At 38.5% G+C, this 144179-nt stretch overlaps 1 pseudogene; it reads left to right on the forward strand.

Annotated features, from left to right (window-relative positions):
* The first annotated feature begins 2909 nt into the window (after window positions 1-2909).
* Window positions 2910-70713, forward strand: LOC114226623 (angiopoietin-related protein 5-like; annotated as a pseudogene).
* Window positions 70714-144179: the final 73466 nt, after the last annotated feature.

Here is a 144179-nt window from a genome sequence, read left to right on the forward strand (position 1 = left end):
AGCCAGGAGTCTGTTTGAGATTCTAGCTCTCCTTCTGCCCCTCTCCCCATACCCTCAAATAAATAAGTCATTAAAAAAAAAAAAGACAAGACAGAATGTAGAGAAAGGGGAACACTTGTGCACTGTTGGTGGGAACATAAATTGATACAGCCACTATGGAAAACAGTATGGAAGTTCCTCAAAAAATTAAAAATAGAACAACTATGTGATATAGCAATTCCGCTTCTCAATATTCATACAAAGAAAATGAAAACACTAAAAGATGCATGCACCCCCATGTTAACTGCAGCATTATTTACAGTAGTCAAAAAATAGAAATAATCTAAGTGTTCCTCAATAAAGAAAATGTGGTGTGTGTATGTGTATGTGCATCTATATACATATCCATACAAAAGAATATTATTCGGCCATTAAAAAGAATGAAATATTGCCATTTGTAACAACATGGATGGATGGATCTTGAGGGTATTATACTAAGTGAAATAAGTGAGACAGAGAAAGATCTCACTTATGTGTGGAAAATTAAAAAAAAAAAAAGCCCATAGATACAGAGAACAGATTGGTGGTTGCCAAAGGCAGAGAGTTAGTGGTGGGCAAAATGGGTGAAGAGATCAAAAGCTACAAACTTTCAGTCATAAAATAAATGAGTCCTAGGTATATAATGTACAGAATTGTGACTATGGTTAATAATACTGTATTGCATATTTGAAAGTTGCTAAAAGAGTGAATATTAAAAGTTCTCATCATAGGAAAAAATATTTTGTAACTATTTGGTGATAGATGTTAACTATACTTATTGCAGTGACCATTTTGTAATATATACAAATGTTGAATCATTGTGTGGTACACCTGAAACTAATATCATATGTCACTTATACCTCAATTTTTTATTTATTGTTTTTTAAAGATTTTACTTTATTTATTTATTTGAGAGAGGGAGAATGAGAGAGAGAGCACAAGAGGGGATCGGGTCAGAGGGAGAAGCAAACTCCCTGCTGAGCAGGGAGCCCGAGGCAGGACTCGATCCCAGGACTCCAGGATTATGACCTGAGCCGAAGGCAGTCACTTAACCAAGTGAGCCACCCAGGTGCCCAACTATACCTCAAATTTTTTAAAAAGAGAACATTAGCATGGAAAAAGAAACAAACAACAACAACAAAACCCAGAATATTAGCAAGCCTAAGGCATCAATTTACAACGTGGTCTAAAAATAAACGCATGACTAAGTTTCCTTTGTTCTAGGAATGCAAAAATCTCTTACTGTAATTCACCAAATACAATACTCCAGGAGGAAAAAAAAATGCTCATCTAAATATATACAGAACACGATTTTAATTAGACTCTTCCTTTTTGATTAAAACTCTCAGCAAATTAAGAAAATTGTTTTAAATTAAATTTTAATTTTAATTTTAAATTAAATTTTAATTTTAAATTTAAATTTAAAACAAAAAACAAAAACAACTGCAGCAAACATACTCAAAGGTAAAACGTTAAATGCATCCTACTTCAAAATCAAGGACATTAACAATGATGTCCATTATTACTATTTCTCTTTAACATTGCACTTGAGCTACTATCTAAAATAATGATAAAAGGAGAAAAAAAAGATTTGTGAGCATTGCATTGAAATGAAAGAAAGGAAAGTATCATACTTTGTAGCCGGTATGAATATCTACTTAGAAAATCCAAAAGAATCTTCAGACCAATTACCAGAATAAAGATCTACTAATTCTAGAAAAACAGAACTTAGCTAAACTTTTAATTAGATTCGATATTTAAAGTCAATTTTCTCCAAAATTAAAATGCCAAATTCTAATCAAACCTCAACAAGCTTTGCATCTAATTTGACAAGCCAATTCTAAAATATATTTGGAAGAACAAAAACTAAGAATAATTATCCAAGTACACTATGTGGAAACATATATAATACAGTTAACATTACAGACCAGTGGGGAAAGTACAGGAAAGAATTTCTTGTACACTCTTATAGAATCGTATTAATAAATTTGATTACATTATAATTTAAAATATCTTTGTATCAGAAGGAGCCATGAAGAAAATGAAAAGATAAACCATAAACTGGAAGAAATATTTATACAACAAAATAGAATTCTTTATCCAGAATATACGAAGTTGAACTATATAAAACCATCATTTTTAGTGGTGAAAAAATGGTTAAACATTGACAACTCATTTGGTGGAACTTAATGTAAAGAATTCCTATGAATCATTCAAAAAAAAAAAGCTAAACAGGAAATGACATCAGCATCAGGGCTGCATAGTCTCCCTCATTTTTGCCTCCCTAAATGTTCCCCATCCATCTACAAAAAAACTATCTTTGTGGGAGATGTAGGATTTAGCACCAAATGCCAAGGGATCTGGGAGCAGTCCCGTCTACCTGTGCCTCCGGTAATAGGCAAACAGATGTCAGTAGGGCTGTTGATCTGGAAGTGACCTATGAACAAGCTCTAGCACCTCTCCACAACTCAGGTCCAGGAATCCCTAGGGGACACTGACTGAGACAATCACCAACACATGAGAGAGCTTTTGTGGAAGTCCAGGTTTCCAAAGAAGATCCAGCACTCGAAGTAAAAAAAAAAAAAAAAAAAAAAAAAAAAAAAAAAAACAAGTTCTGATACACTGGAGTAAGAGAACTCTATCTTTACCCATGTCACCCCTCTCCCAAGTCAGAACAGCTTAGGGCCCAGGTAGATTCCCCCGCTCCCTGGGAGAAAGGAAGAGCAGATGAGTGAACACATAGCTTCCCCCACTGTGCAGGTGTCACCAAAGAGGCTCATTTTTCTCTCGCCCCACCCAGTACTAAATCAAGAACTCCACGTCTGGAGGGCTAGAGGAATCTGGCAAAGTACACAGGAGTCTCAGAGAGCACTCAAGGGGCTAACTGTATGATGGGCTCCATCAAGAAGCCCACCACCCACCCACGAGCTGCTGGAAGAGCCCCACCTACAGATCCTCCAGCTGACCCACTGACACTCCCGGCACCTCCAGTGCCTCAACCACACACACCCACTCTGTGGCTACCTGTGCACCCTCCTGTAGGTGGCAGTGAGGATGAGGTTTGGAAGATGGCAAGTGAGGACAGGGGAAAGCAGGCCCTAAACCTGTGGACCAGGGAGAGAACACACACTTGAGCTGTAGCGCCACCTTTGGGAAAACAAAAGAGAGGCTGTCAGGCTCCACCTGGCTCCTTTGGGGATCCAGAGGCATAAAGCTTTAAAAATTCTGCCACAAGAGGGAGCAAGAAGCCTGGAGCCAGTGAATCCACGGGCTGTCCGAGAAAGCCTCAAAATCTCTACAGGGCAGATGGACGATATTTCTTCCCAGAAGTCAGTAAAATGGACAAGGTGATTGCTACTTCAAATGTGAAGACAGCAACATGAAACTCAAAGCAATATGAAAAAAATCAAGAAAGCATACCACCATCAAAGGACCACAATAATCTTCCAGTAACCAAACCCAAAGACAAGGAAACCAAAAATTTACCTAATAAAGAATTCAAAATAGCTGCTTTAAGAAAATTCAATGAGCTACATGAATACACAGAAAGACAATTCATTGAAACCAGGTATGTATGTGAATGTGTGTGTGTGTGTGTGTGTGTGTGTGTATCTGTATATATATACACAATGGAATATTATTCGGCCATTAGAAAGAAGGAAATTCTGCAATTTGTGACAACATGGATGGACCCTGAGGGCATTATGCTAAGTGAGGTAAGTCAAGAAAGACAAACAGTATATGTTATGACTTATATGTGGCATCTAAAAAAGCCAAATTCATAGAAACTGAGAGTAGAATGGTGGTTATCAGGAGCGGGGGGGGTGAGAGAAATAGGGAGATATTGGTGAAAAGAAACAAACTTTTAGTTCTAAGATGAAAAAGTTCTGGGGATCTAAAGTACAGGATGGTGACTATAGTGAACAAAACTGTATTATATACTTGAGGGGTGGCTCAGTTGGTTAAGCATCTGCCTCTTGGTTTTGGCTCAGATCAAGCTCCATGTCAGGCTCTGCACGCAGCGCGCAGTCTGCTTGAGAGTCTTTCTTCCTCCCCCTCTGCTCCTACCTCTGCTTGCATGCTTTCTCTAAAATAAATAAATAAATAAAATCTTAAAAAAAAATACTGTATTATATCCTTGAAAGTTGCTCAGAGAACAGATCTTAAATGTTCTCTCCACAAAAATGAAATGGCAATTACGTGATGTGATGGAGATGTTAGCTAATGCTATGGTGGTAATCATTTTGCAATATATAAGTACATCAAATCTTTTTTTTTTCTTAACATATATTGCATTATTTGTTTCAGAGGTACAGATCTGTGATTCAACAGTCTTGCACAATTCACAGTGCTCACCATAGCACATGCCCTCCCCAATGTCTATCACACAGCCACCCCATCCCTCCCCCCTCCCCCACTCCATCAACCCTCAGTTTGTTTCCTGACATTAAGAATTCCTCATATCAGTGAGGTCATATGATACATGTCTTTCTCTGATTGACTTATTTCACTCAGCATAACACCCTCCAGTTCCATCCACACCGTTGCAAATGGCAAGATCTCATTCCTTTTGATGGCTGCAAAATATTCCGTTGTATATATATATACCACTTCTTTATCCATTCATCTGTCAATGGACATCTTGGCTCTTTCCACAGTTTGGCTATTGTGGAGATTGCTGCTATAAACATCGGGGTACACATACCCCTTCGGATCCCTACATTTGTATCTTTGGGGTAAATACCCAGTAGTGCAATTGCAGGATCATATGGTAGCTCTATTTTCAACTTTTTGAGGAACCTTCATACTGTTTTCCAGAGTGGTTGCACCGGCTTACATTCCCACCAACAGTGTAGGAGGGTTCCCCTTTCTCCACATCCCTGCCAATATCTTTCGTTTCCTGACTTGTTAATTTTAGCCATTCTGACTGGTGTAGCAGGAAGGGAAGAATGAAGGGAGGGAAACCGGAGGGGGAAATGAACCATGAGAGATGATGGACTCTGAAAAACAAACAGGGTTCTAGAGGGGAGGGGGTGGGGGGATGGGTTAGCCTGGTGATGGGTATTAAAGAGGGCATGTTCTGCGTGGAGCACTGGGTGTTATGCACAAACAATGAATCATGGAACACTACATCCAAAACTAATGATGTAATGTATGACGATTAACATAATAAAAAAAATTTAAAGAGAAAAAACAATAAAAGTTCTTAAATATGAAAATATTAGAAAAAATATTTTGTTCACTTTTTAAAAATTGGGGTGTTCTGATTTTTGAGGTTTTTTGTATATATTCTGTACACAAATCTTTTATTAGATATGTATCTTTTATGCATTTTATCCCAGTCTATGGCTTACTTTTTCATTTTTTTTAGTGCCTTTCAAAGAGCAGAAAAATTTATCAATTTGTTAACTTTATTGTTCATACTCTTTTTGTCTAAAAACTCTTTACCTAACTGAAGGTCACAGAGATTTTCTCCTATGTTTTTATCTAGAAGTTTTATATTTTAGGCTTTACATTTAGATCTATAATAAATTTCTAATTTTTCAATAAAAAAATAAGTACATCAAATCAACATATTGTACACCTTAAACTTACACAATGTTGTATGTCAATTATATCCTGATAAAGGTGAAATGAAAAGCTAAGCACTCTTACAGAAAAATTACTAACAGACATAACCAGCATTTCATAAAAGTGCAAACAACTGACCAACAATTGAAAAGGCAATAAGCATTAGAATCAGTAAAACATAAATTAAGCCCAGAAATATATGCAATCTCACATGCATTATATTGGCTGAAATTTTAAAGATTGACAATGCCAAGAAAGCCAGTGTGGTCCAGGCTCAAGAAATAGAACAAAAGGAATTTTCACTCAGTGCTGATTTTCCATCTTGGAACAAACCATTATTGCTCCTTGTCTCTCAATCCCGTCTTTCTCCAGGGTAAGAGCAAGAACAGAGGACATTCCTGGGCATTAGACTAGAGAACTGGACTCTTGTAACTTGTGCAATATTCAGATTTGTTCGGGGTAACAAGAACAATGTCAACAAAATTGCTGGACTCTAGTTTAAACAGGAAGCCTACACTTTAGGGCAGTACTTCTCAAACTTTACTATGTACCAGAATCACCTGGAGAAGCTCACAGATTTACTGGCTCCACCTGCAGAATTTCTGATTCACAAGTCTGTGATGAGGCCCAAGAATCTGCATTTCTAACAATCCCCAGCTAAGGCTGATGCTGCTGGTCTGGGGACCACACTTTGAGAACTCTTGCTCTAGAGAATGAAATTTGATCTATCATTGGGTGAGAAGAAAGGAATGATGTAATGCAAGGGAAGTTAGCATTTAATTGTGCCATGTACTATGATGTGCCAGGCAATGTGCTTTTAAATAAATCAATAGTCACAGCAAATTCATAAAGTAGGTGTTATAAATGCCATTTCACAGATAAGGAAACTAAGGTTTTCAGAGTTGAGGTATTTTTCCAGTACCCCACATGGAATACATGACAGAAGGCAAGATTAAAACACAGGTCTGACTACAACTCTGGTAGTCTTTGTACTCTTTGCCCCATACCGCCATGACTGTTAGTGAGACAAAACATCATCTACTACTGGTATCACTGACTAGGATGTAAGCCGACCACAGCTGTCCGATACGGGCAAATGCATCACTAGTAAACATATGTTGGAAGTGTAGAACCAACATAATGCAGGTAGAGGTGGCATATCAGGAAAAAAAGATAAAACTAACTCAGTCCTAAGGGTACTCCTAATATCATAATGAAGAGTGAGAAAAAACACTCTAGGTACTCCTTTATATTTTTTTCTAGTTTTAGAGAACTATGAACACACAATTATGCTTATTTAAGCAACAAATATATTGAGGACAATTCATTTCAGAATGTTAACTTCTTAGCAAATACACTGTTTATTTGGGGTCCCAAAAGAAAGGATTCCAGTAGAGGTCACTAAGAAGACATCCTTCAATGGAGTAAACCCAACATCTTTATCCAGTCCCTCTCTGGTTGGAGCATTGATAAGATCAGAAAATTAAAACAGACAAGAAAACAAAACCACTCTTACCTTTAATGTCTAATGTTTCCATGACCATAAGTGCTATAGAATACAATAAGGAGTGACTGTTTATGCCACATTTCTCAGACTCTTCTTAAAGTTTAGGTAGAAAACCCTCCTCAGGGATTTTTGAAGCTAAAACTGACAGCCAGAGCTCTTCAAAGTGCCTGTGGTTTCTAAATAGGATTACACTAGGGACTGAATGTGTGACTAGCATTTCAGAAGAGGGAAGACATCAAACAATGTGAGCATTTATTAGTATTTAAGCTTTATGTTAACATCACTTACATCTCTGCAACTCTACAAAAACTCCAAAAGATCAAAAAGCTCACTTGAATTTGTAGGGCTTGCTAGCATGAATAACTCCCTACTTCTGGTATCTCTTTAAAGCAGTAAAAAAAGACCAAGCCTTCCTATGTGGACAAAACCCAGATTTATAAGAAAGCACAAAATAGCAAATTGCAACACAGCAGAATTAGTCTAGCCTGCTATAGAGGTTCAGGTACAGATGTTAAGGTAATCGGCTACTTACCCTGTAAATAGATGTTCTGATCACCAATTCCAGTATGTGTGGTGGGTGGAGAGAGAGGGTCCCCACAGAAACAAGCAATGGTCAGGACACCAGCTGGATGTCCTATAATTCAACTCAATTCTGACACTATCTACCTGGAGATAGAATCAGATTCCACAGGTTGACAGCTCAGTCCCACAAGAACTGCCCTTTCCCCACATCAGATGCCAGTCACAAACCCAGGTTGTTACCTGTACTTCTGACCAACCAGCTACAAATGGAGGTTCCAACAACTCAGGATGCCAACTGCAAGCCTAGGTGGTTCCCACAATCCCCTCCTTGGGTTCAATTAACTTGCTAGAGCAGCTCACAGAACTCAGAAAACCTGTTTATATACTAGATCACCTGTTTATTATAAAAGGATGTAACTCAGAAACAGGGAAAGGGCATTGAACTTTCATGTGGACTGCTCCCCCTAAATTTCCGTGTGTTCACCAACCCAGAAGTCCTCCAAATACTGTTCTTTGGGGTTTTTATGGAGGCTTCATGACAATGGCATGACTCATTAAATCTTTGGCCAGTGGTGACTGATTCAACCTTTAGCCCTTCTCCCTTCCCCTGAGGTGAGAGCGATAGGACTGAAAGTTCCAAACCTTTAATCACAAGATTGGTTCCTCTCATGACCAACCTCCATCCTTAGGTGATCAAGAGGCATTTTGAAAGTCACCTGATCAACAAAAAAACACCTTTAGCATTCTCATCACTCAAATTTCAGGGGTTTTGGGAGACCTGTGCCAGAAAGGAGAGGAAGATCAAATATGTATATTTTTATAAATCCCAGTATCACACACTGTCACACCATACTGACTTCTAATATGTTATCCACTCTAAGCCACACCATTTTATTACAGCTTTGGAATGTAAGGAAAGAACCACATAAATATTCACGTTTATAGATTTAACAATAATCTATATTTATCCATACTTTTTCTTCAGTGTCCTAAGCAAGTTTGGAGCTTAAGTTTTGGATTTGCATGAACTATGCTCATGATAGTGGCCTTTTCATACTTTTAGGATTAACAGTGCTATTTTCAGGCATACAGAATATTGGTGTTTCATTGGCATGCCCTTGGAGCTTTATCCTTTTTCTTCACTGAGGGAATGTCCTGAAAGTTAGCCAGGCTCTCTTCAAAGTCAGACAACTGCTTTTCAGAGAGAAGCTGTGTGTACCTAAATGACAGTAGTTCAGACACATAAATTGGTTACCCGAGATTCCCACCTTAGCATTTTTATGATCTATTCTGAGAAATTTGGCAGTTTCTATTTCTTTTCATTGCATTGCCTGACATGTGTCAGTCATTCTTGTGGAAACAATAAAATTTTTTTCATATTAATGCTGCATTACGATGTATTTTTAAGGCATTTAAATCAATAGTTAGAGATAAAATTTAAGCTAAAATGCAACCCCTCAAGTTATGATATTGATACAAATAATTCAACTGAGTTAACAATCATGTGATTAAATAACCTCCATGAGTGGACAAGTGCATACATCTAAGGCAATGTAACAATGCAGTAACAAACTCTTCTGCCTGGTAACTGACCATTGTTTATCTTACTTTTTTTTTTAATTTTTTATTGTTATGTTAATCACCATATATTACATCATTTGTTTTGGTGTAGTGTTCCATGATTCATTGTTTGTTCATAACACCCAGTGCTCCATGCAGAATGTGCCCTCTTTAATACCCATCACCAGGCTAACCCATCCCCCTACCCTCCTCCCCTCTAGAAACCTCAGTTTGTTTTTTTTTTATTTTTTTATTGTTATGTTAATCACCATATATTACATCATTAGTTTTTGGTGCAGTGTTCCATGATTCATTGTTTGTTCATAACACCCAGTGCTCCATGCAGAACGTGCCCTCCTCAATACCCATCACCAGGCTAACCCATCCCCCTACCCCCCTCCCCTCTAGAACCCTCAGTTTGTTTTTCAGAGTCCATCATCTCTCCTGGTTCGTCTCCCCCTCTGACTTACTCCCCTTCATTCTTCCTCTCCTGCTATCTTCTTCTTTTTCTTTTTTCTTAAAATATGTTGCGTTATTTGTTTCAGAAGTACAGATCTATGATTCAACAGTCTTGCACAATTCACAGTGCTCACCGTAGCACATACCCTCCCCAATGTCTATCACCCAGCCACCCCATCGCCCCCAACCCCGACCACGCCAGCAACCCTCAGTTTGTTCCTGAGATTAAGAATTCCTCATATCAGTGAGGTCATATGATACATGTCTTTCTCTGATTGACTTATTTCACTAAGCATAACACCCTCCAGTTCCATCCACGTCGTTGCAAATGGCAAGACCTCATTCCTTTTGATGGCTGCATAATATTCCATTGTGTATATATACCACCTCTTCTTTAGCCATTCATCTGTTGATGGACATCTTGGCTCTTTCCACAGTTTGGCTATGGTGGACATTGCTGCTATAAACATTGGGGTGCACGTACCCCTTCGGGTCCCTACATTTGTATCTTTGGGGTAAATACCCAGTAGTGCAATTGCTGGATCGAATGGTAGCTCTAATTTCAACTGTTTGAGGAACCTCCATACTGTTTTCCAGAGGGGTTGCACCAGCTTGCATTCCCACCAAAAGTGTAGGAGGGTTCCCCTTTCTCCACATCCCCGCCAACATCTGTCGTTCCCTGACTTGTTAATTTTAGCCATTCTGACGGGTGTGAGGTGGTATCTCATTGAGGTGTTGATTTGGATTTCCCTGATGCCGAGCGATGTTGAGCACTTTTTCATGTGCCTCTTGGCCATTTGGATGTCTTCTTTGGAAAAATGTCTGTTCATGTCTTCTGCCCATTTCTTGATTGGATTATTTGTTCTTTGGGTGTTGAGTTTGGTAAGTTCTTTATAGATTTTGGATACTAGCCCTTTATCTGATATGTCATTTGCAAATATTTTCTCCCATTCTGTCGGTTGTCTTTTGGTTTTGTGGACTGTTTCTTTTGCTGTGCAAAAGCTTTTTATCTTAATGAAATCCCAATAGTTCATTTTTGCCCTAGCTTCCCGTACCTTTGGTGATGTTTCTAGGAAGAAGTTGCTGTGGCTGAGGTTGAAGAGGTTGCTACCTGTGTTCTCCTTTAGGATTTTGATGGACTCCTGTCTCACGTTTAGGTCTTTCAACCCTTTGGAATCTATTTTTGTGTGTGGTGTAAGGAAATGGTCCAGTTTCATTCTTCTGCATGTGGCTGTCCAATTTTCCCAACACCATTTGTTGAAGAGACTGTCTTTTTTCCATTGGACATTCTTTCCTGCTTTGTCAAAAATAAGTTGACCATAGAGTTGAGGGTCCATTTCTGGGCTCTCGATTCTGTTCCATTGATCTATGTGTCTGTTTTTGTGCCAGTACCATACTGTCTTGATGATGACAGCTTTGTAATAGAGCTGGAAGTCCGGAATTGTGATGCCGCCAGCTTTGCTTTCTTTTTCAATATTCCTCTGGCTATTCGGGGTCTCTTCTGGTTCCATACAAATTTTAGGATTATTTGTTCCATTTCTTTGAAAAAAGTGGATGGTATTTTGATGGGGATTGCATTGAATGTGTAGATTGCTCTAGGTAGCATTGACATCTTCACAATGTTGGTTCTCCGAATCCATGAGCATGGAACGTTTTTCCATTTCTTTGTGTCCTCTTCAATTTCTTTCATGAGTATTTTATAGTTTTCTGAGTACAGATCCTTTGCCTCTTTAGTTAAATTTATTCCTAGGTATCTTATGGTTTTGGGTGCAATTGTGAATGGGATCGACTTCTTGATTTGTCTCTCTTCTGTCTTGTTGTTGGTGTATAGGAATGCCACTGATTTCTGTGCATTGATTTTATAGCCTGCTACTTTACTGAATTCCTGTATGAGTTCTAGCAGTTTTGGGGTGGCGTCTTTTGGGTTTTCGACATAAAGTATCATATCATCTGCAAAGAGTGAGAGTTTGACTTCCTCTTTGCCGATTTGGATGCCTTTGATTTCTTTTTGTTGTCTGATTGCTGTGGCTAGGACTTCTAATACTATGTTGAATAGCAGTGGTGAGAGTGGGCATCCCTGCCGCGTTCCTGACCTTAGGGGAAAAGCTCTCAGCTTTTCCCCATTGAGAATGATATTCACTGTAGGTTTTTCGTAGATGGCTTTTATGATATTGAGGTATGTACCCTCTATCCCTATACTCTGAAGAGTTTTGATGAAGAAAGGATGCTGTACTTTCTCAAATGCTTTTTCTGCATCTATTGAGAGGATCATATGATTCTTGTTCTTTCTTTTGTTAATGTATTGTATCACGTTGATTGATTTGCGGATGTTGAACCAGCCTTGCAGCCCAGGGATAAATCCCACTTGGTCGTGGTGAATAATCTTTTTAATGTACTGTTGGATCCTATTGGCTAGTATTTTGGTGAGAATTTTTGCATCCATGTTCATCAAGGATATTGGTATGTCATTCTCCTTTTTGATGGAGTCTTTGTCTGGTTTTGGGATCAAGGTAATGGTGGCCTCATAAAATGAGTTTGGAAGTTTTCCTTCCATTTCTATTTTTTGGAACAGTTTCAGGAGAATAGGTATGAATTCTTCTTTAAATGTCTGATAGAATTCCCTTGGGAAGCCATCTGGCCCTGGGCTTTTGTTTGTTGGGAGATTTTTGATGACTGCTTCAATTTCCTTAGTGCTTATAGGTCTGTTCAGGTTTTCTATTTCTTCCTGGTTCAGTTTGGTAGTTGATACATCTCTAGGAATGCACCCATTTCTTCCAGGTTATCTAACTTGCTGGCATAGAGTTGCTCATAATATGTTCTTATAATTGTTTGTATTTCTTTGGTGTTGGTTGTGATCTCTCCTCTTTCATTCATGATTTTGTGGATTTGGGTCATTTCTCTTTTCTTTTGGATAAGTCTGGCCAGGGGTTTATCAATCTTCTTAATTCTTTCAAAGAACCACCTCCTAGTTTCGTTGATCTGTTCTACTGTTCTTTTGGTTTCTATTTCATTGATTTCTGCTCTGATCTTTATTATTTCTCTTCTCCTGCTGGGTTTAGGCTTTCTTTGCTGTTCTTTCTCCAGCTCCTCCAGGTGTAGGGTTAGGTTGTGTATTTGAGACCTTTCTTGTTTCTTGAGAAAGGCTTGTATTGTTATATACTTTCCTCTAAGGACTGCCTTTGCTGCATCCCAAAGATTTTGGACAGTTGTGTTTTCATTTTCATTGGTTTCCATGAATTTTTTAATTCTTCTCTAATTTCCTGGTTGACCCATTCATTCTTTAGTAGGATGCTCTTTAGCCTCCATGTATTCGAGTTCTTTCCGACTTTCCTCTTGTGATTGAGTTCTAGTTTCAAAGCATTGTGGTCTGAAAATATGCAGGGAATGATCCCAAACTTTTGGTACCAGTTGAGACCTGATTTGTGACCTAGGATGTGATCAATTCTGGAGAATGTTCCATGGGCACTAGAGAAGAATGTGTATTCCGTTGCTTTGGGATGGAATGTTCTGAATAGGTCTGTGAAGTCCATTTGGTCCAGTGTGTCATTTAAAGTCTTTATTTCCTTGTTGATCTTTTGCTTAGATGATCTGTCCATTTCAGTGAGGGGGGTGTTAAAGTCCCCCACTATTATTGTATTGTTGTCAATGTGTTTCTTTGCTTTTGTTATTATTTGCCTTATATAATTGGCTGCTCCCATGTTCGGGGCATAGATATTTACAATTGTTAGATCTTCTTGGTGGATAGACCCTTTAAATAGGATATAGTGTCCTTCCTCATCTCTTATTACAGTCTTTGTTTTAAAATCTAGTTTGTCTGATATAAGGATTGCCACCCCAGCTTTCTTTTGGTGTCCATTAGCATGGTAAATGGTTTTCCACCCCCTCACTTTCAATCTGGGGCTGTCTTTGGGTCTCAAATGAGTCTCTTGCAGACAGCATATTGATGGGTCTTGCTTTTTAATCCAATCTGATAGCCTGTGTCTTTTGATTGGGGCATTTAGCCCATTTACATTCAGGGTAACTACTGAAAGATATGAATTTAGTGCCATTGTATTGCCTGTAAGGTGACTGTTACTGTATGTTGTCTGTGTTCCTTTCTGATGTTTGCTGTTTTTAGGCTCTCTCTTTGCTTAGAGGACCCCTTTCAATATTTCTTGGGAGGGCTGGTTTCCTGTTTGCAAATTCCTTTAGTTTTTCTTTGTTCTGGAAGCTTTTTATCTCTCCTATTTTCAATGACAGCCTAGCTGGATATAGTATTCTTGGCTGCATATTTTTCTCGTTTAGTGCTCTGAAGATATCTTGCCAGTCCTTTCTGGCCTGCCAGGTCTCTGTGGATAGGTCTGTTGCCAATCTAATATTTTTACCTTTGTAGGTTACATATCTCTTCTCCCGAGCTGCTTTCAGGATTTTCTCTTTGTCTCTGAGACTCGTAAGTTTTACTATTAGATGTCTGGGTGTTGACCTATTATTATTGATTTTGAGAGGGGTTCTCTGTGCCTCCTGGATTTTGATGCCTGTTTCCTTCCTCACATTAGGGAAGTTCTCTATTATTTGCTCCAATATACCTTCTGCCCCTCTCTCTCTTTCTTCTTCTTCTGGGATCCCAATTATTCTAATGTTGTTTCGTCTTATCGTATCACTTATCTCTCGAATTCTGCCCTCGTGATCCTGTAGTTGTTTCTCCCTCTTTTTCTCAGCCTCTTTATTTTCCATCATTTGGTCTTCTATATCACTGATTCTCTCTTCTGCCTCATTTATCCTAGCAGTTAGTGCCCCCATTTTTGATTGCATCTCATCAATAGCCTTTTTGATTTCGACTTGGTTAGATTTTAGTTCTTTTATTTCTCCAGAAAGGGTTTCTCTAATAACTTCCATGCTTTTTTCAAGCCCAGCTAGTATCTTTAAAGTCATGATTCTGAACTCTAGGTCCGACATCGTACTAATGTCCGTATTGAGTAGGTCCCTGGCTGACAGTACTACCTCTTGTTCTTTTTGCTGAGGTGATTTTTTCGTCTTGTCATTTTGTCCAGAGGACACTAGATGAATGAGAGAACAAAATGCTAACAGGTTTACAACGTCCCCAGCAAATATACTGTATACAAATCAGAAAAGACCTGAAACCAGGGGAAAAGAAAGGGAAAGAAAGAAAAAGAAAGAGAAAAAAAAAAGAAAGAAAAGAAGATAAAAACAAAAACAGAACACTACAAAAAAAGCAGAATGTGATCAAATATGATCAGGCTAGTGCATAGATCAGTGCCACACACTAGATTTTGGGCGTATTTTGGTCTGTTAGAAAAAAGTGCCTCCTAAAATTTTAAAGGAAGAAAGACATATATGTACAAAATAAGGGTTGATACAATGAAGGGACAGAAGATGACTGTAAGGATGAAAATTATAAAAGATTTTATAAAAGGGCTTGATAAGGTAAGAAGTTGTTTGAAAAAAGAAAGAAGATTTAAAAAAAAAAAAGAAAAAAGGGAGAGAATGTGATCAGGCAGGAGACTAGAACAAAGCCATACACTAGTGATTTAGGGTATATTTTGATCTGTTAGAAGAAACTGTATCTCAAAATTTTAAAGAGAGAACAACTTATATATATATGCCAAAAATAAGGGTAACTTCTATGAAGGGATAAAATATGACTCTAAAAATGAAAAATAAAAAATGTTTTTTTTTTTTTAAAAAGAATTGATAAGATGTTGGTTGAAAAAGGGAAAAAGAAAAAAAAACAGTTAACAAAAATTAACTTTGATGAACTAATGAATCATGGTAAAAAAAAGCCATGAATTCTATGTGCAGTATTCCCCTAGCGCTGGAGTTCTCCCGTTCTCCTTGATCGGTCTTGGCTTGCTGGCTGTTCGTGCTGATCTTCTGGGGGAGGGGCCTGTTGCTGGGGTTTCCAAATGTCTTTGCCGGAGGCTGAATTGCCCCGCCCTTGTTGGTCCAGGCTAAGCAAGCTGCTCAGGTTTGATCTCAGGAGCTTTTGTTCCCTGCAAGCTCTCCATACAGCCTTGGAGGACCAGGGCAAAAATGGTGGCCTCCCAATCTCCACCCGGAGGAGCTGAGAACTTGGGGTCCCGCTCCTCAGTGCGCCCCCAGACAAAAGCAGTCACTCCCTTGTCCCCGGTCTCCGGCCGCACTCCGTGCTCACCCAGCCTGTGACGGAGCGTTGCTATCTCTGGCACCCAACCCCGTGTGGAGTCTCCAAACCCAGCAGATCCCTGCGGTGCGCTCCTGCGCCGCTCCTCCCCGGGAAGGAAGGGGAGTCTCCCCGGATCTGCCGCTTGTTGGGTCCCTGCTGGAGGAGCAGTGGCCCGACTGGGCCGCGGATCACAGTTTACGGCAACCCCAAGCTGAGAGCCCGCGCCTCAGCTCCGTCTCTGCAGCCGGCTTCCCCGCTCCGATACCTGGGAGCTCTGGCGCACTCAGGCATCCCCGGTCTTTCTGTGACCCCAAGGGTCCTGAGACCACACTGTCCCGGGAGGATTCCACCCCCTGCTTAGCCACTGCAGCGACGTCCCTCAGCGGAGCCGACTTCTAACAGTTCCGATTTTGTGCTCCGCGATTCTATCACTTGCCAGAATCGGCCGGCGGAGGCCCCTCCCCCGCCGTCTATCCTCCCGAATATCGCCTCGGATTCACTTCTCCGCACGTCCTACCTTCCAGTAAGTGGTCGCTTCTCTGTTCAGAGAGTTGTTGCTACTCTCCTCTTTGATCTCCTGTTGAGTTCGTAGGTGTTCAGAATGGTTTGATCCCTATTCAGCTGAATTCCTGAGACCAGACGAAATCTAGGTCTCTTACTCCTCCACCATCTTGCTCCGCCTCCCTGTTTATCTTACTTTTGAGAAGCATCTCAACCAGGGACTCGTCACTTACATATAATACCCAAATGACATATTTTTAAGAAGCTAAGTAATTTGTTAAAGCTTATAGAATTACAAAGTGGGTGATATCTCTAACAAGGGAACCATGAGATTGCAAGGAAAACAGGCTACCTTGGTATGTCTGCTTAAATCAATCATATTTATGAATATTGATATAAAAATTCCAAATAAAACTGTGGCAAATGGCATTCAGAATACATCATAAAAAAGTAGAATCTATATCAGGAATGCAAGGATGGTTTCAAATCAAGACATTTATTAATGTAATTAATTATATTATCTGATTAAATAGATATGCCAAGGCAAGAGATGTAAAGTTTTAATGAAATTTAATATCATTCACATTAAGAACTTAAATGTTCTATGTTAAGGAAGAGGTTATAAATTATGCTTTATCCACTCAGTAATTATAGGGGACCATTAATGACACCTTTTTGGAAACTATATAATAACCCAGGAAATTAAGCATTGGAAAAAACCAGTGAATGAAATTGTACATAAGATTACAATTATATAAGAGAACAAGCATATAAGATTGGAAACACAAAAACCAAATTCTAAAAAGCGATATAATGTGCAAGCATTATGGGTGTTTTTTCTTCTTTTTTAAAGTTAAAGTTTTAGTTCTAATATTTCAAAATGAAAAATATAACCTAATGTAAATAAAAAGCTTTATCATAACTATTAAAAATGTGTTGAAACCACTTTCACCTTTATTCTGACTACTTGTATTCATTTTCTTCCTCATCCTCAGGGCAATTTGGTATATCAAGGATCCATGTTTTCCAAGAATTGCAACTATTTCATTCTGTACAATGCCTGTTTTATATCTCATCAGGGGACTGCATGAGATGCAGGCACTGTTTATGCATACTGGCTTTGAATAGTAATCACATGGAGAAAAGCATTTTGTCTGCTGTCATACTTAATACATTCTAGAAATAAATTACATTCTGAATGTAAGATTTGCCAACTTTCCTTTGAATGGGACAAGTTTTTTGTTAGAAGAGGTTAAATTGGTTTCCTTTTCTCATTCCAAAGCTCAAAACTCCCATGGCCTCATGATCTGTAGGAATACAAACCAATGCATTTAATGCTTTCCCATGTACCACTCAGCCTGTCTTTTCACTTGCAGAAGCTATAGGCAGGATTTTTTTTTTTTTTTAGTTTTATGAATCTACTTTAAACCTGAAACAAAGGATCATAGATTCGTGGCATCATCCTTGAGGACCCCACTGACATATTTGTTCTGGCTAAGAGGGCGTCAGAGGCTACCCAGAGCCTGCACTTTTCAACTGCTTCATGCTATCCTTCTCCCTAGCCCCATCTAGTTCCTCTCCTCCCAAATTTTTATCCATAATTCTGGTGGACCCCAGGAGGCAATCTTAAGAGGTAGTACCATATCTTCGCAAGTGTGGGGGAGTCTCTAATCAGAGAGAAAGAGGTTGGGCTACTAGTTGTGTGACCCTGGGCAAGTTGTGTCACCTTTCACAATATCATCAAGGGTAACATAAGATCACTGTAAAAATTATAGAAGATTGTCTCTGTGCTGCTGCTATGTAGTGGTGACTTAAATTGTATATACTTAATAGTAAAGTATGACTTAAACAAATAACTGCCCAGCAGGAGAACTAAAGTGAAAGAAGTAATCAAGTAGAAGGGTGTGATAGAAAAATTATATGGTTCTAAACCTTTTTCTGACACTAACTAGCTGTGTGACTTTGGGACAAAATCTTTTCTTCTATGGGCACCAGTTTCTCTGTCTGTAAAGTGTGTCATCAGATTGCATGATCTTAGACTCCTTTCTGTGTTAATGGGCTCTATTCTTTTATTTTCCTTCTTTTTTAATTCAGACCAAGTGCACAGCTTTCAAACCCTGCTCAGTTCCTTGAGAGAAATCCTCCGCTCTTTCCCCTGATGTTTCACAGGCAGCTGTCACTTCCTACACAGAGCTACAGAGAGGGCTTTTCATAGCCCCAAGCAAGCATGTGTGTTTGGCAGCCAAGGTGCAGAGCTGAGTGAACAGGGCAAATTGTCTAACCTTCCTGCCTCGAACAGGGCGGCAATGCACATTGTTTGATCAGACAAAGCTTTCTCCAGCCCTTCCGCCTGGAACTCCCTCTGTGTTCAACCAGTCACTCACATTCTCGTTACAATTTCCCCACGAGCCAGAAGCAAATTGGAGCCAAAGGGTCTGAGTGCTTTGCGCACATGGGAGCCTTCGCTGCCTGGCAATCCCCAGCTGGCCTGCCACAGTTCATCTATAGCAATAAACGTGCCTGGTCAATGCTCACTTACAAAGCTGCAGCAGTCATTTAATCTGGGAATGAGGAAAGGGAGATCCCTGTTCACTAAAGCAAAGGCTATTTCCACAAATGGTTCAAAGAGGCCCTTCCTCAAGGGACCTCCCAGAGAGCCCAGAGGTACAACCCAAGGGGCAGGGCAAGGGCAGGTGGTGGAACCATATAATGAACAAAAAGAGATGGAACTTGGAATTTTAAAGTAAAGAAATATTCAACTGATTAGAGAGCTGGACCCCAACCCCATTTTGAACTGATCAGTCTGGGCTACCTTCATATATCATAAAATAAAAAGTTACCCTCACACTTGTTACTTGCAGAAGTTCTCACAGTGTGCTTAGAAATAGCTGTTAAAATTTACTGAATAACTACTATGGCTCAATAACGTATGTGTGGTAGATGTTACCATCTTCCTTTTCCAGATGAAGAAAATAAGTTTCCTTAAATAAGTCACTTTACCTAAGGTTACACATTACTAACTTGTCCTAGGTGAACTTCCCTCACCTTGAGATGAACATTATGTACAAGTAATTTATGAAGGAGGAGCTCCTAAGAGAAACCAGTAGTAGTGTGAGAGAAACAAGAGAGGGAAGAGGAAGGAGAAAGCAAGGATGGGATTTAAGACCAAGTCCTGATCCAAGAAGGGAGCACTATAGGGCTGATTTTGTCTCAGAGTCACACTGACCAGAGCAAGGGAGCTGGGCTGACATACCACTCATTGGTTAAGGCCCTCCAAAGGTTGGTTAAGGACATTACCAGCACTTAGCAAAGTGGCAATCCACTGAAAGAAGAGTCATAAGTGCAAGCCATTAGCAGCAGAAGCAAACCAAAACCAGGAAAGGAGCATGGAAATGATAGAAAGGATGCACCCAGGAGGCCCTGGGCAGGGCCCCACGGGACACTCCATAAATAATTTGCTCTTGACAGCCACTTTCAGAAAAGGATAGCATTTACTACTGTCCTTATTTAATAGTAAAAATGACTCTCGGGTTAAGTAACCAATCCAAGGTCATACAGCTGATATGTGGCTAATTGACTCTACAACCCCTTCTCTTTTCTCCACACTGGGCTGTTTTCTGGAGCAAAACAGAGGAATGGTGTCACATGAGGGGTACTTAAAGGCATCCTTGCCATCAAATATTTCCTCCCTTAAGTGTTTATAGGTCCACAATTACAAGTACATTCCTTTGGGTAAGTACTGCTTCTCCTCAGGGCCTATGTTGAAATGCCATGACTGCAGAGGAGGAAGGCAAGATGGTGAAGAGTAGGGGACCTCATTTCATCTGGTCCCTTGAATTTAGCTATATATCAAATCATTCTAAACACCTATGAATTGAACCTGAGATGTAAGAAAAGAATTGCTAGAATTCTATGAATAGAAAAGCAACCACTTTTTTTTTAATTTTTTTATTGTTATGTTAATCACCATATATTACATCATTAGTTTTTGATGCAGTGTTCCATGATTCATTGTTTGCTCATAACATCCAGTGCTCCATGCAGAACGTGCCCTCTTTAATACCCATCACCAGGCTAACCCATCCCCCTACCCTCCTCCTCTCTAGAACCCTCAGTTTGTTTTTCAGAGTCCATCATCTCTCATGGTTCTTCTCCCCCTCTGACTTACTCCCCTTCATTCTTCCTCTCATGTTAACTTCTTCTTTTTCTTTTTTCTTAAAATATGTTGCGTTATTTGTTTCAGAAGTACATATCTGAGATTCAACAGTTTTGCACAATTCACAGCGCTCACCATAGCACATACCCTCCCCAATGTCTATCACCCAGCCACCCCATCCCTCCCACCCGCAACCACTCCAGTAACACTCAGTTTGTTTCCTGAGATTAAGAATTCCTCATATCAGTGACGTCATATGATACATGTCTTTCTCTGATTGACTTATTTCACTAAGCATAACACCCTCCAGTTCCATCCACGTCGTTGCAAATGGCAAGATCTCATTCCTTTTGATGGCTGCATAATATTCCATTGTGTATATATACCACCTCTTCTTTAGCTATTCATCTGTCGATGGACATCTTGGCTCTTTCCACAGTTTGGCTATTGTGGACATTACTGCTATAAACATTGGGGTGCACGTACCCCTTCGGGTCCCTACATTTGTCTCTTTGTGGTAAATACCCAGTAGTGCAATTGCTGGATCGAATGGTAGCTCTAATTTCAACTGTTTGAGGAACCTCCATACTGTTTTCCAGAGGGGTTGCACCAGCTTGCATTCCCACCAACAGTGTAGGAGGGTTCCCCTTTCTTCACATCCCCGCCAACATCTGTCGTTCCCTGACTTGTTAATTTTAGCCATTCTGACGGGTGTGAGGTGCTATCTCATTGAGGTTTTCATTTGGATTTCCCAATGTTGAGCACTTTTTCATGTGCCTGTTGGCCATTTGGATGTCTTCTTTGGAAAAATGTCTGTTCATGTCTTCTGCCCATTTCTTGATTGGATTACTTGTTCTTTGGGTGTTGAGTTTGGTAAGTTCTTTATTGACTTTGGATACTAGCCCTTTGTCATTTGCAAATATTTTCTCCCATTCTGTCGGTTGTCTTTTGGTTTTGTGGACTGTTTCTTTTGCTGTGCAAAAGCTTTTTATCTTGATGAAGTCCCAAGAGTTCATTTATGCCCTTGCTTCCCTTGCCTTTGGCGATGTTTCTAGGAAGAAGTTGCTGTGGCTGAGGTCGAAGAGGTTGCTACCTGTGTTCTCCTTTAGGATTTTGATGGACTCCTGTCTCACAGCTAGGTCTTTCAACGATTTGGAGTCTATTTTTGTGTGTGGTGTAAGGAAATGGTCCAGTTTCATTCTTCTGCATGTGGCTGTCCAATTTTCCCAACACCATTTGTTGAAGAGACGCTCTTTTTTTCCATTGGACATTCTTTCCTCCTTTGTCAAAGATAAGTTGACCATAGAGTTGAGGGTCCATTTCTGGGCTCTCGATTCTGTTCCATTGATCTATGTGTCTGTTTTTGTGCCAGTACCATACTGTCTTGATGATGACAGCTTTGTAATAGAGCTGGAAGTCCGGAATTGTGATGCCGCCAGCTTTGCTTTTCTTTTTCAATATTCCTCTGGCTATTCAGGGTCTCTTCTGGTTCCATACAAATTTTAGGATTATTTGTTCCATTTCTTTGAAAAAAGTGGATGGTATTTTGATGGGGATTGCATTGAATGTGTAGATTGCTCTAGGTAGCATTGACATCTTCACAATGTTGGTGCTCCCAATCCATGAGCATGGAACGTTTTTCCATTTCTTTGTGTCCTCTTCAATTTCTCTCATGAGTATTTTATAGTTTTCTGAGTACAGATCCTTTGCCTCTTTGGTTAAATTTATTCCAAGATATCTAATGGTTTCGGGTGCAATTGTAAAAGGGATCGACTCCTTGATTTGTCTCTCTTCTGTCTTGTTGTTGGTGTAGAGGAATGCCACTGATTTCTGTGCATTGATTTTATATCCTGCTACTTTACTGAATTCCTGTATGAGTTCTAGCAGTTTTGGGGTGGCGTCTTTTGGGTTTTCCACATACAGTATCATATCATCTGCAAAGAGTGAGAGTTTGACTTCCTCTTTGCCGATTTGGATGCCTTTGATTTCTTTTTGTTGTCTGATTGCTGTGGCTAGGATTTCTAATACTATGTTGAATAGCAGTGGTGAGAGTGGACATCCCTGCCGCGTTCCTGACCTTAGGGGAAAAGCTCTCAGCTTTTCCCCATTGAGAATGATATTCGCTGTAGGTTTTTCGTAGATGGCTTTTATGATATTGAGGTATGTACCGTCTATCCCTATACTCTGAAGAGTTTTGATCAAGAAAGGATGCTGTACTTTCTCAAATGCTTTTTCTGCATCTATTGAGAGGATCATATAATTCTTGTTCTTTTTTTTGATAATGTATTGTATCACGTTGATTTGCGGATGTTGAACCAGCCTTGCAGCCCAGGGATAAATCCCACTTGGTTGTGGTGAATAATCCTTTTAATGTACTGTTGGATCCTATTGGCTAGTATTTGGGTGAGAATTTTTGCATCCATGTTCATCAAGGATATTTGTCTATAATTCTCCTTTTTGATGGGGTCTTTGTCTGGTTTGGGGATCAAGGTAATGCTGGCCTCATAAAATGAGTTTGGAAGTTTTCCTTCCATTTCTATTTTTTGGAACAGTTTCAGGAGAATAGGTATGAATGCTTCTTTAAATGTCTGATAGAATTCCCCTGGGAAGCCATCTGGCCCTGGGCTTTTGTTTGTTGGGAGATTTTTGATGACTGCTTCAATTTCCTTAGTGCTTATAGGTCTGTTCAGGTTTTCTATTTCTTCCTGGTTCAATTTTGGTAGTTGACACATCTGTAGGAATGCACCCATTTCTTCCAGGTTATCTAATTTGCTGGCATAGAGTTGCTCATAATATGTTCTTATAATTGTTTGTATTTCTTTGGTGTTGGTTGTGATCTCTCCTCTTTCATTCATGATTTTGTGGATTTGGGTCATTTCTCTTTTCTTTTGGATAAGTCTGACCAGGGGTTTATCAATCTTATTAATTCTTTCAAAGAACCACCTCCTCGTTTCGTTGATCTGTTCTACCGTTCTTTTGGTTTCTAGTTCATTGATTTCTGCTCTGATCTTTATTATTTCTCTTCTCCTGCTGGGTTTAGGCTTTCTTTGCTGTTCTTTCTCCAGCTCCTTTAGGTGTAGGGTTAGGTTGTGTATTTGAGACCTTTCTTGTTTCTTGAGAAAGGCTTATATTGCTATATACTTTCCTCTCAGGACTGCCTTTGCTGTATCCCAAAGATTTTGGACAGTTGTGTTTTGATTTTCATTGGTTTCCATGAATTTTTTTAATTCTTCTCTAATTTCCTGGTTGACCCATTCATTCTTTAGTAGGATGCTCTTTAGCCTCCATGTATTTGAGTTCTTTCTGATTTTCGTCTTGTGATTGAGTTCTAGTTTCAAAGCATTGTGGTCTGAAAATATGCAGGGAATGATCCCAAACTTTTGGTACCAGTTGAGACCTGATTTGTGACCTAGGATGTGATCAATTCTGGAGAATGTTCCATGGGCACTAGAGAAGAATGTGTATTCCGTTGCTTTGGGATGGAATGTTCTGAATAGGTCTGTGAAGTCCATTTGGTCCAGTGTGTCATTTAAAGTCTTTATTTCCTTGTTGATCTTTTGCTTAGATGATCTGTCCATTTCAGTGAGGGGGGTGTTAAAGTCCCCCACTATTATTGTATTGTTGTCAATGTGTTTCTTTGCTTTTGTTATTAATTGCCTTATATAATTGGCTGCTCCCATGTTCGGGGCATAGATATTTACAATTGTTAGATCTTCTTGTTGGATAGACCCTTTAAGTAGGATATAGTGTCCTTCCTCATCTCTTATTACAGTCTTTGTTTTAAAATCTAGTTTGTCTGATATAAGGATTGCCACCCCAGCTTTCTTTTGGTGTCCATTAGCATGGTAAATGGTTTTCCACCCCCTCACTTTCAATCTGGGGCTGTCTTTGGGTCTCAAATGAGTCTCTTGCAGACAGCATATTGATGGGTCTTGCTTTTTAATCCAATCTGATAGCCTGTGTCTTTTGATTGGGGCATTTAGCCCATTTACATTCAGGGTAACTACTGAAAGATATGAATTTAGTGCCATTGTATTGCCTGTAAGGTGACTGCTAACTCTATGTTGTCTGTGTTCCTTTCTGATCTTTGCTGCTTTTAGGCTCTCTCTTTGCTTAGAGGACCCCTTTCAATATTTCTTGGAGGGCTGGTTTCGTGTTTGCAAATTCCTTTAGTTTTTCTTTGTTCTGGAAGCTTTTTATCTCTCCTTCTATTTTCAATGACAGCCTTGCTGGATATAGTATTCTTGGCTGCATATTTTTCTCGTTTAGTGCTCTGAAGATATCGTGCCAGTCCTTTCTGGCCTGCCAGGTCTCTGTGGATAGGTCTGTTGCCAATGTAATGTTTCTACCATTGTAGGTTACATATCTCTTCTCCTGAGCTGCTTTCAGGATTTTCTCTTTGTCTCTGAGACTCGTAAGTCTTACTATTAGATGTCGGCGTGTTGACCTATTATTATTGATTTTGAGAGGGGTTCTCTGTGCCTCCTGGATTTTGATGCCTGTTTCCTTCCTCACATTAGGGAAGTTCTCTGCTATTATTTGCTCCAATATACCTTCTGCGCCTCTCTCTCTCTCTTCTTCTTCTGGGATCCCAATTATTCTAATGTTGTTTCGTCTTATTGTATCACTTATCTCTCGAATTCTGCCCTCGTGATCCTGTAGTTGTTTCTCTCTCTTTTTCTCAGCCTCTTTATTTTCCATCATTTGGTCTTCTATATCATTGATTCTCTCTTCTGCCTCATTTATCCTAGCATTTAGTGCTCCCATTTTTGATTGCATCTCATCAATAGCCTTTTTGATTTTGACTTGGTTAGATTTTAGTTCTTTTATTTCTCCAGAAAGGGTTTCTCTAATAACTTCCATGCTTTTTTCAAGCCCAGCTAGTATCTTTAAAGTCATGATTCTGAACTCTAGGTCCGACATTGTACCAATGTCCATATTGAGTAGGTCCCTGTCTGACGGTACTACCTCTTGTTCTTTTTGCTGAGGTGATTTCTTTCGTCTTGTCATTTTGTCCAGAGGAGAATAGATGAATGAGAGAACAAAATGCTAACAGGTTTACAACGTCCCTAGCAAATATACTGTATACATACAGAAAAGACCTGAAACCAGGGGAAAAGAAAGGGAAAGAAAGAAAAAAGAAAGAGAAAAAAAAAAAGAAGAAAAGATAAAAACAAAAACAGAACAATACAAAAAAAGCAGAATATGATCAAATATGATCAGGCTAGTGCATAGATCAGTGCCACACACTAGATCTTGGGCGTATTTTGGTCTGTTAGAAAAAAGTGCCTCCTAAAATTTTAAAGGAAGAAAGACATGTATGTACAAAATAAGGGTTCATACATGAAGGGATGGAAGATGACTGCAAAGATGAAAATTATAAAAGATTTTATAAAAGGACTTGATAAGATAAGAAGTTGTTTGAAAAAAGAAAGAAGATTTAAGAAAAAAAAAAGGAAAAAGGGAGAGAATATGATCAGGCAGGAGACTAGAACAAAGCCATACACTAGTGATTTAGGGTATATTTTGATCTGTTAGAAGAAACTGTATCTCAAAATTTTAAAGAGAGAACAACTTATATATATGTGCCAAAAATAAGGGTAACTACTATGAAGGGATAAAATATGACTCTAAAAATGAAAAATAAAAAATGTTTTTTTTTTTTTTAAAAAGGGATTGATAGATGTTGGTTGAAAAAGGGAAAAAGAAAAATAAAAAAAAAAGCAGTCAACAAAAATTAACTTTGATGAACTAATGAAACATGGTAAAAAAAAAGCCATGAATTCTATGTGCAGTATTCCCCTAGCGCTGGAGTTCTCCCGTTCTCCTTGATCGGTAAACTTGGCTTTGGCTTGCTGGCTGTTCGTGCTGATCTTCTGGGGGAGGGGCCTGTTGCTGGGGTTTCCAAATGTCTTTGCCAGAGGCTGAATTGCCCCACCCTTGCAGTCCGGGCTAAGGAAGCTACTCCGGTTTGCTCTCAGGAGCTTTTGTTCCCTGCAAGCTCTCGGTACAGCTTTGGAGGACCAGGGTGAAAATGGTGGCCTCCCAATCTCCACCCGGAGGAGCTGAGAACTCGGGGCCCCGCTCCTCAGTGCGCCCCCAGAGAAAAGCAGACACTCCCGTCTCCCCAGTCTCCGGCCGCACTCCGTGCTCACCTGGCATGTGACTGACTGTTGCTATCTCTGGCACCCGACCCCGTGTGGAGTCTCCAAACCCAGCAGATCCCTGCGGTGCATTCCCGCGCCGCTCCTCCCCGGGAAGGAAGGGGAGTCTCCCCGGATCTGCCGCTTGTTGGGTCCCTGCTGGAGGAGCAGTGGCCCGACTGGGCCGCGGATCACAGTTTATGGCAACCCCGAGCTGAGAGCCCGCGCCTCAGCTCTGTCTCTGCAGCCGGCTTCCCCGCTCTGATACCTGGGAGCTCTGGTGCATTCAGGCACCCCCGGTCTTTCTGTGACCCCAAGGGTCCTGAGACCACACTGTCCCGGGAGGATTCCACCCCCTGCTTAGCCACTGGAGCGACGTCCCTCCGCGGAGCCTGCTTCTAAATGGTCCGGTTTTGTGCTCCGCGTCTCTATCACTTGCCAGAAGCGGCCGGCGGAGGCCCCTCCCCCACCGTCTATCCTCCCGAATATCACCTCGGATTCACTTCTCCGCATGTCCTACCTTCCAGTAAGTGGTTGCTTCTCTGTTCAGAGAGTTGTTGCTACTCTCCTTTCAATCTCCTGTTGAGTTCGTAGGTGTTCAGAATGGTTTGATCCCTATTCAGCTGAATTCCTGAGACCATACAAAATCTAGGTCTCCTACTCCTCCGCCATCTTGCCTCCATCCTCGAAAAGCAACCACTTTTTGCAAGGTAAGAAGTGTGGAGAAGTGAATCTGAGGGGATCTATTGTAAGATAAATGGCAAGGGGAGAGAGCCTTTGCAAGCCAGCTACCAGAAAGCAATATAGCAGCAGAGAGCAATATCGGAACTTTTAGAAGTCTGCCCCAGTGACAGATGTCCCTGCCTGGTAGGTGCACAGGTGGTGAAGCAGGACAGAATCTTAGGTGGACAGTGTGGTCTCAGGATCCACGGGGTCACAGAAAGAATGGGGTGGTGCCTAAGCCGACAGATTCCTAAGCATTGGAGCAGGGAACCTGGCTATGGTCAGTGAGCCTGGGAGTGGGCTCTCAGCTCGGTTTGCCATAAACCATGAACCCCAGCAGGATTGGGCAACCACTCCCATGCAGTGGCCTGCAAAAGAGAGGGGGACCCTCCTCCTTCCCATGGGAGGGGCAGCACAGGTGCACTCACAATCAATCAGGTGATTGCTCTCCCTGTGGGGTCCCTGCAAGTGGCAGGTCTGAGGTGACCTTCCTCCTTCCCCTGGGAGGATTGGCATAGGTGTGCACTGCAGGAATCTGCAGAGTTTGGTGCACACAAAAGTGAAGACTGCTTTTCCCTGAGGGTTTACTGAAGAGAGGGGGCCACAATCTTTCACCTCCAGAGCTGGAGAATGGGTCACCACCATTTTTATTTTCATCCTCTAAAGCGGTGTGGAAAGTCTTCAGGGAACAAAAGCCACATATAACAACACAAAGCAGTTTACACTGAGCCTGGCCTCTTGGAAATGGGTGGTGCAAATTCACCCAGGCAAACACACCTGAGAATCAGTGCAGCAGGCTCCTCCCCCAGAAGACTGGCTGGAACATCAGAAAAATATCAAGTTTACGGACCACACAGAACTGCAACTCCAGTGCTAGGGGAAAATAGTATAGAGAATTTGAGAGTTTTTCTCATGATTTTTTATCATGAGTTTAAAATTTTCATTTTTTTTCTTTTCAACTAGTTTCTTATTTATCAACTCTTTGTTTTTAAGTCTTTCTTTAACTTACATTTTTACATTTATATTTTATAGACATATTCTTCATTTTTGGCTTCCTTTCACTGTATTCAATTTTATTTTTGTATACATATGTTTTGCTTTCTTCAGAATTTTGGGATATAGTGTCTTCTAACAAACAGATCAAAATACACCTGGGACCATGTGGATCACCTTGTTTTGTCCACCTAGGAGATTATATTCTCTCTTTCCCCCCCACTTTTTTTCTGTTTCTTTTCTTTTTTAGTTTCTGACCTCTTCGGATCTGTCTACTGTGTATTTTGCTTTGGTCGTGGTTGATATTTTTCATTTTGTTCTCTCTTTCATTCATTCTTCTCCAGGCAAAATGACTAGAAGGAGGAATTCATAACAAAAGAAAGAACCAGAGGTAATACTCTCTGCCACAGATCTAATCAACATGTATACACGTAAAATGTCAGAGTGGGAATTCAGAATAATGATTATAAAGTTACTAGCTGGGCTTGAGAAAAGCCTAAAAGACACTAGAGAATCTCTTACTACAGAAATAAAATCTAATCATGCCAAAATTCAAAATAATTTCACTGAGATGCAGTCTAAAATGGATGCTCTAACAGCTAGGTAAAATGAGGCAGAAGAGAAAGTCAGTGACATAGAAGACAAGAGGATGGAAAGGAAGGAAGCTGAGGAAAAGAGAGAAAAACAACTAATGGACCATGAAGGGAGGCTTTGAGAAATCATCATTGCCATAAGGTGAAACAATATTAGAATTATTGGGGTCCCAGAGGAAGAAGAGAGAGAAGGAAGGTATATTTGAACAAATCATAGCTGAGAACTTGCCTAATCTGGGGAAGAAAATAGGCACTCAAGTCCAGGAGGTAGAGAGAAGCCCCCCTCAAAAAAAAAATAAAAATAGATCAACACCCGGACATATCAGTGAAGCTTGCAAATTTCAGAGATAAAGAGAAAATCCAGAAAGCAGCTTGAGACAAGAACTCCTTAACCTACATGGATCGGAACATTAAACTGGCAGAAGACCTATCCACTGAGACTTGGCAGGCCAGAAAGGGCTGGCATGATATATTCAGGGTACTAAATGAGAAGAACAGGCAGCCAAGAATTCTTTATGCAGCAGGGCTAACATTCAGAATGGAAGGAGAGATAAAGAGCTTCTGGGACAAACAGAAACTAAAAGAATTTGTGATCACTAAACCAGCCCTGCAAGAAATATTAAAGCCCTGTAAGAAAGAGAGAGCCCAAAAATAACACAGACCAGAAAGAAATGGAGATAATCTACAGAACAGGGACTTTACAGGTAATACAATGGCACTAAATTCATATCTTTCAATAGTTACTCTGAATGTAAATGGGTCAAATGCTCCAATCAAAAGACACAGGGTATCAGATTGGATAAAAAAGCAAGGCCCATCCATATGCTGTCTACAAGAGACTCATTTTAGACCTAAAGACACCAGATTGAAAGTGAGGGGGTGGAGATCCATTTATCATGCTAATGGACATCAAAAGAAAGCTGGAGTGGCAATCCTCATATCAGACAAATTAGATTTTTTTTTAAGATTTCATTTATTTATTTTACAGAGAGATAGAGAGCACAAGTAGGCAGAGCAGCAGGCAGAGGGAGAGGGAGAAGCAGGACCCTGGGATCATGACCTGAGCCGAAGGCAGCCACTTAACTGACTGAGCCACCCAGATGTCCCACAAATTAAATTTTAAACCAAAGACTATTGTAAGGGATGAAGAGGGATACTATATCATACTTAAAGGGTCTATCCAACAAGAAGATCTAACAATTATAAATATTTATGTTTCTAACTTGGGAACAGCCAATTATATCACCAATTAATAACCAAATTAAAGAAACACATTGATAATAATACAATAATCATAGAGGACTTCAACACCCCACTCACAGTAATGGACAGATCATCTAAGCAGAAGATCAATAAGGAAACAAGGGCTTTGAATGACACACTAGACCAGATGGACTTCACAGATATATACAGAGCATTCCATCCTAAAGCAACAAAATAAACATTCTTCTTGAGTGTACATGGAACATTCTCCAGAATAGATCACATACAGGGTCACAAGTCAGGTCTCCACTGGTACCAAAAGATTGGGATTATTCCCTGCATATTTTCAGACCACAATGCATTGAAACTTGAACTCAATCACAAGAGGAAATTTGGAAGGAATTCAAACACGTGGAAGGTAAAGAGCATCCTACTAAAGAATGAATGGGTAAATCAGGAAAAATGAAAATGAAAACACAACTGTTCAAAACCTTTGGGATACAACAAAGGTGATCATAAGAGGGAAGTACATTGCAATACAATGCTTTCTCAAAAAATAAGAAAAGTTTCAAATACAAAAGCTAACCTTACACCTAAAGGAGCTGGAGAAAGAACAGCAAATAAAGCCTAAACCAAGCAGGAGAAGAGAAATAATAACGATTAGAGCAGAAATCAATGAAATAGAAACCAAAAGAACAGTAGAACAAATCAATGAAATTAGAAGCTTGTTCTGTGAAAGAATTAATAAGATCGTCAAACCCCTAGCGAGACTTATCAAAAAGAAAAGAGATGGGTGCCTGGGTGGCTCAGTTGGTTAAGCCACCGCCTTCGGCTCAGGTCATGATCCTGGAGTCCCGGGATTGAGTCCCGCATCGGGCTCCCTGCTCAGCAGGGAGTCTGCTTCTCCCTCTGACCCTGTTCCCTCTCGTGCTGTCTATCTCTCATTCTCTCTCTCTCAAATAAATAAATAAAATCTTTAAAAAAAAAAAAGAAAAGAGAAAGGACCCAAATTAATAAAATCATGAATGAAAGAGGAAAGATCACAACCAACACCAAGAAAATACAATCTTAAGAACATATTATGAGCAATTATATGCCAACAAATTAGGAAATCTGGAAGAAATGGATGCATTCCTGGAAATTTATAAACTACCAAAACTGAAACGGGAAGAAAGAGAAAACCTGAACAAAGCCATAACCACTAAGGAAATTGAAGCAGTAATCAAAAATCTCCCAACAAACAAGAGTCCAGGGCCAGATGCCTTCCCAGGGGATTTCTACCAAACATTTAAAGAAGAACTAATACCTATTCTTCTGAAGCCGTTTCAAAAAATAGAAAGGGAAAGAGAATTTCCAAACTCATTCATTGATCCCAAAACCAGACAAAGACTCCATCAAAAAGGAGAATTACAGACCAATATCCCTCGATGAACATGGATGCCAAAATTTTCACCAAGATACTGACCAATAGGATCCAACAGTACATTAAAAGGATTATTCACCACAAACAAGTAGGGTTTATGCCTGGACCGCAAGAGTGATTCAACATTTGCAAATCAATCATTGTGATACACTACATAAATAAAAGAAGGAAAAGAACCATATGATCCTCTCAATTGATGCAGAAATAGCATTTGACAAAATACAGCATCCTTTCTTGATTGAAACTCTCCACAGTGTAAAGACATAAGGAACATACCTCAATATCATAAAAGCCATCTATGAAAAGCCCACAGAATATTTCATTCTCAATGGGGAAAAACTGAGAGCTTCCCCTCTAAGGTCAGAAACATGACAAGGATGCTGACCCTCACCACTGTTGTTCAACATAGTACTAGAAGTCCTAGCCTCAGCAATCAGACAACAAAAAGAAATAAAAGCATACAAAGCAGCGAAGAAGAAGTCAAACTCTCACTCTTCACAGATGACATTATACTTTATGTGGAAATCCCAAAAGACTCCACCCCAAATTTTCTAGAACCTAAACAGGAATTCAGCAACGTGGCAGGATATAAAATCAATGCACAGAAATCAGTTGCATTTCTATACACTAACAATGAGACTGAAGAAAGAGAAATTAAGGAATCGATCCCATTTACAATTGCACCAAAACCATAAGATACCTAGGAATAAATCTAACCAAAGAGGTAAAGGATCTGTACTCTAAAAACTACAGAACTTTTATGAATGAAATTGAGAGAGACACAAAGAAATGGAAAAATATTCCATGTTCATGGATTGAAAGAATATTGTTAAAATGTCTGTGCTGCCCAGAGCAATTTACACATTCAATGCAATCCCTACCAAAATACAATCAACATTTTGAAAGAATATCCAATGGAAAAAGGACAGTCTCTTCAATAAATGTTGCCGGGAAAATTAGATAATCACATGTAAAAGAATGAAATGGACGATTTTTTTTACACCATACACAAAAACAAACTCAAAATGGATGAAAGACCTAAATGTGAGACAGGAATCCATAAAAGTCCTAGAGGAGAACACAGGCAGCAACCCCTTTGACCTCGGCAGCAGCAACATCTTGCTAGACACGTCTTCAAAGGCAAGGGAAACAAAAGCAAAAATGAAGTATTGGGACTCATCAAGATAAAAAGCTTCTGCACAGCAAAGGAAACAGCCAACAAAACTAAAAGGCAACCTACAGAATGGAAGAAGATATTTGCAAATGACATATCAGATAAAGGGCTAGTATCCAAGATCCATAAAGGACTTCTCAAACTCAACACCCAAAAAACAAATAATCCAGTCAAGAAATGGGCAGAAAACATGAACAGACATTTCTCCAAAGAAGACATACAAACTGCCAACAGACACATGAAAAAATGCTCCACATCCTTTGATATCAGGGAAATACAAATCAAAACCAAAATGTGATACCATCTGACACCAGTTAGAATGGCTAAAATTAACAAGACAGAAAACAACAAATGTTGGCATGGATGCAGAGAAAAGGGAACCCTCCTCCACTGTGGGTGGGAATGCAATCTGGTACAGCCACTCTGGAAAATAGTATGGAGGTTCTTCAAGAAGTTAAAGACAGAGCTACCCTATGACCCAGCAATTGTACTACTAGGTATTTACCCCAAAGATACAAATGTAGTGATCCAAAGGGGCACCTTCACCACAATGTTTATAGCAGGAATGTCCACAATAGCAAAACGTGGAAAGAATCAAGATGTCCATCAACAGATGAATGGATAAAGAAGATATATATATATATATACACACACACACACACACAATGGAATATTACTCAGCCATCAGAAAAGATGAATACTTACCATTTACATCAACGTGGACGGAACTGAGTGAAATAAGTCAATTAGAGAAAGACAATTATCATTTGGTTTCACTCATATGTGGAATATAAGAAACAGCGCAAAGGATCATAGGGAGAGGGAGGAAAAACTGAAGGGAAATTCATCAGAGAGGGAGAAAAATCATGAGAGATTCTTAACTATAGGAAACAAACTGAGGGTTGCTGGAGGGGAGGTGGGTGGGGGATGGGGTAATTGGATGGTGGGCATTAAGGAGGGCATGTGATGTGACAAACACTGGGTGTTACATGCAACTGATGAATTACTTAACACTACATCTGAAATTAATGATGTACTATATGTTGGCTAATTGAATCTAAATAAAAGAAAAGAAAAGAAATGTCATGGCTGTACCACAGACTTTCCTGAATACACACATTGTGCCCAGGAAGATTAAAGCAGGAATGAGACATGTGCTGGCAGAACTCAAGTCCCTCAGGGGACACTGTATGTGTGCAGAGCAATTGGGGGCACCCTGAGATCCTCACAGAAGCCATAGTAGTAGCTGGGCAAAGAATTTTTTCCTCATTTTACAGTTAAGAAAACCAAGTCTGAAAAAGACGACTTCTCAAAGTTACACAGTAAAGACTAGAAGAGCTGGGAAGGGAAGCCCTGCATTGTCTTATGCTTCTTAAAGACTGCCTTATCTACAAAATCCCTGAGTATAATGTGATTGACATCTCTGGGTTTTTCCCTCTTTTTATCTCCTGTCTCTTAATAGCAGCACCTAATTTCTCTTTAAAGAACAACACTCTCCCATCCCATCAGCCATGGTGAGACCACACCACACACCACATTGGGCTCCTGATCCCAGTTGCCAAATTGGGATACACTATCCAAACTAGATTTCCTCAGAGAAGGGCACATGACCCAAGAAAAACCAATGTTTTGGAGAATATTGATATAGATGCTAAAAGAGAGGGGTTCTTTTATTGCTAAGATCGTATACACTAAAAGATATCTAAATTTCTAGCTTCCAAAATTACCTTTACAATCAGAGAGAGAGAGATTTCGCCTGGAAATGAAGCCAACACAGAAGAAAACAGAGATCAAGGAGTGAGAGAATGAAGGCGGAAAGAATGAAGGGATGGCAGGAAAGAGAAGAGGGAGGGAGCAGGAGCAGAATTACTGCAATGCCCTGGATCTAGCCACTGCTGATGGGAGCACTGACCACCTTAGACTACCTAGTTATGTGAAACACTGCATTCTCTTCCTGTCACTTCCAACCAAAAGACTTTTTACAAATGCTATGCTATATAACTTTCAGATGTGTCTATATATTTATCTGTGGATATACTATCAATATAGCAATAGATTCCGGTCAGTATAAAGAAATGTTTTAAAAGAACCATTTCTTTGAGCTACATGGTGAATAACAGACTGAGAAATCATACTGACATGATTCAATAGTAAATGGCCTCCAAAGATGGGATTCCAACTTCAGCTCCATAGACAGAGAACTTGGTACAAGAGCCAGCTCAATCACTTGCCAGCTTGGCCACACTGAACAAAAATTTTAATATCTCTGAGGGTCCATCTCCTCATCTGCAAAATAGAACATGTGCTTGCCTCTCTCACACATTAGTTGTGAGAATTATTAGGGAAAAGATGTGAAGGTTCTACATGACCTAAAGAATACTGTATAGATACAAGGGATTCATCACTCCAGCTACAGACCATGCTGGACTACTCACCCTTTGCTATGTGGATGTGTGTCTACACAGATGAGAGCTGTAGGAGTGCAAATATAGAATAAAGCAGCATTTCAATGATTACTCCCTCTTGTCACCTTAGCTTTAATGGGGTAAGTACTTTGAGGTGTTTATTGGTTTGCAGTGGATTCCTGGGTGATTTCCCCACCAAGCATCACAGCAGAAACACAATAATGGACTATGACAGACTCAGAGTTAAATCTGTCTGGACTGTTCAATACAAAACACAGTTCTATATATACTATTTCATCCTTGAATGCAAATGCTTCTGACAGCATTTCTAGTGGCTTTTTAAGGTTCTGCAAAATGCATGAGGTCTGTTAAGACTCTGCTTCTTTGAAATCCCAGGTTACTGAGATCTGTAACCTGGATATCATCCTCTCTCCCTCAACCCCTTATCTCATCAAACTGTCAGCCTTGCCAATCCCACCTCAACCCTCCTATCCCATTAGCACTGCCAATTCCTGAATTCAGTCCTTCATCACTTCATGGCCCCAACACAAGAATGATTTGTTTCTAAAACAAGTATCTGACCATGATATTCCCCAGCTAAAAACTCTTGCACTCATTGCATGGAACACTGGGTATTATACACAAAAAATGAATCATGGAACACTACATCAAAAACTAAAGATGTACTGTATGGTGACTAACATAACATAATAAAAAAAAACCTCTTGAATAATTCCCTGCTATTTACCAAATCAAGGATTAATCTTTTAGTATATTAACAAAACTCTTCATGAGTTTGCATTCACCTTTATCTCTCCAGTCTTTTTCCTTCTTCTACCCCACAAGCTCCTTATGCTCTAGCCATGTCAAAATATTACTTCAAACCTCCCAAACTTTGCTCTCTCATATCTCTATGACCTTGCACTTGATGTTTCTTTTTTTTTCTTCAAATTTTAATTTAAATTCTATTTAGTTAACATATATAATACTGGTTTCAGGAGTAGAATTTAGGATTCATCACTTACATATAACACCCAGTGCTCATCACAAGTGCCCTCCCTAATGCCCATCACCCATCTAGCCCATTCCCCACCCACCTCCCTCCATCAACCCTCAGTTTGTTCTCCATAATTAAGAGTCCCTTATGGTGGGGCACCTGGGTGGCTCAGTCAGTTAAGCATCTGCCTTCAGCTCAGGTCATGACCCTGGGGTCCTAGGATTGAGCCCCACATCAGGCCTCCTGCTCAGTGGGAGCCTGCTTCTCCCTCTCATCCCTGATCATGCTCTCTCTTGCTGTCTCTGTCTCTTTCTCAAATAAATAAATAAAATACTTTAAAAAAAATTTTTAAAGAGTCTCTTATGGTTTGCCTCCTTCTTTTTTCCCCCCTTCCTTATGTTCATCTGTTTTGTTTATTAAATTACATATATGGGTGAAATCATATGGTATTTGTCTTTCTCTGACTTATTTCACTTAGCATAATACACTCTATCTCCAACCACATTGTTGCAAATGGCAAGATTTCATTCTTTGTGATGGCTGAGTAATATTCCATTGTACATATATACCATTTCTTCTTTAGCCATTCATCAGTTGATGGATATTTGGGCTTTTTCTGTAATTTGTCCATTGTTGATAATGCTGCTATAAACATTAGGGTGCATGTGCCCCTCTGAATCAGTACTTTTGTATCCTTTGGGTAAAAACCTAGTAGTGTAATTGCTGGGTCATAAGGTAGTTCTATTTTTTAACTTTTTTAGAAACTTCCATACTATTTTCCAGAGTGGCTGTCCCAGTTTGCATTCCTACCAGTGTACTTGATGTTTCTTCTGTCTGGAACTCTTCACACCCTTTTCAACTATACCTTTTTTATCTGGAAAATTACAGATTATTCAAAGAGAATGAAGTCAAGGCATCAGCCTCCTTGTGAAACTTTTCCTGGAAACATCATTTCTCCACTCCAGCCTTTTGGCTCTCAACTTTCCACTTACAATCACCATAGCTAACATATGTAGAATGCTTTCAGTGCTCCAGCCAGAATACCAAATGCCTCCCATAGGCTATCTCATTTTACCTTCTCAATAACACTATGAAGCATATATCATTTTTTAATTTAATTTTATTATGTTAGGTTAGTCACCATACAATATCATTTTTATTCCCATTCTACAGATGGGAAAATAAAATTTGGGAATATTATTTAACTTCCTGAAATCATAGAGGTAATTAGTAATAAAAATAAAATTGGAATCTAGGCAATCAGACTCCAGAACTCATGTGCATAACACCCAATATACCACACTGCACTACTGGTACATTTCTATTATAGCATTTAGCACATTTATTACCACTTTAATTAATTATTAGCATGTCATACTTAGAAAGAGCCTTGAACTGACTGAATCCTTGAGATCAAGATGTGTCTTCATTTAGCCAACTGCTCAACTGGTGAGGGAAAAATCTGAAAGTGACAAATACAATGCCATATGGTAAGGATGGTGTGATTTGAGGGCAAGAACAAGATGCTATGGGGATACCAAAAAGTAGGGTCTGAATAGTAGGGTTAAAATAGAAATTCTGATTGCATCTCTTCCCCAAAATCTGTTCTCCCTGAGTCTTCCCCATCTCTGTGAACAGCACTTGTTATTATCAAATACTGTTCTTGTTTATGGTCCATTTCCTCCCAGGAGATATAAGCACAATGACAGTAGGGACCTTGGTTGTTGCTTCATTACTCTATGCTCAGCATCTAGAACAATAGCTGGCATGCAATAAGAATATCATAAATAAATATCTTCATCTCCTAGCTCCTGACAACCTCCAAGTGGCAGAGAATTTTTGTCATACTGCTAGTTTTCCAACTGATTCAACTCTCACAATGACCTGAGCAATTTGCTGGTTTGACCAATTGTATCTACAGTCATCAGGAGCTCAGTATCTCCCTTTTCTCCCAGTAGTTAATGTAATTCACATTAAGAAAAAGCTTATCTTTGATTCCATTCATTTTAACAATGAAAGAAGAATCTACCCTTGAATTCCAGAAACTGTTATTCAATTTAGAGAGACAGACATACCTAGATAACCCTTATGGAAGGCAGACTGGAAGTCTGACAGAGATATAAACAACCATCATATAGGGTATGAGAGCAAATATTACTTGCAACTTGTGAGGAAGTGGGAGTCTAAAGGAAAGTAGCACTGAGCTAGATGTAGGGTGGTGGTGAGGACAAGGAGGATGGCATTGCAAACAGAGTTACAGATTAAACAAAGCCACATTTATGAAGGAATATCAGGAGCTTTCAAGGACAGGTAGTAGTGGTCTATGCCTGGAGCTCAGGGTACACAAGTGGGGAGAAGCTTAGGACAGTGCATGGATTACAGGGTGAGCATATATTCTGAACAAAGTCAGGACACATAGGAACTGATAAAGCATAGCAGTCATGAGCATGAATTTTGCCATCAGAATATCCAGTTTTCAATTCTGACTCTATCATTTCCTACTCCTGTGACCTTGTTACATAAATTAATATGTTACATCCAAAATTGAAATGGTAATAATACCTGCCTTAGAGGGCCCTTGTAAGAATTAAATAAGATAATAAGTAAAAGCTTCTGCAACATGTAAATTCTTTTAAAAAGTTAGATATTTTTAATATTATCATTGTCTAGAAACATTTTTGCTGGTTTTAAATTTGTTTCATATACTTAAAAGAGTATGAGGATTAAATTCTTTCTGTGGTCTATTTAATAAGCCATCTTTATCAAAAGTATAAAATAAAATTGAATCCATATTCTTGTAGAAAATACTGTATTTAGTGTACAAGGGAGGAGAGGGAAGTACATTGTAAGTAGTAATGGTGAAAATCTAAAAAAACCCACTGGTTTCTGAGCAGTTATGTTGCCTTGAATTGTATGCCAAACCCAGATAATTCTTAGTTCTTAGTTGCCCCATATCCCCAAATCAAGAACCAAGCCAAATCAACTCAAATCACAGATGCTTTCCCATAATATAGAGAAACCACCCTTTCCACTTATAACAGCTGGGGAAAGAAGAAGCCAGAACTTCAGAGGAGTTTACTTAAGCCCATAGCAAAAAGAAAAGCTTGCTTCTTCTAGTATAGGAAGAGAGTGGGGATTTCTATTTAAAAGGAGGGGGAAGCACCAGATGGCATGTCCAAAAGCCAACATCTTGGGGTCAGAAAATATGGGCTGTGCTCTGTTCTCCATTTGGAACTTAAAGACAGCAGTGAGAGGCAACACACAAGATAGTCCCTTAGCAACATGGGGTAAAAAGTCACACAATTAGTTTAGGAGGAAGAGAGCCTGAATTAGCATTTCCAAAGTTCCCTCAACTTTAATGTCATGAGGAATCCAGAAGTTTCCCACTTGGACCATAGAGTATGTGGTTGGAGCAAAGCAACTCTGTAGATGAGGGCTACAGAAAGGGCTGTCCAACCAGACTTAACCAGGAGCATCCTCAGTACCAGTGAAAAGGGGTGGAGTTAGCAAGGTGGCAGAAGAACCACCAGACTCTGCTGGAGGCCAGAGAATAGATCACAAGTTTGCCAATCATAAATTTTGTCCTCTATGCCAATGGCCAGGCAAAAAACCCCCCAAAATGTTGCCATGGAGATGAGAAGAGCCAGACAGCAGTATAGGGCCCTGCATGTGGGGATGCAGTCCCCTTCCAGCTGCTGCAATGGCAGGATCAGCCCCAATCTCACACTTCAAGAACATCTTGGTGAAAAGCAGGAAAGAAGCTGGATTTAAAAGAGGGATATTATCCAAAGAGACTGAATCATCCAAAAGCCATGGTTTAAACTGGAAAGGACTGAGAGAGATTTCAGTAATTAGAAATTTTGAGTCCTCCTCCCCCACCACTCACCCTTCTTTCCAGCTTCCCAACAACATGGGGCTTTTGAGGGGCATTAAATCAGTTATAAAAAATAAAATCATATATTTTCTGAGTAATAGTAAGAATACAATCATGACCCCAGAACACATGAAATATCTCATCTATTCCTTATAACAGGGTTGTGAGATAGACACTATTATCCCTATTTTACAGATGAGTAAGGTGAGGCTCAATGAGGTTAAGTAAGTTGCCAAAAGTCCATAGCCTGGACTCTGTCCTATATGTGACTGATGCCAAAGTCACCTTCTTAACCACTATACCAAACCAAAGGTCAAAGTCCAATTGAGAAAGATATTGAATATCAGTCTATGGACTCCAGGTTTTACTTTATACAAATGGAAAGAAAGAACAAGTTTTGCAACTAGAAGGGAGATTATTTGAAGTTTAGAAGAATCACTCTCGTGGCAACGAATGAAGAGATTGAGCAGGTAGAGACTGATGTATGAAGTCCATCAAAAAGGTTTACAAAAAGTAGAGTGAGAATTAAAATTCAGATCTATTTGATGTAAAAGTCAGTGAATTTTTCTTTGGGCCAAACTTCCTCACCAAAATGACCTCCAAATTTGGTGACAGAAGGAATGCAAGTATAGTGGTACCATATATTGAGCGATGGGAGGCATGTCAGTATAGAAAGAAAATATTAAAATTGTTTTTTTGATATGTATCTTCCATAATATCACTCTCCTTGAAAATAAATAGGATTCTGTAAATTCCAAGCAACCATTTCCAAACCTCTTGATACTTGAAAAGAGCATCGTCATTATTATAATATATGTCTTTTCTCAGCATAACTCTGTTGGTATTACTTCAATTACTTTTAAACTTTAAAACATGAAAGTTGGGGTGCCTGGGTGGCTCAGTCATTAAGCGTCTGCCTTCGGCTCAGGTCATGATCCCAGGGTCCTGGGATCGAGCCCCACGTCAGGCTCCTTGCTCCACAAGAAGCCAGCTTCTCCCTCTCCCACTCCCCTTGCTTGTGTTCCCTCTCTCACTGTGTCCCTCTCTGTCAAAAAATAAATAAAATCTTTAAAAAAAAAATAAAACATGAAAGTTCTATTTAACACAGTTCATGAATTTAAATGAAATTTGAAATTTGAAAATATCTTTAACAGATAGATGACCTTATTTCATATAAGTCGTAGGAAATAAGCCTTTGTAGTTATTTATGAAGTCAAGACATATACAACGAGAAGTAAAAACAGCAAAGCAAGGGATTTTGATAAATTAATCATTTGGTTCAATTCAATCCAATTAAAAAACCTGTTATTGAACACCTACTTCATGTAGGGCACTCCACTAGGTAATAGGATTATTAGAAGGCTTGTGGTAAAGTTTCTGTCCCCTAGGACTCAGAAATCTATCTTGCTGCAAAAAGAACATGGTTTTTACAGCCGCACTGACCTGGCTTTGAAACTTGGCCTTGCAGTGGTGCATGTCAGGGGCAAATCACTCAAACTCTCCAAGCCTCCACTTATTCCCCTTTAAAACAAAGTAATATACTATACTTAACTCTCACAGTTGCTATGAGAATTAGTAACAAGTGGGTAAATCCCAATAAATGTTAGCCATTAGCCTTAGTAGATAAGACTAGTTTACAAGCAACTATAACAAATGACCCTGTAATAGAAAAGTTATATGATAGAGAAGCAGAGTCATAACGCTTTTATTCTTTCTGAGAGGTTTTTTTTTAAGGAGGTATTTTTAAGAGAATAAGTAAGTAGAAATTAAAAAGTTTTTTTCACTGATCCAATAAATATTGTTAGAAAGCAGACAGCCCAACTAAAAAAGGAAACTAGATATCAAACCACCACATTCTCATATGTTGTATTTAATCCTAACCATAACCCCATAAGGATGTATTATAAGGAAATAGACTCAAAGAAATTAAATGATCTCCAAGATCACACAGCAAACAAGTAGCAGAACTAGAATCCTAGCCCCTAGGTACCCTGTGCCTTGTACCCCTTGTGCCACCTCTCAGCCTACCTGGAGATGCCTACACAAAGGCTCTTGTAGAAGGTGTTCCATGAACATTTGCTGATCTGAGTGGATTTGAAGGAGCAAGCTGGTTGCAAAAGGAGTACAGGGAAGCAGTCTTGCTAGAGAAGTTGTTGATTTCAGCAAGATTTAGAGATCTTTGGGATAAGGAAGGGATGGAGTCACAAAGGACTGAATGGATATGAATGAAACCTACCCACCTCTGAGTTACCTTTGGAACACTGGTAAATTGATACATCCAGAAAACCTCTTTCAAAGGCACAAAAGATTGTTTTTTAGTATAGAGTAGTCCTCCCTTATTCACAGGGGATACATTCCAACACCCCCCAGGAGATGCCTGAAACAGCAGATAGTACCAAACCCTATATACACTATGTTCTTTCCTATACATACATACATATGATAAAGTTTAATTCATAAATTAGGTACAGTAAGAGATTAAAAATAACATAAATAGTATAATTTTAACAATATACTGTAATAAAAGTTATGTGAATGTGGTTTCTCTCTCTCCCTCAAAATATCTTATTGTTCTGTACCCTTCTTGTGATGATGTGAAATGATAAAATGTCTACATGATGAGCTGAAGTGAATGACATAGGCATTGTGATTTAGCATTAGGCTACTATTTAATTTCTGATGATATTGTAGAAGGAGAATCATCTGCTTCCAGACCAAGGCTGACCACAGGGAACTGAAACCACTGAAAGCTGAGCTGCAGACAAGGGGGCACTACTGTAAAGTCTAGTTTCTTCAAATGTTTCCAGATGGCCACCTCTGAGCCCTCCCACTGTCCTGATCTACATCCAAACATGCTCCCTCAAGAATATGCTATATCCTTCTTAAAATCATAGCTCCCAGATATGAATGCAATGATCCAAGTTGTGGTTGGTTTAAAACGAGTTGAAAAGCACCATAACCACCTCTGCTTTGAACATTATCACAATTAATGTGGCCTAAGATGATAAATGTATTTTGTTTTACTTTGCTTTGCTTTTAGCAGCATGCACAATTTACTGACTCTTATAGTCTGAGAAAGTTTTATTTAAGAAATAAATGCTTTTAATTAAAAAAATGAAATTCTGGTGTTTTCCAAAGTCTTTAAGAGATACTGAAAAGAAGACTTCCTATTTCAGACAGTGACTAGAGTTAAAGAGGTTTCAGAATCACAGCATGATTTCCTAAATAGAGATGACAGCTAAAATGTTTTCTCTTCAGTGATTCAAGAGGAACTGAGCAACTGTCTAAAAAACAAATCCATCCTCAGTGTAGCAGTTCTTTTCTTCCCCATTCGTTTTCATTTTATCTGCATCACAAATTGGAAATAACATTTAGGGGCAAGTTCTCTGATTAAAATGGAAAGGTTTTTCAAGAAAGAAATGCTTGTACTAGGATCATAATTTTTTTAAGAAAAATAAATGAACAACTCACTCCATGGATCTGCCCTGCTAGTTTGATATTTCTGAATTGAGGCTTTCTGAGATTTTTGTCAGGGTTTGTTAAAAGGCTTTGATATACGAGAAAGAACTAACCCTCATGGACTGTGGCTCCTTAGGATACTGTCTTAATAACAGAGGAAAGAGGGTGCTCTTTGTCCCCAAGTGGATACTAGAATTACTATGGACTAGTAATGCTATGACCTAGTAATACTATGAACTAGTATTGCACAGAGCATTAGCCTCATGATCTGTAAGGACAAAGACAAAAGAAGCACCTAAATGATTATGTAAGAGAATTAATTTCAAATCCTTAATAGTAAGCAGGCAAATGAATAAATAGGAGAATAAGGTTATTAAATAAGGGAAAACATTTAGAACCAAAAGAGCAGCTTTTCCCTGTATATTCATAATTAAAATAAATATTAAAGATACTATTTAACTAGACCAATCATGTGAATTTTTCCTCAGATCCAAATTTCAAGAATTAAATATTTATTGAGTACCTACTCATGGCCAGGAAATAGCAAGTATTGGGAATACAAAGAAAAATAAGACAAGTTTCTGGACCTCTTGTAGCTCAAATCAACAAATTTGAGAATGATTTAAGAGTGATATAAATCAACAAATAATAATATAGCCATCTGGTCCCAAAGGCTCTTTTCATTTTTTAAAAGATTTTGTTTCTTCATTTATGTACTTGAGGGAGAGAAGAACAGGAGTAGGAGTAGGGGCAGAGGGGGAAGGAGAGGGTGAGAATCTCAAGCAGACTCTACACCTAGCGTGGAGCCCCACATGGAACTCAATCTCACGACCCTGTGAGCAGAAACCAGGAGTCAGATGCTTAAACAACTGAGCCACCCAAGCACCCCCCCGCCTCCACCACCAAAGGCTCCTTTCATGAAAAACCTGTGCAGTTTGTCTTTAGGCTTCTCTGCTTTCCTTTTTCTATAATATTTTCCTGCTCTCAACCATTATCTTACTACACAGACTCCTAAAGTTCTTAATTGCTGGCATGGGAGAATTTGACCTCCACATGAAGAGCAGATCTTAAATTTTCAGTCATAATTCCCATGCTCTAATCCTGCATTTATCATTCATAAGCTATGTGATTCTGAGTGAGTTATTTCTTCTATGTAGACCTCAATTTCCTCATTTGTAAAATAGAGCAAGGTTCTTAAGAGTCTTCAGGGGCCCTTCCAGGTCTGGCATTCCACAGTGTGCTCTGCACCTGCCAGGGGCATCTGTAGGAAAATAGCAACACTTGACCAAGAGCAGAAACACTCTAATAGTGGAATTTCAGATACTGGGCTGCCCCTTGGGGAAATAGAGAGATTTGAGGCTGAGGGCAGTAGATCTATCTAATTCCAATCAATTCAATAGGCATTTGAAGAGGGTCCATTATGAGCCAGATGAAGAAGGAGCTTCAGAGTTCAAGAAGCCTTTCTTTCAGTGGAAGAAAGACTGTAAGCAGATGATGGTTATGTAGAAAATTATGTACTGACAAAAAGGAAAGCACAAGGTATTGTATGAATGCAGAGAATACCTCTAACAATCTAGAATTTCAGGAAAGGCTTCCCAAAGGCCATGACAATTAAGTTGAAACAAGGAAGACAAGGGAAGAGGGTCTTAAAAGAAAAACGGTTAATGGGAATGTTTACCAGGCAGAAGAAGCAGTAGGTGAAAGCAGTTCAAATTAAGCAGGATGCCTGTGGAAACTGAAAGTTGCAACTAGAGCCCTAGGTCCATATTGCAAAGAAGCAGGACATAAGTTGAAGATGGAAAAGTGACAAGGAGCCAGAAAATTGAGGGCCTTGTGTCTCGTTCTAAGGATTTTAGATATTTTCCTGTGAATCTCAAAGGACAATTAAAAGGTTTAAGCAGAAATGGGTGATCCATAAGTAACACCTCCCTCAACATAACTTGGACCAGCTCATCTCTCTTACATAAACTTACAGTTTTGGATCAGAATGCATACACTTTCCAGTCTATTCTTGAAGATCTTCAAGCTGCACCTTCCATAACCATATCCCTAAGATGCCATGTTATGCAGACCCCAGGATAATTCATTTTGTACAAGCTAAGCATTTCTGCATGGGCTGCTTCCCAAGCAACACAGCCAAAAGCTGCAACACAAGCTCTGAACAAACTGCAGCTCCTGAATTATTCAGGGCACTATTAAAATGAGACTCACGACTCACAGGGCAAATTAATTTTAATTTTTAAACAGGCAACATTTTAAACTGTTCATTTCCTTGAAATGTATCTGTCCTGGCATTTTTATCATCAGAAGAGTAAGTAAAACTCATAGTGGAAAGAGGAAAAGAGCCAGGATGCTGTAAACTAAGACTCTCTCATGTCTAGGAAAGGCCCTCTGGAATGAGCAAGAGTCACATCATCTGTTCTCGGAGGGTATGTATCTTGAAAATACAGTGTCAATCTAAGAAATTCAGTAGTGGAATATTCCTTTTTCCTCTGCTTTTGTCATAATGACATGTGGTCAGCAGCCTGAAACTCCAGTACCTTAGTCACTGTGCTTTAACCCTGAAGCCTATTTCTATACAAAAGCAGGAGGAAAGTGGAGTCAAAGGCCTAAGGTACTGAGGCCTGAGAATATTCATCTGAACTGTAAACATCTCTCTACAAGGCCTATGTGTTACTGCCCTTTGTCTAGCCTCCAGCACCTAAAACACAGTTGTTCCATTAAGTTTTACTGTACTGAGCTGAATTTCATATGAAAAATCCTTTCAAACAGGAGATGTCCTTTATGTTTTTCCCTTTCTTCTAAACTGCCTTTGTTCTCTATGACTAGTAATCTAAGTGTCCTTGGGATGCCCAGTGACCCCCAGGAACAAAATTAAATGCACCACTGCTGCCTAAACTTAGCCTTGAAAATGACAAGATTCTGACTTCCTTGTCATTCAGACAGGATCCATGTGGCTGCCATGCATAAACTGAAAGTAAGGAGGCCAAGTTGGGGGTTGGGTGAGACTGGTACCCAGGCTTTCTCCCTCCTGATCCAGGGTTTTTACCACCACACTTCATGGCTTGATAGAATTAGGAAGTCTCTCAGACACCCAGATGGCGTCCTTCTCTACTCTTCCCCTTCCTGATTGCTGGGAATCACAGAATAAAGAAAATAAATGAATGTTTTTGAGACCCCTCACTACAGGCCTACCACTCTGATAGGCAAATTTTATACACTATAATATTATTTAGTCTTTTCAATAAGTGTGTGAGGAAGAATTTTTTTAATTGACATAGAATTGACAATTAAAACTGTATTCATTTCAGGAGTGCAACATAAGGTTCAATATTTGTATATATTGTAAAATGATCACCACAGTAAGTTTAGTTAATATCCATAACACACATAGTTGCAAAAGTTTGTTTCTTGTGATAAAAACTTTAAAGATCTACTTTCCTAAGACTTCAAATATACAGTACAGTATTGTTAATTATAATCATCATGTTGTACATTACATTCTCAAGACTTATTTATCTTATAAGGAAGTCTGTAGTTCTTAACCCCCTTCACCCATTTTTCCCACCCCATCCCCTGCCCCAGAAAACTACCTATCAGTTCTCTCCATTACGAGCTTGTTTTCTGTTGTGTTTTTTTAAGATTCCACATATAAGTGAGATCATACAGCATTCCTCTCTCTCTGACTCATTTCACTTAGCATAATGCCAAGAAGAATTTTTTTATACCTATTTTGCATCTAAGAAAATGTTGAGGCTAAATAGGATTAAATAGTAAACCCAAGGTCACCCAGAAAACCAGTGGTAGTACTAAGATTTTAACCCTCATTTGACTCCAAAGTTTTTGTTCTTTCTACTATACTGAGAAGGAATTGAGTAGGTTGGGGTGAACTTTTTGAATGAGCAAGGAGTCTTCCATTTCACAGCCAATATGGTATTTCTCAGGCTCACAGTCCATGTGTTATTTCTTGAAATGGTGTTCCTTCACTGGTGGTCAGATAGGATTCCTCATTCTCTGCCCATCCGTGACTCATCACAATTTCTCAGACTCATCAAAGCTCTGCCAGGAGCCAAAAAGGCAGCTCTGTTCAGTTCTATTCCACCCACTCAGCGATGGTCTCATTTCTAGGCTGACACTGTCTGAACTAAGGGTTTCATCATCTCTCTTACTTGACAGCTTCCTCATTCTTCATTTGTCTTTCTATCTCTCCCTCTTCTAATCCATACTCCACACAGATTTCAAAGATGTGTCTCCAAAATGTAAATATGAATATGTCACTCACTGGCTTAAAACCCCTCACCTATCTGATCACATCCAAATTATAAACAGCATATATAAGACCGTCCATGCTCTGGTCTCTGACTCCTTCCTTATCCCTTGCTACTCTCCCCACCCTCATTCTTAAATCCTATCCTCCAACCCTACCTAAACACTGCCACTTCCCATTCTGTGCTCACCTGTAACTTTTACACATACTGCAACACACACACACACACACACACACACACACACACACACACACACACACACACTCCGTCTAGTGAACTCCAAATCATGCCTCAAAACCTAGATTTAGTTCTTTCATGAAGCCTCCCATGGTCATTGCAGAAGTTTATCACTCATTTCTGGACACCCACCATTCTTTGTACATTCTTATTATGAAACCCATCCCATATCAGTCTCTCATTTCAGAACTCTCTTTACTTTTCTTAGACTATGGTTCCTTAAAGGAAAAGAAACTATGTCTTCTTCATCTTTAAACCCCAGTTTGAACATACTGGTCATTCAACAAACATTTGAGGAAAAAACAAGTTGAATAAATACTATGATAATTAATATATTAAGGAATGGAATCAGGTTAGCTGAAATCTATACTCAGTTCTCTCAGTAACTTTTTGTGTTAAAAATCAATCAGTTTTCTGAGTATTATTTTCCTCTCCCATTTAAACCATTTCTGTATGGGGCACCTGGGTGGCTCAGTTGGTTAAGCTACTGCCTTTGGCTCAGGTCATGATCCTAGAGTCCCTGGATCGAGTCCCGCATCGGGCTTCCTGCTCAGCAGGGAGTCTGCTTCTCCCTCTGACCTTCCCCCCTCTCATGTGCTCTCTCTCTCTCAAATAAATAAATAAAATCTTTTAAAAAAATAAAATAAATAAACCATTTCTGTATGGAAAAATGTGCTGACCAGCTAATAGACCTCCTATAGTTATATTTCTTTTAAATTAATAAGTGGGCTTTCTGACTTACATGTCAATCTTCTATGAACATGGCTAGTGTAAGTCAGTCATCATGAGGTTAAACTTTGGCTTCACTGGAAAAACTGTCTTTGGAGTCAAGGTAAGCTAAGAACCAGCTTGTAGAGCTTTGTTGAAGTGGGCAGGCAAGTTCTACCCTTATAGAATTGCTCTTTAATTGAAATTTAAATCATGAGAACTTAGCCACTGAGCCTTAAATTTGTTAATTGTAAAATAGAAAATTGGATTAGATTCTAAATCACAAACACAAATACCTGCTGTCAACCTAAATGAGTAAACTCTGCTGGGTTTTAGACAAAAAGAAGCTTGGTTGCATGTATGATTATCACAATCAATCATGGTTTCTACCTAGTTACCTTGCCCATTAAAACATAAGATGCTAAACAAAGCACAACCCTAAGCCTTGTACAGCTATGCGTCACCTGGGACAGCTCTTTTGTGACTCCAAGGACCCTAAAATGCTTTAAGGCTATGATGCTGTGACTGCTATTTCTCTGAATTTCATTCGTTCTTTCATTTATTCACATAGTAGTAAGTATTGCAGGCACTGACGTAGGGGCTGACAACACTGGTGTCAATAAACATGACCCTGCCTTCAATGGACACTGGGCTCTGTTGGAAGAGTTGGACTTTTAATTAATTAAAGACATTAAGTGGTGTCAAAGACAGTTTACAAAGAACAGTGGGAGCACAAGAAGAGATACCATCTATGCACAACAGTTTCCCTGGAAAGGTCAGAAAGGCTTCACAGAGGAGGTGATATGTGAGCTGAATTCAGAAGGATAAATAAGAGATTTTCAGACGGGCAGGGCATTCCAGGCAAGGTGAACAGCATGGATAAGGGCACTAAAAATTGAAAGACCTCTGAATGGAAGAGGAAATGATCTAAACCCTCAATTACTCTTCTTAGTCCAAAAAATGCAAGACATGAGGAATGGAAAGGAAAGGGAAAATGCTCTATAATTCCACTGAGGCTTCTCCCCAGCCTCTTAAAGGACAGTATCCCCCACCACAAACACCAGCCATTCCTCATCTGCACTGCTCCCTTAGTCTAGGTTTTCCCATTAAAGAAGTGAACAAGACACTTCTCATTATTGATGCACTGTATTCACACGGCAGCTTCCTTTCTCATGGGGGAGCTGCTCAGTCTGAGCAAATAAGACCCTCCTCCTCAGAGGCCCCAGTGGCTCAGAGGCACTCTTCACTGAAAAGCAATCTGATCCATGTTGATTCTTTGTAGTAATAGATAGAGACTAGGCAGTTGATTTAACATATTCCTTAAATTGCCTCTAAACAAAGTGAAGGAAACAACCATTTACCAATAGGTTGTTAAACTTTGTATTAACACTTTGGGTAACTTCCCATACCCTCAATTTGAAGATTGCAAGTAAGAAGCAGAGAAAGAAATAACAAGAAGATCCACTGCTTACATAGCACTTACTATGGTCTGGTTATCACTTTAACTGCCTCAAAACATTAATTCATTTAATCCCCACTACAACCCAATTAGGCGAGCCCTCCTATTGTCTTACTTTATTTTTTTTAAAGATTTTATTTATTTATTTGAGAGAGAGAGAATGAGAGATAGAGAGCACGAGAGGGAAGAGGGTCAGAGGGAGAAGCAGACTCCCTGCTGAGCAGGGAGCCTGATGTGGGACTCGATCCCGGGACTCCAGGATCATGACCTGAGCCGAAGGCAGTCGCTTAACCAACTGAGCCACCCAGGCGCCCCTATTGTCTTACTTTAAAGATGAAGAAATTGAGACTCAGAAATCTTGTTTCTCTCCTACTTGCTAATAAGTGATGACAAGTGACATTTGAACTGAGGCAGACTTGGCAGAATTTGCTTGTAAGAACTATGATCCACAGCCTTGTGATACACCAGATTCAATGGCTCTGTGGGACTATGAACCCAATATTTTGGATAAATTGTGTAATTTAATCTTCATAACAGTTTACATTATGAATTAAAACCTGAGGCTTGGAGAAAGTAACTGGCCCAGCACTGCATAGCTGGTAAGTGAAAGAGGTAAAATCTGATTTAAAGTCTGACTTTAACCTTATGCTACTGTGTCTATCTCTGTAAGTGTTAGGTAGGGGTTTACACAGAAGAAAAAGTGGCTAACAAAGCAGTAGGCCTGATATCCCTGGATGATATTATTTGCATTTTAATTCCAATATCTGATAGAATTGAAAATACCTGAAATTGAGACTTCATTAACCAGTGAGGAGTTTTGCCTGGACCAGTGGTTGTTAAACAGAGTTCTTGAAACCCCAGGGTCTTCTCCAGTGGGGAAAGTCTAAGTCCTTCACATAATCCCCTATATTAATCAGCTTTTGTTGTAGTGGCAAACAACTAATTCTCAGGGCTTCTCAACAGCAAAGGTTTATATCTCACTCACCTTGCATGTGGTCTGCACCATGGCATTACCAAAAAACTGTATCACCTCTAAAATTATAAATCCAATCTCCTACTAACCAACCACAAACTCCTATCAGTCTTCCAGCTCATTTGCTGGAGATCACCAATCTACTGACCCTCTACTTTCTCTCTAACCACCAGCCTTCTATCATGTAAATCCCAACCCTGATCCATGGCCAATGGTATCAACCTCATATTAATATCTTTAACTCACTTATCTCTGTGCCCCTCAATTATGTTCATCCTAACCCTGAATGAACCTAACCCTCTGTTTCACTAAGGCAGCTGAATTTGTTGAAGAATATCATGTAACTGGAAAAATTGCTCTTACTGTATATTCATGATCACCAACCCCAAACTCAGCACTGCCTGGTAATGCTACTGCATTCTTCTGTTAAGCTTAGTCTCTTCCTCTACCCAAAATTCTCCAATTTCCTCAAAGATCCCATACATCACCCATATTTACAGTAGTTCGTCTTACTTTGTATTTTATTAAGAAAAAAAGAAACCACCTGACAATAGCTCCATATCTTTAAATCTACAAAAATACCTAATTTGCAGCTATTTCCCTTTCCCTCCTGTAAAAAACTGTGAAACATTCCTTCTTCTAGCAAGGGTCACTTCCTCTACCCTTGGAATACATGCTTTGAATTTTATTCTCTCTCACGTTCTCAATTATCTTTCTTTCTCTTGCATCTTCTGTCTTTCCTTTTCTAGTGGACTTTTTACATCATTAAATGTTATCATACTTCCCATAGTTTTGAAAAAATCTTCCCTAGCTCCCAAATCCCTCGCTAGCCAATATCCCATTTTTCTGCATAGCAAAACTTCTCATATCTGCCAAACTTAAATGAGGGGACATGAATCAACATATATATGTAATACCTTTTACCAGGTCTGATCTATGCCACATACTCAATAAATGATAGTATTGGTTGTAAAATCAGTAATAAAAATAATTGTAGTTGACATAAAAGTTTTCTTATATGCCAGTACAGCCCTTAGCATTATAAGTAGATTGTCTAAATTTGCTCTTACAACAACCCTATGAAGTAGGTATTAATTTTATCCCAATTTTATAGATGATGTGTCTGAAGCTTAGAAAGGTTAAATTGCTCAAGGTCAGACAATTCATAGAAAATATGACTTAGATTTCCTTCCATTTCTGTGTGACACCATAGCCAAAGGCTGTTACTCTCTAAATAAACCCTAGCTTCTATTCCTCTAACACTCTCTATGTACTTCTACCTCATAAGAACAGATACAATTTTTCCCATAAGCAGAGTAATAACAATCAGGAAGAACCTCTGTGAAGCCGGATGATACTGGCATCACCTCCAGATCCCTTAGGGTGTCAGTATATGAGCAGGTTCACTAGGAAAATTCAAAGGAAGTATTGACAGGGTTCAGGGCAGGCCACCCCAGAATATGCCACCTTGACATGTAGATTATTTTAAGCTGAAGACAATCAAGGCCCAACAGACCAATGATACCTTTTACTTCACCCTTAGCTGCCTAAAAGAATTCAGATAGAAAGTCTACACCAGGAAGAGAGCTATTATCAAAGGTAACTTTTTTTTACATTAGACAGACTTCTCTCCAAGGCATGGCAAACATTTGTTTACCAAACATTTCCTCTCTCCATCTTCCTGTGAATTATTTTCCTTCCTATTTGAAGTCCCCGACCTTTACCCCCTTCTCCTTAGCTCAGAATGGCATATGAGCTTCAATTGCCTGGCTATCTGGAAGCTTCATGCCTTTGTGGAGCTCCATATATATGAAATATATATATGTATATGTATATATGTAACAATAGCAAATAATCTGGTATACATTTCCAACAAATAGAATTTTTGGTTAACATGCAAAAGAAAAGGAGAAAGAAAAGAAAACAAACAAAATTCTGAATTAAATCCAGCTCAACACAGATGGAAGGAACAATGAGTAAGAAGCAGAAAGTATTCAGTAAATGAGGTGATGACCCACTCTACATATGAAACCTGAGGGGATGACTGATAGAGTTAGAATGTCTTCAAAGTTGTTCTCAATCAATAGGGAAATGTCAAGACCAGAGGGAAAAGTTGAATGTGAATGGAGGTATCAGAAGTGCTTACAATTAGATAACAAAAAGCCAAGTAGCAAACACTGGAGGTTAAGACACATTGATTGCAAAATCAGTAGCAATATGAGAAGCATAGCTTTGGATGCCTCAGAGGCCAGACAAAAAAAACTGAGGAAAATATAGGGAACTAAGTATAACCAAAGGAGGAAAGAGGAAAATAAGCTGCAAAAGTCGGGGAGGATTCCCTAATCTACTATTTACTAAGCCCTTCATGTTTATATCCATCCTTTGAGATATATTTAATATTCCCATTTTACATGAGAACATTAAAGCCTAGAGAGGCAAAGTGAATTTTCCAAGGTCATTCAACTACCATGGTGAATTTTAAGCACAACTTCTTAGAATCAGAATTTGAGCTATCTTGATTTATAAACCCATGATCTTTTCATTCCCCAGGATTGCTTTGTGAAGAAAGAACTGTCTAGGTATGGAAAGCATGCCCACGGGGTTTAACTAAGAGAAGAAAATGCTATGGAATCTTAACCATTTTCCTTCCTGCAAGCCAGATGGGATTTCTATTTTTTTTAAGAGTTTATTTATTTATTTAAGAGAGAAAGAGAGAGTGAGAGAACACAAGCAGGAGGAGCAGCAGAGGGAGAGGGAGAAGCAGGCTCCCCGCTAAGCAGGGAGTCTGATGCAGGGCTCAATCCCAGGACCCTAGGATCATGACCTGAGCCCAAGGCAAAGGTTTAACCAACTGAACCACCCAGGCATCCCACTGAATGGGATTTCTCATGCTTCAGAATCACCACTGTATTTTGAGAGCACCAATTATGGGACACTCAGCTTATTACAGCCTTATAGTAGTTACTTGTAGATCACTGTTATGTTCGCTGTGTCTTTCTTCATATTTGTATTTTCATGGCACCAAAAACAAGGTGAACTAGTGATTGGTAGAAAATGAACATATGAAACATACACACAACGTGCACATGCACGCATACACTTCCTTACTCTTTTAGCCCAAAATGCTAAAGGGAGGCCACACTGAGTAGGGGCAGTTAAAGCTTGTCTAACCACAGCTTTTCTAATAGGGGCTATGGTTGCCAGTTATATCACACAAAGTAGGGTCTTTCTGCATCCAATAAGTTTAATTGTATGCTATATCACAACCTTTTATACTTGGAGTTGGTATCATTATTCTGGAAGAATTTACATAATCCCTTTAAGGGGATATTTACAGACATTGAGAATGTCATGATTCTGTAACTATCTCTAACAATTCCAAAATTTTAGAGTCTGTTCCTTACAATATCGTGCTCCTGATCCCAAATCTTTTTCAGTTACAGTTGTTTGGCTTGAAACAATAGAAAGTCCAACTCAAAATAACTTAATCATTAAGGAGAATGTATCATCTCATGGAACCATTAATGTAAATCCTAAATAAGAGGGCTCCAGGTTTGGTTAATTCCATTACTCAACATTATTAAAAATCCAGGTTCTTTCCATCCTCAAGGTGTCAGCATTGCCCTCAAGGAAGCTCCTGTTATGACTGAAAGATGCTGCTGCATTTTCCAGCTCCCCAAATAAACATAACATCCCTCTTACATGTCCTTTTTAAAAGGAAGAGAAATTTTCTCAGACACCCTTCATTAGACCTCCCCGTTTTGTCTCTGTGGCTGGAACTAGGTCACAGCATTTTAAAAAATGTAAGCTCAATGAAGAAATAAATGTTGTCTGTCTTGTTCACTTCTATATCCCTAGAACTCAGAACAATATTTGGTGCACAGCTTATATTTAACCTATAGCAACCTATTTTATTTTATAATATAGTAACAGCAATAACTAATAACAGTAAAAACATAGCACATCTGTTGAGACTATGGGCTCTGGAGTCAAATGGCTGGGGATATTTTTTTCTCTCTTTTTGGACCTTAGATGAACAGAATTGGCTTAATCATAGCCCTACATTCATGAAAACTCTCATCATTGCTCCATGTAGGATTTACTTCTTTATTTACTTATTGACCAATAATGTAATAGAAACTAATCTCACCACTCAAAACAAAAGTTAGGATCTTGACAATAACCTATTTCTAACTTTATGACCACCATTCACATTCCCTGCCTGTCCCCACCCAAGATAACCATCATAATAAATTGTGTCTCAATATTGTGTTGATTTTTAATACAATTTAGTACATCTATAAGTATTCCTAAAAATATTTTATTTCATTTTTTTTCAACTTTATAAAAAAGTAATCAACTTTAAGTAATATTTTTGGATTTACTTTTTTACTTAAACTTATATTTGCTGATATCACTCATATTTTGCATGTCACTGTAGTCTATTCACTGTAACTGCTATACAACAGCCCATTCTGTCAATATATCACCATATATTTTCCTACTTTGATGTTAGTAATCACCTGAGCCATTTAATTTTTGCTATTATAAAAAAAGCTGCTATAAACATTCTTGCAGAGCTCCCATTGTACACATGCAAGAGTATCTCTTGGGTATTTACACCTCAATGTGGATTTGCTGGATCATAGGGTACATAAATATTCAAATCAAGTAAATAAAACTAAACTGTTTCCAAATTGGTTGACCTATTGGCTTTTAGTTCCATATTCTCTCCAGTATTATCATATCCCTAATTCCAATTTTTCTATTATTTGTGCTTTCCTAATTGATTTGCGGATTGCATACATACCACACATACACATAAACACATCCCACATATTCTTGATACAACCACTTTGTGTCTGTCTCTTCTGAGTAATCTTTAACCAGTCTGTGCCTTAGTTTTTCACTCTATAATATAAGGTAAAATATAAAATATGGTACCTGTTGGTGAGGGTTAATTTTATGTGTCAACTTGACTGGGCTGAGATGCCTAGCAGACTTTTAAAACATTATTTCTGGGTGTTCCCATGAGAGTTTTTCTGGAAGAAACTAGCATTTGAATCAGTAGACTAAGTAGAGGATCATCTTCTCCAATGTGAGTGGGCATTATCTAATCCTCTGAGGACCTAAATAGAACAAAAAGGCAGAGGAAGGACAATTTGCTCTCTGCTTGATCTGGGACATCCATCTTCTCCTGACCTTAGACATCAGTGCTCTTACTTCTGAGGCTTTTGATATTAGATGAGGAATTACACTATTGGCTCCTGTGGTTTGCAGGTCTTCAGGTTTGGACTAGAATTACATCACTGGCTTTCCTGGACCTCCAGCTTATGGGTGACAGATCATGGGACTTCTCAGCCTCCATAATCATGTGAGCCATTCACTCATAATAAATTTCTTTCTCTGTTTCTCTGGAGAACTCCAATACACTACCTAAGAAGGGATTTTTTTGAGGAATATATTATTAATACATGTAGAATGATTTATTAAAACTATTTTATCAAATATCAATGTTATCATCCCCAACTTATAAGTTAGCAAGTTGAGGCTTAGAAAGGTTAAATAATTTGACCAAGATCATACAGCTAGGATATGGTAGGGCTAGATTGTATACCCAAACTGAAACAGAGCTTCTGTCTGTTCTTAACCACTCTACCATACCACCTCTTTTTATATCAGGAAATTGAAAAGTTCTTGTGAAACTTTGCTACAGGGAAAGACAATGGAAAATAATACTTTTGATGACTATGCTCATTACATGTTTTGAAAATATATCTCTACCTTGTAAAATAGACACTAGAATGCCAGGATGATCAATATATTGTAATAAGCATAACAACAATCACATAAGTGGTTAATAAATTCTAGTTATGATTATTATCTCATAATATCTCACAAATCCAGGGTTACAGATCTTCTCCCCATTTTATCAATAAGAAAAATAAAGCTTTTAAAGAATAAGTAACTTGTCCAAGGTTGAATGGTACAAAGTAGTTATAGACCCATAAGCTTGTCTGATTGTTCCATATGGCACCACAGAACAGATCTAAGATTAATGGCAGACTATATTATTATTAACAATAATAAGCTAAAATTTATTAAGCATTTATTATCTAGCAGGCTGTGCTATGTACTTTATATGAATCATCTCATTTAATTCCAACAAAGCAAGTGGTAGGTCTCATTCTGCAAGTAAGTAAATACAGGTTTAAAGAAGTTAAATAATTTGTGAAATTATTTATGACTGATGAGCAGTGGATACTAACCTAGGATTGCTGAAATCCAAAATGTATATTCTTTACCATAATGGTATGTGCTTAACAGAAATAAGGATCCCTATCACAAGAGTTGTATAGAAGAAAGGGCTGGGAAACCACTGGACTGGTATCTTACTGAAAAGATTCATGTATTTTTTCATCTAACTCATACCTGTTAAGTGCCTATTATGTAGAAGTCATATTATTTTACAATTTAAGGATTATATGAAAAGCAAGATTGTTTAAAGAAAGCAGATTTAAATGGGAGGCAGAAAACTGAACTGAATGGTTTTTATGTTTTTTAGTTTCTTCAGTCATATAATTCTGTAACTCTTGATTTCCCTTATTCCAAATAACGCCAGCAGTTCCTAAAGCAATTAAAACAGAAGGAATTTGCTACTTCAGTTACTTTCTCTTTCCCAGTATCTACATATACTCCATTCCGTATTCAGCATGCTGATTTGCATTAGCTTAGATGTCACTCAGAATTGAGGAGTGAAATCCAGGCATTCCTACAGAGTTCTTTACAACTGACTGCTGAAACCTCAAGCTGTGATACAGCATGAACTGCCCATCTCCCAGGTGTTTCACATGCTCTCACTGTCATTTCATCAGGAAAGGGAGATTACCTATTTTTCTCCTTGAAATCATCATTTCCTGTCTTCAGGCTGGGTAGCTTATCTATTCTGATAACAAAAGATATAGATATCACTCTTGTTTGCCCTATCAAACATCATGAGACATTTCCCTCACTAATTACTGAACAAATTGAAAGGAGTAAGACAAGAGCCACTCAAAATATAGGGATTTTCTTTTTATTTATTTATTTTTATTGTGGGAAGAACACCTAACATATCTACCTGCTCACAATTTTTAAGTGCAAAAGACAGTATTGTTCACTACAGGCACAATGCTGCACAGCAGATCTCTAGAACTTACCCATCTTGTACAACTAAAAATTTATACCTTTTGAACAGCAATTCCCCATTTTCCCATCCCTTCAACCCCTGACAACCATCATTCTAATTTCTGCTTCTATGACTTTGAAATAGGAACCTCATATACTTGGAGTCATGCAGCGTTTGTCCTTCTGTGACTGACTTATTTCACTTAATATAATGTCCTGCAGGTTCATCGATGTTGCTGCACATGAAAAGATTTCCTTCCTTTCTATATATGTCATGTGATTACAAAAATTTTATCTATTTCTGAGCTTTGTGATGAAATTTTTATTAGCTTTTTCAAAACTGTAATTTGTTGTTAGTCTTTTTCTCATTTTAGATAAATATTGACTTCCATGTGTTTATAAAGAGGACAAGTACCAAGCTTCAGTATCTGATTCTTTCATAAAAATCTATTGAATAATTCAATTATATATGTTGGGAAGATTTTTATAGCTAAGGTGGTTTTGAAAAATTATTCATTGTCATTTTCAGATTATGTGACTTCTGGCAAGGATGTATCCAAGGAAGGTTGATTCCATAGTCATCAGATTCTATTTATTTTGTGAATTTGATTAGAAAATGGCAATTGATTATTATAAGATTGGACAGTAACCATTACAATCCAATTTGTATTTTTTAAGACAGATGTAAATCATACCACAGTGATAGAAAAGCAAGAGTACTTTGCGTGGCAATAAAAAAGACAAACTTTCAATGATTCTACCATTCTCTGGCATGGTTTTGCATCACATTGGTCCATAAACCTATGAAAATAACATACACTAGATGCTTACTTTTGGAATTTCTCATTCAGGAAACCTAGGGTTAGTACAGATATCAGAAATGTATTTGAAGTATTCAATGAGTCTGTGAAGAACCACTGATTTGCCTGGTATAGGCCAAAGTCCTCAGCATAGACACATCATGATGGCTAGCTAACTCATGCTTAGCAACGCATACCAGCCCCACCTCCAAACAACTTCAATACTTATACCTAAGTAATATGGAGCTACTTGTGGTTTTTTTTGGAATCATCATACATTTGCTGATGATGTTCTCTTCCCTGGAATAAACTTTCCCCCTTGTATACTTGGAACATTCTACTCCTATTTCAAGACCCAATCCAAAAATCATCACCTCTCTCATTTTTTCCAAGAAAACATCCTGTTCTAATTCCTCATGCTACCTTATAACTTAAATTATATAATTAAATATATATATTTATATAAAATTAAGCTATATATATATATCGCAATTAACACACTGTATTGTCTCGAATTGTCTAGATCCCTGTCTTCCCTGCTAGCCTGTGAGCTCCTAGAAAACCTGTTCATCATTTTATCCATAGTGCTTAAAACTGTGCTCTGCCAAAGAGAGACAAACCAAAAAACAGACTCTTAACTATAGAGAACAAACTGATGGTCACCAGAGAGGAGGTGGGTGGGGGATGAGTGAAACAGGTGATGGGGATTAAGGAGCATACTTACCATGATGAGCACAGGGTGATATATGAACTGTGGAATCACTTTATTCTATAACTGAAACTCATATAACACTCTGGAAACATATAACTAACTAGAATTAAAATAAAAAATTAATTTAAAAAAAACTGCTCTGCAAAGGGAGGTGCTAAAGCAATAGTTGCTTAAATTTTTTAAATGAATCAATGAATGAACAGCAGCACCAATCAAACAATCTTTCAGGCCAAACACTTCAAACCTAGATTCTTCTCTGCTATTCAGTTGTCACAGTCACAGATTCCACTGTTAGATCTGTTCTAATGATTTACTCCTCTCCTTCTCCACGGCAAATGCAGATATTTTTTTCTACAGGCTAGTGCCACCTTAATACCCTCCTATGATACCCCACAGCCTTCAGCAGAAAGTCTTGATGCCTGATCATGCCATACGAGACCATGCCTGCTCTGTGTCTACCTAAGCCCCAAATTCTACCATTCCCACAAACAGAGCCTACAGTCCACTCATATGGACCCATTCAAGCCTCCAAAGCAGACCATCGATTTCTGTATTACTTCTTTGTTTTTGCATGTATTTCTTCACTTAGAAACTCCTCATTCTTCTCTGCCTGGATAAAAAAGTACAACCATAAAAAAAAAAATTTAGCTCAACTGTTCACCTTCCCTGGAAAGGCTCAACTAATTCTTATCCTCCTAGACCGGGCTAGAGACATAGTCCCCCTCCCACTTCCCTTAACTCTCAGTGCATCCTTCTAGGTTCAGGTCACTGCAACTGCTGACTTACTGTCTTTACCAGTAAACTAAGAAATTTTCCAAGGAAGAGACCACGGCACCTACTACAAGCCTACTTCATGTGATTCTGACAAACTACCAGCTGTATCTATGATATAACTCAATACTTACCTCACATCGATTTGTTTAAAATATATTTAATTTGAAGGATGTAAATGTAGTTTTTCTTAAATTAGTATCACATGGAAAATATTGTAATGAGAAATGAAATTTGAGAATTAAAAATCAGTCATTTTATCAGGAACATGTCTTTTTTTAAGATTTATTTATTTATTTGAGAGCAAGAATGAGAGAGAGAGAGAGTATATGAGAGGGGGAAGGGTTAAAGGGAGAAGCAGGCTCCTTGCTCAGCAGGGAGCCCAATGCAGGACTTGATCCCGGGACTCCAGGATCATGACCTGAACCAAAGGCAGTCGCTTAACCAACTGAGCCACGCAGGCGCCCCAGAAACATATCTTGTAAGGGGACTTTTGCAGAATGTACATAATCTAAATACAGTGCCAGAAAAGGGGAACCAAAGATGACCAAGACAAGACTCCTACAATTAAAGCCTTGGCAAGCTGCATTTATAATTAACTAAAAACACAACAAAATCATCAGTGTTGATCAATACTCTTCTGGCATGTGATCAAAAGCAATTTTTGCACTGAGCCCTGGAAATTTAAACAAACATGTTTTCTCCCTATTTTTTTTATGATCATGAATCCTGCTTGATTAAAAATCTCTACAAGATTCTTTCATTCACTCATTAACTCATTCATTTAATAAATATTTCCTGACCATGTCCCACATCAGGCATTTTGCCAAGAACAGATGGTACAAAAATATAAGATAAATACTTTTCCTTAGGGGAGGCATTTTTAATGAAAACAGATAAATACAACTAACACCTAAAAAAAGGAAACAACTTTGCATGGGGATCATGAAAGGCTTCTCAATGAAGATAACATTTAACTTCAGTCTTGAGGAAGGAGTTAGTTTACCAGAAGTTTTATTGTTTGAGGCGATGATAGAGATGAATATGGAATTGGTTTTTACGGTGCATGCTAACCAATATGAGCCTCTAGCTGTGTGACACAGTTAACAACATGTGAGGGGGACGACTTTCCTAGAAACAGGTGTTCTGGCATTTTCCTAACTGGAATAGCTTAGATGACTTTCCCAGGCACTTGAATTTAAAGAAAAGTTCTCCCAATATAGAATTTTCAGGAGTGCTGTGTCAAATTATTCATTTTTGGTATTTTAGACATATTGACTAAAGGATTTTCAACAAGCTTTTGTATATGTATGGGCAACACTCAACAAATTATTTTTCTATGCCATAAAATTTTTCACTTGAGAATAAATTTATCATCTCCAGATTTTGCTAACATGGGCTTCTTGGTGCCTTACAAACAGTAAAAAGTAGGGATTCATGGAAAATAAAAACTTTCACAATACTTTCAAAAAGTACAAAACACTTAATCAATAGTCAACATATTTGAGTGGAGCAAGATGGCAGAGGGGTAGGAGACCTGGATTTCGCCCGGTCTCAGGAATTCAACTGGATAGCGATCAAACCATTCTGAACACCTACGAACTCAACAGGAGATCAAAGGAAAGAATAGAAACAACTCTCTGAACAAAAAAGCGACCACTTTCTGGAAGGTAGGACATGCGGAGAAGTGAATCCGAGGCGATATTCGGGAGGATAGATGGCGGGGGAGGGGGCCTCTATCGGCCGCTTCTGGGAAGTGATAGAGCCATGGAGCACAAAATCGGAACTTTTGAAAGTCGGCGCAGCTGAGGGACGTCACTCCAGTGGCTAAGCTAGGGGTGGAACCCTCACGGGACACTGTGGTCTCAGGACCCTCGGGGGTCACAGAAAGAACGGGGGGGGGGGTGCTGAGTGCAGCAGAGCTCCCAGGTATCAGAGCAGGGAAGCCGGCTGCAGAGACGGAGCCGAGGCTTAGGCTCTTAGCTCGGGGTTTGCCATAAACTGTGATCGATGACAGTCGGGCCACTGCTCCTCCAGGGGTGACCCAACAAGCGGCAGATCCGGGGAGACTCCTCTTCCTCCCCCAGGAGGAGCGGCACAGGAGCACACCGCAGGGATCTGCTGGGTTTGGAGACTCACGGAGTCGTGTGCCATAGACAGAAACGCTCGGTCACAGGCCAGGGGAGCAGGGAGTGCAGCCAGAGACCAGGGAGATGGGAGTGACTGACTGCTTTTCTCTGTGGGCGCACTGAGCAGCGGGGCTCCGAGTTCTTGGCTCCTCCAGGGCAGAGACTGGGAAGCCGCCATTTTCACTCTCGTCCTCCAACGGTGTACGGAAAGCTTGCAGGGAAAAAAAGCTTCTGAGAGCAAACCCGAGCATATTACTCAGCCTGGACCGGCAAGGGCGGGGCAATTCCGCCTCCCGCAAAGACATTTGGGAACCATGGCAACAGGCCCCATCCCCAGAAAATCAGCAAGAACAGCCAGCCAAGACCAAATTTATCGACCAATGAGAACGGGAAAACTCCAGTGCTAGGGGAATACTGCACATTGAAATCATGGCTTTTTTACCATGATTCATTAGTCTTTCAAAGTTAATTTTTTTAACTGTTTTTCTTTTAATTTTTCTTTTTCCCTTTTTCAACCAACATCTTATCAATCCCTTTTTTAAAAAAAAAAATTATTTTTCATTTTTAGTCATATTCTATCCCTTCATAGTACTTACCCTTATTTTTGGCATACATATATATATATGTACACACACACACACACACACACACACACATATATATATAAGTTGTTCTCTCTTTAAAATTTTGAGATACAGTAAGTCGGAGGGGGAGATGAACCATGAGAGACGATAGACTGTGAAAAACAAACTGAGGGTTCTAGAGGGGAGGGGGGGTGGGGGGATGGGTTAGCCTGGTGATGGGTATTAAAGAGGGCACATTCTGCATAGAGCACTGGGTGTTATGCACAAACAAGGAATCATGGAACACTACATCAAAAACTAATGATGTAATGTATGGTGATTAACATAACAATAAAAACTTTAAAAAAAGTTTTTGAGATACAGTTTCTTCTAACATATCAAAGTATACCCTAAATCTCTAGTGTCCATGGCTTTGTTCCAATCTCCTGCCTGATTACATTCTCTCCCCCTTTTGTATCTTTCTTTCCTTTTCTTTTAATTCTCTTCATTATTTTGTCAAACACCTTCTTATCAACTCCTTTTTTAAAATTTTTTTTAAAATTTCCATCTTTACAGTCATATTCCATCCCTTCATCATATCAAACCTTATTTTGTACGTATATAAGTCTTTCTTTTTTAAAGTTTTAGTAGGCACTTTCTTCTAAAAGACCAAAATACACCAAAAATCTAGTGTGTGGCACTAATCTATACGCCAGCCTGATCATATATGATCATATTCTGATTTTATTGTTTGTTTGGTTTTTTTTTTATCTTTTTCTTCTTCTCTTTCTTTTTTCTTTCTTTCCCTTTCTTTTCCACTGGTTTCGGGTCTTTTCTGATTTGTTTAGAGTATATTTTCTGGGGATGTTCTTAACCTGTTAGCATTTTGTTCTCTCATTCATCTATTCTCCTCTGGACAAAATGACAAGACAAAAAAAAAATCACCTCAAAAAAAAGAACAAGAGGTACTACCATCTGCCAGGGACCTACTCAATATGGACATTAGTGCGATATTGGACCGAGAGTTCAGAATCATGATTTTAAAGATACTAGCTGGGCTTTAAAAAAGCATGGAAGTTATTAGAGAAACCCTTTCTGGAGAAATAAAAGAACTAAAATCTAACCAAGTCGAAATCAAAAAGGCTATTAATGAGGTGCAATCAAATATGCGGACATTAACTGCTAGGATAAATGAAGCAGAAGAGAGAATCAGCGATATAGAAGACCAAATGATGGAAAATAAAGAAGCTGAGAAAAAGAGAGATAAACAACTACTAGATCATGAGGGCAGAATTCAAGAGATAAGCAATACAATACGACGAAACAACATTAGAATAATTGGGATCCCAAGAAGAAGAAGAAAGAGAGAGAGGGGCAGAAGGCATATTGGAGCAACTTATAGCGGAGAACTTCCCTAATTTGGGGAAGGAAACAGGCATCAAAATCCAGGAGGCACAGAGAACCCCTCTCAAAATCAATAAAAATAGGTCAACACCCCAACATGTAATAGTAAAACTATGAGTCTCAGACACAAAGAGAAAATCTTGAAAGCAGCTCAGGAGAAGAGATATGTAACCTATAATGGTAGAAACATTAGATTGGCAACAGACCTATCCACAGAGACCTGGCAGGCCAGAAAGGACTGGCATGAGATCTTCAGAGCACTAAACGAGGAAAATATGCAGTCAAGAATACTATATCCAGGTGGGCTGTCATTGAAAATAGAAGGAGAGATAAAAAGCTTCCAGGACAAACAAAAACTAAACGAATTTGCAAATACGAAACCAGCCCTCCAAGAAATATTGAAAGGGGTCCTCTAAGCAAAGACAGAGCCTAAAAGCAGCATGGACCAGAAAGGAACACAGACAACATAGAGTAACAGTCACCTTACAGGCAATAAAATGGCACTAAATTTGTATCTTTCAATAGTTACTCTGAATGTAAATGGGCTCAATGCCCCAATCAAAAGACACAGGCTATCAGATTGGATTAAAAAACAAGACCCATTGATATGCTGTCTGAAAGAGACTCATTTTAGACCCAAAGACAGCCCACATTGAAAGTGAGGGGGTGGAAAACTATTTACCATGCTAATGGACACCGAAAGAAAGCTGGGCTGACAATCCTTATATCAGACAAATTAGATATTAAAACAAAGGTCGTAATAAGAGATGAAGAAGGACACTATATCCTACTTAAAGAGTCTATCCAACAAGAAGATCTAACAATTGTAAATATCTATGCTCCTAACATGGGAGCAGCCAATTTTATAAGGCAATTAATAACAAAAGCAAAGAAACACATTGACAACAATACAATAATAGTGGGGGACTTTAATACCCCCCTGACTGAAATGGACAGATCATCTAAGCAAAAGATCAACAAGGAAATAAAGACTTTAAATGACACACTGGACCAAATGGACTTCACAGACATATTCAGAACATTCCATCCCAAAGCAACAGAATACACATTCTTCTCTAGTGCCCATGGAACATTCTCCAGAATACATCACATCCTAGATCACAAATCAGGTCTCAAATGGTACCAAAAGATTGGGATTATTCCCTGCATATTTTCAGACCACAACGCTTTGAAACTAGAACTCAATCACAAGACGAAAATCAGAAAGAACTCAAATACATGGAGGCTAAAGAGTATCCTACTAAAGAATGAATGGGTCAACCAGGAAATTAAAGAATTAAAAAAATTCATGGAAACCAATGAAATTGAAAACACAACTGTTCAAAATCTTTGGGATGCAACAAGGCAGGCCTGAGAGGAAAGTATATAACAAAACAAGCCTTTCTCAAGAAACAAGAAAGGTCTCAAAGACACAATCTAACCCTACACATAAAGGAGCTAGAGAAAAAACAGCAAGTAGAGCCTAAACACAACAGGAGAAGAGAAATAATAAAGATCAGAGCAGAAATCAATGAAATAGAAACCAAAAGAACAGTAGAACAGATCAACGAAACTAGAAGCTGGTTCTTTGAAAGAATTAACAAGATTGATAAACCCCTGGCCAGACTGATCCAAAAGAAAAGAGAAATGACCCAAATCAACAAAATCATGAATGAAAGAGGAGAGATCACAACCAAGACCAAAGACATACAAACAATTATAAGAACAGATTATGAGCAACTCTATGCCAGCAAATTAGATAACCTGGAAGAAATGGATGCATTCTGAGAGATGTATCAACTACCAAAATTGAACCAGGAAGAACTAGAAAACCTGAACAGATCTATAACCACTAAGGAAATTGAAGCAGTCATCAAAAATCTCCCAACAAACAAAAGCCCAGGGCCAGATGGCTTCCCAGGGGAATTCTACCAGACATTTAAAGAAGAATTAATACCTATTCTCCTGAAACTGTTCCAAAAAACAGAAATGGAAGGAAAACTTCCAAACTCATTTTATGAGGCCACCATTACCTTGATCCCCAAACCAGACAAAGACCCCATCAAAAAGGAGAATGACAGACCAATATCCTTGATGAACATGGATGCAAAAATTCTCAACAAAATCCTAGCCAATAGGATCCAACAGTACATTAAAAGGATTATTCACCATGACCAAGTGGGATTTATCCCTGGGCTGCAAGGTTGGTTCAACATCTGTAAATCAATCAACGTGATACAATACATTAACAAAAGAAAGAACAAGAATCATATGATCCTCTCAATAGATCCAGAAAAGGATTTGACCAAGTACAGCATCCTTTCTTGATCAAAACTCTTCAGAGTATAGGGATAGAGGGTACATACCTCAATATCATAAAAGCCATCTATGAAAAACCTACAGTGAATATCATTCTCAATGGGGAAAAACTGAGAGCTTTCCCCCTAAGGTCAGGAACATGACAGGGATGTCCACTATCACCACTCCTATTCAACATAGTGTTAGAAGTCCTAGCCACAGCAATCAGACAACAAAAAGAAATTAAAGCCATCCAAATCGGCAAAAAGGAAGTCAAACTCCCACTCTTTGCAGATGATATGATACTGTATGCGGAAAACCCAAAAGACTCCACCCCATACTGCTAGAACTCATACAGGAATTCAGTAAAGTGGCAGGATATAAAATCAGTGCACAGAAATCAGTGGCATTCCTATACACCAACAACAAGACAGAAGAGAGACAAATTAAGGAGTCAATCCCATTTACAACTGCACCCAAAACCATAAGATACCTAGAAATAAATCTAACCAAAGAGGCAAAGGATCTGTACTCAGAAAACTATAAAATACTCATGAAAGAAATTGAGGAAGACACAAAGAAATGGGAAAATGTTCCATGCTCATGGATTGGAAGAACAAACATTGTGAAGATGTCAATGCTACCTAGAGCAATCTATACATACAATGCAATCCCCATCAAAATACCATGCACTTTTTTCAAAGAAATGGAACAAATAATCCTAAAATTTGTATGGAACCAGAAAAGACCCCGAATAGCCAGAGGAATGTTGAAAAAAAAAGCAAAGCTGGAGGCATCACAATTCCAGACTTCCAGTTCTATTACAAAGTTGTCATCATCAAGACAGTATGGTACTGGCACAAAAACAGACACATAGATCAATGGAACAGAATAGAGAGCCCAGAAATGGACCCACAACTCTATGATCAACTAATCTTTGACTAAGCAGGAAAGAATGTCCAATGGGAAAAAGACAGTCTCTTCAACAAATGGTGTTGGGAAAATTGGACAGCCACATGCAGAAGAATGAAACTGGACCATTTCCTTACACCACACACAAAAATAGACTCCAAATGGTTGAAAGACCTCGATGTGAGACAGGAGTCCATCAAAATCCTAAAGGAGAACATAGTCAGCAACCTCTTCGACCTCAGCTGCAGCAACTTCTTCCTAGAAACATCACCAAAGGCAAGGGAAGCAAGGGCAAAAATGAACTATTGGGATTTCATCAAGATGAAAAGCTTTTGCACAGAAAAAGAAACAGTCCACAAAACCAAGACAACCAACAGAATGGGAGAAAATATTTACAAATGACATATCAGATAAAGGGCTAGTATCCAAAATCTATAAAGAACTTCTCCAAACTCAACACCCAAAGAACAAATGATCCAATCAAGAAATGGGCAGAAGACATGAACAGACATTTTTCCAAAGAAGACATCCAAATGGCCAACAGACACATGAAGAAGTGCTCAACATCGCTCGGCATCAGGGAAATCCAAATCAAAACCTCAGTGAGATACCACCTCACACCCGTCAGAATGGCTAAAATTAGTAAGTCAGGAAATGACAGATGTTGGCGGGGATGTGGAGAAAGGGGCACCCTCCTACACTGCTGGTGGGAATGCAAGCTGGTACAGCCACTCTGGAAAACAGTATGGAGTTTCCTTAAAAAGTTGAAAATAGAGCTACCATACGATCCAGCAATTACACATCCGGGATCTTTACCACAAAGATACAAATGTAGGGATCTGAAGGGGTACGTGCACCCCAATGTTTATAGCAGCAATGTCCACAATAGCCAAACTGTGGAAAGAGCCAAGATGTCCATCGACAGATGAATGGATAAAGAAGAGGTGGTATATATACACAATGGAATATTATGCAGCCATCAAAAGGAATGTCATCTTGCCATTTGCAAAGACGTGGATGGAACTGGAGGGTGTTATGCTGAGTGAAATAAGTCAATCAGAGAAAGACAGTATCATATGACCTCACTGATATGAGGAATTCTTAATCTCAGGAAACAAACTGAGGGTTGCTGGAGTGGGGGTGGGGTTGGAGGGATGCGGTAGCTGGGTGATAGACATTGGGGAGCGTATGTGCTATGGTGAGCCCTGTGAATTGTGCAAGACTGTTGAATCACAGATCTGTACCTCTGAAACAAATAATGCAATATATGTTAAGAAAAAAAAAGAAGAAGAAGATAGCAGGTAGGGATGAATGAAGGGGCGGGAATCGGAGGGGGAGAGGAACCATGAGAGAGGATAGACTCTGAAAAACAAACTAGAGAGTTCTAGAGGGGAGTGGGTGGGGGGATGGGTTAGCCTGGTGATGGGTATTAAAGAGGGCACGTTCTGCATGGAGCACTGGGTGTTATGCACAAACAATGAATCATGGAACATTACATCAAAAACTAATATAATGTATGGTGATTAACATAACAATAAAAAATTTAAAGATAAAAAATATACAGCATTAATAGAACAAACTAAGAGAAACTTTCTGAAAATTAACTTGCATGATATGGATTATTGCCTTTTTCTTTCTTATATGGTAAGAATTGAGGACTTCTGGACCTCCTGCTTTTGTATCTCTCATCTTATGAAGTCAGAATTAATATTCAGAATGTTGTCTCTCTGTTACATGAGATTAAATTATTTGGGGGGTCATCTAAACTATTGGAAAGCATAGTTTCATTAAGAAGTGTTAAGACAGTTATATTCTTGGTTAAACAAAAATTATACTAACTGGAGTATTTAGATTGAGATATTATTGTGTCTACATATTTATCCAAAATCATGTAAAATTCATGATTTTTCACTCTATTTTCTCTAACAATCTAACATTTAGCCAACACTTTTTATTATGATTTAAGGAAATTTGCAAAATTCTGTTGTTTCCTACACCTGATACCAAAAAGCTGCTAAGAAATATGATGGACGAGCAACAAACTTCCTTGGATTATTTATCCAATCAGGTTAACGAGCTCATGAACCGGGTTCTCCTTCTGACCACAGAAGTTTTCAGAAGGCACCTGGATCCTTTTCCCCACAGGCCGGTTCAGTCACATGGTTTAGATTGTACTGATATTAAAGGTACCATTGGCTCTGTCACCAAAACACCAAGTGGTTTATATATAATCTACCCAGAAGGATCTAGTTACCCGTTTGGGTAATGTGTGACATGGATTACCGAGGAGGTGGATGGACCATGATACAGAAGAGGGTTGACGGGGTCATTGATTTCCAAAGGCTGTGGTGTGATTATCTGGACGGACTTGGCGACCTTTTAGGCGAATTTTGGCTAGGACTAAAAAAGATTTTTTTATATAGTAAATCAGAAAAATACCAGTTTTATGCTGTATATTGCATTGGAATCTGAAGATGACACATTTGCTTATGCATCATATGATAACTTTTGGCTAGAAGATGAAAAAAGATTTTTTAAGATGCACTTAGGACAGTATTCAGGAAATGCTGGTGATGCTTTCCGGGGCTTCAGAAAAGAAGAAAACCAAAACGCAATGCCTTTCAGCACATCAGATGTGGATAATGATGGGTGTCGCCCCGCATGCCTAGTCGGGGTCAGTCCATGAAAAGCTGTAGTCACCTGAGTAACAACACCGGCTGGTGGTTCAACCAGTGTGGTCTAGTGAACCTAAACGGCATTCATCACTTCCCTGGAAAATTGCTTGCAACTGGAATCCAGTGGGGCACATGGACCAAAAACAACTCACCTATCAGGATTAAATCTGTTTCAATGAAGATTAGAAGTATTTACAATCCATATTTTAAGTAATCTCCTTTTAAATTGCAGTGTGCGTTCCAGAGTTATTTTTGATAATATGGAAGGGATTTTACATAGTTTCTCTTTTTACTCTTTCAAACCTTTTAGCCAAAATTTAACTACAGATGACATCTAGGTGTTGTTTAATTAGAAATCTTTTGTAGAATTTTATAAAACATGGCTCAATGTATGCTTTTACTACTAAGCACATTAACAATATGTAATAAAATTTGTTTTAAGTAAAAAAAAAGTCAACATATTTTATTTTTTTATGTTATGTTAGTCACCATATAGTACATCATTAGTTTTTGATGTAGTGTTCCATGATTCATTGTTTGCATATAACACCCAGTGCTCCATGCAATATGTGCCCTCCTTAATACCCATCCCCGGGCTAATCCACCCTCCAACCCCCCTCCCCTCTGAAACCCTCAGTTTGCTTCCTGTAGTCCATAGTCTCTCATGGTTCATCTCCCCCTTTGATTTCCCCCGCTGCATTTTTCCCTTCCTTCTCCTAATGTCCTCCATGCTATTTCTTATGTTCCACTTATAAGTGAAACCATATGATAATTGCCTTCCTCTGCTTGACTTATTTCAGTTAGCATAATCCCCTCCAGTTCCATCCATTCCTTGTTAGGACAAATAAGGAGGAAGACTTTTGCAATACACCAATTTTGTTTATCTTTTCTCCTAAATTTGATTTTCCTAATCATATATGAATAGAATCACACTGTGGAAAATTGGGAGAAAAAGACAGAAAAAAATAACAATGATCATAATCGCTGTCACTTACTAAACACTTTGTGCATTGGGCTTCACATACATTACTTCATCTAATCCTCACCACAACTCTATGAGGTAAGGTAATATTATCATTATCCTTTTATAATAAGTGAAAAGAGGCTTAAGGAGACCTAGAGATACCAGCCAAGGATAGCGCCAGTTAACAAACTTAAAATATCTGACTTCAGAACCCTCACATTCACTCATCTTCTACAAGGCAGCCAGCACTTCATCTAGTTGCAGGTTTCCCCCCTTTTTAATTAATTAATTATTTTTTATAAAATATTTATTTATTGAGAGATACAGAAAGAGAGCACATGTGTGAGCATGCACACACAAGCAAGTGTGTGGGGAAGAGGGGCGGGGGACGGGGTGGAGAGAAGGGATTTTTCAGCAGACTCCCTGCTGAACCAGGAGCCTAAAGTAGGGCTCAGTCTCAGGACACTGAGATCGTGACCACAGCCCAAATCAAGAATCCCACGTTCAACCAACTGAGCCACCCAGGCATCCCATCTTAACTAATTTATTAACTTACTTAAATATTTCATTACATGGTTATACCAGGCACTATATTAGATACTGGAAGTACAGAGGTAAGGACAGTCTTGGCCATCACTGAATTTTTATCCTAGCAGAAGTGGTGGACATTTTATAAGTAATTACAAATGTGATGTGTATAATAAAGGAAAAGTCGTTTGAAAGCTTGTAATAAGAGGGACCAAATGTAGCCTGGTGGACCACAGAATGCTTCCCTAAGTTATCTATCTGTGTAATTACATATGTATAGTTGAGTGTGCTATTTCTGAGTTTTCAATGTTACCTTGTTCATTTAACACTATATTCTAAGCATTTATAAGTAATTAAGTGTGATTTGTTTTAACTACTTACATAATATTTAGATTTAGGAATGCATCCATTAACCATTTTCTATTATTGGATATTTCAGTAGTTTCCTATTTTTCTTTGTTATAAACAATAATATAGTTAACATTCTTGGGCATAAAGCTTTTTCTATATGTCTAATTATCTAAGGATAATTTTCTTAGGAAAAAGAATCCCCAAATTAGAAGGCTACAGATACCTAGAGTATTACAGGATCTCAAAAATACACTTGCTGAATAAGTGAATACAGACATGAATGGAAAAACAGAAAATTATCACCATTTCAGTTTGAAACTGATGTATGGTTGTTCTGAAGGGTAAAAATGAGTTTCTAAACAGTTCTTATAACTCAAGTTCAAATTGTCTTTATTGACAGCAAAACTAAAAAGCAGTTAGCACCTTCATCAAGTACACTTCTATTTGTAATTTTTGTACAAAACTTTGCATTCCTTCATTAGCATGAAATGAAAACCTCCCTTTTTTTTTTTAAAGAGAGAGTGCACACACATGCATGCATGAGTGGGGGGAGGGGGGAGGCAGAGAGAATCTTAAGAAGGCTCCATGCTCAGTGCAGACCCTGATGCAGGGCTTGATCTCACGACCCTGAGATCATGACCTGAGCTGAAATCAAGAATCAGATGCTTCACAGACTGAGCCATCCAGGTGTCCCAAGACCCTCCTTCTTAATCATCACTGCCTGGCATCAAAACGCCGAGTGCCACATAACCACAAATAGAAACTGCTAGTTGTGAGTTTCACACACACTCCCTGTTACTGCCACCAAGGGAGAAGGGTTTGGAGACCAGTTATGTGACCATAAACATGTTTCTTAACTCCTTAGGTTCCAATTTCTATATTCAAAAAATTAGGAAAGATATCTCTGGCTTTGTGGCTGTCAAGAGTGTTAAAAGATAAAAGAGGAATGGTATACACATGCTACCTACCAACTGTGCATTAGGTACTGTGTAAGGCCCTTCTTATGCTACATAAAATGTCTAATCACGGTGACTCAGCCTTCAGATCATTTGTCAAGAAAGAAAAAAAATATGGGGGAAACAGGATAAGGGGATGATAGCAAAAGATACACAATTTCTTCTTGAGATGATAAAAGTGATCTAAAATTGACTATAATGATGGTTATACTTATCTGGAACCACCTAAAAACCATTGAATTGTATACTTTAAACAGGTGAATTGTATGATATGTGGATTATATTTCAATAAAGCTGTTAAAAAAAAATAAGTTATTAGGCAGCAATATTACCCAATCAGACAGATTCTGGCCTATGCAAGGCTGCATTTTAACTCATTTGATAAGCATATATTAAGCACCTGACATGTGCCAGGAGTGATTCTAGATGGCAGAGATATAGTAACACACACAAAAAAAACAAAGCACTACCCTAATGGAGTTAACAATAAGCCAAAAACACATGCATATATAATAAATATCAGGCATGATAATTGTTATTAAAAAATAGAGAAACAGATCAGACTATTTTAAATACAGTGATCAGGGAAGACAGCTCTGTGGAGGTAGCCTGTGAATGTAAAACCAAATGATATAAAGAAGCAATTGCAGCAGAAGAAATAGCAAATACTGTGGGCCTGAGACAAAAATGAATGTGGATATTCAAGAAACAGAAAAAATGCCTGTGTGCCTGAAGCATATTGAGTTTATTATCTATGAGTTTGTGTTCTGCCAGTCTGAATATCTGTTTGTACCTATCTTATGAAATGTTACAACTTTATGGGAAATAATTTGGAATTAAAGTACCACTTTGGACAACTTTGGATATAACCAAAATTCCCCACTGTGGAGGTATCATAGAGCAAAAGGGAAGCAAAATTTCTAATAATCAATGGTCATTCACCTTTGGTTGGATTAAAAACCTCTTAAAATTTTTTCATTAAAGCTTTATTATTGTGCAAAATATATTATCCAAAATATATTCATATATATGTGATATTAAATATATATATTCATTAAATGCTTCTTTGCCCAAAGCCAATGAAATATGTGAAAAATTTAGAAATATTTTACTTTTGAATCCATCAAAATCTTGTTCCTCTATTCATTGCCTATCTCCTACAATAGCTCGTTCTCCCTCTGATAATCTCCCAATTTTTCCTTTTTTATCTTTTCACCTAGATCTTCTTCCCTTTTCCCCAGATTCTCCTGGTCTTAACCCAACCTCCCCCCTCTGATTTTATCCTAAAGTTCATAATTTCCTTTAAAAATAAGATCACTGAAACAGGAATACATACTTGGCAGGTAGATTTTAAGATCTGGCCTTGGTCTAACAGATAATTATCACATATTTCCCCAAACTCTGAAAGGAAAAGTAGAAATTTACTGAAGGCTTTCAACAGTATTGGGAACGCAGTGTCCCAACCTCTCTGACCTATAACAACTAATAATGACTAATACTTGTGCTCATAAATCCATTTGATATTTGATGCTGAAGCCTGGCAACAACAACAAAAACATTTTACTGGGAATATTCCCCAAAAGTGAAGTTATCCCCAAGGTCCACCAAATAGAATAGGAATTTTTAAAAGCACAAAATGTGGGGCAACCTTAACTGAGGATTATACTTGTTATATTTTCAGTAAAGAATGACTAGATATTAATCCAGTCTTGCAAGCAAAGAAAGGGCAAATATATCAGATGTCTTAGAAATTACCTTTTCAATAACTTTGGTCAACATTCAGGATAGATCCACAGGCAGATGCTTCTGCTGCACTATTCTCACCTCTTATGAATGGCCTTAAGCTATAAATGCAGGACTTGGTATGCAAACAAATACTCAAATAGGAAATAGCTCTCCTAATGGGTCTTTAGCATTTGCCCAAACATATTGAGAGGGTCTTAGAACAAAAACAAAGTAAGACCCAAAAACAAGTTAATGGCTTTGCAAAATAAAACCATTGAATGGCCCCTTGTCATCTTGGGTTCCCCAAAACAAAAAATGCCCATAATAGATCTTTAGAATTATCCATGATTTGGGATGCACTGAAAAGAGTAATTTTTTCTAGGGGTGCCTGGATAGCTCAGTCAGTTGGGCATCTGACTCTTGATTTTGGCTCAGGTTGTGATCTCAGGGTCATGGGATTGAGCCCCACGTGGGACTCCATGCTGGGCATGGAGGCTGCTTGGGATTCTCTTTCTCCCTCTCTCTCTGCCCCTTACCCTACTTGCTCTTGCTCTCTCTCTCTCAAAAAATAAACAAAATCTTAAAAAAAAAAGTAATTTTTTCTAAACATAAAATGGATTCCTATCAACAATGATTTGGAGTCAAGGAACTTCTAGATGTTCCAATGCTGACAAAGGAAATAGCTACTCTAAAAGGCAAAAATTATCTTAAAAATGGATGACCTAGAAACCAAGAGACTAGCTCATCATTATGTCAAGCAGACAGTCCTTATAAAGGGTATGTGCATCTGTGATGCCTCAAACACCTAGATTATAGAAGGGCTCAAATAAACCATTATAGAATGCTAAAATTCATCCTCAACACTAAAGAACATATACTGGAAACTATATGAATGTAAGTTATATGGAGATAAGCTCTGGCAGTCCCAGGATAGCTTACTGGTAGCACCTGATGACCTCAAGTTGAACCTTGTTAAGATCCTTCATGAAGGGGTGCCTGGGTGGCTCAGTCAGTTAAGAGTCTGCCTTCAGCTCAGGTCATGATCCTGGAATCGAGCCCCACATCGGGCTCCTTGCTCAGCAGGGAGCCCACTTCTCCCTCTCCTCCCTGCTTGTACTCGCTCACTGTCTCTCCTTCTCTCTCTCTCTCAAATAAATAAATAAAATCTTAAAAAAAAAAAAGATCCTTCATGAAATCCACACCACAGCCAGGACAACCTGGCCACCATTGCACACAAACACTGTGGGGAAAATTTGGAAAAATCACTGAGAATGTCTCTACTGCTCATCTTACCTGCTAAAATGTAATCCTAGCAAAACAGTAAAGATGGTGACATGAATGACACCAACTTCAGGGTCTGTTTGACTCTCAAGATGGAATTTTACTTTTTTGCTCTGCTTGTTGCATGCTTATTTTGGGGATCACTAAAGCTTTTCCTTGTCAAGAGCAACATCTTGATAGCAAGAGAGAGCTATTTTGTGTTTTCCACTTAGCAAATCTGAATTACCTTTCTAATAATAACCATACTCATTATACTGTGACAGTCGTTAAAGAATTCTGCAAGGCATTACACTAAGTTTGAGGCATCCTTTCTTTTCAGGCAATACAAATTAAATTATCAGTTTAAAGTTAGTCAAATTTGCAAAAACAACTGAATTTTATTAGCCAAGGTTCTGTCCTTAGCCTAAAAATAATATCAACTCCCTTTGAAGTTCATCAGTCTCTTTCTATGATTTAATAACAAGCCAACCATGCATCTAGCAATATAATTTATAACCTTAGACGCTGTCTTCATACAAGTAAAAATGGCTGGGGCACCTGGGTGGCTCAGTTGGTTAAGCATCTATCTTTGTCTCAGGTTATGATCCCAGGGTCCTGGGATCGAGCCCCACATCAGGCTCCCTGCTCAGTGGGGAGCCTGTTTCTCCCTCTCCCCCAATGTTCGTGCTCTCTCTCTCACAATCTCTTTCTCTCTCTCTCAAATAAATAAATAAAGTCTTTAAAAAAGTTAATATGGCTAAAATACAGCAAGGGACTAATGCAGTACACTCAGTTTTATCAACAGATAGGGTCAGCCCTCCTCAAAGTCCATCCAGCAATCCTTGCATTACCTAAAACCTGAAGAATTGGTCTTCCTAAAGAGATATCAGAGAAAGACAGCCTTTGAGCCTCAATGAAAAGAACATTATCAGGTTCTTTAAACAAATAAAAAAGCAGTAAAAACTCCAAAGGGTGAATCTGTAGATACATGTCTCACAATTTCTATGTCACAAGTTATCTTCAGAACACAGGTAGACCATCCCAACTGAAGACCTCAAGCTAAGAATTCCTAAGAATTCTCCAGAAGCATATGATCTTTAGGAGAGTGCTAACTCAAGATTATTTAGATCAAGATGATAACAGCATAGGATATACAGTTTCCACCCAAGATGTTTGGAACTAGACCGACCAGATGCCCAGAGTAACAGGACAAAATACTACCCCTAGCATTCTTACTTTAATAGTTGTCTATTTCTTGCCACTTCACTGATTTTCAGTCATAAATTGCTAATAAAAGAACTTCTGTACCATAGCCATATTGAAGAGACTTCCTCTAACCATATGTTACAAGAACCATTTTGTTCTAGATACAATTATTCAATTTTATCATAAGATTCTTTTATTTTTATTGAAGTATAATTGACACACAATGTTACATTTTTTTCACCTGTACAACATAGTGATTTAGCAAGTCTTTACATTATGCTATATCATAAGATTCTTACAGACTGACAACAATAACCCTAAACCATAATGACTTGGTTTTGCCATACACTAATCACCATTTACCTGAACATTCACAGTCATCCACAGAACACTTCTAGCACCTAAAATATAACCATGGTATCGACTATAATATCCAATCATGTAAAAATTGAACTTGACCATATAACAGCAAAAAAAACTTTTATAAAAATTATTACAGTGCTCTCAAAAGAAGCCAAAAACCCAGCAAGAACAGGAATGAACACTGAGGCTATGTTTGCATAATAGGGCACTTGTTCTCCTCAGAGATTCTCCAACATCCTTACAGGAATTATTTGGCTCTGTCTAGAGAATCTGTCTTCTCAAAACAAGAGTTAACTGGCACTCCTATTATATTAAACATTTACTCCCACAACAAAATTTGTGCTCCAATAAAGTCCTGTCTTTTATGTGGCCATCAAACCCTCATTTGTTTACTATAAAAAAAAATTGTACTTGTCTATACTGGTAATTTGTCAAAACTTTCAAGTATATTCAGGATCACTATACCTCTGTGCTTCATGTTTCATTTAAGTGTATTCCCAGGAATTTCAAAACAAAGTTACTCTAAGCTACTCTGGAGAATTAGAATAATTATTGATCTACTCTTTATATATACCATGTGAGCAAAAATTTATACAATAAAGGTTATGGAATTAGAAAAGGTGGTCAGAAATTTATCAATAAGCCAAAAATATAAATGATATTCTCCTAGTATCTAATGTTCAAGCTTTAAAAGCAGGTCTAAAACTCTTTAACCCAAGTAGAAATAAATAATTAAATAGCTTTCACATTCTATTAGCTAGCCATGTTGGTACCTGCATAATTTCCAATACTTCATGTTGAATTTGGATAAATATAATTGGTCAGGTAGAACAGTTCATGTACACTGAAGGTGATGACCACTGGACTCTCTAAAACAAATCAAAAGGGAGTGTGGGACATGTTTTCTTTACAGATTTTGGTATTTGGGGATCATGATTTCACAGCATTCAGGCTCTTATACTTTGTGTGTATTCCAGTTGTCAAGTGTGACTTCTCATGAGTCCTAAATGCCACTGTATAGCCACTGTCATGTCAGATGATTCAACCACTCATCATCTGAGAAAAGCAGCAAGAAGGGCAAACCCTGGTTTGACGCTGAACTGCTGTGTCTGAGATAAAGATGTTACCTAGAGATCAGGACCATGGTGTGAATCTGGCATGACACTGATTTTAAGACTGACCCTCTGGACTCACTAGAGAACGACCAAAAGATAGAGGTCTGAGAACCTATACAACAAACCCCACCAGACATGCAATACTGACAGAAGAATACCTTCATCAATTATCCAACTATATTCAGAACCTCATGTCACTTAGATTGACCTACCTTAAAATCCAACAAACCTAAAGACTTATCCCATTTCTGATATCCCAATTTCCCCTAACAAGATGCCATTTAAGAATTGTATGTTTGGTGTTCCCTGTCAATGGAGTAAGTCAATAAAACTCAGTTTGTATTGTAAGAGGTATTTTTATTTTGAGCTTTCTCTACTTCAAACAGGCAAAAGAGAATGGAATCTAGTGAACAAGTGTAGGATCTGTTAATATAGATGTAGAATGACTTCTTCATGTGTTAAAGAAAGGAAGGCAAAATGTATGTGGTACAGACACACTACCAAGCCATTTCCAAAATTTTTACCTCAAGATTAACATATGGCCAGTGTTACATAGGCCTTCCACTTTCCTGCTCTGATATAATACTGACTCAAATGGGCTTAGACTCATCTCATATGGGATCAATCTAAAATGATAGATATGTATAGACAGGTGGATCAAAGTACATGGTAGAAAAAGGTCTGCATTTAACTTGGATGCTCAAAGCAAGTTATCCGGTTATTATAATAACAGGATAAAAGTAAATGAGAGTCATACATTTCCCTATTTAGATGCAAAATTACTAACTTGACAAAATGATTCTAAAGTTTACTTGACAGGATAAATAAGTGAGAATAATAAAAAAATTTGATATACATTAGCAATGGATAATCAATGCACAGATTATTTTTTAAATAAAGATAGCCTAAAAATAACCTGTTTTATTTACATTACAGAGGAGAGATCATAAATGAATGAAGAAATCAAAGACAATTCAATAAAAAGTACTAAGACAACCAATTTAAACCTTAATGAAATTAGACCTTTATCTACTACCATACACCAACAGAAATTCTTGGTGGATTAAAAAGCCAAATGTAAAATGAGAAATCACTTAAAAATTTAAAATATACTTCAAAATGTATTTGATCTTATGTTGAAAACAACACTAAAGCATAAAAGAATAAACCACAATATTAACAACAGGTAGCACCAACCACATGCAAATTTTTAGACTTCTGAATATCACAGGTTGTAACAAACCAAAATAAAAAGTAAACAATACATCCAGAAAAAATATTTGAAATATACTATAAACAAATTTTCATGATCTTGGTATGTAAAACTTCATACAAGTCAATGTGAAGAAAACTAAAACTCCAGTAGAATTATGAACATAGTATATAGAAAAATAATTCACACAAAATAAAATTGTGAAAGGAATAAAAGTGACCAATAATCAAATGAGATTATGTTAATATTACTAGCCATTGTGGAAATGCAAGTTAGTTATAAAATTGACATTCTCTAAAAAACATTTTAACTGATAATGCTCAAGACAATGGTGAAGCAAAAAATCCACAACCGTCAGGAGTATTAACAACTTTATAGAAATATTCTACCAGTGTTAAGAATCACAGTAAGGTTTTCTATACATTTGAACTCAACAATACCCTTTGTAGGACTCTATTCTCAAAGAAATTTTTAAAGCCAATTTATAAACAATTTTCAGTATAACATTATTTTAAAAAAAGCAAAAATTCAGAAACAACTTTAATATCCAGCCATAGAATAGGTACATTTGTTATGGAAGGTTGAACACACATCATTTGTGGATAACCACCATTTTAACACTTTCCTAAGTTTTGGCAATTTTTTTACATTAGAAGTTTTACCTCCTGATGTAGTAAGAAAACTAACATCTCTGGATTCTCTGTAATAGGATGCAAGTGTGGAGGATCTCACCCTCATGGAAGACTTGAAGTAGGAAATAGGCAAAAAAATAGTACCTGGGAAATCAATCTCATAGAAAATTCAGTTATGGAACTACTCAATTCTTCAGTGGTAGTTGCGATGAGGTACAGAAGAGGGAGTGAAGCAGCTTTGAACTAAACAGAGTTTAATTCAGTTAGGCTTCTCCAAATATCAGATGCCAGATAATCTGATTACAGACCAGTTGGAAAGAGATTCTGAATTGCTGTGAAATGCTTAGAAGGATTTAGCATTAATTCCAAAATTGGCCCATTCACTTCCTTTTTTATCTTCCTGAATTGTCATAGCAATTCTTACTTGTCCAAATATATTACTCCATATATAAGTAACCTGAATATTTCAGAAAACACTTTCATCAGAATACACTCAGCCAACTGAAGTACTTTAACTTAGTTCAGAAATGAGGAAGAAGGAAAGAAATCAGGTATTTGAGTACCTACTAGGTTAGAATTAGCATTGGGCACATTATCTATATTTTTTCATGAAATCATCACAATCACCTAAAAAATGGACACTAATGTCTCCATTCTACAAATAAGGAAGTCAAGGAAGGCTAAATAATCTCCTAACAGTTACTCCTCTCATGAAAAGATTATTTTCTTATTTAATCTTCACAACAATTACCATTTTCCAGATGAAGAAAGGAAGGTGAAATCACAAAATTGTCAATTTCTGGGAGTTTTCATTATTTTTGTTTTTTTCTCTTTTTTCTTTTCTTTTTTTATTTTTTATTATGTTCAATCAGCCAACATATAGTACATCATTAGTTTTTTTTTAATTTTATTATATTATGTTAATTGTCCAATGGAAAAAAAATTTTTTCCCAACAAATGGTGTTGGGAAAATTGGACCGCCACATGCAGAAAAATAAAACTGGACCACTTCCTTACATCACACACAAAAATAGACTCAAAATGGTTGAAAGACCTAAATGTGAGACAGGAGTCCATCAAAATCCTAAAGGAGAACACAGGCAGCAACCTCTTAGACCTCAGCCGCAGCAACTTCTTCCTAGAAACATCGCCAAAGGCAAGGGAAGCAAGGGCAAAAATGAACTATTGGGACCTCATCAAGATAAAAAGCTTTTGCACAGCAAAAGAAACAGTCCACAAAACCAAAAGACAACCGACAGAACGGGAGAAGATATTTGCAAATGACATATCAGATAAAGGGCTAGTATCCAAAATCTATAAAGAACTTATCAAACTCAACACCCAAAGAACAAATAATCCAATCAAGAAAGGGGCAGAAGACATGAACAGACATTTTCCCAAAGTACATCATTAGTTTTTGATGTAGTGTTCAATGATTCATTAGTTGCACACCCAGTGCCCATCACCACACGTGCCCTCCTTAATCCCCATTACCCCACCCCCCTCCATTCTATAACCCTCAGTTTGGTTCCCAGAGTCCAAATTCTCTCATGATTTGTCTCCATCTCTGATTTCTTCCCATTCAGTTTTCCTTCCCTTTCCCTGTGGTCCTCTGTGCTATTCCTTATTATTAAGGTTTGAACTATCTCTCTGGCTCTAAAGTCTACCTAATTTAGACTCTATCATACTGCCTTCTAAATCTCAGTGTGGTTAGTAGATACACATATGTACTCAGAAATAAAAATATTCAGTAGATCTGATGCTCTTTGGGCACTGATAGAGCCTCAGTTCCAGACTGAAGTCATATTCATTCTGGATTGCATTGAAATTACACAAGAATGGCAAAATGATGCATTATAAGGGACTTATTCTAAACTATTCCTTACCCTCCATGCTAGGTGAAATACAAATGATCTCCAGCTTGTAATCTATTATTATTAATTTACCAATATTTTATGAATAGGTGTTCAATAATTCTAACTCAATAATTTGGTATAAATAAAAGGATGAATGATAGTCAACAAAGCCACACACAATATTTTTTATCTCTGCCTCAAACACAATGTCATTATGTGACAGATTTATTTGCATTGATATTAAATGCCAGTTTTGTGAAGTTTCATAGTGATGCATGCAGGACTGCCACCCAATTGAATAGCCTGCATTTCAGCGTACAGCAATAAAACTAGATATACCTGGCAATGTAAAAAAAAGCTTCCATTAGCACCTTTTAAGAGGCAGTAAGGCATGATGGCTAAAACCACAGACTCTAGAGCCAGAATGCTTGAGTTCAAATCTTAATTCTATAACATTACTAGCTGTGTGACCTTGAACAAGTCACATAACCTCTCAACTCTAAAATGGAGAGAATAGTAACTTCCACATAGGCTTATGAGGTTTGAAGAACTAAAACTTCTAAAGCACTTGGAACAAGGGCCTGGCATGCAGAAAACACTAAGTACATATTACCTAATACAGCTACCACTTACCATCAAAAGACTTTGGGAGAGTGGAATTTAACTGCTGCACATACACATATTTGTATTTGGAAACTTTATTTCAATTGATGTGAACCTTGATATGCAGAAACTTAGTGGGGAAATCCTTTCACAATGCATATGTATATCAAATTATAATGATGTATGCTTTAAATATATTACAATTTTATTTGTCAATTATACCACAATAAAGTTGGGAGAGAAAAAGAAACAAGCATTGGAACAGGACAGATAAACAAAGAGAAGCAGAAACCGGAAGGCAGGGAAATACTCAACTGTGTTTCCAGATTGAGTTCTTTGAGAATTCCCTGCATCCTTCCGCTTATTCTCTTTTTCTTTGTCTACTTTGAGTAACTTTTGCTTTCATGCATCCTGAAGATCCCTAAGACAGTCTCCTTGCTAAAAAGGTAGACAGAAAGAAAAGAGAGAACAGACACAGCTGAGAAGGAAGCCCTTATCCCAGCCAGTGAGAACAGGCTTGTGCATGTCTGTGGCTGAGCCAGAATAGTTCATTCCACCTCTCTAGTGGACTGCCTCACATTTCCCCAGCAGTGATGTTCAAAATGTTAGCCCAAGTTATATAGCAGACTCTGAGATCAGAGCCCTTAATGATATGTGGACATCTTGAGGAGAACATGAGTCAGAAACTTGAGCTGACATGCGGATTGAAGTTTTTATTCATAACAAATTGAAGGTAAGAAGCTACATTCTCATTTAATTCAATTTACTGAAACGTGAAGGTTTATTAGAAAATATATTAGATATGACGTTTACCCTTCTAAGAATAAGAGTGAAAGTCATTCTCAGACTGCAAAGAAGTAATGAATTTCAAGAGTCCATGGATTTTTCTCTGTTCAAATACTTACCTTTTGGGGATATATTTTTTTTTTATTTATTTTCATCAGCATCAAGATTTTCTAACTACTATATTAAAGAATTTTTCCAGTCATATTTATTTAAATTCAGATTCTCCTTGACACAATGTTTTCTATGTTCATCCTTATTTAAAAAAGAGAGAGACAGAGAGAGGATTTCAAAGGAGTTATCACATCTTTCCTTATTATATTATGCAATTCCTTCAAATGTAATCTCCAAAGATTTATCTGCTTGTATCATCAGAACCTAGAAGAGTAGAGAGTACATCATAGGCTCTCAATCATTTTTAATTGTTATTGATTCCATGTTATTATAACAATGATAATAAAAGGGAGTTCTCTGATCATGAAAGCAAAAGGCACAGAAGAAGCTTATAGGTTTTGGAACCAGAACAGACAACCTAGCTGTGTTTCCTTAGCTGCTGTGAAGTGTGTTAATAAAGCACATGGCCAAACAGTTTAAAATCACAGCTACCTTATTAATTATCTTTACATAAAATTCTCTTAAATTATGCATTGAATCTTTGTCATTGTTTGGGGCTCTTATTGTGCTTCTTAGCATTTTAATCTAAAATTTAAATTGTTTATTCTCTAAAAAACTGGTGCTCTGAAATATGAATGAAAGGTAGTACCCAATAAGACACACTATCTGAAGGCAGGAAAAAAAAAATGTGTAAGCTGATCCTCCATGATAAAATCATAAACCCCCAAAATTACAAAATCAAAAGGCTCCTAGACATCAAGAACATTTACTCCAGTCTTCTAACTTCTAGCATCGGAGAAAGGATCTACAGATCTGATGAAGATTTAAAAATTTTTTAAGTGTCAGTAGCAAATATTAAAAAGATTAAAAAGAAAATAAAATTGCAACAACTATAATCCAGGAAAGTAACTTTATTATATATAAAAGGCTGGTACCCAAGATATATAAAGATCTTTTCAAACTCAACACCCGGAAAACAAATAATCCAGTCAAGAAATGGGCAGAGGACATGAACAGACACTTCTCCAAAGAAGACATACAAAAGGCTAACAGACACATAAAAAAATGTTCAACATCATGAGCCATCAGGGAAATACAAATCAAAACCACTATAAGATACCACCTTATACCAGTTAGAATGGCAAAAATTAACAAGACAGGAAACAACAGCGTTGGCAAGCATGTGGAGAAAGGGGAACCCTCTTACACTGTTGGTGGGAATACAAGCTGGTGCAGCCACTCTGGAAAACAGTATGGAGATTTCTCAAGATGTTAAAAACAGAGCTACACTATGACCCAGGAATTGCACTACTAGGTATTTACCCCAAAGATACAGATGTAGTGAAAAGAAGGGGCACATGCACCCCAATGTTCATAGCAGCAAAGTCCACAATAGCCAAACTGTGGAAGGAGCTGAGATGCCCTTCAACAGATGAATGAATAAAGAAGATGTGGTCCATATATACAATGGAATATTACTCAGCCATCAGAAAGGATGAATACTCACCATTTGCATCAACATAGATGGAACTGGAGGGGATTATGCTAAGTGAAATAAGTCAAGCAGAGAAAGACAATTATCACATGGTTTCACTCATATGTGAAACATAAAAAATAGCATGGAGGACCACAGGGGAAGGGAGGAAAAACTGAATGGGAAGAAATCAGAGAGGGAGACAAACCATGAGTGACTCTGGACTCTGGGAACCAAACTGAGGGTTATGGAAGGGAGGAGTTGGGGGCTGGGATAACTGGGTGATGGGTATTAAGGAGGGCACATGTGGTGATGAGCACTGGGTGTTATATGCAACTAATGAATCATTGAACACTACATCAAAAACTAATGATGCTGGCTAATTGAGCATAATAATTTTTTTAAAAAGTCTTATAAAGTAAAAAATCACTCAAACTATAATAGATTAAATAATCAGAAGGGAGAAAATAAATAATTCACAAAAGAGAAAAAGCAACTAATAACCAAAACATAAAAATGTAGTAATACAACTGCAATTATAGCAATATAGTAATTAACTCCTTGTAGCAACAATGACATAACATCTTTTATATGTGTCTTTAGTGATTTTACATATAACAGACTGGTGAGCAATAAAACAGTAATTTTTCCATTTAATTGGTAGAACTGTATACTACCTCAAACCTTTGAAAATCAAAAATTTAAAAACTACTTTATTGACAGCAGTTGCATCTCTAGGAATTTAAAATATGGACAGGTCAAATCTAAGTAGAAGTTAATCACAGAATTACTTATACTTATTTTAAAAATGAAAATAAGCAACCTTCCCTGGGGAAATGGTGAAGTGAATACTGACATCAATTTAATAAAGTATTATGCAGTCATTAAAAATTTTGATTTTGCAGGATCTTGAAGAGATATCTGCAGCCCCATGTTCACTGTAGCATCATTCACAATAGCTAATATGTGAAAACAACTTAAGTGTCCATCAACAGATGAGTGGATAAAAAAGATGCTGTATATATAAACAACGGAATATTATTCAGCCACGGAAAAATAGGAAATCCTGCTGTCTGTGACAATGTGGATGAATCCTGAGGGTGTTATGCTAAGCAAATTAAGTCAGACACAGAAAGACAAATACTATATGATATTGTTTATACATGGAATCTAAAAAAGGTAAACTCAGTAAAACAGATAACACAGTTTTGGCTACTAGGGGCTTGGGGATGGGGGAAATGAAGAGACATTGGTCTTATAACTTCCAGTTATAAGATTAATAAATTGTGCAAAGCAATCCCTATCAAAATACCAACAGTATTTTTCATAAAACTAGAACAAATAATACTAAAATTTGAATGGAACCACAAAGACTCTGAAAAGCCAGAGCAGGGGCGCCTGGGTGGCTCAGATGGTTAAGCGTCTGCCTTCGGCTCAGGTCATTTCACTTACATGTGGAATTTAAAAAATAAAACAGATGAACAAAGAAAAAGAGACAAACAAAAACTGACTCTTAACTATAGAGAACTAGTGGTTACCAGAGGGATGGTGAGTGGGGGGAATGGGTGAAATAGGTAAAGGGGATTAAGAGAATAAAAGAAAGATTTTTTTGAAAAAAAAGATTAACAAGTTCTGGGGATGTAATGTACGGCATGGTGATTATAGCTAATAATACTATATTATATACTTGAAAGTTGCTAAGAGAGTATATTTTAAATGTCTCACTACAAAAAGAAATGGTAATTATGTGATGGGGTAGAGGTGTTAGCTAATGCTATGGTGCAATACATAAATGTATCAAATCATCATGTTATGTACCTTTAAATTTACACAATGTTATATGTCAATTATTTCTTAATAAAGCTGGAAAAAATCGGTTTTGAATATTCTTCAAAGTGCACATCAAATATTAACTGAACAAAGCAAAATACAAAATATGATGTGAATTTTTATTACAGTAATATAAACACATATGAAAATTTTCTGAAATGAAATACACCAAGTAGTAATAGTAATGACGATAACAGTTACAACATGAAAATCAAGCTAATCACATAGAAATCCATTCCATTCAAATTAACACAAATCCACATCTAAAGAATCATGAAAATATTAGCCACCACAAATAAGATTAAGTAATTAATCCTTCCTTAAACATGTAAGAATTTGAAAACATAATAAAAAGTTGGCTCAATACATCCACAGCCACAGAAAATTTCTGACAAAATCAGAAAGAATGAGGTGGTATCTCATAGTAGTTTTGATTTGCATTTCCCTGATGGCCATCTGTATGTCTTCTTTGGGAAAATGTCTATTCATGTCTTCTGCCCATTTTTTAATTGGATTATTCATTTTGGAAGTGTTGAGTTTTATAAGTTCTTTATATATTTTGGATACCAACCCTTATCAGATATATCATTTGCAAATATCTTCTCCCATTGCATAGGTTGCCTTCTAGGTTTGTTGATTTTTCCTTCACTGTGCAGAAGCTTTTTATTTTGATGTAGTCTTACTAGTTTATTTTCGCTTTTGTTTCCCCTGCCTCAGGAGACATACCTAGAAAGAAGTTGCTACAGTAAATGTCAAAGAGGTACTGCCTGTGTTCTTCTCTAGGATTTTTATGGTTTCGGGTTTTAGGTCCGTAATCCATTTTGCATTTATTTTTGTGTATGGTATAAGAAAGTGGTCCAGTTTCATTCTTCTGCATATTGCTGTCCAGTTCTCCCAACACCATTTGTTGAAGAAACTGTCTTTTTCCCTTTGGATAATTTTTCCTGCTTTGTCAAAGATCAACTGACCATATAGTTGTGGGTTCACTTTTGGGTTTCTATTATGTCCCGTTGATCTATATGTGTGTGTGTGTGTGTGTGTGTGTGTGTGTGTGTGCGTGCGCGTGCTAGTACCATATTGTTTTGATCACTACTGTTCTGTAATGTAATTTGAGATCCAGAATTGTGATGCCTTTGCTTTTCCTTCTCAGGGTTTCTTTGGCTATTCAGGGTATTTTGTGGTTCCATACAAATTTTAGGTTTGTCCGTTCTAGCTCTGTGAAAAATGCCGTTGGTATTTTGATAGAGATTGCATTAAATGTGTAGATTTCTTTGTGTACTATAGACTTTTTAACAATATTTGACCACCTCACATCAGTTGGAAATGCTAAAATCAAGAACACAAGAAACAACAGGTGTTGGCAAGGATGTGGGGAAAAAGGAACCTTCTTGCACTCTTGGTAGGAATGCACACTGGGGCAGCCACTCTGGAAAACAGGATGGAGTCTCCTCCGAAAGTTAAAAATAGAACTGCCCCCAAGATCCAGCAACTGCAACACTAGGTATTTACCCAAAGAGTACAATAATACTAATTTAGAGGGATACATGTACCCCAATGTTTATAGCAGCAGCATCTACAATAGCATCTACAAATCATGGAAACAGCCCAAGTGTCCATCGACTGATGAATAGATAAAAAATTGGTATATATACAATGGAATATTATTCAACTATAAAAAATGAAATCTTGCCATTTGCAACAACATGGATGGAGTCAAAGAATATTATGTTAAGCACTCATGTGTGGAATTTAAGAAACAAAAGAAAGGGGGAAAAAATAAGAGAGAGAGAGACAAAGCAGGAAACAGAATCTTAATTATAGAAAACAGTCTGATGGTTACCAGAGGGGAGGGGTTGAGAGGTTGGGTGAAATAGGTGATGGGTATTAAGGAGTCCACTTGCTGTAATAAGCACCAGGTGTTGTACTGAAGTGTTGAATCGCTATACTGCACACCTGAAACTAATATAACACTGTATGTTAAACTGGAACTAAAATAAAAACTTTTAAAAAAAATCAAAGAATAGAAGGGACCTATGAAGAAGCTGATTTATGGCAAGAAAAAAATAAGTGTAACATGGACTGTGTTTTAAGTTTGCAGAAAAGGATATTTTACTAGAAATAACCAAGGCTCTGATTCAGTAAACCCTCCCTAGGTTTTAGTAAGTTCCAGTCCCATAACAAAGCTAAATTCATCTTTCTACAGTCTGTTAATCTTTCATTACTGGCTCTCAGTGAAAGTTACAATCCTTTATAAAGCCATAAATGCTATATCAGTATATAGCATTATATTACAGCAGAAATTTTTGATATTATTTAAAACCAAACTTGATTGTAGATACCTCTGCCTTCTAAAAGTTTGGATAAGGTACATAAATCATCTTAATGGAAGAAAAAATATCTCTATCCTGGTTCCTTCACCTATGATGAGTAAGATAATAAAACATAAGATTTCCTATTTTTTACTATTTCTGTAACTGTTAAAGAGTAAGTAAGACCCAGGGCAGATGACTTTTTTAGCAGAGTTCCTCAATTAGTTTTTCTTTCTGGAAAGCATGCCTGGAAGCAAATAAGGGAATAGAAAGTTAAAATTGGTATCAAAAACTATTGTGAAAAGTAAGATGTGATTGTACCTTCAAGAAGGAGAGAACGTATCAGCCTGGCAGAAGGCTGGAACTCACTGGGAAATTTGATCACTTTCCAGTGGTGGAGGGGTAGAAGAACTTTTAAGAAGGGAATTGTCTACATTTGAAATTTATGGTATTTTCAATTTCTGCAATGAAAAATATCCCTCTCTAAGGTCTGCTGCAACATAAATATTTTTGTGAATGGTTTGGGGGAAATTAAAGAAAAGGGTACTGTGTTTCTTATTTGAGTTGATGGCAAGAAATATAAATAAGAAGATACAGTGTTGTGGAATATTTACAGGGCTCTAAGCTCTGGGAAGGCAGGGTCATGTCTGTCTTACTCATCACTGCCTTGAGACTGAGTCCATGACTGAGAATATCTCCAATAAACATCTGCTGAAAGAATTAACAAATTATAGCATCAATATACAAAGTTTAATCATAGTAGTGTGAGAACACATAGAAGGAAGTGCTTAACTATTCCTAGAGTTTTCAGGAAAAGATTCCTGAAGAAGTTTAATTGAATGAAGTGCTATTTGAGCAAAATCTTGAGGTCCCCCAGAAAACAGCAGCCTGAGTACATCTAGCCAATGGGGACAACATGTACGGGAGCAAAGAGGTGTGAAATGGCCTGGTGTGTCTGGGGATCTACAGATTGGTGTGGCTCAGTCTCAGCATCCATGTGAGAGAGCGCTTCTCTCTCATGGGAGAAAGGGGAACAGAAGCCAAGCGCTACCAACTTGATGTGATCCACCACAGCACAGAGTTCAGACATTTCACTACAGGGACATGACTCTGTGTGGATGCTAATAGGACTAGCACCCCATTGTTCAGGACACCACACTCTTATGAATACAAATGACTAAAATAACCTGTGTGGTAAATCTGAAGGTGCCCTCTTTTGTCCGTGTCAGTTAGGAAAGCAGCAGTTGACATATTCAAGATGCATTCATTTAGAGGCCCAAAGTCGTGGAGGCGTTTTAGCTCACACAACTTCAGAGACAACAGAGCACACTGAATATTGAGACTGTGAGACAACCCCTGCCTGTCAGTGCTGTATCGATGAGATCAGATGATCCGTGAGATGAAATGGCATTCCTGCCTATTCAAAAATTGATATGCATACAATCACAATAGAAATTCTAACACATATGGGAGAAAAACCTACTTAGGATCATCAGAATGTGCACTGGAAATAGCACTGAAATATAAGGAGACTGGGAAAAGAACCTCCAGGCCTTTTCATTATCATAAGCCTAAAATCTGCATATTCATACTCATCTGGAAAGCTACCATGAGCTGTGTGGTCCTTATGTTGCATCTACAATTGCTATCTTCCTTTCCCCACCCCTTGAGTCTTCCACTAAATAACTGCTTAAAAAAAAAAGGCAAGAAATGGCAAGGGTAGCAAAGCAAAATTATGTCACTGTATTTTGCAGCCTCAAGCCAAATTGACAGTTCAAACTTTCTTATTCTTACAGATGCTGTTAATTTATCCCGATATTACTGATATTCCAAGATATTTAGACAAAACTATGTGACAGCAAGGAAGGCCCAAAGGACAGGAGCCATTGGCCTAGTAAAGAAGACAGGGAAAGACGAGAGCTGACAGGAAGTCCTAGAACAGGGTTTTAATTTGGGGTCCACGTACCACCAATAGGAATATAAATGGATTTCTAGAGTCCATGAATTTGCATGCAAAAATATATTGCATAGTATTTTCACTTATTTCTAACTGAAATTTAGCATTTCCTTAAACTATGACTGTAAGTAAAAAGCACAATAGGATTAGCTGTGCCTGTGACTTTGTAGCCAGGAGAAATGACAGATACTTTGATATAACATAAATATTACAAATATATCACACATATCACTAATGTGAAATTACAGTATTTAGACTTGCCCTTAATCACACTTAATCACAATCTTCCTACCTACAGATGTTGGCCTAACTATAGCACACCTCTGCCCCTCGTAGTCATTCAACCCCTAACAATAAAGCTGTGTGTTCTCACACTGGTAATCAAGACATGGTCATTGGTTTCCAGTGCACCTTAAAACTGCTTATTGGTGAATATACTGAAAGGTTTGAGTCGTGCTAATATTTAGATTCCTTTATTTCAGTATAATTGTTATCCTCTGTAATTTTGGGTATTTTATTGTATGTATATAAGAAACTTATTCTGAGAATTGGTGTATAAGCCTGACAGGACTGCCAAAAAATTCCATTAAATGAAAACATTTTTGATCACTTGGCCTAGATCACATTGCTTTCTGGAAATTAGCAGGCATCAATTTTTATCTTCCTTTCTTCCATTTTTCAACTTGGTATCATTAAAGGGTAGACTCTGGAGAATGGAGTGGTGGTCGGGGAGGGTTGGCAGTCTCCACTACTTAGAATAAAAGCAGTAGGACTTCTAGTTTTCACGTCAGGAAGGACTCAAGTCTGGAAGCCAAACTCTGAGAACTTTCCAAGGTTCTGAACACTTGTTCCTTTGCTTGTATTCTTTGCTTAAAATTATTTATATTCCATAGTAGTCAGCAACTCCCTTAAGCCAGAAAGACCTTAGGTTTCCCTTCAGGGGCAAATAGGAAGACAAACACTAAAACAAGAAGCTATCTCTCACACCTGTCAGAACAGCGAACATCAAAAACACAAGAAACGGTGGGGTTTGGGAGGGATGGGGTGGCTGGGTGATAGACATTGGGGAGGGTATGTGCTATGGTGAGCGCAGTGAATTGCGCAAGACTGATGAATCACAGATCTGTACCTCTGAAACAAATAATACATTATATGTTAAAAAAAAAAAAAGAAGAAGAAGATAGCAGGAGGGGAAGAATGAAGGGGGGAAATCAGAGGGGAGATGAACCATGAGAGACGATGGACTCTGAAAAACAAACTAAGGGTTCTAAAGTGGAGGGGGGTGGGAGGATGGGTTGGCCCGGTGATGGGTATTAAGGAGGGCACGTTCTTCATGGAGCACTGGGTGTTATACACAAATAATGAATCATGGAACACTACATAAAAAACTAATGATGTCATGTATGGTGATTAACATAACATAATAATAATAATAAATAAATAAATAAATAAATAAAACACAAGAAACAACAAACATTGGCAAGGATGTAGAGAAAAAGGAACCCTCATGCACTGTTCGTGGAAATGCAAGCTGATGAAGTCACTGTGGAAAACAATATGGAGGTTCTTCAAAAAAATATAAATAGAACTACCATACTATCCAGTAATTTCACTACTGGGTATTTACCCAAAGAAAACGAAAACACTAATTCGAAAAGATATATGCATCCCCATGTTTATCGCAGCATTATTTACAATAGCCAAGATATGGAAGCAACTCAAGTGCCTATCAATAGATGAATGGATAAAGAAGTGGTATATGTATACAGTGGAACATTACTCAGCCATTAAAAAAGAATGAAATCTTGCCATTTGCAATAACACAGATGGTTCTAGAGGGTAAAATGCTAAGGAAAATAAGTCAGAGAAAGACAAATACCGTATGATTTCACTCATATATGAACGTAGTTTAAGAAATAAAAGAAAAAGAGACAAACAAAAAAACAGATTTGTAATTAGAATGAACAAATTGGTGGCTGCCAGAGGGGAGGTGAGTGGGGGGATGGGTGAAATAGGTGATGAGGATTTTGCACAGCAAATGAAATAGTCAACAAAACTAAAAGGCAACCTACAGAATGGGAGATACTTGCAAATGACTTATCAGATAAAGGGCCAGTATCCAAAATCTATAAAGAAATTATCAAACTCAATACCCAAAAAACAAATAATCCAGTCAAGAAATGGGCAGAAGACATGAACAGACATTTTTCCAAAGAAGACATACAAATGGCTAACAGACCCATGAAAAAATGCTCATTGCTAGCATCAGGGAAACACAAATCAAAACCACAACGACATACTACCTCACACTGGTCAGAATGGCTAAAATGAACAAAACAGGAAACAACAGATGTTGGCGAGGATGTGGAGAAAGGTGAACCCTCTTACACTGTTGCTGGAAATGCAAACTGGTGTAGCCACTTCAGAAAACCATATGGACGTGCCTCAAAAAGTTAAAAATAGAGCTACCCTATGACCCAGCAATTGCACTACCAGGTATTTATCCAAAGGATACAAACATAGTGATCCAAAGGGGCACATGCACTCTAATGTTTATATTGGCAATATCCACAATAAGCAAAATATGGAAAGAGCCCAGATGTCCATTGACAAATGAATGGATAAATAAGAGGTGGTGTGTGTGTACACACATACACACATACACACACACACACACACACACACACACAATGGAATATTACTCAGTCATCAAAAAGAATGAAATCTTGCCATTTGTAACAGCATGGATGGAACTAAAGGGTATTATGCTAAGCAAAATAAGTCAGCTAAAGACAAATGCCATATGATTTCATTCATGTGGAATTTAAGAAAAAAACAGATGAACATACAGGAAGGGAAATAAAATAAGATAAAAACAGAGAGGGAGGCAAACCACAAGAGACTCGTAACTATAGGAAATAAACTGAGGGTTGCTGGAGGGGTGGGGGGATGGAGTAATTGGGTGATGGATACTAAGGAGGGCCCTTGATGTAATGAGCACTGGGTGTTATATTCAAGTGATGAATCACTAAGTTCTACCCATGAAACTTATAATACACTATATGTTAACTAAATTGATTTAAATTTTTAAAAAAGAGTACACTTACCATGATGAGTACTGAGTAATGCATAGAATTGCTGAATCACTATATTGCACATCTGAAATTAATTTAACACTTTATGTTAAATATAAACAAGAAACCAAGTAAGAGAATAAGTGGTGGAGTGTGGTAGGGGAGGTAATTTCCAAAAGGAGAGATAAGCACACTGACTTCCTGTTACAGGAAGAGAAGAGGGCAGATACCTGGAGCCATTCTGTGACTGGAGAAAAGGATGCTAAAGCAGAGGACATCTCTTACTCTCTCAATCTTTTCAAAAAATTTTAAGGACATAGAAAAATTGCTGAGGCAACTATTGTATGTAATTTTTAGGAATAAATTTATATTCAGATGCCAAAATCTTTAAAGACCCCTGCATACAATGACCACAGTGGTCTCCCTCTAATTCTAGAATATGATCATTGGCCTTAGAAATCCAAAGCCCCTGGAGTGCCACCACCAGCATTACCCACTTCCTATCACTTCCCCCCAAGTCCTATAATAGTGACAGAGCATTTACAACCTGGTATAAAGTGTCAATTCCTTAGGAAACAGAAATAAATAAGTCCATTTTCAAGAACATTGAGTCTGAAGAAGAAGAAGAAAGAAGAAAAGAAGATAGAAGAAGAAGGGAGAAGGAAGAAGAAGGAGAAGAGGAAGAGGGGGAAGGATACTGAGTCTCTGAAGAAAGAAAAGTGAAAGACAACAGTCAGCATTTCTTCAGTGCTAGGCCTTGTTTTGGATATTTATATCCAGATATTTATTTCATTTAATCCTCAAGGCACTAATTTAAAGTAAATATTACTATACCAATTTTCCAGCAAGCTGAAACTCAGAGGGATTAATTAATTTACTGAAGTTCAAATAAAATAGTCAAGGTTACTTGACTCTAAACGGTTATTCTATATCTACTACATTGTGCTATGCAGAATCACAAACAAGAGCTCACATTATGGAACCAAATCCAAGCTTCTTCAACTTCATTGCATCATAATTTTGGTCAGATTTCTTTCTCTCTCTGTGCCTCATTTCCTTCATCTGTAAATGTGAATAATAGTTCTACTTCACTCAGCACCATGCACTTGGCACATAATAAGTGGGTGATTAAAGTTATTTTCATTATGGCATAGGCATAAGAACAAAACTCAGAAAGAGAAGGCAGCAAGAAACTAAAGATAGCAAGGCATGATCCAGTGTCTCTCATGATTTGCCCAGCATTTTGATTCTCTCCATTTTAATTCAGGAAACATTTATTGTACATCCAATATATACAAGGAACAGTATAAAGATGACTTGGAACCAGATTCTACTTTTAAAGATTTATTCTCTTTTAAGAAATGATCAAGGGGTGCCTGGGTGGCTCAGTTGGTTAAGTGTCTGCCTTCAGTTCAGGTTACGATCTCAGGGTCCTGGGATCGAGCCCCACAGCGGGCTCCCTGCTCACTGGGGAGCCTACTTCTCCCTCTCTCTGCAGCATCCCCTGCTTGTGCTCTATATCTCTCTCTGTGTGTCAAATAAATAAATAAAATCTTTAACAAAAAAAAGGAAAAAATGATCGAGATGTTACCATGAGCTAGATGGAGGAGACATTCAATTAAAACAAGACCTGTATCATAATGTATTGTAATTTACTATCTCCATTTGTACGGTGAGCCTTTCAAAAGCAGAAATGCATATTCTTCATTTGTGTCTTCCCAGTGTCTATTCCAGTGCCCTGAAAACAGAAGTTATTTAATAAATGTTCCAGGAAAGAAGAAAGGAAAAAGGGAACCAGGAGGAAGAAGTGAACAGAGGAGAAATATGGAAGAGCAGGAGTAAATAAAAAGGGGATAGTCTACAAAGAGGAACAATCAGAGGATTGTGAGATTTCAGAGGAAGGTAACATTAACTGGGTGGAAATGCTGTGATATTTGAGGCATACTAAATAACTTGAGGAATGGGTTGGGACTTAGTCTTGTTCATTGTGCTTGAACTGTAGTGGGATTCAGTAAGCATTTGTTCATTGAATTAATGGATGAATACCACAGGGGTTGGAAAGAGTCTTGGGAAACCACTGTAGGAATCTGGACATGATACTTCCCTTTCCTAATCTCAGACTGCTCAATGGACAAAATGAAGAATGAAATCATGCCTTTTAATGTCTTCTACTAACATTTTCATCCCTAATTTTTTCCAGTTTATTTTTTTGAAAAATCTAAAGAAAAACTTTATTCTCTGTTACATGGAGGCTAATGCACATTTTTATAACTCTGTGTCTCCCCTCTGGCTCCATGTAGACAGTTCCCAACACTGGGGCTGTAAAAATTGAGGCTCCACAGCTTTTTATAATATCTACGACTCATTAAATGTGTTAAACCAGAAAAATGTATCTAATGTCTTTTAAATGACACATTTTTTATGTCTCAGGAAATGAGGATGGCCAGTATAGTAAAAACCAGGAGGCTGACAAGTTACATGAGCAACCTTCTTTTAGATCTTTTCTGGACTAGTAGCTCAGATCTTCTGTCTCATTAAGTAAAACTACTTTCCACTCCTTGTGCTATTAAAGAGATAGGTCCTAACACCTTTCAACCGAATGATATGTAGAGCTCTCTCTCTCTGGCCTACAAATGTTGAACAGTTGAAACACGGTTCAAACAAAGATGGTGATCAGGGGAAAAGGGAAAGGTAAGAGAGGAAGGAAGTTATTTAAACAAATCCCTGGCAGAACATCAAGACCATCTAACGAATGTTAAGATTTCCTGGGAAGAAAGAAGGGAGAGGGAGAGGAAGGAATTGAGGTAGGGAGGAAGAAAAGAAGGAAACTCAGGTAGGTAACAGCTTGCAATTTTTGAAAAGGGTATATTTAAGTCTATTGAGATGTATTCTGTGTGCAACACAGTGTCAGGCAGTGCAGATAACAAAATGAATGGGCACAGTCTCTTCAGCCCCTTGCATCAGAATGTGAAGACAGGTTGGTAAGCAGATGTTGTACCACAGGGCCATATTAGAGGCATATCCACCATGCAGTAGGACCTCTTAGAGCTCTGAGTATGTCAAGACGATGAAAAACAGAAATCACGTGAATTCCAGCATGGCCTCTTACTGCCTGGGTGATTTTTGGACAAGTTACATAATTTCGGCTTCCTATTTAATAGTAGTACTTACATCTAAGGACCATTGGGGATGTTAAATGAGACAGCATCCATGGAAGTTTTTATCTCAGTGCAGGGGATATAGAAGTTGTAATGTGTGTTTGCTCTATTACTTGAGAATATTCAATTCTGCTCTAGAAAACAAGAAAAATAAATGGGATGGATGAAACCCTTTTAGAAGTATTAAACATAAAAAGGAGGTAAAAAAGTAGTTTGTAAAATGTAGGCAGAATTCACATGGCATGTTAAATATCAATAGTAAGTAAGTTAGTAACCCGTAAGAATTGTTAAAGATCGATAGGATAAAGGAATATATGAGAGAATTAAAAAAAAAGTGTTCCTAATAAATAGAAAGGGATGAAAAGATAAATTCATAGGTATATTATGCCACTTCTGGGATGACAACTATGTCATCACAAAATCAGCTACCCAGTATGGGCCTATTATGTCCCAGTGTATTCTCTGCCCAAGAAACACAAATAAAATCCATAACAGCTCCTCAGGCTAATTTGTGAGCTATAAGCCCAGTGGTGTGTATTTGCACCTGCATCTCTATGAAGAACAGAATATGTGTTTGGACCCAGATACTTTGTTTTTATTGGGCCCTTTACTCAAACCTCAATTCTGTTCCATGCATGCACATCAGTCAGGAAGTCTGATGTAACAGAGACAAAATATAGAACATCACATATTTTGGTAGTACGGCGCATGCATCTCACTTGCATCTTAGCCTAAGTATACTCACCTGATCTCTTTCCCTTTACATCTCTTCCCCTTTTATATTGGTTTGATAAGCTCTACAATTAAAGCACCTTATTTTGGTCTATAAACATTTCTGTCCCATGACCTCTGAGATGGCTTACCTATTTACAGGTTGCCACTGCTTCAAACTGATTTCCTACATGTCGGAAGTTGTGCATATTAGTTCCTTTCCTTCTTTCATCTTACTGCAAGATAACAAAATAATTGCAGTACACTCTGGAAGGAGTATGGCTTGATTATATTTTTCTATTTGACTCTACTTATACAAAATATGTCTATCATGTGTCCCACTCACAAGTCCTTCTGTGTAAACATCAGTGGATTGATACAATACCAGACAACCATTGGTTGGCCAGTGACCTGAGATATGATTCAAAAGATCAGCTAGGCCAGCCAAATAATTATGTTGAGAATTTGGACCTGAGACACTGAAGCTAGTATCAGTTATAAAGAGGTACTAAAGTGGGCAGGCCATGCTATAGCTAAGGGTTGGAGTGGAAAGTGAGCAAAAAGATGAACAGAGCTCTACTGGCCACACTCAGGACTATGTGAAAGGAAGAGAATGCTGGTCTGTGAAAAGACGGAACAGAGCAGATGCACAGGAAGAAGCAGAGATATCACTGAAGAGTGACCACAAATTCCCCCAGGAGAAAAAGGGATGGGAAATTTGCCTTAGTGGAAGCTTTCCATTTCCAGCTTTAGTGGGGCCCAGCCATTCTCAAGTTTCTCTCCTGGGTCCTACATACCAGTACAGTCTATAAGAAACTTCCACTTTCCTTGTTCATATTTCTTGCAACCAAATCAATAAAAGGTTTCATTAGAATACTACTTGTTCATTTTAATGATCCCAAATAACCTCATTTAGAAGCCACTTACAAATCTTACTTTAAGAGCCTATACTGATGGTAAAACTATATGATTCAATTAATATGGTGTCACTCATATACTTAAGTGCCACACTGCTAGTATGTCATAAAAAACACCAGCTGTGCAGACCCTAGTAAATTAGAGTATTTGCTGATGACACTGAAGCCACCAACAGAACACTGGTCCCCTTACACCTATCCCATTTAGAACAATTAAGCCCAGGAAGGTTCGTAGTCTCATGCTACTGGACAAGTTAATGATAGAGAAAAAAGTAGCATACCCTTAAACTCACCCAATTTATAAAAATGCCAATAAAAATTGTCATCAATTAGCAAACTGAGTGTGAGAGAGTAATGTTGCTTCTCCAGAAAACTTACTCCATTTGATAGTTGGATCACATTTGGCCTAGATGTAATTATTTCTTGGTGAAAAATTAATTAGCAAAAAAAAAAAAACCCTTATTTGCTAGTCTTCTGATTTTATGGGAAATGAACTGTCAGGGTGGGACAAAGTTACATAAAAATGTTTGTAAGCACATCACAGAGAACCTAAAAATGAATTTCTCAACTAAAGTTCAACCATTGAACTGATTTCCAGCTCTAAAAATTATTTCTAACTCAAAATATTACTTTAAGAGTTTTAATGTTGCCTTAACTGCATTGCTCCTAACTACATTCCAAGCACCTTGTCAAGGACTTTTGACAAATAGATTGTTACCCCCATGTACAAGAGAGGAAACTGAGATTTAGAGAAATAATATTACTTGTCCAGGGATACAAAGCAAGTGAATTACAGGGCTCATATTCTAATTAAACTGTGTCTAGCTCCAAACCTAGCTTTTCTATTTCATCATGTTACTTCAACTCGATTAAAATGTGTTAAATTAATCCTATTTAAGCAATAAAATAAGTTCTACTTTAATCATTTTTAAAAACTTGTTTGGCTGTCTTAAGCCTTATTTAAACACAAAAAAAGTTTAGGCTTTTTCATTGATATGAAGAGATCATTAATCAAGATCACTGATACTATCTACAATGTGAACATGTGCTGGTCTGAGACTCTCCAACAAGATAGAACTTGTGACCCCTATAAGAAATGGCCTTCAGTCATCACAGAGTCTGCATACCATACATTTGCTAAATAAATAAATGAAAATCCCTCAGGCACCTGAAACTCAGCATCTCCAAAACTAAATTCATTTTCTGTTTCCCTTTTCCAAAAATATAATAATAATAATAAATTTATCCGCCTTATACTTCCATACATGAATATGATTACCATCCATCCCATTTCCTACAGTAGAATTCTAGAAGTCATCCTTGACTCCTCCTGTTCCTGGTCCGCTGCATTCAATGGGTTACTATACTAGATACCTTCCAGATACCCTCTCTCCAGATCCATTTTCTTCTCATTTCTTCCTTGCTTTGTGTCCCTAGAAGTTGGCTACATATGGAGGGCATCAGTGGGCTTATATTCAGCTCCATCTCCGTTAGGATCCTGTGAGCTGGTGGTGACCTTACTCAAAAGTCACTGATCTGTCAGCCTTTCGGTAGAGTCCTTTCTCACCAGGTTCTGGTAACTACTCTCTCCTCTTGCTATTTAAGCCTAGAGGTGGAAATAACTGTCCATTATATTAATCTTCCTTATAACATACCTACACTCTGCCCTCACCTTTATAAATATTTACTTTACTAAAACTCACCTCAAAATAACTTATTTGAGCGTGCTCTTTATTTTCTGTATTCTAATACTGTAATCTAATCCTGTTTATTCTATATATTTCTTGAATCTGTCCACTTCTCAATGCCTTCGCCTTAATTTGGAACTTCATCTTTTATTTTGTGGATTTCTGCAATGCCCTCTTGACCACTCTCTAATTCATTCTCCATATTCTAGTTAGTGATATCTTCTTTAAAAAAATATCAGGTCAGGAGTAGGAGACCTGGATTTCATCTGGTATCAGGAATTCAACTGGATAGGGATCAAACCATTCTGAACAACTACGAACTCAACACGAGATCGAAGATAAGAGTAACAACACTCTGAACAGAAAAGCGACCACTTTCGGGAAGGTAGGACGTGTGGAGAAGTGAATCCGAGGCGCTATTCGGGAGGATAGACGGTGGGGGAGGGGGCCTCCGTGGGCCGCTTCTGGCAAGTGATAGAGCAGCGGAGCACAAAATCGGAACTTTTAGAAGTCGGCTCCGCTGAGGGACGTCATTCCAGTGGCTAAGCGGGGGTTGGAACCTTCGCAGGACACTGTGGTCTCAGGACCCTTGGGGTCACAGAAAGACTGGGGGTGCCTGAGCGCGGCAAAGCTCCCAGGTATCAGAGCAGGGAAGCTGGCTGCAGAGACGGAGCCAAGGTGCCATAAACTGTGATCCGCGGCCCAGTCGGGCCACTGCTCCTCCAGCAGGGACCCAACAAGCGGCAGATCCAGGGAGACTCCCCTTCCTCCCTGGGGAGGAGCAGCACAGGAGTGCACCGCAGGGATCTGCTGGGTTTGGAGACTCCACACCAAGCCGGGTACCAGAGATAGAAACGCTCGGTCACAAGCCGGGTGAGCACGGAGTGCGGCCAGAGACCGGGGAGACGGGAGTGACTGACTGCTTTTCTCTGGGGGCGCACTGAGGAGCAGGGCCCCGAGTTTTCGGCTCCGCCGGGGCGGAGATTGGGAGGCTGCCATTTTCACTGTTGTCCTCCAGCGCTGTACGGAAAGCTTGCAGGGAACAAAAGCTCCCAAGAACAAACAGGAGCAGATTGCTTAGCCCAGACCGGTAAAGGCGGGGCAATTCCGCCTCCAGCAAAGACATTTGGGAACCACGGCAACAGCCCCTCCCCCAGAAGATCACCACAAACAGCCAGCCAAGACCAAGTTTACCGATCAATGAGAACGGCAGAACTCCAGCGATAGGGGAATACTGCACATAGAATTCATGGCTTTTTTACCACGATTCTTTAGTCTTTCAAAGTTAATTTTTTTAACTGTTTTTTTTTTAATTTTCCTTTTTCCCTTTTTCAACCAACATCTTATCAATCCCTTTTTTAAAAAAACATTTTTATTTTTCATTTTTAGATTCATATTCTATCCCTTCATAGTAGTTACCCTTATTTTTGGCAGATATATATATATAAGTTGTTCGCTCTTTAAAATTTTGAGATACAGTATCTTCTAACATATCAAAATATACCCTAAAACTCTACTGTATGGCTTTGTTCTAGTCTCCTGCCTGATCACATTCTCTCCCCTCCCTTTTTTTTTTCTTTCTTTCTTTCCTTTTTTTATCCTCTTCTTTCTTTTTTGAAACACCTTCTAATCAATTCCTTTTTTAAATTTTTTATAATTTTCATCTTTACAGTCATATTCCATCCCTTCATGGTATCAACCCTTATTTTGTACATATATAAGTCTTTCTTTCTTTAAAATTTTAGGAGGAACTTTCTTCTAACAGACTAAACTACACCCAAAATCTAGCATGTGGCACTGATCTATGCACCAGCCGGATCATATGTGATCATATTCTGTTTTTTGTTGTTTTGTTCTGGTTTTTTTTGTTTTTGTTTTTGTTTTCCCTCTTTCTTTTTTCTTTCTTCCCCTTTCCTTTCCCTTGGTTTCAGGTCTTTCCTAATTTGATTAGAGTATATTTTCTAGGGGCGTTGTTAACCTGTTAGCATTTTGTTCTCTCATTCATCTGTTCTCCTCTGGACAAAGTGACAAGCAAAAAAAATCACCTCAACAAAAAGAACAAAAGGTAGTATCGTCTGCCAGGGACCTACTCAATACGGACATTACTGCGATATCGGACCTAGAGTTCAGAATCATGACTTTAAAGATACTAGCTGGGCTTGAAAAAAGCATGGAAGTTATTAGAGAAACACTTTCTGGACAAATGAAAGAACTAAAATCTAACCAAGTCAAAATCAAAAAGGCTATTAATGAGGTGCAATCAAAAATGGGGGTACTAACTGCAGATAAATGAGGCAGAAGAGAGAATCAGCGATAAAGACCAAATGATGGAAAATAAAGTAGCTGAGAAAAAGAGAGAGAAACAACTACTGGATCATGGGGGCAGAATTCAAGAGATAAGCGATATGATAAGACAAAACAACATTAGAATGATTGGGATCCCAGAAGAAGAAGAAAGAGAGAGAGGGGCAGAAGGCATATTGGAGCAAATTATAGCATACAACGTCCCTAATGTGGGGAAAGAAACAGGCACCAAACTCCAGGGGACACAGAGAATCCCTCTCAAAATCAATAAAAATAGGTCAACACCCCAACATCTAACAGTAAAACTTACGAGTCTCAGAGACGAAGAGAAAATCCTGAAAGCAGCTCGGGGGAAGAGATATGTAACATATAATGGTAGAAACATTAGATTGGCAACAGACCTATCCACAGAGACCAGGCAAGCCAGAAAGGGCTGGTATGATATAATCAGAGCACTAAATGAGAAAAATATGTAGCCAAGAATACTATATCCAGCTAGGCTGCCATTGAAAATAGAAGGAGAGATAAATAACTTCCAGGAAAAACAAAAACTAAAGGAATTTGCAAACACGACACCAGCCCTCCAAGAAATATTGAAAGGGCTCCTCTAAGCAAAGAGAGAGCCTAAAAGCAGCATGGACCAGAAAGGAATACAGACAATATATAATAACAGTCACTTTACAGGCAATACAATGGCACTAAATTCATATCTTTCAGTAGTTACCCTGAATGTAAATGGGTTAAATGCCCCAACCAAAAGACAGAAACTATTAGATTGGATTAAAAAACAAGACCCATCGATATGCTGTCTGCAAGAAACTCATTTTAGAGCCAAAGACACCCACACATTGAAAGTGAAGAGGTGGAAAACCAGTTACCATGCTAAAGGACACCAAAAGAAAGCTGGGGTGGCAATCCTTATATCAGACAAATTAGATTTTAAAACAAAGACTGTAATAAGAGATGAGGAAGGACACTATATCCTACTTAAAGGGTCTATCCAACAAGAAGATCTAACACTTGTAAATATCTATGCCCCTAACATGGGAGCAGCCAATTATATAAGGCAATTAATAACAAAAGCAAAGAAACACATTGACAACAATACAATAATAGTGGGGGACTTTAACACCCCCCTGACCGAAATGGACAGATCATCTAAGCAAAAGATCAACAAGGAAATAAAGATTTCAAATGACACACTGGACAAATGGACTTCACAGACATATTCAGAACATTCCATCCCAAAGCAACGGAATACACATTCTTCTCTAGTGCCCATGGAACATTCTCCAGAATTGATCACATCCTAGGTCACAAATCAGGTCTCAATCGGTACCAAAAGATTGGGATCATTCCCTGCATATTTTCAGACCACAATACTTTGAAACTAGAACTCAATCACAAGAGGAAAGTCAGAAAGAACTCAAAAACATGGAGGCTAAAGAGCATCCTACTAAAGAATGAATGGGTCAACCAGAAAATTAAAGAGGAATTTAAAAAATTCATGGAAACCAATGAAATTGAAAACACAACTGTTCAAAATCTTTGGGATGCAGCAAAGGCAGTCCAGAGAGGAAAGTATATAGCAATACAAGCCTTTCTCAAGAAACAAGAAAGGTCTCAAATACACAACCTAACCCTACACCTAAAGGAGCTAGAGAAAAAACAGCAAATAAAGCCGAAACCCAGCAGGAGAAGAGAAATAATAATGATCAGAGCAGAAATCAATGAAATAGAAAGCAAAAGAACAGTAGAACAGATCAACAAAACTAGGAGCTGGTTCTTTGAAGAATTAACAAGATTGATAAACCTCTGGTCAGACATATCAAAAAGAAAAGAGAAATGACCCAAATCAACAAAATCATGAATGAAAGAGGAGAGATCATAACCAACACCAAAGACATACAAACAATTATAAGAACAGATTATGAGCAACTCCATGCCAACAAATTAGATAACCTGGAAGAAATGGATGCATTCCGAGAGATGTATCAACTACCAAAATTGAACCAGGAAGAAATAGAAAACCTGAACAGACCTATAACCACTAAGGAAATTGAAGCGGTCATCAAAAATCTCCCAACAAACAAAAGCCCAGGGCCAGATGGCTTACCAGGAGAATTCTATCAGACATTTAAAGAAGAATTCATACCTATTCTCCTGAATGTGTTCCAAAAAATAGAAATGGAAGGAAAACTTCCAAATTCATTTTATGAGGCCACCATTACCTTCATCCCCAAACAGGACAAAGACCCCATCAAAAAGGAGAATGACAGACCAATATCCTTGATGAACATGGATGCAAAAATTCTCACCAAAATACTAGCCAATAGGATCCAACAGTACATTAAAAGGATTATTCACCACAACCAGGTGGGATTTATCCCTGGGCTGCAAGGCTGGTTCAACATCCGCAAATCAATCAATGTGATACAATACATTAACAAAAGAAAGAGCAAGAATCATATGATCCTCTCAATAGATGCAGAAAAAGCATTTGACAAAGTACAGCATCCTTTCTTGATCAAAACTCTTCAGAGTATAGGGTTAGAGGGTACATACCTCATTATCATAAAAGCCATCTATGAAAAACCTACAGCGAATATCATTCTCAATGGAGAAAGGCTGAGAGCTTTTCCCCTAAGGTCAGGAACGCGGCAGGGATGTCCACTCTCACCACTGCTATTCAACATAGTATTAGAAGTCCTAGCCACAGCAATCAGACAACAAAAAGAAATCAAAGGCATCCAAATCTGCAAAGAGGAAGTCAAACTCTCACTCTTTGCAGATGATATGATACTGTATGTGGAAAACCCAAAAGACGCCACCCCAAAACTGCTAGAACTCATACAGGAATTCAGTAAAGTAGCAGGCTATAAAATCAATGCACAGAAATCAGTGGCATTCCTATACACCAACAACAAGACAGAAGAGAGACAAATCAAGGAGTCGATCCCATTTACAATTGCACCCAAAACCATTAGATATCTAGGAATAAATTTAACCAAAGAGGCAAAGGATCTGTACTCAGAAAACTATAAAATACTCATGAAAGAAATTGAAGAAGACACAAAGAAATGGAAAAACGTTCCATGCTCATGGATTGGGAGCACCAACATTTTGAAGATGTCAATGCTACCTAGAGCAATCTACACATTCAATGCAATCCCCATCAAATTACCATCCACTTTTTTCAAAGAAATGGAACAAATAATCCTAAAATTTGTATGGAACCAGAAGAGACCCCAAATAGCCAGAGGAATGTTGAAAAAGAAAAGCAAAGCTGGCGGCATCACAATTCCGGACTTCCAGCTCTATTACAAAGCTGTCGTCATCAAGACAGTATGGTACTGGCACAAAAACAGACACATAGATCAATGGAACAGAATCGAGAGCCCAGAAATGGACCCTCAACTCTATGGTCAACTCATCTTTGACAAAGCAGGAAAGAATGTCCAATGGAAAAAAAGAGAGTCTCTTCAACAAATGGTGTTGGGAAAATTGGACAGCCACATGCAGAAGAATGAAACTGGACCATTTCCTTACACCACACACAAAAATAGACTCCAAATGGTTGAAAGACCTAAACGTGAGACAGGAGTCCATCAAAATCCTAAAGGAGAACACAGGTAGCAACCTCTTCCATCTCAGCCGCAGCAACTTCTTCCTAGAAACATCACCAAAGGCACGGGAAGCCAGGGCAAAAATGAACTATTGGGATTTCATCAAGATAAAAAGCTTTTGCACAGCAAATGAAACAGTCCACAATACCAAAAGACAACTGACAGAATAGGAGAAACTATTTGCAAATGACATATCAGATAAAGGGCTAGTATCCAAAATCTATAAAGAACTTACCAAACTCAACACACAAAGAACAAATAATCCAATCACAAAATGGGCAGAAGAAATGACGTGGATGGAACTGGAGGCTGTTATGCTGAGTGAAATAAGTCAATCAGAGAAAGACATGTATCATATGACCTCATTGATATGAGGAATTCTTAATCTCAGGAACAAACTGAGGGTTGCTGGAGTGGTTGGGGGTGGGAGGGATGGGGTGACTGGGTGATGGACACTGGGGAAGATATGTGCTACGGTGAGCGCTGTGAATTGTGTAAGACTGTTGAATCACAGATCTGTACTTCCGAAACGAATAACGCAACATATTTTAAGAAAAAAGAAAAAGAAGAAAATAGCAGGAGAGGAAGAATGAAGGGGAGTAAGTCAGAGGGGAGATGAACCAGGAGAGATGATGGACTCTGAAAAACAAACTGAGGTTTCTGGAGGGGAGGAGGGTGGGGGGATGGGTTAGCCTGGTGATGGGTATTGAGGAGGGCACATTCTGCATGGAGCACTGGGTGTTATGAACAAACAATGAATCATGGAACAGTACACCTAAACAAATTATGTAATATATGCTGATTAACATAACAATAAAAAAATTAAAAAAAAAAAAGAAATGGGCAGAAGACATGAACAGACATTTTTCCTAAGAAGACATCCAAATGGCCAACAGGCACATGAAAAAGTGCTCAACATCGTTCGGCATCAGGGAAATCCAAATCAAAACCTCAATGAGATACCACCTCACACCCGTCAGAATGGCTAAAATTAACAAGTCAGGAAACGACAGATTTGGCGGGGATGTGGAGAAAGGGGAACCCTCCTACATTGTTGGTGGGAATGCAAGCTGGTGCAACCCCTCTGGAAAACAGTATGGAGGTTCCTCAAACAGTTGAAATTAGAGCTACCATTCGATCCAGCAATTGCACTACTGGGTATTTACCCCAAAGATACAAATGTAGGGACCCGAAGGGGTACGTGCACCCCAATGTTTATAGCAGCAATGTCCACAATAGCCAAACTGTGGAAAGAGCCAAGATGTCCACCGACAGATGAATGGATAAAGAAGAGGTGGTATATATACGCAATGGAATATTATGCAGCCATCAAAAGGAATGAGATCTTGCCATTTGCAACGACGTGGATGGAACTGGAGGGTGTTATGCTGAGTGAAATAAGTCAGTCAGAGAAAGACATGTATCATATGACCTCACTGATATGAGGAATTCTTAATCTCAGGAAACAAACTGAGTGTTACCGGAGTGGTTGGGGGTGGGAGGGATGGGGTGGCTGGGTGATAGACATTGGGGAGGGTATATGATACGGTGAGCGCTGTGAATTGTGCAAGACTGTTGAATCACAGATCTGTACTTCTGAAACAAATAACGCAACATATTTTAAGAAAAAAGAAAAAGAAGAAGATAACAGGAGAGGAAGAATGAAGGGGAGTAAGTCAGAGGGGGAGACGAACCATGAGAAATGATGGACTCTGAAAAACAAACTGAGGGTTCTAGAGGGAAGGAGGGTAGGGGGATGGGTTAGCCTGGTGATGGGTATTGAGGAGGGCACGTTCTGCATGGAGCACTGGGTGTTATGAACAAACAATGGATCATGGAACACTGCATCAAAAACTAATGATGTAATGTATGGTGATTAACATAACAATAAAAAAATTAAAAACAAAAACAAAAAAATCTCCCAACAAAAGCCCAGGGCCAGATGGCTTCCCAGGGGAATTCTACCACACATTTAAAGAAGAATTCATACCTATTCTCCTGAAACTGTTCCAAAAAATAGAAATGGAAGGAAAACTTCCAAACTCATTTTAGGAGGTCACCATTACCTTGATCCCCAAACGAGACAAAGACCCCATCAAAAAAGAGAATTACAGACCAATATCCTTGATGAACATGGATGCAAAAATTCTCACCAAAATACTAGCCAATAGGATCCAACAGTACATTAAAAGGATTATTCACCATGACCAAGTGGGATTTATTCCTGGGCTGCAAGGCTGGTTCAACATCCGCAAATCAATCAACGTGATACAATACATTAACAAAAGAAAGAGCAAGAATCATATGATCCTCTCAATAGATGCAGAAAAAGCATTTGACAAAGTACAACATCCTTTCTTGATCAAAACTCTTCAGAGTATAGGGATAGAGGGTACATACCTCAATATCATAAAAGCCATCTATGAAAAACCTACAGCGAATATCATTCTCAATGGGGAAAGCCTGAGAGCTTTTCCCCTAAGGTCAGGAACGCGGCAGGGATGTCCACTCTCACCACTGCTATTCAACATAGTATTAGAAGTCCTAGCCACAGCAATCAGACAACAAAAAGAAATCAAAGGCATCCAAATCTGCAAAGAGGAAGTCAAACTCTCACTCTTTGCAGATGATATGATACTGTATGTGGAAAACCCAAAAGACGCCACCCGAAAACCGCTAGAACTCATACAGGAATTCAGTAAAGTAGCAGGATATAAAATCAATGCACAGAAATCAGTGGCATTCCTATACACCAACAACAAGACAGAAGAGAGACAAATCAAGGAGTCTATCCCATTTACAATTGCACCCAAAACCATTAGATACCTAGGAATAAATCTAACCAAAGAGGCAAAGGATCTGTACTCAGAAAACTATAAAATACTTGTGAAAGAAATTGAAGAAGACACAAAGAAATGGAAAAACGTTCCATGCTCATGGATTGGGAGAATCAACATTGTGAAGATGTCAATGCTACCTAGAGCAATCTACACATTCAATGCAATCCCCATCAAAATACCATCCACTTTTTTCAAAGAAATGGAACAAATAATCCTAAAATTTGTATGGAACCAGAAGAGACCCCGAATAGCCAGAGGAATACTGAAAAAGAAAAGCAAAGCTGACGGCATCACAATTCCAGACTTTCAGCTCTATTACAAAGCTGTCATCATCAAAACAGTATGGTACTGGCACAAAAACAGACACATAGATCAATGGAACAGAATCGCGAGCCCAGAAATGGACCCTCAACTCTATGGTCAACTTATTTTTGACAAAGCAGGAAAGAATGTCCAATGGAAAAAAAGAGAGTCTCTTCAACAAATGGTGTTGGGAAAATTGGACAGCCACATGCAGAAGAATGAAACTGGACCATTTCCTTACACCACACACAAAAATAGACTCCAAATGGTTGAAAGACCTAAACGTGAGACAGGAGTCCATCCAAATCCTAAAGGAGAACACAGGTAGCAACCTTTTCGACCTTAGCCGCAGCAACTTCTTCCTAGAAACATCGCCAAAGGCACGGGAAGCCAGGGCAAAAATGAACTATTGGGATTTCATCAAGATAAAAAGCTTCTGCACAGCAAAAGAAACAGTCCACAGAACCAAAAGACAACCGACAGAATGGGAGAAAATATTTGCAAATGACATATCAGATAAAGGGCTAGTATCCAAAATCTATAAAGAACTTATCAAACTCAACACCCAAAGAACAAATAATCCAATCAAGAAATGGGCAGAAGACATGAACAGACATTTCTCCAAAGAAGACATCCAAATGGCCAACAGGCACATGAAAAAGTGCTCAACGTCGCTCGGCATCAGGGAAATCCAAATCAAAACCTCAATGAGATACCACCTCACACCCGTCAGAATGGCTAAAATTAACAAGTCAGGAAACGACAGATTTGGCGGGGATGTGGAGAAAGGGGAACCCTCCTACACTGTTGGTGGGAATGCAAGCTGGTGCAACCACTCTGGAAAACAGTATGGAGGTTCCTCAAACAGTTGAAATTAGAGCTACCGTTCGATCCAGCAATTGCACTACTGGGTATTTACCCCAAAGATACAAATGTAGGGACCCGAAGGGTTACGTGTACCCCAATGTTTATAGCAGCAATGTCCACAATAGCCAAAGTGTGGAAAGAGCCAAGATGCCCATCGACAGATGAATGGATAAAGAAGATGTGGTATATATACACAATGGAATATTATGCAGCCATCAAAAGGAATGAGATCTTGCCATTTGCAACGACGTGGATGGAACTGGAAGGTGTTATGCTGAGTGAAATAAGTCAATCAGAGAAAGACAGGTATCACATGACCTCACTGATATGAGGAATTCTTAATCTCAGGAAACAAACTGAGTGTTACCGGAGTGGTTGGGGGTGGGAGGGATGGGGTGGCTGGGTGATAGACATTGGGGAGGGTATGTGCTACGGTGAGCGCTGTGAATTGTGCAAGACTGTTGAATCACAGATCTGTACTTCTGAAACAAATAACGCAACATATTTTAAGAAAAAAGAAAAAGAAGAAGATAACAGGAGAGGAAGAAAAGTGGAGTATGTCAGAGGCGGAGACGAATCATGAGCGATGATGGACTCTGAAAAACAAACTGAGGGTTCTAGAGGGGAGGGGGTAGGGGGATGGGTTAGCCTGGTGATGGGTATTGAGGAGGGCACGTTCTGCATGGAGCACTGGGTGTTATGAACAAACAATGAATCATGGAACACTGCACCAAAAACTAATGATGTAATATATGGTGATTAACATAACAATAAAAAATTAAAAAAAAAAAAAGAAGTCCTAGCCACAGCAATCAGACAACAAAAAGAAATCAAAACCATCCAAATCGGTAAGGAGGAAGACAAACTCTGACTCTTTGCAGAAGATATGATACTGTATGTCGAAAATCCAAAAGACTCCACCACAAAACTGCTAGAACTCATACAGGAATTCAGTAAAGTGGCAGGATATAAAATCAATGCACAGAAATCAGTGGCATTCTTATACACCAACAACAAGACAGCAGAGAGACAAATTAAGGAGTCGATCCCATTTACAATTGCACCCAAAACCATAAGAAACCTAGGAATAAATCTAACCAAAGAGGCAAAGGATCTGTACTCAGAAAACTATAAAATACTCATGATAGAAATTGAGGAAGACACAAAGAAATGGAAAAATGTTCCATGCTCATGGATTGGAAGAACAAAATTGTGAAGATGTCAATGCTACCTAGAGCAATCTACACATTTAATGCAAACCCTATCAAAATACCATCCATTTTTTTCAAAGAAATGGAACAAATAATCCTAAAATTTGTATGGAACCAGAAGAGACCCCAAATAGCCAGAGGAATGTTGAAAAAGAAAAGCAAAGCTGGCGGCATCACAATTCCGGACTTCCAGCTCTATTACAAAGCTGTCATCATCAAGACAGTATGGTACTGGCACAAAAACAGACACATAGATCAATGGAACAGAATCGAGAGCCCAGAAATGGACCCTCAACTCTACGGTCAACTTATCTTTGACAAAGCAGGAAAAAATGTCCAATGGAAAAAGACAGTCTCTTCAACAAATGGTGTCGGGAAAACTGGTCAGCCACATGCAGAAGAATGAAACTGGAACTTTTCCTTACACCACACACAAAAATAGACTCCAAATGGTTGAAAGACCTAGCTGTGAGACAGGAGTCCATCAAAATCCTAAAGGAGAGCACAGGCAGCAACCTCTTCGACCTCAGCCATAGCAACTTCTTCCTAGAAACATCACCAAAGGCAAGGGAAACAAGGGCAAAAATGAACTATTGGGATTTCATCAAGATAAAAAGCTTTTGCACAGCAAAAGAAACGGTCCACAAAACCAAAATACAACGGACAAAATGGGAGAAAATATTTGCAAATGACATATCAGATAAAGGGCTAGTATCCAAAATCTATAAAGAACTTATCAAACTCAACACCCAAAGAATAATCCAATCAAGAAACGGGCAGAAGACATGAGCAGACATTTTTCCAAAGAAGACATCCAAATGGCCAAGAGACAAATGAGAAAGTGCTCAACATCGCTCGGCATCAGGGAAATCCAAATCAAAACCTCAATGAGATACCACCTCACAGCAGTCAGAATGGCCAAAATTAACAAGTCAGGAAATGACAGATGTTGGCGGGGATGCAGAGAAAGAGGAACCTTCCTACACTGCTGGTGGGAATGCAAGCTGGTGCAGCCACTCTGGAAAACAGTATGGAGGTTCCTCAAAAATTTGAAAATAGGACTACCATATGATCCAGCAATTGCACTACTGCGTATTTACCACAAAGATACAAATGTAGGGATCCAAAGGGCTAAGTGCACCCCAATGTTTATAGCAGCAATGTCCACAATAGCCAAACTGTGGAAAGAGCCAAGTTGTCCATCAACAGATGAATGGATAAAGAAGAGGTGGTATAGATACACAATTGAATATTATGCAGCCATCAAAAGGAATGCCATCTTGCCATTTCCAACGATGTGGATGGAACTGGATGTGTTCTGCTGAGTGAAATAAGTCAATCAGAGAAAGACATGTATCATATGACCTCACTGATATGAGGAATTATTAATCTCAGGAAACAAACTGAGGGTTTCTGGAGTGGTGGGGGGTGGGAAGGAGGGGGTGGCTGGGTGATAGACATTGGGGAGGGTATGTGCTATGGTGAGTGCTGTGAATTGTGCAAGACTGTTGAATCACAGATCTGTACCTCTGAAACAAATAAAGCAATATATGTTAAGGAAAAAAAAAGAAGATAGCAGGAGGGGAAGAATGAAGGGGGGGAAATCGGAGGGGGAGACGAACCATGAGAGACGATGGACTCTGAAAAACAAACTGAGGGTTCTAGAGGGGAGGGCGGTGGGAGGATGGGTTAGCCTGTGATGGGTATTAAAGAGGGCACGTTCTGCGTGGAGCACTCGGTATTATACACAAACAATGAATCATGGAACACTACATTAAAAACTAATGATGTAATGTATGGTGATTAACATAACAATAAAAAATTAAAAAATCAGGTCATTGAATGGATAAAGAAGATGTGGTATATATACAATGGAATATTATGCAGCCATCAAAAGGAATGAGATCTTCCCATTTGCAATGACGTGGATGGAACTGGAGGGTGTTATGCTGAGCGAAATAAGTCAATCAGAGAAAGACATGTATCATATGACCTCATTGATATGAGGAATTCTTAATCTCAGGAAGCAAACTGAGGGTTGCTGGAGTGGGGGGGGGGTGGAAGGGATTGGGTGGCTGGGTGATAGACATTGGGGAGGGTATGTGCTATGGTGAGCACTGTGAATTGTGCAAGACTGTTGAATCACAGATCTGTACCTCTGAAACAAATAATGCAATATATATTAAGAAAAAAAAAAGATAGCAGGAGGAGAAGAATGAAGGGGGGGAAATCGTAGGGGGAGACAAACCATGAGAGACAATGGACTCTGAAAAACAAACTGAGGGTTCTAGAGGGGAGAGGGGTGGGAGGATGGGTTAGCCTGGTGATGGGTATTAAAGAGGGCACGTTCTGCGTGGAGCACTGGGTGTTATGCACAAACAATGAATCATGGAACACTACATCAAAAACTAATGATGTAATGTATGGTGATTAACATAATAATAAAAAATTTAAAAATATATATATATCAGGTCACCACATCATGGCCTTAAGACTCTTCAATGACTGACTCCCCACTATACTATGGCTCCCAGCCCTCAGCAAGTCCAAGTTCCTTTATTAACTGGTCCACGTTCACCTCATTGGATTGACTGTTTGACATGCCCTATCCCCTTGAACTCTATGTTTTAGCCACACTGGTTTATAGTTAAACATGCCTCCCTAATGCACTGTGCTTGATCCCTCAACTCCAAACTGGTCTTGCACAATTGACTTCTCTATCCAGATCAACCTTTCCACTCAAGTTCATTGGCTAACTCCTATTTCCCCTGCAGGACACAATTTAGCTTCATCATCTCTGAGAAGCCTTTGCTGAGATCTCTTCCCATTCTAGGTTAGTGGTCATTCTCTGTGTTCTCACATGCCTATCTTTGTGATGATACTGATCACACTGCTTGGCCCCTACTAGACAACAGTTTCCTTAAAGGCAATAACCAAGTATATTATCTCTGTACCCATAGCTTCAGGAAAGTACTTGACATAGAATAGGTATTCGATAAAGGTTTGTTGAATTAATCCGCCCCCAGAACATTCCTCCCAGCAAAATGCAAACCTTACAAAACATACTTTCCCTATATTCTCCTTATCAAGGTGTCTTTGGTACAGAAGTGTTTGTGATGTGCATGTTTATCTGAAATATGAGGTAATATTGATTTGTATGCATATTTATATTTCATGCAGTCACATTATGCCATGCTTTGGTAATAGCTGCATAATTCTCCCACTGGGAGAACAGTTTCTATAATCGCAGTTGATGATTTCTTTTTATAGACTTTATATTTTATGCACTGCTTTTTATTGTGAGAAATCAAATTAAGAAAGAGAATTCTTCTGAAATGAGGGTACTGGCCCTGAAAACTATAAATCCAAAGGTAGGAATTTATCTATCCCAAAGAAACACCAGGTAAATTACCACAGAGATTACAAACTGCTTGAGAAAATAGTTTTCAATTCACCAAAATAGAGTAGGACGTAAAAGCAGAACAAATATGATGTGGAGAGAAAGACTCAGAACCTAGGATCTTGAACTTTGTGGACTGCATTGCTGAGATACCACATCTATTATGGATACCAGTGTTACATGTAATTTTTTTTCTCTACTCTTTTTTGTCAAAAGGCCGACTCTATAGCTGTAGATTAAAGGAAGTAAGGTGTAGTCTTTTAGTCTTTATGTATAATAAAATACTACTTGTTACAGAATATTGCCCCTTTTCTGGAAACCATAAACTTCCATTTTGTGAGAATGTATCTTCCCACTTGTCAGTTATCTACTGCTGTACAACATACAATCACAACTTAGTGGTGGTTTCACTTATTCTGTCACAATTCTGTAACGTTGGTAATGTGAGCTGGGTTCAGCTGGGTGATTCTTTTGCTGGACTTCCCCATGTGGTAAGTGGTCAGCTGGTGGGTCAGTTGGGGCTAGTTAAATTATGAGGCTTCCTCTGAGACAGCTGGGATGACTGGAGCCTCCCCTCATGTCATGCCTCATCCTCCAGCAGGCTACCTGGTCCAGTTCACATGGTAGTCACAGAGTTCCAAGAGCAGAAAGAGAAATACTTTTCAAGCTTCAGCTTAGACCATGTTTGCTACTTTTCCATTAACCAAAACAAGGCATGTAACCAAACCCAGAGTCTATATGAGAGAAGATAAAGGAAATTTACTGATATAGGAAGGCATGAATAAATTGGCAGCCATTACAACGATATCCAACCGTATCATTTCTGATGTTTCCTTCTATGTGGTGAAGACTCAATTATATACTGCTCTTGGCTTCTCTCTACCCCTTTAACTCACTCATCCCCAGGAGAGTAGGAGTGATTTTTTTTCTTGGAAATTTGGATGGAAATAAAGCAAGCATATTCAGATAGCTCTTCTTTTCTTTCCCATTTGGAGTGGGACTGCTTACAGAGAGCCTGCATTCTCCCTGCACCCTAAGAGTTGCCTCTGTCTATTGAATTTAGGGGCTTAGTAACAGAAAATCCATTTGTCTACAAATTAAAGTCATTATTCTCCAATACCTACATTTGCCCATAAAGAAATTTTGGGCCCCTGTCTGTCATACTCTTATCTCTCAATTAGTTCAAAAATCAAAGAACATCCTACCCCTTCCATCCTAATTAATTCTTTCTAAGCACATGTGCATGCGCACGCACGCGCGCGCACACACACACACATCAGCATTTGAATGAAAAACTTTAGCCAAAATGGCAGCTCTTTTAACTAAAAACAAAACAAAACAAAAGGAATTGGTAAGAGGAGGATTCCTAGGAATGACTATAGATTGATTACAGAAACTCTATCACTGAACAGTGGAGAACATAATGAAGCCAAGTCTTTAAAAAAGACTTCAGCTGCAAGCATTAAAACAGTAAAATAAAACTTGAAGAGACCTAATGCATTACAAAACCCAAATAAAAATAATGAACCAGTGCACTGAATCAGGAAGAAGGCCAAATCCAAGGACTCCCAGTGAGGGTAACTAAGACTGTGTTTATCAAAATAATTGGTAACAAAGACTAAATGAACAAGAGTGGGCTGGCAGCACCACATGTAAATGAAGAGAGTGGTAAACTAAAGGAAGATATTTTTTCCTTTCTACTTCTATAATCTTTTTTTTTTTTTTTGAGAGGGAGAGGGTGGTGGGGCGGAGGGAGAGGGAGAGAGAGAAACTCAAGCAGGCTCTACACCCAGTGTGGAGCCCAATGCAGGGCTCAATCTCACAACTCTGAGATCATGACCTGAGCCGAAACCAGAGAGTCAGATGTCACCCAGATGCCCCGGTCTACTTCTATAATCTTAAGTAATTTATATTTCAGCATTAATTTAAATAATAACCCTAATAATTACATATGATTGGTTTCATTCTATAAATGAGGGAATAGAGATAAAAGGAAGTTAAGAGACTTTCCAAGTGTGTTGTAAAAAATTTAATCTTGCTCAAAAAGAGGTCTGGCCTTTGTCTTGGCTTTCTGGGAGGTACAGCATCTGGGCTTGCTTGAAAGCCTTGGGCTTGCCAAATAATAACAACATGAGTTAAAATAGGGGCTTTGACCCACACCAACCATGTGATGATTTAGGGTGGGAGCTACGGATCGCACCTGGTGGGGCTGGAAACTAGAGACTGAGATCAACCATGTGAGCAATTAATCAATCTGTCATACCTATGTAATGGAGCCCCACTATGAACACCAAGACTTGGGTGAGCTTCCTTGGTTGGCAATATTCCATGCATATACAGTCACACATCACTGCCAGGAGAACACAATTGCCAAGAAAGTAATGATGGAAACTTCATATTTGGAAAACTCATAGACTATGCTCTAGGCATCTCTTTCTTTGACTGATCTTAATACCCATAATAAACTGTAACTGTGAGTATAACAATTTTCCATGGGTTCTGTGAGTTTTTCTAGCAAATTATCAAACCTGAAGGTAGTTTGGGGAACCCTCCCTTCCACCCTGAACCAAACTTGCAGTATGAATGAGAAGTGAGCACTGTCTTATGGAGGACTGTATGCTCTCTAACTCTGTAGTTGACCCTAACTCTTACACCAGGGTAACTCATGAGCCACTATGTGTGGCTCTGCAGTTTGCACACTGCAAACTCTAGAATGCACCATTTACACAGAGTACAACTATTATCACCAAGTAAAATAGATAAAAACACTACTCAAAAGACCTTTTAAATAAAACATATTTTCACCAATCTCATTAAAGATTACAAGAATAATGAAAACCCCATATTAATTGTTTACGCCATATAAGAGCCTTATCAGAAATAGGCTTTAAACCAAATAAAATCCAAGTTTAGACAACTAAAACTTGGTATGACAAGATCAAATATCGTGGGGCAACTATGCAATGCCTGACAATTCCTAGAGTTGGGGTGTATCAATGTGTGGTGGTGCTGTTAACCCAGGTAGGAAGATGTAAAGTCATAACTCAAACCAAGTCCTAGCACAGGATTACTACTAGTCCCAGAAGCCATGGTGCAAATAAGTCTATATAAGGGAACTAAACAAAATAAAACAAATGATAGGGGGGCAGTTGTTAGGATTCAGAAGCTTGGAGCTTTGTAGGACTTAACAGTAAATAATTAAACACCCTAGTTGTATGATGGGGGGAAAAAACTACTGTTCCCAAGATGGAATGATGATCTACTATGAAGTCTATGGCTGGAAATTTCTTGGGGCACCTTGGATTACTTCCTGAGCAAATGTCTGGGATACATCTACTCATTGCACAGCAAAGTTAGTGGAAAGCAATAGGTTACACATACAACAAATAAAAAATAAACAAATATTATTGTGTTTAGTTACTGGTACCTGGGAAATGTTTAAAGTAAAGTTGACCCTTGAACAATGTGGGAGTTTGGGGTGCTAACACCCATGCATTTGAAAATATGGTATAACTTTCGACTCCCCAAAAACTTAATTGCTAACAGCCTTACTGATAACATAAACAGTTGACTGACATGTTTTGCATGTTATATTTATTATATACTGTATTCTTACAATAAATTAAGCTAGAGAAAAGAAAACATTATTACAAAAATCATAAGGAAGAAAAAATACATTTACAATACTGTATTTATTTTAAAAATCTGCATATAAGTGGACCCGTGCTGTTCAAACTTTTGTTGTTAAAGGGTCAACAGTATCATTCAAAATAGAAGTATAATATTACACAAAGAGGATATCCATTTTAAGTCTGGACTTTAAGAAAAGAGTACAGTTCTCTGCCAAGAGGATTTTAAACACAATTTCTAAAGAAAAGTCAGAACCCATTGTAATTCTTTGTTGTTTGCCCAATTTCTAGCACAGGAATAGGACAGAGCACTCAATAAAGGGTTGTTGGATTTGTTAAATTAATGAAAACAAATGGGAAACAGTACTGTAATCTGGGCCCTACTTCCTGAAAGACTCCTCTCTCTCAGGCCCTCTACCATTTTTTTTCCCCCTCTCAGTCAGGGAGGGGAAGGGATGGGAAGGGAAGGAAGGGAAATAAAGGAAGGGGGAAAGGGGAAGGGAAGGGAAGGGAGTAATAAAAATAGTAATACCTAATATTCCATCAGCTCTAGAAATATAATGATTCTGCTTCTCTGTCTTCTACAGTTTATACTACTAAGTGAAATGGATAGAAAATCTGTAAAACAGACTTTTAAAAATAATTTAGATCCTCATTATTTTTATTATAGATGATGATGAAAAGCAGCAATTATGAGATATTGACCTTGACCTTGTTCAGCGCTAAAATTCAATATTAATTGTTCTGACCATATAATAGTCTTACTGGTAATAAACACTAAATCAAATATAATCCAGAGCAAGGCAAAGTAAAACTTTGCACCCCATGATCAAGTCTCTTGAGGCAGCTGTGCAAAACTTGACATTTAATTTAAAAAGGATGGAAGCATGATGGAAAAGCATCTCTGTGTGGAGAGTGGAGAGCAGTGGTGCATTTTATTTGACATGGTGGATTTGCTTTCCTTTATTTTCATATTTTAATAAGTTCAACTCATGAAAGCATAATGAAAATAGATCAGTTATAATCAGGATGCATGGACATTTGGGGATCTTGATTTAAAAAGCAGTTGCCTTCTTAAGTCTTTCAACAAAATGTAAATTAAACAGATGAAATTGCCTAAAACATCACTGATTCCCAAGGGAATGTAATCATGCTTAAATGCCAACACTAAATTAATCAGAGGAACAGAATGTGGAGATGAGAAATTTCATTTTAAGCAGCTTCATGTTTCATTAAAGTAAGTGGACATGGCAGGTCAGGTTAAGACTTTGCAAAGAATGATTTGAAAAGCAAAGGCAAAGGTTTCCATCTCAAAACTATGCAGCCACAAAGCCTAATTCAAATAGAACTGAATGTTAATTCATGTGCATTGTATTCACCATAACTGATAATTTTCCCAAGATACTTCTTTTTTCTTAGTGCAGAATTCTGGGGGGAAATGTATTAATATTTGTGTAACTATGTTGTTTTCTTCAAAATAGCTTATAGTTTTATATACTATACTTACATTGCATATAAATAATCATGTTACTACACTAAATGGTCTACAAAAATAAATTGATCTGCCAATTGAAACATGGCATGTATTTAACTTACAAAAGGCAAAGAAAGGGATTTGGACGAGATGGTAAATGAACAAAAATTCTGTCAGAATATATTTATTTGTTCATCAAATGTTTTTTGAAATTCTGTTATACTAGGTACTGCTGTAGATGCTTGGCATGCACAGTAAACACACAGAGAGAGCTTTAGATTTTAAAAAGTAAATTATGTCATATAGAAAATAACTGGAATGGAAAAAAATAGGCTGGGACAGGGAGGAGCATGGTTGAGGGAAAGAGACAAGTTGTAGTATCAAAGAGGATTATTAAGGGAGGCCTCACTGTAAGGGTGATTTGAAAGAGATGATAGGGTTATTCATAGAGATGTTTGTAGGATCGTTCCAGATAGAGAGAATAGTTAGTTCAAAGGCCCTGAGGCTGAAGCATGCTTTTTTACTTGAATGTGGGATCACAAGAAACAAGTCAAAGATGATTTCAACATTTCTGACATGAGCTTCTAAAAGGCAGAAGTTGTCATCAACTGAGATGAAGAGGATTATGAGTATGAAAAACTTGGGGTTGAGGAAGATATTGGACATGCTGTGTTTGTAATATCAAATAGTAATCCAAATGGAGATACAAAGAAATAACTAAATATGTAAGTTTATAATATGAGAGAGATCTGGCCTGGAGATATAAATTTGGTAATTCTTAACATATAGATGATAAAGCCATAATAACAGAGATCTCTGGGATTAGGACTCGCTTATTCAGACTTACCAAGAAATATAAAATTTTCCAATTTTTAGTCTTTGTCTTTTGCCCTTTTCCTCTCTTTTTTTTAAAAAAAATTTAATTCCAGTATAGTTAACATACAGCCTTATGTTAGTTTCAGGTGTACAATATAGTGATTCAACAATTCTATACATTACTCAGTACTCACCACGTTAGGTGTACTCTTTAATTCCCATCACCTATTTCACCCATCTCCCCACCTACATTCCCCTCTGGTCACCATCAATTTGTTCTCTATAGTTAAGAGTCTGTTTCTTGATTTTTCTCTTTTTGTTTTCCTTTGCTCATTTGTTTTGTTTAAGTTCCACATATGAGTGAAATCATATGGTATTTGTCTTTCTCTGACTGACTTATTTCGCTTAGTATTATACTCTCTACCTCCATCCACGTCATTGCAAATGGCAAGATTTCATTCTTTTTGATGGCTGAGTAATATCCCATTGTATACATGTCATATCTTCTTTATTCATTTATCTATCAATAGACACTTGGGCTGCTTCCATAATTTGGCTACTGTAAATAATGTTGCTATAAATATAGGAGTGCATGTATCCCTCTGAAGGAAACAACCAACCTACTGCCTACTAAAAGGCAACCTACTGAATGGGAGAAGATATTTGCAGATGACATATCTGAAAAGGGTTAATATCCAAAATATAGAAAGAACTTGTAAAACACAACACCCCAAAAATAAATAACTCAATAAAAAAATGGGCAGAAGTCATGAACAGACATTTCACCAAACAAGACATACAGATAGATGAAAAGATGCTCATCAGACACATGAAAAAATGCTTGTCATCACTGATCATCAGAGAAATGCAAATCAAAACTACAATGAGATATCACCTCACACCTACCAGAATGGCTAAAATCAACAACACAAGAAACAAGTGTTGGTGAGAATGCAGGAAGAAAGGAACACTCCCGCACTGTTGGTGGGAATGCAAACTGGTGCAGCCACTATGGAAAACAGCATGAAGTTTCCTCAAAGAGTTAAAAATAGAACTACCTATGATCTAGTAATCATACTACTGGTTATTTACCCAAAAAATATAAAAACACTAGCCTTTTCTCTTTTGATCTTTTCTGTCAATATCACATCCCACCTATTAAAGTCAACTAACTCATCCAGCTCAAATGAAATCTCCTGAGAGGCTTTACACTATTGTGATCTATTCTTGTTTTATTTTCATAGTACTTTGTTGGGCCCCCTCTTTCCACTTGTATCATAGTCTGTCTTATCATACAGCCCTGTATTTCACATCTCCCCCACAACAAACATCTGCCTGACTGAAAGAAGCTCCAGAACAAAGATTTATTTTAGTCATTGTTATGTTTCTACCCCAATGCCTCTCCTAGAGCCTAACATAATGCCTAATGTAGTAGGTGTTAACTGAATGTATTAGGTCAAATTGGATTACTAAGTCTTCAAGTTAACATAGAAAATCATTTAAATGAAGAAAAAGAGAAAAGTCATGTTTTTTATCTAGTTTGTGTGCAGCTTGAACTGGAATTGGAGAATTATAGAGAGAAGTTTCTATCATACATAAGTGCATTCCTCAAGTGAGGAATAAAAGATTATTTAGCACTTACTCTGTATGAAGCACTTTAAATACATTATCTCATTTTATTTGTTTAATAAACTCATCTTGTTGGTAGAATTAGCCTCATTTTACAAATAAGAAGACTGCATAGTAAATAGAATAACAGGAATTTGAGCCCAGACACATCTGACTTAAGAACTCATCTTCCCTCCACCATCCCACTGCTGTACCTTGGATTATCAGAGCTCTGAGCATCACAGCAAGAGTTCAGAGATGGCCAGTGACATCTTTAGACTTCTGCCAATATGAGACTGAAAAGCTGTGCCCTCTATTCTCAAATTAAGACATCATCCTCCTCTGCACCATCTCACCCTCACTACCTATCTTGAAAGCTTCATAGTTTAGGAGGGAAAAGGAAAATTAAACTCAAGAAAGGATGAAAGAGGAAACTCAGAGAGCTGGGCCAGCCCTTAGATTTTTCTGATAGTTGACTATGTCCTTCATTTAGGCTTCACGGCCCAGGACACCACCAGACCTCATCACCTAGGGCCCAAAATTCCAGTTTGAGAAATATTATATTAGCTTGTTTATGACCAGTAAAGAAAGTCAATCTGGTCTTAACATCAGCCTGTAGCAAGCGAGCCAGCTAGAAGCAACATGCACAGTAAATCGAGAGAAGGACCTAAAGTCAAGTAACCAAGGTTGAAATCCCAGCCCTACCACTTATAGTTGTGGAGCCTTAAAGAAATCATTTAAATTCTCTGACCCTAATTTCTGTGTCAGGAAAAAGAGGGCAGTAATACCTACTCTGCCTATCTCATAGGACTGTTCTGAGAATGGAAGAGATAATGAAGGACAGGTGCATATTATTCTACCTTTATCTCTCTATTTAGTTTTATTATAACTATTACTGCTGTCTGGTTTGCATAAGTTCTCTGTACACCGTGTAAGAGACATGAAGAAGGATCTGGGTTTGTGACCTAGGCATCTAGGTATGTGAGATAAGACCCAGGAATGACCCAGAAATGAATAGGCTTAATAGGAATGTTCCTTTAAGCACAGAATGATTTGATGGACTTCAAATAGATGGAAGCAAATCCTTAGAACAAATAAAACACAAAGGACATCTACATATGTTAGGTTACAAAAAAAATGCCACAGTTACCTGCAACTTCTCCCTTTAAGGGCAGAACATACTTCTCCACCCTTAAATCTGTCTGGACTGGTGATTTGCTTTGGGTAATAGTAGCATACAGCAATCCTGACATTATGCAGGTTCTGAGCCTGAGCCACAAAAGGCTTTTTTGCACACTTCTTGTATTCTTGCCAAAGTCACATTGTACTGCTCCCTTGGTTTCTTGCCAAAGTCACATTGTACAAGTCTAGACTTGTCTAATGGATGATGAGAGACCACACGTAGCTCATATAAGCTATCCCACTAAGCCATCTTGGAACAGTGAGCCCCAGCCAACCCTGTTGACCATATATGCATGAAAGAATCCAGCCAAAATCAACAAAATCTGGCCCCATGCAACCAATCCCAGACCAAATTGCTGACCCACAGAATGATGAGTTAAATAGTTATTTGTAAGCTACTAATTTGTGGAGTGACTTATTACATAGAAAATGATAACTGTTGTTCTGACAACTAAGCTTATAGGAATGGGAACTTGCAGTTGCATCTGAGTTGTTCCCATACCTATCATGTCTGCCTTTGGAAAGATTCTCATCATGAAAGTTGGCTGGAGATGGACAAAGGAGTAGAAGTCTCCTTTGCCTCTAAACAAGTAACCTTGACTTGGTAGCTTGAAAATGTGAGCAAAATTGGGAGGTCCATTTTACCTGGTCTCAATCTCTAAGAAGGAAAAGAAATGAACCACTGGGATAAGCAGCAGGGAGAATGAGCAGTAGACTCTGAGCTGAAAGCCTTCAAATTCCTGGAAAGAAACCCAGTAATTCAGACTTCAATGGCTCACTTTGTTCACTTGGATGGGGATTCAGCACAAACACTAATTTCATAATGTAATGAGGCAGAGCCCATTTTCTTCCTATCCAGTAAAAAGTGATATTGCAATCCACCCTCATTATAAATCAAAATGCTTTTCTAACCTTAGTTGTTAATAACAAATGTGTATTTCCCATTTCACCCCCATCTTTTTTTAGAAGTCACACATTAAGGGACTTCATACAATATTCTCCTTTGCTCAAATTTATTTTCAAGACTTTTCCCAGAGGTCACTGAGCCTCTTGTCTAAATAGTTTTTGTGGGTTTATTTATTTATTTATTTGAGAGAGAGAGAGAGAGAGAGAGAGAGCATAAGCAGGGGGAGGGGCAGAGGTAAAGGGAGGGAGACAAGCAGACTCTCTTCTGAGCACAGAGCCTAATGCGGGGTCTCAATCCCAGGACCCCAAGATCACAACCCAAGCCAGTCAGACACTTAACCAACTGAGCCACCCAGGCACCCCTAAGTAGGTTTTTTATAAATTAGGTAGTTTAGATTATTAATAAACAATCTAGAAATCTGATCCTTAAAGTACTTCACAAATCCATTGTAATTTTTAAAATATAACATTCATTCCAAAAAATATATTCTTCACTTTTATTTTCCATCAACTCTGATACTAGTAAAGGCATTCATTTGGTGGCAGTAAAAGATTAGAAAAGAAAATCAAAATTGCAACTGAAAATATGTGTAAGATAGTATCATCTTATTTCAGAAGTTTATAGACATGTTGACTGTTCTATTGGTTGATCTTGAGGCTTAACATAATTGATCCATCTTCTACCCAAAATTTATTAGAAGGAACATCCTTATTATCACCTAGTCATTCCCACTGCCAGGGACTTTCATGGAATTCAGAAAAAAAGCAAAGAATTTCCTCACCAGAAAAGTATATGGAGGCCACCAAGCCCCAAGAGGTATTGTGTGAAATACATGAGTAGTTGAAGATATTGCCTCTATCCTAGAAGAGCTGAGAAGCTCTTATGGAGATAACACTAACACACATGAAAACTTTGATAGGCCAACTAAATGCCAAACTGAAAAAGACAGATGGAAGTGCCATTAGGAGAAATGTCATTTATTAATCTCCTTCTACTTGGTATATGTTGCAAATACTATCTCATCTAATCCTGCCAACAAAAGGAAAGTATTGTAACTATTTAATAATGGGAAAGTTGAAGGGGAGAAAAGTGAGGGAATTTCTCCAGGTGAACCAACTAATAAAGAGTAGAACCAGGGGCGCCTGGGTGGCTCAGTCGTTAAGCTTCTGCCTTCAGCTCAGGTCATGATCCCAGGGTCCTGTGATGGAGCCCTGCATCAGGCTCTGTGCTCGGCGGGAAGCCTGCTTCTCCCTCTCCCACACCACCTGTTTGTGTTCCAGCTCTCACTATCTCTCTCTCTGTCAAATAAATACATAAAAAATCTTAAAAAAAAAAAAAAAGAGTAGAAACAGAATTCACCCAAATTTGTCTGACTGAAGATCCTATGCCTTTCTTTCTAAATTACATTGTCTGTCAGAAGGTTAGAGTAGAAAGGAAGCTGCTGCATGCCTCTTCAAGTCTCCCCTAACACTACTTATATGCGTCTTTATTTATGATAGTTACTAATAAGGAAACAGTTGTTATATTGAATTCAGAATAAGCTTTTGAGCCAGAAAGATCTGATTTCAAAACCTCTACTCTGCCTCTGGTTAGCTGAAATGATGTAGGCATGTCACCTAACATCTAATAATACCTACCTAACAGCATTGATATGAGGAATAAATAAAATTCATTCAGGGGCACCTGGGTGGCTCAGTCAGTTAAGTGTCTGCCTTTGGCTCAGGTCATGATCTCAGGGCCCTGGGATGGAGCCCCACATCAGGCTCCTTGCTCAGCGGGGAGTCTGTTTCTCCCTCTCCCTCTGTGCTGCTCCCTCTGCTTGTTCTCTCTCTCTCTCAAATAAAATCTTTAAAAAATAAAAAATAAAATTCATTCATGCATTCAATGACTATTGATTATCTACTATGTTCCAAGCATTATTCTGGATTTTGTTCACACAGTGAATAAAAGAGACAAAAATCCCTGTTATCTTGGTGCTTACATTGTCAGTAAAGGAGAAAGGTAAGTTAATAAATAGATGGTATAAATTTAAACAATGGTAAAATCTATGAAGGAAAATAAAGCAATGTAAGGGGTAAAGGGTACAATGGGTACCTTCATTAAGCATATAATGGGTACTATTCAGTGAACTAAATAATGTAGAAGCTAATATAAACCCATGCCTGTCTGGTGGAAACTATGGTGGGGTGGAGACCACACATAGGGATTGTTGGCTGTAACACCACCTGATGACCGTGCCCGAGAGCTATTACAAGTACTTGAGACAACAGAGGGGGCAGTAATCAGTTCTGCCAAGAAGAGAGAAGGTGAAGGCTTTTGGCTGTAATAATGAAAGGAAGAATTCAATAAAAGGAAGGACAAAAGTAGCTACCACTTTGTGCCAGGCATTTTAAACATATTTTCCTATTTATCATCTCAGTATCTTAGAAGTATAGACATTATTATCCCCATTTAACCTGTGAAGAGACTGAGACTCAGAAGGTCAGGTGTCTTGCCACTCATCCCACAGCCTGAAAATTAATATTCAAACCCAAGTGTTTGAAGCAAAGTCCTTGATTATTCAAGACCATTTGGTTTGCCTTCCATAAATCAGTAGGTAAACATCCAGAAAATTCTGTGTTGGAAGAGCTGCCCTCAGAATTAGTCAATTTTTATAAAGGTTCCTTGATATATTACAGTAATCTCATTTCTGGCTTTCCAGAGAATTCTATTACTCTTCTCACTCACCAGAGCTATGACACTCTGCAATCTTTTCCCAAGGAACTTTCCCACAACCTTCTAGATAAGCAAAGTGCTTTCAAATCCACAAAGTGTTTTCACACCCTTTAGAGTATTTGGTTTTTATGGTAACTCTGTGAAGTAGGCTGGAATATGTGTCATACCCATTTAACAAATAAGAGAAATTCATGCAGTTTAAGTAATTGTCTGATAACCCACAGCTGGTAGGTGTGTTCACAAAGCTTTAAATATAATCTTTGATTCTACATCAATTGCCCTTTCAACTACACTCAACCCACATAAGGGAAAGAGAGGAGGCCAAATTCAGGTAAAGGCAATTCCTGATGCTCCCCTTTAACTAAACAGAAAAAAAAGAAAAGAAAAATCAATACAAAAGAAGAAATGGGACAGAAAAGGAAAGGACCATGCTGAGACCTTTCTATTACTTCTTAGAATTCTCCCTGGATCTTTCTGCTTATTTTTCCAGAACCACTTCTCTCATCACACCTAATAGGCATAGAGTAGTCCCAATATCTTGAGCTTAGGGGAAGCACCCACTTGGGCAAGGGTGTATCCAACCTAGAATAAACCTAGAGGCAAGAGTTAAGTGAAAATCTTGGTCTGTGAAAATCTTGGTACATATAGTTCAGTTACTCCATACTAGACATTGTGCTGGGCTCAGGGAACAAAGATAAGATTCAGAGAGAGTCATTGTCCCTGAGCAGATAACAGCACTGGAAGAAGAATAAGGAGCCCTCTACCAGCAATAATGCAAGTAAGAATGAGACAAGGGCTCTAAGAAGATACAATCCAATGTCTTCCAGCATGCAAAGCCTGGTGCCACTCATTCTGTGAAACAGGACCAGAGAAAGCTTGATCCCCAGCAAAGAATTTAACATGCACACCCATTCAGTACATATTAGTGGTTAAAAGTCTAGTTGGCAGGGGGTGAGGGGAAAAAGAGAGTGATGAGTAGACAGAGCACAGAAGATGTTTAGGGCAGTGAAACTATTCTCTATGGTACTATAATAGTAAATATATGTCATCATAAATTTATCCAAATCTATAGAATGTATAACACCTTACTATAACCCAAGAATGAACCCTACTATAAACTATGGATTTGGGGTGACAACCACATATCATTGCAGTTCATTAAATATAACAAATGTACCCCACTGGTGGAGAATATTATAATGGAGGAGGTGACAGATGTTTGGAGACAGGAGTACCTTCTGCTCAATTTTGCTGTGAACCTAAAACTGCTCTAAAAAATAAAGTCTGAAAAAAAGTCTAGTTGGCACCCCAACTCTGCCTCTTTATAATTACGTGAATATGAGCAGGTTACTTTAGCTCTTGTCTCAATTTTTCACTCATAAATGGGTATAAAAATATACACTACATACAGATGTTCAGAAGACTAAAAATCACTGAACACTACATCTGAAACTAATGTATTATATTTTGGCTAACTGAATTTAAATAAAATAAATAAAATAAAATAAAAAATAAATAAATAAAAGTAAATGGCATCGTATTTCAGTTAAGTGTTTTAACAGGGTGTCTGGCTATGTCAACCCCTCAGTAAGAGAGCCTCTTTTTTTAAGATCATTCATACAATACTAAAGAATTGAAGAGAATAGTACAAAGACCAGAAGGTTGAAGCATGAAGTCCAATGGGAAATAGAAGAGTAAACAAGATGCCAATTGCTTCCCAACTAGCTCTGTATGGAGATGCATGGGAGCTATAAAGGCAGTGTTATCATAAACTGAACTCACTGTCTCTCCTTCCAAACCTGAGCTCCACTTCCCACTGTCCTTATGATGGTGAATGACACTCCACTCCTCAGTCACCTAAACCAGAAAGCTAGAAGTCAACTCAGATTCTGCTCTCTCCTTACCTTCCAGTCACCAAGTCTTGTAGAATCTACCCACTTCATATCTTTCCTTCTTCTCAGCTCAGTCAATGAGAATGTGTCATTACTATCTATGTTGGTTTTGTTCTCCATCATCTCTCCTGTGGACTAAGGCAGTGGTGGCCTATCTAGTCAACCTTTCTCCAGGCCTCAGCCCCTCAAATATAATCTCCACATCAAAGCCAGAGTAATCTTTCTAAAGCATTAAATCTGATCATTTGCCCACCCTTTTAAAAATATTTCAATTGCTCACATTGTTTAGGATAAAATCCAACCTATTTACAGTGCTCTCTGTTATGAGGCCCCTCCTCTATCTCCCTCCACACAGCACAACTCTGGTGAACTCTTGATTGGTCCCCAGGCCCACCAGGCTATCTCATGCCTCTGTGCATTTGCTCATGCTATTTCCTCTACATTTCCCAAAAGGTGATTTGTGAAATACTCGGCCTCTAAGAGTTTGTTTTTTTTTTTTTTTTTGAGAAAGAGAGCGAGAATGAGAGAGAGAGAGTACATGAGAGGGGGGAGGGTCAGAGGGAGAAACAGGCTCCTAGCTGAGCAGGGAGCCTGATGCAGGACTCGATCCCAGGAGTCTGGGATCATAACCTGAGCCAAAGGCAGTCGCTTAACCAACTGAGCCACCCAGGCGCCCAATATTCGGCCCCTAAGAGGCTCTATGAAGTAAATGACCTTTAGTCAAAAAAGTTTTAGAAAAACTGCACACTTTTTTTTTCCTCCTGGAGACTATTTAGCCTCTGAGATGTCCTAAATCAAGATATCTATTTAACTTTATTTAACTCTTTATTAAGGTAGAAATCTTTTTTTTCAAGTACAATTTCCTGGCACTTACACACCCCAAAAGTAGCATTTTGTAAAACACCTCTTGGGAACTCCATTCCTATATATGAATGGTTATATGTATGATATTTAGTCAATCCACCTTGTTGGTTTTTGAGCCTGATAAATATTTAGTACTTTTATTTTCAGGAAATAATAGTGGATCTTTGGTTCTAATTTTATTAATTCTACCTCTCATAGAATTAGATGGATTTGGCAAAATCCAAGAAAAAGCATATCAGATTTGAGTCTTGCTAGCCATAACGGTATGTTCTTAAGATTGATGCATTAATAATTCTTTACATCAGAGAAGCAATGAAATGTGGAGAAATATTCATTGCTAAGTATGAGCTCAAATTCTTTACTCCAAATTGAGAATTTACCTACTGTGTCATTTGTTTGAAATAATAACCCCATTAACTTCAGTAAAACATTCAAACCCAAATCAAATTAGCTATTACCTGCTGCTGTTCTTTCCACCAACCATTTTATCTTTCCTTTGAAGAGTGGTCAGGGCTATAAGTAAGATTGCTAACTTTAGCAAAACTTGGAGAAGCCAAATGCTGAATGTTATAGCTGAATTTGTGTCCAAAACAAAACTGAAATATTGAGCCTCCCCAATTCAGCCTAGTTTGCATTGTCAGCATGTCTTATTGTGATGGGGACTCAGAGCAAATGGAGAACAAAGATGACATCCCTTAGTGTGGAATGAGGCAATAATAAAAACCCTACCATGTTATCTCAAGTTTTAAATAAGAAAACACATGAAAAATCTATAGTACCTCTAACATACCATGACATAGTAGATGCTCAATAAATAATAGTTTTCTTCCCTCCTTCCTCTCTAATCTACCTATAATTCCCATTGATATTTGCCCAGATCTTCATTCTATTATCATAGACATCCTTATCTTTGTCCAAAAAATACACTGTTTTGTTCAAGATCATAAACCAGGGAATAGCAAACTATTACACAGACCAAATCTGACTAACCACTCTGTTTTTGTAAATAAAGCTTCATTTGGACATAGCCCCACCCTTTTGTTTACATCTGTGGCTGGTTTCATACCACAGTAACAGATTTGAGCAGCTGTGACACAAACCATATGTATTTGTTGTCTGTTGCTGCTGTAAGAAAATCAGCACAAACTTAGTGGCATAAAACAACACATATATTATCTTACAATCCCACAGTTCAGAAGCCCAACACAGGTCTGACTGGACTGAAATCAAGGTATTGATAAGGCTGCATTCCTTTTTGAAGCCTTTAGGGGACACTCATCTTCCTTGTTTTCTCCAATTTCTAGAGGCTGCCTGCACTCATTGGCTCATGGCCCCCTTGCTCCATCCTCAAAGGCAGAAGACTGAGGCCTTCTCACATCTCATATAGTATCTCTGATCTTCTCTTCTGCCTCTCTCTTCCACTTTAAGACCCCTGTGATTACACTGGGCCCACCCAGACAATCTAGGATAACCTCCCTACCATAAACTCAGCTGATTGGCAATTTTAATTCCATCTGCAACTTTAATTTCACTTTGCCATGTAACACAACATATTCCCAGATTCCTGGGATTAGGGGTAGACATCTTTGGAGGGCCACTATTCTTTTTACAATAACATATAATCCACAAAGACTAAAATATTTACTATCAGCCCTTTACATGAAAATTTTCCAGCTCCTGTCCTGAACTTTGACTCATGCTTATGAACCTAACCTAAATAAGCATATATAGACCATATAGAATTTCTGGGATATGTACTTAATACAACATAATTTATTATTGCAATAAGAATAATTTTTATAAATATGGATTAACCAAGTGCCTGAAATAAAACGATGATCAAAGTTCCTGACCCCAGTGGTAGTTAAAATACAAGAAAATCTTATAAAAAGCAAGAGTGCATAAAAATTAGTAGTGAGGACTTGGGAGTGGGACAAACCTGTATTTGAATCACAGCTCTTCTACATACTAGCTGGATGACCTTTTTTTATAAATTAACCTCTTTGTGCTTGAGTTTCAAATACTACCCACTTCATATGGTTGCTGTGAAAATTAAATGCATGCAATGTGCTTAGTATAGTCTCTGGCACATAGTAAATTCTCAATCTGAGTTGTAAACGTAAGAAAGAGGTTCCAAATGTAGTGATCCAAAGGGGCACATGCACCCCAATGTTTATAGCAGCAATGTCCACAATAGCCAAACCATGGAAAGAGCCAAGATGTCCATCAACAAATGAATGGATGAAGAAGATGTAGTGTATATATACAATGGAATATTATGCAACCATCAAAAAAAACCCAAAATCTTGCCATTTGCAACGATGTGGATGGAACTAGAGGGTATTATGCTAAGTGAAATAAGTCAATCAGACAAAGACATGTATCATATGATCTCACTGATATGAGGAATTCTTAATCTCAGGAAACAAACTGAAGGTTGCTGGAGTGGTGGGGAGTGGGAGGCATGGGGTGGCTGGGTGATAGACACTGGGGAGGGTATGTGCTATGGTGAGCGCTGTGAATTGTGTAAGACTGTTGAATCACAGACCTGTACCTCTGAAACAAATAATACATTATATGTTAAAAAAGAAGATAGTAGGAAGGGAAAAATGAAGGGGGGGATATCGGAGGGGGAGATGAACCATGAGAGACTATGGACTCTGAGAAAGAAACTGAGGGTTCTAGAGGAGAGGGGGGTGAGGAAATGGGTTAGCCTGGTGATGGGTATTAAAGAGGGCACATTCTGCATGGAGCACTGGGTGTTATACGCAAACAATGAATCATGGAACACTACATCAAACACTAATGATGTAATGTATAGTGATTAACATAATAAAATAAAATTAAAAAAAAAAGAAAGAAAGAGGTTCCAAGTAGAACTAGGGAAATTGCTCTGTTCTTCAACTTAAAGAGATATTTGAAGAGATGTCTCAGCAAGATCCAAGAATATGGCTGAATTGTTTTCTTAAACCTGCTATCCTTAACTCCCTGAAGGAGTTATGGCAACAACCAATTCTTCCTTCTCCATGCTGCCTGAAGTCCAGGCAGTAGCTGACTTCACCACTCCACCCATAACTACTTACAATTAAAGGGACATTTGTATCACTTGCTTGGACTGACTAACAAGTAAGGGACTGAGGCTTTTGGGGGGCAGCCTTCCAGTATTTAGACATTCTAAACTGAAGCCACCGAAGAGGCCAGGTGAGGATATAGAGACATGTTTAGATCCAGAGGCAAGAGGAGCCCTTGCTCTGGGCCCAAGGGTTAAAAGGCCCCATGTATCACAAATACTAAATCATAAGTCTTTTTCCTTTCAATTCCATAAGAAGATTTTTCTTTAAATTTTAGTAATCTAGTGTACTAACAAATTATAAAAGAGGGTCATACAAACGAAATACCTTCTCCCTACCCCCAACCAAGACCAGATGTGGGATTTAGAGTGTATACAGATGGAAGAGAAAATTGCCACCTCCTGTCTGGAAAACCAAGTAAAGATCAGCTGCTTTTGTTTAAATTTGGCCACCCCAAATTCACCCAAAGTGCACACCTAGGCAGGCCAGACACCCTTGATAACTGCTTTCCTCCATCCTTTCCACTCTGATGGTGTAGTTTGGGGAAGGGCTTCTACCGGCCTATTATTCCTTAGCTGAAAAATGATGTGTTGAGGAGAAACTGCCCCCTCAGTCCTAAGATCAGTCTCCATCCTGGGTCCAGTCTAACCCATCACTGCCCAGGAATCTTGATCTCTGGCCCAGATTCCTTTCTGCCTTCTCCAGAGTTCCGAGGCTTACAAGGAACAGGATTGGCCCAGGGCAGAATGTTCATCCCATGAACATTACATAGGCCACAGGCTATAGGGGCCTGAGTGGAAAGACAGGCCAGGTTGTGGTTATAGCTTAATTCTTAACTTTTACATATTTAGACATATGGTATATGGGGCTCCATTTATACCCCTTCCCTGAACCTCTCAAATATTAGGGATGGTCTGTTCACATGTCACCTTCCTATCAGAGCATCCCCCTCTGAGATCCCTTTCTTTGCTGCACTGCACTGCTAGGGATGGACTGTGGACCACCAATAATTACACCTCAGAAAAAAGGAGGAAGCAGTGACTGAGATCATGATGGCTTTCCAAGACCAACATGAACCAGCTTTGCTGACACATATACCCTTGTAACCAACATCCTATTGCTTAACAGTAATTCATCTCCTCTTGATCAGGTGACAGATTAGGGTTGTTTCCTTTGCTTTTAGCAAACCTCTAAAAGGAAGTATGAATTCACATCATCTGAAAAAGAGAGAATAAGTCAAATACTAAGAGCAAAATCTAATTTGATACAGGCATACCACGAACATATGCTGAAAAATACAGCTGAATTTCTATTACCAAAAACATATCACTTTCTTCCTGAATCCAGAAGCGAGTTTTAAAAGAAGTACCAAAGGATACACACATACCAAGCATAAAAACAGATGTTTACGGGCAGAGCAGGCTGACGGAGGAGTAGGAGACCTGGATTTCGTCTGGCCTCAGGAATTCTCAGCTGAATAGGGATCAAACCATTCTGAACACCTACGAACTCAACAGGAGACCGAAGAAGAGAGTAGCAACAACTCTCTGAACAAAGAAGCGACCACTTACTGGAAGGTAGGACGTGCGGAGAAGTGAATCCGAGGTGATATTCGGGAGGATAGACGGCGGGGGAGGGGGGCCTCCGTCAGCCGATTCTGGCAAGTGATAGAGCTGCGGAGCACAAAATCGGACCTTTTAGAAGTCGGCTCCACTGAGGGACGTTGCTCCAGTGGCTAAGTGGGGGTGGAAACCTCCCGGGACAGTGTGGTCTCAGGACCCTTTGGGTCACAGAAAGACTGGGGTGGCTGAGTGTAGCAGAGATCCCAGGTACCGGAGCGGGGAAGCCGGCTGCAGAGACGGAGCCGAGGAGCGGGCTCTCAGCTCAGGGTGGCCGTAAAGTGTGATAAGCAGCCCAGTCGGGCCACTGCTCCTCCAGCAGGGACCCAACAAGCGGCAGAGCCGGGGAGACTCCCCTTCCTTCCCCAGGAGGAGTGGCGCAGGAGCACACCACAGGGATCTGATGGGTTTGGAGACTCCACACGGGGTCAGGTGCCAGAGATAGAAATGCTCGGTCACAGGCCGGGTGAGCACGGAGTGAGGCTGGAGATGGGGGAGACGGGAGTGACTGCTTTTCTCTGGGGGGACACTGAGGAGCGGGGCCCCGAGTTCTCACCTCCTCCATGTGGAGATTTGGAGGCCATCATTTTCACCCTGGTCCTCCAGAGCTGTACTGAGAGCTTGCAGGGAACAAAAGCTCCTGAGAGCAAACCCGAGCAGCTTGCTTAGCCCAGACCGACAAGGGTGGGGCAATTCCGCCTCCGGCAAAGACATTTGGAAACCACGGCAACAGGCCCCTCCCCCAGAAGATCAGCACGAACAGCCCTCAAGCCAAGACCAAGTTTACCGATCAAGAAGAACAGAAGAACTCCGGCACTATGGGAATACTGCACATAGAATTCATGGCTTTTTCTTACCATGATTCATTAGTTCATCAAAGTTAATTTTTTTAACTGTTTTTTTTTAATTTTTCTTTTTCCCTTTTTCAACCATCTTATCAGTCCCTTTTTTAAAAAAACATTTTTTATTTTTCATTTTTAGAGTCATATTTTATCCCTTCATAGTAGTTACCCTTATTTTTGGCATATATATATAAGTTGTTCTCTCTTTAAAATTTTGAGATACAGTTTCTTCTAAAAGATCAAAATATACCCTAAATCACTAGTGTATGGCTTTGTTCTAGTCTCCTGCCTGATCACATTCTCTCTTTTATTTTTTTTAAATCTTCTTCTTTCTTTTATCAAACAACTTCTTATCAATTCCTTTTATAAAATCTTTTATAATTTTCATCTTTACAGTCATCTTCCATCCCTTCATTGTATCAACCCTTATTTTGTACATATATGTCTTTCTTCCCTTTAAAATTATAGGGGGCACTTTTTTCTAAAAGACCAAAATACGCCCAAAATCTAGTGTGTGGCACTGACCTATGCACTAGCCTGATCATATTTGATCATATTCGGCTTTTTTTGTATTGTTCTGTTTTTGTTTTTATCTTTTTCTTTTTTTTTTTTTCCTCTTTCTTTTTTCTTTCTTTCCCTTTCTTTTCCCCTGGTTTCAGGTCTTTTCTGATTTGTATAGAGTATATTTGCTGGGGACGTTGTTAACCTGTTAGCATTTTGTTCTCTCATTCATCTAGTCTCCTCTGGACAAAACGACAAGACGAAAAAAATCACCTCAGCAAAAAGAACAAGACGTAGTACCGTCAGCCAGGGACCTACTCAATATGGACATTAGTACGATGTCGGACCTAGAGTTCAGAATCATGACTTTAAAGATACTAGCTGGGCTTGAAAAAAGCGTGGAAGTTATTAGAGAAACCCTTCCTGGAGAAATAAAGGAACTAAAATCTAACCAAGCCGAAATCAAAAAGGCTATGAGTGAGGTGCAATCAAAAATGGGGGCACTAACTGCTAGGATAAATAAGGCAGAAGAGAGAGTCAGCGATATAGAAGACCAAAAGATGGAAAATAAAGAGGCTGAGAAAAAGAGAGACAACTACAGGATCACGAGGGCAAAATTCCAGAGATAAGTGATACGATAAGACAAAACAACATTAGAATAATTGGGATCCCAGAAGAAGAAGAAAGAGAGAGAGGGGCAGAAGGTATATTGGAGCAAATAATCGCAGAGAACTTCCCTAATATGAGGAAGGAAACAGGCATCAAAATCCAGGAGGCACAGAGAATCCCTCTCAAAATCAATAAAAATAGGTCAACACCCCAACATCTAATAGTAAAACGTACGAGTCTCAGAGACAAAGAGAAAATTCTGAAAGCAGCTCAGGAGAAGAGATATGTAACCTATTATGGTAGAAATATTAGATTGGCAACAGACCTATCCACAGATACCTGGCAGGCCAGAAAGGACTGGCACGATATCTTCAGAGCACTAAACGAGAAAAATATGCAGCCAAGAATATTATGTCCAGCCAGGCTGTCATTGAAAATAGAAGGAGAGATAAAAAGCTTCCAGGACAAACAAAAACCAAAGGAATTTGCAAACATGAAACCAGCCCTCCAAGAAATATTGAAAGGGGTCCTCTAAGCAAAGAGAGAGCTTAAAAGCAGCACAGATCAGAAGGAACACAGACAGTATACAGTAACAGTCACCTTACAGGCAATACAATGGCACTAAATTCATACCTTTCAATAGTTACCCTGAATGTAAATGGGCTCAATGCCCCAATCAAAAGACACAGGCTATCAGATTGGATTAAAAAACAAGACCCATCAATATGCTGTCTGCAAGAGATTCGTTTGAGACCCAAAGACACCCCCAGATTGAAAGTGAGGGGGTGGAAAACCATTTACCACGCTAAGGAACACCAAAAGAAAGCTGGGTGGCAATCCTTATATCAGACGAATTAGATTTTAAAACAAAGACTGTAATAAGAGATGAAAAAGGACACTATATCCTACTTAAAGGGTCTATCCAACAAGAAGATCTAACAATTATAAATATCTATGCCCCGAACATGGGAGCAGCCAATTTTATAAGGCAAATAATAACCAAACCGAAGAAACACACTGACAACAATACAATAATAGTGGGGGACTTTAACACCGCCCTGACTGAAATGGACAGATCATCTAAGCAAAAGATCAACAAGGAAATAAAGACTTTAAATGACACACTGGACCAAATGGACTTCACAGACATATTCAGAACATTCCATCCCAAAGCAACGGAATACACATTCTTCTCTAGTGCCCACGGAACATTCTCCAGAATTGATCACATCCTAGGTCACAAATCAGGTCTCAAAAGGTACCAAAAGATTGGGATCATTCCCTGCGTATTTTCAGACCACAATGCTTTGAAACTAGAACTCAATCATAAGAGGAAAGTCGGAAAGAACTCAAATACATGGAGGCTAAAGAGCATCCTACTAAGGAATGAATGGGTCAACCAGGAAATTAAAGAAGAATTTAAAAAATTCATGGAAACCAATGAAATTGAAAACACAACTGTTCAAAATCTTTGGGATACAGCAAAGGCAGTCCTAAGAGGAAAGTATATAGCAATACAAGCCTTTCTCAAGAAACAAGAAAGGTCTCAAATACACAACCTAACCCTACACCTAAAGGAGCTGGAGAAAGAACAGCAAAGAAAGCCTAAACCCAGCAGGAGAAGAGAAATAAAGATCAGAGCAGAAATCAATGAAATAGAAAGCAAAAGAACAGTAGAACAGATCAACGAAACTAGGAGCTGGTTCTTTGAAAGAATTAACAAGATTGATAAACCCGTGGCCACACTTATCCAAAAGAAAAGAGAAATGACCCAAATCAACAAAATCATGAATGAAAGAGGAGAGATCACAACCAACACCAAAGAAATACAAACAATTATAAGAACAGATTACGAGGAACTCTACGCCAGCAAATTAGATAACCTGGAAGAAATGGGTGCATTCCTAGAGATGTATCAACTACCAAAATTGAACCAGGAAGAACTAGAAAACCTAAACAGACCTATAACCACTAAGGAATTTGAAGCAGTCATCAAAAATCTCCCAACAAACAAAAGCCCAGGGCCAAATGGCTTACCAGGGGAATTCTATCAGACATTCAAAGAAGAATTAATACCTATTCTCCTGAAACTGTTCCAAAAAATAGAAATGGAAGGAAAACTTCCAAACTCATTTTATGAGGCCACCATTACCTTGATCCCAAAACCAGACAAAGACTCCATCAAAAAGGAGAATGACATACCAATATCCTTGATGAACATGGATGCAAAAATTCTCACCAAAATACTAGCCAATAGGATCCAACAGTACATTAAAAGGATTATTCACCACGACCACGTGGGATTTAGCCCTGGGCTGCAAGGTTGGTTCAACATCCGCAAATCAATCAGCGTGATACAATACATTAACAAAAGAAAGAACAAGAATCATATGATCCTCTCAATAGATGCAGAAAAAGCATTTGACAAAGTACAGCATCCTTTCTTGATCAAAACTCTTCAGAGTTTAGGGATAGAGGGTACATACCTCAATATCATAAAAGCCATCTATGAAAAACGCACAGCGAATATTATTCTCAATGGAGAAAAGCTGAGAGTTTTTCCCCTAAAGTCAGGAACGCAGCAGGGATGTCCACTATCACCACTGCTATTCAACATAGTATTAGAAGTCCTAGCCACAGCAATCAGACAACAAAAAGAAATCAAAAGCATCCAAATCGGCAAAGAGGAAGTCAAACTCTCACTCTTTGCAGATGATATGATACTGTATGTGGAAAACCCAAAAGACTCCACCCCAAAACTGCTAGAACTCATACAGGAATTCAGTAAAGTAGCAGGATATAAAATCAATGCACAGAAATCAATGGCATTCCTATACACCAACAACAAGACAGAAGAGAGACAAATCAAGGAGTCAATCCCATTTACAATTGCACCCAAAACCATAAGATACCTAGGAATACATTTAACCAAAGAGGCAAAGGATCTGTACTCAGAAAACTATAAAATACTCATGAAAGAAATTGAGGAAGACACAAAGAAATGGAAAAACGTTCCATGCTCATGGATTGGAAGAACAAAATTGTGAAGATGTCAATGCTACCTAGAGCAATCTACACATTCAATGCAATCCCCATCAAAATACCATCCACTGTTTTCAAAGAAATGGAACAAATAATCCTAAAATTTGTATGGACCCAGAAGAGACCCCGAATAGCCAGAGGAATGTTGAAAAAGAAAAGCAAAGCTGGCGGCATCACAATTCCGGACTTCCAGCTCTATTACAAAGCTGTCATCATCAAGACAGTATGGTACTGGCACAAAAACAGACACATAGATCGATGGAACAGAATAGAGAGTCCAGAAATGGACCCTCAACTCTGTGGTCAACTCATCTTTGACAAAGCAGGAAAGAATGTCCAATGGGAAAAAGACAGTCTCTTCAACAAATGGTGTTGGGAAAATTGGACAGCCACATGCAGAAGAATGAAACTGGACCATTTCCTTACACCACACACAAAAATAAGACTCCAAATGATTGAAAGACATAAACGTGAGTCAGGAGTCCATCAAAATCCTAAAGGAGAACACAGGTAGCAACCTCTTCGACCTCAGCCGCAGCAACTTCTTCCTAGAAACATCGCCAAAGGCAAGGGAAGCAAGGGCAAAAATGAACTATTGGGATTTCATCAAGATAAAAAGCTTTTGCACAGCAAAAGAAACGGTCCACAAAACCAAAAGACAACCAACAGAATGGGAGAAAATATTTGCAAATGACATATCAGATAAAGGGCTAGTATCCAAAATCTCTAAAGAACTTATCAAACTCAACACCCAAAGAACAAATAATCCAATCAAGAAATGGGCAGAAGACATGAACAGACATTTTCCAAAGAAGACATCCAAATGGCAACAGACACATGAAAAAGTGCTCAACATCGCTCGGCATCAGGGAAATCCAAATCAAAACCTCAGTGAGATACCACCTCACACCCGTCAGAATGGCTAAAATGAAAAAGTCAGGAAACGACAGATGTTGGCAGGGATGCGGAGAAAGGGGAACCCTCCTACACTCTTGGTGGGAATGCAAGCTGGTGCACACACTCTGGAAGACAGTATGGAGGCTCTTCAAAAAGTTGAAAATAGAGCTACCATATGATCCAGCAATTGCACTCCTGGGTATTTACCACAAAGATACAAATGTAGGGATCCGAAGGGGTACGTGCAACCCAATGTTTATAGCAGCAATGTCCACAATAGCCAAACTGTGGAAAGAGCCAAGATGTCCATCGACAGATGAATGGATAAAGAAGAGGTGGTATATATACACAATGGAATATTATGTAGCCATCAAAAAGAATGAGATCTTGTCATTTGCAATGACGTGGATGGAACTGGAGGGTGTTATGCTGCGTGAAATAAGTCAATCAGAGAAAAACAGGTATCATATGACCTCACTGATATGAGGAATTCTTAATCTCAGGAAACAAACTGAGGGTTGCTGGAGTGGTGGGGGGTGGGAGGGATGGGGTGGCTGGGTGATAGACATTGGGGAGGGTATGTGATATGGTGAGCGCTGTGAATTGTGCAAGGTTGTTGAATCACTGATCTGTATCTCTGAAACAAATAATGCAACATATGTTAAGAAAAAAAAAGAAAAAGATAGCAAGAGGGGAAGAATGAAGGTGGGTAAATCAGAGGGGGAGACGAACTATGAGAGACAATGGACTCTGGAAAACCAACTGAGGGTTCTAGAGGGGAGGGGGTGGGGGGATGGGTTAGCCTGTTGATGGGTATTAAGGAGGGCGCGTTCTGTGTAGAGCACTGGGTGTTATGCACAAACAATGAATCATGGAACACTACATCAAAAACTAATGATGTAATGTATGGTGATTAACATAACAATAAAAATATTCACAGAAAAAAAAAGAAACATCACCAAAGGCAAAGGAAGCAAGAGGAAAAATGGACTCTTGGGACTTCATCAAGATAAAAAGCTTTTGCACAGCAAAAGAAACAGTCAACAAAACCAAAAGACAACCAACAGAATGAGAGAAGATATTTGCGAATGACATATCAGATAAAGGGCTAGTATCCAAAATTTATAAAGAACTTCTTAATCTCAACACCCAAAGAACAAATGGTCCAATCAAGAAATGGGCAGAAGCCATGAACAGACATTTTTCCAAAGAAGACATCCAGATGGCCAACAGACACATGAAAAAGTGCTCAACATCACTTGGCATCAGGGAAATCCAAATCAAAACCTCAATGAGATATCATCTCACACCAGTCAGAATGGCTAAAATTAACAAGTCAGGAAACGACAGATGTTGACGGGGATGCGGAGAAAGGGGAACCCTCCTACACTGTTGGTGGGAATGCAAGCTGGTGCAGCCACTCTGGAAAACAGTATGGAGGTTCCTCAAAAAGTTGAAAATAGAGCTACCATACGATCCAGCAATTGCACCACTGGGTATTTACTCCAAAAATACAAATGTAGTGATCCAAAGGGATACGTGCACCCCGATGTTTATAGCAGCAATGTACACAGTAGCCAAACTATGGAAAGAGCCACAGTGTCCATCCACAGATGAACTAATAAAGATGTGGTATATATATACTATGGAATATTATGCAGTCCTCAAAAGGAATGAAATCTGGCCATTTGCAAAGACATGGATGGAACTGGAGGGTATTATGCTGAGTGAAATAAGTCAATCAGAGAAAGACATATATCATATGATCTCACTGATATGAGGAATTCCTTATCTCAGGAAACAAACTGAGGGTTGCTGGAGTGGTGGGGGTATGGGAGGGATGGGGTGGCTGGGTGATAGACATTGGGGAGTGTATATGCTATGGTGAGCGCTGTGAATTGTGTAACACTGTTGAATCACAGACCTGTACCTCTCAAACAAATAATACATTTTATGTTTAAAAAAAAGAAGATACTAGGAAGAGAAAAATGAAGGGGGGAAATCGGAGGGGCAGACGAACCATGGGAGCCTATGGACTCCTAGAAACAAACTGAGTGTTCTAGAGGGGAGGGGGTGGGGGGATTGGGTTAGCCTGGTGATGGGTATTAAAGAGGGCACATACTGAATGGAGCACTGGGTGTTATATGCAAATAGTGAATCATGGAGCACTACATCAAAAACTAATGATGTAATGTATGGTGATTAACATAACATAATAAAAAAAAGATTATACTTGTCTTGATGAGCACTGAGTGATGTATGGAACTGTTAAATCACTATATTGTACACCTGAAACTAATGTAACACTGTATGTTAACTGCACTGGAATTAATTTAAAAAAAAATCCACCTTTACTTAAACAATTTTGATTAATACCCCAAATATTGTTCAACATCTATATACAGCTCTTGTGAATATCATGCTGATTCATGGAACTGTCTAGAACTATTAAAACATGAAGAGAAACATTTCCTGATGGATGCTGGGCAATGCTAGAATACTAACAGATTGTTAGGCAAAATCTATTGCATTCATGTTACCTAAGAGGAGAGATTCAACAAGACATTAATTTTGCCTCCTCTCTTTATCTAAAGCTTCTGCTACTCAAATCCTCCCTGTATTCAAAAGTATCCATCTCTGACATGAATAGGCAAACCCATAAAAACTCCAAATA

This window comes from Eumetopias jubatus, unplaced genomic scaffold (assembly GCF_037043125.1).
Source record: "Eumetopias jubatus isolate StellerSeaLion01/CBP00866 unplaced genomic scaffold, mEumJub1_p1.0 scaffold_13, whole genome shotgun sequence".
In the NCBI taxonomy this organism is placed as follows: domain Eukaryota; kingdom Metazoa; phylum Chordata; class Mammalia; order Carnivora; family Otariidae; genus Eumetopias; species Eumetopias jubatus.